General features: G+C 45.2%; 5 protein-coding genes across 7 annotated transcripts in view; 4 read left to right on the top strand and 1 right to left on the bottom strand.

The window, feature by feature from the left end:
* Positions 1-4,264, top strand: part of heatr6 (HEAT repeat containing 6) — a 12,837-nt gene extending 8,573 nt beyond the window's left edge. Inside the window, exons 15-20 of the mRNA XM_036524736.1 lie at positions 4-138; positions 772-894; positions 1,446-1,570; positions 1,820-1,916; positions 2,468-2,672; positions 3,272-4,264. Of these exons, the coding sequence (XP_036380629.1) occupies positions 4-138; positions 772-894; positions 1,446-1,570; positions 1,820-1,916; positions 2,468-2,672; positions 3,272-3,828 (1,242 nt within the window). The 3' untranslated portion in view covers positions 3,829-4,264. The remainder of the gene's footprint in view (positions 1-3; positions 139-771; positions 895-1,445; positions 1,571-1,819; positions 1,917-2,467; positions 2,673-3,271) is intronic.
* Positions 4,265-25,140: 20,876 nt separating this feature from the next.
* LOC118775235 (hepatocyte nuclear factor 1-beta-A-like) lies at positions 25,141-41,085 on the top strand. Of its 2 annotated transcripts, XM_036525049.1 has the most exons (10): positions 25,141-25,514; positions 28,957-29,156; positions 29,822-30,089; positions 30,736-30,971; positions 35,167-35,327; positions 36,916-37,039; positions 37,170-37,352; positions 37,889-38,007; positions 38,529-38,573; positions 40,924-41,085. In XM_036525049.1, exons 1-10 carry the CDS (start codon positions 25,141-25,143, stop codon positions 40,942-40,944), a joined length of 1,731 nt encoding a protein of 576 aa, XP_036380942.1. In that variant the 3' UTR covers positions 40,945-41,085. The 2 variants fall into 2 exon arrangements, with proteins under 2 accessions (XP_036380942.1, XP_036380941.1); XM_036525048.1 differs by lacking the exon at positions 38,529-38,573.
* Positions 41,086-53,084: 11,999 nt separating this feature from the next.
* Positions 53,085-60,430, top strand: ddx52 (DEAD (Asp-Glu-Ala-Asp) box polypeptide 52). Its single transcript, XM_036525171.1, has 15 exons — positions 53,085-53,193; positions 53,954-54,197; positions 54,359-54,513; positions 55,090-55,275; positions 55,645-55,788; positions 56,167-56,278; positions 56,396-56,468; positions 57,043-57,246; positions 57,789-57,879; positions 58,146-58,268; positions 58,632-58,782; positions 59,112-59,187; positions 59,590-59,661; positions 59,921-60,019; positions 60,175-60,430. The coding sequence occupies exons 1-15, from the start codon at positions 53,107-53,109 to the stop codon at positions 60,239-60,241; spliced, it is 1,884 nt and encodes a 627-aa protein (XP_036381064.1). The 5' UTR covers positions 53,085-53,106; the 3' UTR covers positions 60,242-60,430.
* Positions 60,431-61,926: 1,496 nt separating this feature from the next.
* On the top strand, positions 61,927-89,553 carry LOC118774693 (synergin gamma-like). Of its 2 annotated transcripts, XM_036524125.1 has the most exons (21): positions 61,927-61,992; positions 65,160-65,200; positions 66,599-66,729; positions 67,484-67,596; positions 68,208-68,313; positions 68,957-69,068; positions 69,959-70,273; positions 72,178-72,255; positions 72,654-72,850; positions 74,426-74,701; positions 74,825-74,973; positions 75,873-75,988; positions 76,359-76,421; positions 77,967-78,887; positions 80,622-81,191; positions 81,811-81,968; positions 82,104-82,157; positions 82,258-82,354; positions 83,437-83,585; positions 84,270-84,380; positions 88,075-89,553. In XM_036524125.1, exons 1-21 carry the CDS (start codon positions 61,958-61,960, stop codon positions 88,204-88,206), a joined length of 3,924 nt encoding a protein of 1,307 aa, XP_036380018.1. In that variant the 5' UTR covers positions 61,927-61,957; the 3' UTR covers positions 88,207-89,553. The 2 variants fall into 2 exon arrangements, with proteins under 2 accessions (XP_036380018.1, XP_036380019.1); XM_036524126.1 differs by lacking the exon at positions 69,959-70,273.
* A 5,653-nt stretch (positions 89,554-95,206) lies between these two features.
* On the bottom strand, positions 95,207-103,631 carry LOC118775282 (dual specificity protein phosphatase 14-like). Its single transcript, XM_036525115.1, has 2 exons — positions 103,317-103,631; positions 95,207-96,609 (listed from the first exon to the last, which is right to left on the bottom strand). The coding sequence occupies exon 2, from the start codon at positions 96,498-96,500 to the stop codon at positions 95,847-95,849; it is 654 nt and encodes a 217-aa protein (XP_036381008.1). The 5' UTR covers positions 96,501-96,609; positions 103,317-103,631; the 3' UTR covers positions 95,207-95,846.
* Positions 103,632-122,500: the final 18,869 nt, after the last annotated feature.

Genomic DNA, 122,500 nt, shown 5'->3' with positions numbered 1-122,500 from the left:
CAGGTGGTGCAGTTCTGGTCAGAGGTGCTGAGCGGGCCGCTGACCGGCGCATTGCAGAGCGAGCAGCACCCCACCCTGCAGACCAGCGCCTGCGACACCCTGTCCTCCATTCTGCCACAGGCCTTCAGCCAGCTGCCGGTGAGAACACACAGGATCTCACACACAGGATCTCACACACAGGATCTCACACATAGGATCTCACACACAGGATCTCACACACAGGATCTTGCACACAGGGGCCACACACAGAGAGGCACACACAGAGGGGCACACACAGGGGCCATACACACACACACACACACACACAAAGAGGGGCCGCACACACAGGATCTCACACACAGGGCCACACACACACACACACAGGATCTCACACACACACAGAGGCACACACAGAGAGACACACACACACATACACACAGGATCTCACACACAGGGGCCACACACACAGAGAGGGGCCGCACACACAGGATCTCAAACACGGCCACACACACACACACACACACACACACACACACACACACACACACACACACACACACACACACACACACACACAGGTACACACACAGAGAGGCACACACACACATACATACAGGATCTCACACACAGGGCCACACACATAGACACACAAAGGGTACACACACACACACACATACAAAGGGTGCGCACACAGGGTTACACACATAGATGCACACACCACTTAACGCCGTTCTCCTATTCCTCCTCTCTCTCCCTCTGTGTTCGTACGCATGTGCGTTCCTGTGTCTGCAGGATAAGAGCCAGGTGCTGTGCCTCACCGTGCTCCTGGGCCTGACGTACAGTGAGAACTCCCTGGTGAAGGCGGCGGCAGTCAGAGCTCTGGGGGTCTACATCCTGTTCCCCTGCCTGCGAGAGGTACAGCATCAATCACAGAGGCTTCACATGAAGCCTACCACTAAACTATAAAAAAAGAAAATGTAATGGTTTAACACACTCGTTAGCTTTACCTGCTAGTTATTGTCTGTTCACCACACTTTGCTTTCCTTTATAAACTTTATTTTAAACAACTCTAATGGTATAATGGACTTGTATCTCCAACAGCTAGTTTGTACCTTGCCTGGCCAACCTTTGGAACTCTGTCATGCAGTACTTCTAATATTGTTGGCTCTGTATGGTTTTTCGCTTGTGCTGTGTTGTACCTCACTTGTAAGTCTCTTTGGATAAAAGCGTCTGCCAAATGAATAAATGTAAATGTGAATGAAAGGCTGGCTTTTGCAAGCTCACAGCCACAGTTTAAGTGGATTCACAAGACCGTAGCTCATAATGTTGCACGTGTATAATTACAGAGCGACACTGCAAAACTAAAATCAGTTTACTTGCCTGGTTGAGTGAATTATGAGTATTTCGTCATATGATTCCTCAGATGCTCAATGCTCTGGTCTTCTCTCTCCTCTCTGTCTGTGCAGGACGTTATGTTTGTGGCGGACACGGCCAACGCCATCCTCACCTCCCTGGATGACCGCTCGCCGAATGTTCGTGCCAAGGCAGCCTGGTCCCTGGGGAATCTGACCGACACGCTCATTGTCAACATGTGAGTTCCCGCACGCCTGTCTGCCTGTCTGCCAGTCTGCCAGTCTGCCAGTCTGCTGTGGCTTGTGTAATCTCATCTCCATTTAGGGGCCTTCTCACATACGCCCCGTCTGACACGTATGCCCTGGTACAAGCAAGCGCTCGTCTGCTTTCTGACTCTGTCACATGCACATGGATGCCGTTGGTGCTGAAGTGGCCTTCTGACGGTGCCTCTGTCTCTGTGTGTCTCGTCTCTCTTGTGCGTGCTCAGGGAGTCGCTGGGACAGGACTTTCAGGAGGAGTTCTCTGACCTTCTGCTGCTGAAGATGCTCCGGTCTGCCACTCAGGCCTCTGGCGACAAGGACAGGGTGAGGCGGCCAGCTGTTGCAGCTTTGGCAGTTAAATAATGCAGGCAGGGAGTGGAGCGGGCTTTTAATTACAACTAAAACTGTCACGTGTTTTGGTGGGCGTAACGCATTTGGTATGCATGTACAGTACCAGACAAATGTTTGGACACACTTTTCTTTCTATATTTTTACTATTTTCCACATTTTAGAATGATAGTAAAGGTATAAAAAAATTATGAAATAGCACAAATGGAATTATGCAGTGATCAAAAAAGTGTTATAAACAATCTTATATTTTAGATTCTTCAGAATAGCCAAAAATATATTTTTGGCATAAACCTCACTGTTTATATTTGTCTGAGAAACAAATTTCAAGCATTTAAGCATAAGTCTGAAAATATTAAAGATCATATGATCATAAGATCAAAATGTCAAGGAATGCATGTTTTCCCGTTATCATAATCAGGTGTGTCCAAGCTTTTGAGTGGCACTGTGTGTCAGCTCTTTTGCTGGTAGTGGATCAGTTGGTTGTTTGATGGGAGTGGGTCAGCTTCCATTTTGTCCAACCTCAGGTGAAGAGTAACGCAGTGCGGGCCCTGGGGAACCTCTTGCACTTCCTGCAGCCAGCTCACCTGGCCCGGCCCGGGTTCGACCAGCCGCTGGAGGCGGCGATGAGGGCGTTGATTGACACCGTGCGTGGCGACTCCACCATGAAGGTGCGCTGGAATGCCTGCTATGCCCTGGGCAATGCATTCCGGAACCCTGCCCTTCCTCTGGGTAAGAACTAAACGCTGTCACCGCATTCCCCTGCTCAGGCTCTTTATCTCCCCCTGCTGGAGGGTCTAGAGTGGCACAATAATTAGCCTCCCATCTGTCAACGATAAATCTCTGTGTGGCAGGGATTCCTTATAAATATACAAGTTGCATAGTTATTGTTACGATATGTAAAACCTTGTTATGCTATCTTACCTGTGATTTTTATTTTTATTTCATTCCATTTTGAGTAAGTGATGTATTATATATATATATGTTGGTTTGTTAGTTATTATGATTGATATCATTAGCATAGTCTTCCGTTCCCCGCTGATGGGTCCCCCTGCATCGCTGATGTATGCTCTGCACTGTGCATATTAATTTGCGTTCCCTCGGTTCCCTTAGAAGAGCCTTCTAGACTGCTGCATACCCTCTGCCATGCATATTAATCTGTTTGTTCTCGCACTTCCCCCAGAATAGCATCCCGGGCTTCTGCCGTGTACTTTGCTCCACGCATATTAATCTCTTTCTCCTGCCGCTTCCCCTGGCGTAACCCTCTGATCCGCCGCTCTGCGCTCTACCCCACCTGCATGTTAATCCGTGCGCTCCGGCGCTCCCCCCAGGTACAGCCTCCTGGACTGCGGACGCCTACTCCGCGCTGTCCTGCGCGGTGAAGTCCTGCAAGAACTTCAAGGTGCGGATCAAGTCGGCCGCCGCCCTGGCCACCCCGGCCACGCGGGGGCGCTACGGGGACGCGGGGCAGTTCAGGGAGGTGTGGCAGGCCCTGGCCCAGGCGCTGGAGAGGAGCGACGAGACGGAGGACTTCCTGGAGTACCGCTACTGCGCCAGCCTGCGGGCCCAGCTGTGCCGCGCCCTGCTGCACCTGCTGTCCCTGTGCGGGCCGCCGGACCTGCCCGCCCTCGCCGCCTCTCTGACGGGCGGGCCCGCCGAGGCCGTCAGGGGCTACCTGGTCCGCTACCACAGCGGGGGTGGGGAGGGTGAGGAGGCCGGGGACTGCCCCGACCCCCAGGAGAGGGTGACGGAGCTCAAGAAGACGCTAGGGCGGCTCCGGGGCCTCTCCGCTGAGTCAGGCGACGTCCAGGAGGCCTTAAACGCGGTGGTGGGCTTCCTGGAGGAGGTGCTGAAGAGCTGCGGTGAGCCCAAGGTGCCCTCAGTTTGAGCGTGTCCGCCCTGCTCTGCTGAGGCCTTACAGCCAGGGCTGAGGTCACATGACCAATAGCAGCCTGCGAAACGTGACACTAATCCCCGGAGGGTCTGCTGCTTCCAGGATAAGGCGCAGAAACGCCAGTCCTGCTGATGGAATCTGCAGGTTTTAATAATATCTCACACTGAATGTGTTCGATATGATATATATCAGGTAGAGCATCCACAAAGTGAAAGTATATTCAGGTACAACCTGCGATGGAGTGTCTTCCAGTGACTCTGCATAATCTAAGCTCTCCTGTGCTCGGTTTTTTACACAGTGTTCTTGGGTAAATGAAGAGATGCCTCAGTTTTATGTACAAGGGCAAGAACAGGACAGGAGGAACTGTAAAGGCTGAGCTTAATGAACCTCTGAGAACCGGCACGCTCATGCAGAAACCTCCATGGGCATGGAGCGCAAGAAAACAATAAATATGCTTTTATCATTTGCTTCTCTTTTCCTGCAATTATTGAACACAGTTATTTTACCTCTGTTCAATCTGTTGAGAACAATTTGACCAGTAGATGGCAGTACATAACCAGTTATTTTGAAGCATAGATGGGGGTGGATGGGTGTCAGTGCAGTTATAATGAACTCAGCAGAAGGAGTGAGAAATGCACTGGTATATTTCCCCTACTCCAAAGCCATCCTTCATTTGTAAGGTCACATTTCCCATTAATTTCATATTCGCAGACCTGTGAATCGTCTACAGGACAGGGAACAGCTGACAGCTGACAGGCGGCCGATCAGTCATTCCTGAAAGAGCTCGACTGCGTCAAGACTTCCTCTCAAGCACTGCTGTAGTGTTACACTTACCGAATCACCCCCATCTTTCCTAAACGGGCAGCAGTACCTACAGTGTTACCACAGTGCAGTAGCTGATTGTCAGGCCAGCTAGTAAATAAATACAGTAGAACTCGGTGGAACTCAGGGAGGGAGTACGGCTCACAGGGGGAACTGGGCCAGCAAGGGGAACGGGACACAAACAGAGAAAGTGAAAAACGAAGATAAGGCACAGCAGAATGAGAGGAAAGGCATGACCATGACTGCTGGTCGGGCAGAGAAAGCAATCAGAAACATGGAAATGCTTGAGGAACGGGGGGAGCTGGCTGACTCAGAAGCTTTTAGCTTGTGTTTTTTTCTCGCCTTCATCTCTGAAAGTACTGTCTTTGGAATTTTAATTGTTTTATAGCCCACATGGGTTTCAGAAACATTGCTCTGCAATAATCTCATTTTGCATTTTTTAATACTCTGATGCATAAGGAAACTAAAAGTTTTGTCCATAATTTAGCCTTTGTTAATACAGCTATTCCTACTGCATCGCATTTTAATGTCCTGATTTTACAAGTGACCTTTATACAGGTGATAGCTGGGCAGTGACACCCGAGCTGTTGGCCAGGTCTGTTTTCGATGCAGTGACTTTCTGCATCGTCTTTCTATGCCATTACACATTTCATAAAAATAAGATGAGATTGGTACATGCTACATAGATCCCTGTGTTTGGTACAGGTAGTAGTTAGAGTTGAAAGGTACGCAACTGTACCATAGGTACTTGTTACAGTGTCCTGCCTTTCATAGGACAGCCACAAGAGGGAGTGCTTACCTTGTCCAATCTTCATGGTGGTAGAATCCCAGAACACTCCCTTGGGGAGCTGGTGAAGGTAGGGCCTACCGATTACTTGTGTTGTATGTCCACTTGTAAATTCAGCAACTTCAGCAAATATTTTTCTGTGTGATGGAAGTATCATGGAACTGAAGTTCTTGAAATGACTAAAATGCCAAAAAGTTCAATTTTTTAAACCACACCATAAGACATGATGTAACATTTATCCAGTTTCTCAAATCTAACAAAAAGGAAAGAATAAATAGCATGAGTTAAAAAGAAAGCCAAAGTTAAAAATGGATGTTTTTTGCTGTAAATGTCCCAGTAACCTGTAATTATACACTATGAAAGCACACTGAGGCCCTTTTTTCTGTGCCAGACATCTGAATAGTATTCGTGTCAGACCTGCCAGCATTATTGCCCCACTTTTGGGAGACGGGATATGTACACGTTTCACTGCAGGGTTCAACGCGGTGCCCTCCTTCCCTGGCCCCATCAGCCGTCTATCTAATCACTCCAATTCAGATACCGATCGCACCTCGGGCACAAGTGTCTTTTGTTCTTTTACAGCCCGCGCAGGTGTGATAAGATGTGCCGTGGTGTGGCTGTGTTCTTCTTTTTTCTTGCAGACCCAGGGGTTATGCAAGTTGATAATGTGCATTGTGGACCATCTCACTCCCGTTTGGAGTCATTTTTGAGAGTCGCCAGTCTCGTCTCTCTTCCCATTGAGAGTTCGTTGCTGTGAAGCCTTGGTCTGAAAGATAACCCATCAGTACAAGTTATTACACCTAATACATCTATATTATAAGTATATTAAAAATATTGATATACTGTATTAATACTTTTTCACCTGATGGAATCATGATTTGTACTACCCTAGACTTACCTCTTCATATCCACTCTATATATGTACAGGAGCACTAAAGCACTAAAGATGAATTCAGGCCTCCAGCGCACGCATGTCAGTCCCACAGTGCACCACAGCAAAGCGAGTGCTGATTGGAGGATCTCCACTGACACCCAATCAACTCGCAGGTGCTTAACAAGCTGGTAGAGGGTGTCGCAGCGGGAAGGTGAGAGGACCCAAGCTCACAAATCTCACTTTACCCAGGTGGAACAAAGCCAGATGGACTTCCTGTAATGGTTAGACACAGCTCACATTTGACCTTCTGCTAAGGAAGCAAGTGCCCTAACCGGCTGCACAAGTAACTATTGCAGGCAGTTCTTGTTCTTGTACGGAATAATTCCCATTCTCATTGTGCATCAACTTTAATCTGTACATACACTACTGAGTTGAATCCACTTTCTTTTGTCAGCCATTAATGTACATTCTGGGAAGCTCTCAGCACTTGAATGGAAATACATTCATAAATATATTAATACATAAAAATTGCTGATCTAAGAGTCAACCACATACAGTCATCCATTTAAAATTTGAATAGAGTCAATCCCATATCTCCTGTTAATTACTGTAGCACAAGATGGATATTGCTGGATCTATCAGTAATGGATCTCTTCAACAGGAATCATAAAGCTGGCAAAAATAAATCAACTGGAACCTATTTCATCACATTTTCATGTAATCCAAGCTATCATCGCAATTATAAGCCTATTTTAAAAGCTTACTGCTTAACAGTAGCTGCTGGTTCTGACTGCATCAGTTGTGAGACCTGTTGCTTTTCTTGTTTGGGCTCAAAGGGATATAAAGATATAAGGCACCCAGTTGCTGACGGAGTTCAAGGGTTTAGATGGGGTGCCCCTCCTTATAAGTGTTTGTGCGTGTGCGTGTGCGTGTGCGTGTGTGTGCGTGTGCGTGTGCGTGCTCACCTGCGTGCGTATGGCCATGCATGTGTTCACATTTACCGAGCTAGAAGTGCCTTCGTAGCAACAGCCCCACGAGACGAGACCTTCGTCTGCCAGAGATCACATTCTCATCAAGATTGTGTTAGCAGCAAACGAACCTGTGACAGCTAGTAGTTGGTAACCAGGGTATTAACAGCTGAGCAGGGATTCCCCCAGGATCAAACTGAGTTAAAGATTATCCCATTGCCTCTATTGATACTGCTGCAGAGGGACTGATGCCATAGCAGATACTGTAGGAGGGTTGGAGAGGAAGTGCTGTACAGTAAGAAGATTGGGGGGGGGGTTACATGGGTGCTTTTGTGAGAATGATCTCACCCATGATCAGTAAAAGCAGCTTTTTGTGGGCAGAGGGGGGGGGGGGGGGGAGGAGGAGAGAGAAAAAGGCCCCACACAGTGCATGCAGTGGCTCCACCGTGTGTAACGGCTGCTCAGGTGGACTTGTGTTCCCATGCTGCCGCCGGGATACCTTGCCCTTCTCCCAGGCGCGGGGAGGCCGCCTGGCTGTGACCGTCATGCCTGGGCTGCTTCGGGCTGCCCTGAGAGCTTGTTTTGTTTGAATTGGTTTCCTTGGAATGAAGGAGGGGGGGGGCGGGGGTAGGGCAGTGATTCAGTGTAATGGCAGTACTACAGGAAGTCTTTGGGCCTGATTCCACGGTTTCACACTGAGCTGAGGCGCACCATTGCCCCATTTATATACCCGACAGCTAGATGGTGCAAAATGCTCTGATCACCACTTCATAACCAGGCAGCTCTGACAACCGATGTTAAATTAGTGCCCAGAATGTGCGAGTTGGGTGGTTTTGTGGCGGAGGGGTTTATTTTGAAATCTACTCAAGAAACAATAACGGGGTAATAGAAGCCGTGCAAGACGGAATCGTGTGATAGTTCTGTTGAAAAAAAGGCTTTAGACTTGTGAAAAGATAGCAGATATCCCACTGATAAGGGTTTTATGACTTGATGGTAACAATAAAATGAACGCGTAAAAGAGAAAGCAAATAAAAGTTTCGGAATAAAATCTTAAAGGGGCTGTAAAAAATTCTGCGATATTGACATATTCCTATGAATCTCATTTCTCGGTGTGTGGGATTGGTCAACAGAGGCTGTGTGACAGAGCAGGTTAAAGGCCGGCGGGGGGTGTTAAAGCTTGTCTTTCCTGGAGCTGAATTTCCCACCCACTAGAAGATAGCCCCTCCTTTACTTTGAAGGCTTTTCATAGAGGCATGTCCCTGCGTTTAAATGTCTGTGTGTTTTTGTGACATCTCTGGTGTTTGTCTTTTTTTAGTGCATATTTTAAGATGGTAAACTTCTTATTTTCTGCAGCAATGCATGGAGTGTCCTGTGGATATTAATGATAGAGGTTAGAGTGGAGATTTGGGCCAGAGCCTTGCTCTGCAAAGTAAAATTGTACAAACTGTTTAAGGCTGTCTGTTATGTAGTCTTTGGCCCCCGCCTCCTTCCCTCCACCCCTACCATGCATGCACCAACACATACACACATACACACACACCTTTGCGCTTCATTTTCCTTTCTACCAGCCCATTTTATGATCTTCCCATGTGCTGCTGTCAAGGATAAGGCAATTAGTTCATCGTAAAGCCATAATCTGTGAACTCTGCATGTGACAGGGGCTTGTCAGGACCGCGTAACCTTGCTTTGATTTCAGCGACATTCCGAACAACAGCAGGGCAGGCCGAGGGTGTGAGGGGGGAGAGCAGGATGTAGCCGGAGGTGTTGTTCTCCTCGCGTGGGTGTGGCGAGGACACCTTAGCACCGGTGCTGCACTCTGACCCAGCCATCGTGAGGTTATTAATGAGGTTATTAGCCTCAGCCTCCGTGAGGTCATTTATGTCCTATTTGTTTTTTTAATCACGCAGTGGCAAAAGTGTTGAGTGCCTTCCATCCTGCGTGCCTTTTTCTTGCATGATGAGTGCCCTGTTGTAACAGGGGCGCCCCCTGCTGGCAGCAATCTGCTCTGCACCTGGCTGTGCCATGTTAAGCAATGTTCTGTGGACTGGAGTGAAACTGCTGTGTTTTCCCTGGGGCCTGTGAGGTACAGTACCAGTCAAAAGTTTGGACACTGATTTTATTCTTTATTTTTGCTATTTTCCACACTTTAGAATAATAGTAAAGATGTCAGAACTATGAAATAACACAAATGGAATTATGCAGTGGCCCAAAAAGCGTTAAACAAACCAAAACTATCTTATATTTTTGATTCTTCAGAGTTTTTTTTTTTTAATGAAAAATTTTTTTGGAAAGAAATTCATGCATCGGCATCAACTTCACTATTTACACATGTCAAGAGACAAATTTCAAGCATTAAAACGTAAGTCTTCAGGTCAAAATGTCAGGTGTGTCCAGACAGTGCCAACAGTGTGCCCCCTTTTCCTCTCATTTACCCTGCTCTGGATGGACTACTGATATGTGGATATATAGACTATGGAAAACTACAGGCACTTCACAGCTGCCTCAAACTGTTATCTGCAAAATGACACATATTTCAACATGACACAATCATCTACCCTCTATCTAATTGATGCTTTTTATTAGTTCTATATATGAGAGTCTATGGGTTTTGAAAAATTAAACCCAGGGTTAGTGTGTGCTGGGATGTACTGAGCACATATCGGGTGGGCGGTCTTGGAAAGGTAGTTTATAAATGCTTGCTATTTTTAGGCAAACTCTTTCTGGATGATTCTTTTTTAAGAGAGGAATTATGTGGGTGTCTCAAGATTTTCCACTTGCTCTGAAAAGCTAATTTATATCATAGCTGCATTCTAAATGATATTGAGAGCCTCCCTTTGCCATGAGAAAGTTAAACCAGGTTGGCATTTTCAGACCATGAGAGAGATGGACCCGTGGGGAGAGTTGTTACCTTGGGGCAGGATAACCCCAAAAATTTCACATGGAAACAGAAAGACTGAAATGAGCTGGAACTGAACCCGGTCTTAGTGGAGATAACCTTAAGGGGTCAGATTGCAGCCAGCGCATTGTAAAATGTTGTAAAAATGGGTCTATTATCTCAGTGAGGGCCCAGTTTATTCTCCTTCCCGTCTCAAGGTCTGTGAGACCGCAGGGAAGAGAGGAGACGGGAGACTTGGCGTGAGGTTTGAGGAGGGGAGGGCGACGGGATTGGCCGGTTATGACGCCATCCGCTGAGTCTGCCCTGTGTCACCGCTCCAGGACACGGGTTCTCTACCTTCCTCTTTATGGCACCAATCGTAGCGGAACACGGCCGAACGCCTCCATCTTTGTACAAATACCCCATGGTCTCACACATTGGCATACAGTCAGGGGTGGGTGGAGGAGAGGTGGGAGTTAGGGGGGGATTGGGGGGGGGTATTCAGCGAAGCAGAAAGTGAGGAGCATGCAGCTGAATCCGCTTCAGCGATGTGTTGAAATGCAGATGGAGAGTGGAGCAAGAGTCCAGTGTGGGAGGGAGGGAGTGGGGGGGGGGGTGGCGGTAGTGGAGACAGAGGTCAAGCTGATGTTGCTGGCCGTGATAGCGGAGAGGGCCCTTTTTCCATCAGGAAGACTCCGGGATCTGGGGTTAATGTGGCGTGCGAGAGACGGAGATGTGCGCGTGAATTCATTGAGCCGCTGATCAGAGGAGCGTGGAAATGGAGGGACAGAGGGGCGAGGGGCAGAGTCCGCTCTGCGGGGAGGATTGCAGCTCCGGAGGAGTGTGTGTGTGTGTGTGTGTGTGTGTGTGTGTGTGTTGGGGTTGGTTGGGAGATTGGGTGGGCATGCTGATCTTGGCACTTTTCTGGGCACACTTCCTGCAGACAGTTCAGTCACCCTCACCCTGATCCTTCTGTGCTCTTCAGCGCCCCCTTGTGTCTCTGTGGGGGTTACAGCCCTTACGTTCAAACAGAAAAAACCCACAAATTTTCAAATTCAAGTCCAGACCTGGCTTGTGACATATGTTTTTGGATTGAGACATTTGTAATGTTGGGATTCTTTACACTCAGGGGTTTATTTGTGCAAATTAGACTATTGTCCCCAGACTGACGACAGTGGTTGGAGCTTTATAGAGGGGCCATTAGTGGCAAGGCGGTCAGGTATACTTGTTTTTTATTATTCAGAAATGTAAATGTTGCAAATTATTTCTAGGAAAGTTATAAAGTTATTTTCATTTTCCTCACAGGAGGAAAGATGCGCTTTGTTTCAGTCACTCTCCACCCTATGTTTCTATTTTGATGGCCCTTGTTTCTTAGGTAAATGTGTAAATTATTTCTCTGGGAAAAAAAACTTTGATCTCCCTGTAGGATATTAACCCTTACAAGTATCCTATAAGTATGGACTAATGTGATTTAAAATTCATTTTGCTATGTGTAAACAAATGTGTACTGTCAATACATAAGTGACTGATGTTTTGTTATGTATGACAATATTTTTAAAATTCGTATTTGCCATGAGTTTAAATATGACATGTGAAAATGACTATGAGTCTGTTCTGACTCTGACATGTGTGAAAATGACTATGACTCTGGTCTAACTGGTGTATGAATGGGGCAGTGACTCTGTCATAACACATCCCTATGAATGTGACAGTGAGGCTCCATTCTAACACACATATTTATCTAGGCGTTGCCTGAATGTCAATGTCCACAAAGCTGGCTTGCATTGATGGTTATCAAACTTTCCTTGTGCCACACATCCTATTGAAGCCTTGAATGAAGTGTTTCACCTAGAGGTACCAATATCCACCTTTGAATCCTCCTGTCTAACCTAGTCACCTCTGTATACTCTTGTTAGATACAGTGGTTTTCTGCTGATACCTCAGTATGTTGTACTGATCCTAACCTGCCCTGCACTTGATATTTAGTGAAGGCAGACGCACCATGTTTAACGTTTCAAACAAATATGCTACAGGTGGTCTTCAAACTTAGGTCGCCCCTTCAGTCTTTGATTTTAGATGCCATTCTGTTATCTCCATATCTGGTCGGGGGGTATCCTGTGCCGGGTGAGATCTTACCTCAAATTAGTCCACAGTGTGGACTGTTCGTTATCTCCAGTTTTCTTCTGGCGACCATGTCAAGGTAACCGAGGGTGCCTAAAATTGTCAGAGGTAAGACAAGACAGACACCGTGGTTGATTGAGTGTGAAGCTTTTCTCTTTACTCATGTAATAATAGGTAACTCTGGATTTAACATTAGGTGGCACAGGGCCAGATGCTTTGGCCAAGTTTGAAGACCTGTTGAGACAGACGACGGAAAAAAAAAGTCAGCTGACAGTGGTCGTGATTTATTACGGGCTTCTAGCGTGTCGCTTGTCGTGTTTCTTGAAAGAAAGAAAAAAAACCTGGCCTTTCCTACCTGCCTCGAGGGACCTCCTGTACGAGACAAATTATATGATATCATGTGCAATAAAAATAAAACCAAAAACTAGCTAAGTGAGCAATAGCCTTCGGTTCCCCCCTCCCCAGTGAATGCCAGGGGGGTGACACATGTGCTGTTTTATTTCCTGCTCCTGCCTCATTATTGATCTTCTGATTATGACATCAGCAGCTTTATCAGATAAACATCCACTTGCCACTCAAGGCAAGATCACGCCTATAAGAGAAACACCATTCTTTGCTGTGCTCTTACAAACCTACAAGCTCATTATTAAATATTAACTGTAGTATATTGTTGTTTGTCTGTGATGTCATTTCCAGGCTATACCTAGAGTAATATGTGCACACTCTTTTTAAGCTTATAATTAACACGGGTAATTTGAGAATGAAGTTTATTCACAATATCCCCCGCCCGTTTTTTTTTTTTTTTTTGCATGGGAGCAGGTAGTTTTTTCATTCACATTCTACAACTAAAGGAGTTTAGTGAATCTAGAGACATTTAAAATCCACTCCAGTGAAACCATTTGCTTTATGGAAGGGCCATATAAAGGAAGTGCTGATGATAGCCTTCTAACGCAGTACTCTTGTGTATTGACTGTATACAGGTAGGTATGTGAAATGCGGGGTTCTATTGGCTTTGTGCTCACCCAGGACAGACTGCACGGGCTGGGATCTTTCGTACAAGGAAATATGCTGACTTCTCTCATTCTCGGTTATTCATTAACATTTTGCAAAAAAAAAAAAAAATGAATACATAAAGTTTCAGAGTCTGGGGTAGATAACCTGCTACTGTTGCTGTCACACCTGGGGAAATAAATCTTTGGAAAAAAAAAAACTCTTGACACAAAAGGTCGTTCTTGCTAGTGCTGCCGTCACATTTGCAACTTCCTGCAACCTTTACAGCAGAATAAAGGGTGCTTGTGCGGAGAGAGCTGGTGCAGAGAGAGAGAGGTGGGCTGATTTGATAATGTTGGGGTGGTACCATCACCAGGTTGGCATCTTGTGGATGACCATAATCATTTCATTTCAAGTTGGCAGTAGTTTTCCTTGGTATGGCTGTCAAAGAGGTCGCTTGAAAATGTACTCAGAGCTGGGAAAGTGATGGAAATGTGGTCGCTGTGGTCACATCTGGCACAACAGGGATCAGGTGGAAGCCTCAGTCTGCGTCTGAAAAGTTTGGCCAGTGGCATTATCTTTAAATGTCTGCTTGGCAGACACCTCAGGTACAGCATACAGAATAGAACACAATATATTTGCAAATACATCTGTCATAAAAACCCAACAGCAACACAAAATGAGCAGAAAATTTTATTTACAGGGAAGTACTGCAAAATTATTTCTATTTCACAACTGCAATGTAATTATTGTCCTTAATACTGTTTCCCAGTAATGCATCAAAGCCAACTGCAGGGTCCAGTTTATATAACAAAATGCTATTTGAAGATTGTGAACAGGGGGTCTTGTGGAGGTCCAGATGTAGACAACCCAGACTGCCTGAATCAGCAAGATGATGGAGTCATGACGGAAGAGGATGAGGTGTAGTCATTGTCATAATGGGTTTTACATTGTGTGATAGGTGAACAGTGTCCCCATTTACTTTGCAGTGTCACGAATATTATTATGACCGCTATATTACTGTGGTTTTATACCTGCTGCACTGACTCCAAGAGCCATAAATCATGGTCATGTGACACATGTACGAGACCTGTTTCACTTCAGCAACAACCAAATAATTAATGTGTCTCTGTCTTCTGTACTGTAATTCAGGTTAAAACCCTCAAGAACAAGTTGAGGACACAGTGCTCAGAAATTCCCCGTTCCTGCTCCTATTGGGGCTTTACAGACATGCATAATTCATGAGATTTATTTAGCCGGCAAAATGCCGAATTGCGAAACTGAGTCATTTAAACGTTTATGTTCTCTGTCATACCTAATTAATGCATGCCAAGCGGTTGTGCTCGAGAGGGGTCACCAGGAGTGGATCTGGAAGAGGTTCATGAGCCACTGAGTTCAGTTACGAGGCAAATTCGATGTCAAAACCTGTGTGCCTTATTTCTTCCCATCACTCCCCGAGAGGCCCTCCAGATTCCTTTCTGGGGTCTGGGTTCAGGATTCTGCAATTGTTTTGTGAGCTTGTGTTTGTTCACCAGGTTCTCAGTAAAAACGTTACGCCTCTTGCAGCTCCTAATGGCCGCCCGGCGTGCCTGTGCATAAATGAGGCCCCTGCACACCCAGCCTGAATCGCGGAGCAAACCATGCAGGTAATTACCTCTGAATTACTAATCCTGGAGGGGACCGGGGACAGAGGGAGAGGAGGGCGCTGGTTCAAATGTCACATGCTCTCCTTCCCAGACTGCTTGTAGGCCCGGGCCCAGCCCCCAGCATGCTTCACCGCCCTGCCCATGAGTGTTCTGGGCCCTGACGCTGCTCCGCTGGTGGGGGGTGGAGGGGGGGGGGGGGGGGGCAATCTCAGGCTCTGTCTAGCACATCGGAGAGGAGAGGAGGGCGCCAGCAGTGGTGTGTGTGTGTGTGTGTATATGTGTGGGGGGGGAGGGAGGCTATATTTCAGCAGTGACACTTGTGTTAGAATCAGTTCTGGGAGACCGAGCTCTCCAGTCACCACCCCCCCACCCCCTCCCCAAAATCTGCCTCCCACTCTACCTCTTCCTCTTTTTTTACCTTATGCAAATCCCACGACACAGGAAATTTGTTTGAGGACAAACAGCCCCTCCTCATCCCGGCTCACTGTGCTGCTGCTGCTGCTGCTGCTCCTGCTGGCCTTCCCCTCACAGCTGATGCGGTTTTGGCCACCGTCGCTTTGGGTCCCGTGCTCAGTTTCCCCAGTGCTCAGTAATGTCCACTTTTCAAGTCTGTTATTTTATACCTGTGTAAGGCAGTGACTATATATTTCCTTTGTGAGTCCCTTTTCAGAATATGTTATGAAGAAGGTTATATGTGTTGCATACATTACCTGACATCTGACATGTGCTGTGTTTTCACACTGATGTTTGCCCAACTGTCGCACACAAAAGCTAATGGATCAGTCTTTTGATATGATTTATTTCCTATAAAGTTGTATGCTCATGTTTATTTTCAGTTTTATAGGTCTATTACAGATTGGATACCCATCTTTTTCCCAGCATAGCATGTACTTGCACCAGTGTAGTCTTGATTTCTGCACAGGTTAACCACTGAGCTTCCCAAAGCACAATTAGGTCACTGAGTAACCATGGTATGTAGAAGCATGTATGTAGATGTGTATGTGTGTGCATGTGTGGCTGTGTGTTTGCTGTGTGTGTGTGTGTGTGTGTGTGCGTACATGTGCGTGCGTGTGTGCATGTGTGTGTGTGGGTGTGTTTGTGTGTGTCCGCGTGTGTGTGTGCGCGTGTGTTCTTGGCAGGGTCTTATTCTTCCTGAATAGCTCCCCGAAGGACTCCCTAAGTACACATCAGAGAGACTTGGGTGTAGAGTCAGCTGCCTTGAGAGGTCATAATGTGTTTCCAAACAGCAACAGCCAGCAGCTATTTATGGTACACGGAAGCTGATTACAATTTACATGTCCTCATGGGTGGAGGGTTAATCATACCTCGTTTAATTGTCTTTATATATGAGCACACTCTTCTGTAGGCTGTGAGAACGTGTTATAACATTTCATTTAACTTGAAAATGGTGTGTGAGTGAATTCTGAATGGACAGCTTTTGGTAAGAGGGTGGGGCTTTTAGGGCACAAATTTCTTTTTTTAATGATTTATTCAGTTAATATTCGAAATTCCACTTAATAGCTGTTGCGTGAATCGCATAGCAGCATGTTATGAACTATTACATATATCTGTCAAAAGCTGCACATTGTGTTAATTGCGCTAAAAATAATTTACCCATTATTTTTAAGTGAGGGGTTTGATTGACATGGATTTCAATTTTTACTAGTTTAGATTCTTGCGAAGCAATACAAAATATGTTTTTCACAGCTCTGACAGTATTCCCAGCTACACATTAACAGATTAATATAGGATTTTATTGTGGTGTATTTTGTGTCAATTTTCTTTTTCTGACTAGCACCATGGAGTCAATGCAATTACGTCTAAGACAGAGAACAAGAGGTCTAAGACTAGGACAAAGATCTCAACCAACAAAAAAAGCCATTACAGTACGGGACTCATCTTGACATTATTGCACCAACGGTATTTATATGCTGCTGCCCGCACATGATGTACAAAGGTCCAGACTCCAAATCCAAGGTCCAGGCTGGAGGCTGAGGCCCCGTCTCCGGGCTCCGTTGCTGCTTGCTTTATTCCTCACTAGGTGGCGCCAGTGAGAAGGCTTGTGGTAACGGAGATGTCGTGGGGCCTGCTGGGATTGTGCCAGCAGGCTCGTAATCATTAGCACCTGAACAAAAGCAGCTCTGTGCCACACTAGTGGACAGGGACCGGAGAGGCACGAACTCCAGACCAATCAAAACAGGTGCGGCAAACATGCAAATAACACCAGAACAGCATGCTCCAGTGCCATTAATGGGTACCTGATGTATAAATGGACCCTTTCTGCAATCGTCAGAGTGAGAGGGGCCTTCCTCTTTCTTTGGATGGTGTGTGGGCACTGTTTTTGTGAAACACACACGAACATGCTTCTCACCCTTCCCTGTGGGTGTCCCTGTTACTGTATAGTGAACGCAGCTACAGACGCATCTCTGACATGTATAGATTTACTGCATGTTATAAAATTATAAAATTGTTTCTCTTTCTGAAGCGATATTACTTTTTTTTGAAGAATGAAGAGAGTTGGATCTCAAAACTCTGAAAGGAGATGAGAGTTTACAGCAGAGATTCAATTCCCCCGACAGTGTTTCCAGTCCTGCACTATACTAGTAAAGAGAGAGTGGTAATCAGTGGACGCTGGCTTTGAGAAAGGTTTGACATTATTATTAAGGCAGTCGCAGTAAGAGTGGAGTCCCCCTTTTTCCTTCCAACAGGACTGTATTTGTGAAGCTGTCATCCTCAGTTATGTACAGAGAAAACCAAGCCGACACATCAATCTAAGGGAACCTTTTGCTGTCATAGGCACCCACCTCACCAGCAGAAAGAGTGGTTGCTCTGTTGACCATACTTCTACCTTGAAGTTTTTCTTTCATGACATATGCGTGTGTGTGTGTGTGCGTGCACGCGTGTGTGTGTGTGAGCGCGCATTTGTGTGCGTGTGTGTGTGTGTGTGTGTGTGTGTGCGTGTGTGTGCGCGCACATGTGTGTGTGTGTGCGTGTGTGTGTGTGTGTGTGTGTGTGTGTGCGCGTGCGTGTGTGTGCGCGCGCGTTTGTGTGTGCATGTGTGTGCATGTGTGTGTGTTTCATTTTCTTTGTGTTCCCGTCCAGACACAGTTTCCAGATCAAGCAGCTATCAATTCTGACCTGAATAAAGCACCTTTTATTTAGGTGCTCTCAAAGTGTGAATACTGTGTCTGAAAACATACATAATTTAAACATAAAGTGTGATCTGTGCTATGACATTCATAACTCAAACATCCGAGGCGCCATTATCTACAAGTCACAGATGAGTCCTCCACTGTCATTTTAGCGGAGCACAGATTCTTGCACCGGGGCTGTGTTGCAATAATCACTGAAGAGCTCTCTGAAGATATCAGTGCTAATCTAAACAGTGATGAACAAAGCAGGTATGAAACAATGTATGTTGTGTCACTGACACCCTCATTTCGGCTGTGCATTCAACGGTTTTCCCTGGCCCTCAGGTTTTGTTCGATTGTCTCTGTGGCTGTTTTGATGAAAGGTATGCGGGAGGGAGATGAGAGTTCTGTCAGTGACGGCAATCAAACCTCACACTGCAAACAATTCACTAAAGCATTAGGACGTTTCTCCATTTAAAAATACTAATTTGGTGGTTTCGCAGTGTTTTATATTAAACACAACTCCACACCTCCTGCTGCAGCTGACAGTGTGATATTAATGAGAGAGTAATGAGAAGGGGACATAATGTCTCTCGATCCTCTTTATTCAGACTGGTACAGGGTAAGATTACAGAAGAGATGAGACAGATGCACTTCTCAAGGGACAAAAAGCGTTCATTGTGTGCTCTCCCTCGGTGAAACAATAATCCACCCCTTGAAACAAAAAAAGATTTCCAATACAGAACTTTAAATTGTCAGAATCATTTAACTCATTGCTCATTCATTTAACTCATTTTATTTTTTATTTTTCATTAATAAAAACTAATTGATTAAAATAAAATAATGGTTAATGTTTTGGATCAGACGTTTTTAAAACATATTATTTGTTGCGCTTTTATTATGTGAAACAGGATTAACAAACATATGAATAATATTCAATTAGCACTAGAGGATGTAAACACTGCCCAGAGACATTGAAAGGGGTATTTAGATAAAGAATAATGCTTCACTTGTGTCAAATCGAATCCCCCTTTTTTCCCCTCAAGAGGATCCCCTGAGTCTCTGCAAAAGTTACTGCTGTTGCAAACTGCTTTGTGGGTTGGATCAGTCATAATCCAATTAATGGCTGCAGGGACCTCAAAGCCTCCGTGATCTGACAGGAGTCCACAAAGGAAATAAGGAAGAAAAAAAATGGAATCCATAACCACATACACCTCTTGAACTTGTGAAAGTAAACATGAGTCAACAGCCTTTCAAGTACCGGGCAGGATCCCAGTTCACAAAAAAAAGGGCTTTTATAATGTGCTGTTTTCTGGTGTCTGTTGACAGAGCTAACACTGTCCTGGTCAGGCTGTACCTCAGAGCTGCAGACTGGCAACCCCAGACTTCTATTCCCGGCAAGTGCAAGATCATCTGCAGGTTATGTTTAAGAAAGGAGCGGAGGTAGGGGGTGGGGGTGGCCCAAATCCAGTATTTTACATCACTTTTCCCTCCTGTCTCCACCAGAATCTCTACAGCAGGTAAAACCGCCTTTCCAGAATCTTGCAGCTATACATTTGCCATCCACATTGCCCTGTTTGAGGACAAAACTTAAGTGCAAGCATTCTGATCAGGTCTCACAAGCAGATGTTAAGGACATTTTTACTACATCATCACAGCAGTGGAGGAAAGCTTGTAGAGCAGACATATTTGCTCTGATGACACACAAGAACATTTAAAACATCGAGATGATTAATGAGTACACACAATTCAGCACATCCTGGCTCCTCCTGTTGCCCACATCTAAAAATAGTCACAATAAACAAATAGAAACAATGCAATAGAATAATAGAATAATAATAATAGAATAATGCAAACAGTGAGTCTGCTGTGAACAGAATGCTTAGCTGTTCTGATTCGGGTTATCTTTTACACTCAGGCCACGGCCCAAAACACAGCAGCCCGTGAAACTAGGATCCCTTTTCCCGAGAAGTGAAACAAAGGAGAGCTGAGGATGAGAGAGGGCGTCTCAGGACATCGTGGATCGAGGACAGGGAGGAAGCGCCACTCAGCGTGTGCTGGACTGTCAGCTGAGCGCCTGCAGTGCCGGGCAGGTACGAGGTGAGCGACACTGCGAACATTCTGTGCCTCCCGCGGTGTGAAGGGAACAATTTACGGAACAGAATATTCTAGAGATGAGGGATGAAAACGGCAGCTGCCCCATGACACGTAGGGAGAGGCAGGTGGAGGGGATCCTGTGCAAGGTGATTACAGGAGTTTGAGAAGTAGACACAGATCAGGAGGGAAAACTCAACAGTGGTGTGGGAAGATAAAGGTTATTTGAAGATAGACTGATTTGTAAAAAAAAAAAACAAAAACGAACTAGAGGAAAAAAAGGCTATCACATAAAAACGTAAAATTGTGTGTAAAGGACACGGCGCTTTAGGGTACGTACCGTATTACTTTGTGTTAGGGGACAACTGCTGAAAGAACAAATGCAATTGCGTGTGTACGTGTGTACGTGTGTGTGTGTGTGTGTGTGCACGTGTGTGTCTGTGTGTGTGTGCGTGTGTGCGTGCGTGTGCATGTGTGCGTGTGCGTGTGTGTGTGTGTGTGTGTGTGCACGTGTGTGTCTGTGTGTGTGTGTGCGTGTGTGCGTGTGTGTGTGTGAGTGTGTGTGTCTGTGTCTGTATGTGTGTGGTTGTTTGGTTGGAGGGGATGGTGTGGGGAAGAGGCAAGGTCCAGATTAGTGACTGGAACGGAACATTGCCACTGACCACTGAGTCTCACGCAGCTCTTACCTGAATCTCGTAATGCCTGTAAGTTGCCAAATGTTCCACTCTCTGCTCCAGACCAGGTGGATGGGTGTATGTGTGTGTGGAGGGGGTGTATGGGGGTTGGAGATGGATGAAGTTCATGTACAGTCAGTCTCAGTTTTGGTCATTGTTGCCGCTTTCAGCTGAAGAAGAGTTTAATACCCCTGAACCCATTGCACGTCCGTGAAATCCAGTGTACTCCACTAAATTCATATTGCCTGACAATGGTACCTTCACTCATTTTGCACAATTGATGTTGCACATGGTCTGTTTCAATTTAACTAACACAAGGATGACTGGCAAGTTCAGCGCCTATGCACTTGCTCACATATAGCTCTGTGCATGTAACATGGTCACAAAGTAGGCTTTGGTCAATGTATGATTTGTACAGATTGTGGGGCAGGCTGGTTCTTAACGATTATGCCAAACTTCTCCATTATATGTAACTTCTCCATTATATGTATCTGATAACATCTTACCTAGTGTGACCATGCAAATAAATGAACAGACTCAGTTATCACCCAGCTGCAAATAGATATTTCTGTATAGATGTTGTCCACTTATTACATGCATTACATATTGACCAGAGATCTTGAAATTCCTTTGAAAGTTCACATTACAACAGCTGACTGTTACTGCGTTCTGGAAGGGCCAAAAAATGGATCCTATGTAAAGGCGGTCATATTGTTAACCTTTCTGTATCCCTGGATAGGACAGCGTCTTCCATTTACTTCGAACAGATGACACATGTGGTCAAAGAAGTGAGGGCTGGTTTGACACAGATTCTCAGAGCTAATGGAAGTTTTTTTTTTTTAGGGTAAGAAGCTGCTTTGGGAAACAAGGTGTTAAAGCTGTCCCCAGGCCGTCCCTTGTCCCTGTTGCCTAACCGTCCACTCATGCTAATTCATGTGAGAATGCTTTGGGGTCATCCGTGTTTACTGCTACGCTCCACCTGGTTTCTCAACAAGGCAGAAGCTTTGCATTCTGGAAGAAAAAGAAATTTGCTGTTTATTATTAATTATTTGTTAATGGTTAACGGGGTGTCATGGAATATATGACAAAGATGGGACGTAGGCAGATACTGCAATCCCTTGGGCTTCTTCAGACAGAGAGTACCTTTAATCTGAAGGATTTTAGCGCACATAACACAAGGCTAAGCGGAGGAAAGCAGCACTCATACATGAGAGACAGAGAGAGACAGTGTTACCTGTAAGCAAAAAATTCATTATTTGCTGTTTTACCTGTAGTAGTCAAGATGTCCTGCATAGAAGAAATCAATATGCTCTTTTAAAAGAGCTAATATTCTTGTTTAAACTTCAGTGCATGCAAAATGCTTTATGTCCTGTGTGAGAAATCAAAGACTAAATTAACAGCCCAGCAAAACACCTCCTGCAAAACTAGATAGATAATATGTTTTTTTCCACACTGAGTCTATATACTGAAAAGCAGAAAGGTATCTCAAAGGTATACCATGATTCTGAAAGCTTCTGCTCTAAAGGATGACACTGCAATTTTCTGCCACAACAATCAAGCAAATGAACAGTTTCTCTAAGATATCTCTATAATGTGTCACCTTGCACCTTATTTCAATGTGTGTCAAAAATGTAATCCAAAAGATGTGAAAACATTAAACGTTCTCTAATAAGACTGTCTAGTCATAATCAGCATGCATCGGAATACATGGCCCTTGTCTTCACACACACATGCAGGCACACATACCATCTTCATGGTGCATTCAGGATACACCTGATGTTGATCATAAACTAAACACATTAATTATAACACACATACAAACATTTATAAACAGGTAATGTTCTGCCAATTAAACTGCCCATAATTTTGGTTAATTGCACGCCTTATGTTATTCTATTCGGTATAGTTTTCATTAAAATGAATACGTGGATGTGAATTATGTTAAAAATCGAAGCAGATCCCATATCGTGTCTTGTTATATTTGAGACAGACCAAGACCCCTGTTTACTATAAACTTTAGGATTAAAGTAAAAACACATTTATTGGTTAAGAACAACAAGTTCTGGGGCCAAGTTAACACATAACTGTATTTCTTTAAATGTGTTAGTTTTACGGTTATCTATTTCTGAGAAATTCACTATCCGGTTTGTATCAGTTAATCTTTGATTGCTTTGACGCTGTCAGTTCTCTGGTTGGTACGCATTTCGTCCGGGATGGAGTCCCTCCGAGCTATGTTAACAAAATGAATTATCATACTTATTGTCTAAATACCAATTGTACAAAACAAAGTAATTAATTTACCATGATTACACGCACTTAAACATTCAAATCAAATCGGGAGGAGGAGAGATCATCATCAGGTTACCTTGATTTCCTGCGAAAACGCCTGCCTTGACATCTAACTTGGACAAAACTAAAAGCTTTTTTCATGAACAAACCAAACTAAAGTTATTTGGGAGAGTAGATACCGAGTACCCAGGCATCTGTGAAACCATAGTTACCAGTTAGTTACATATTTAAACCATCGGTCTATTCAAATGTTATTTGAATGACACTATTCGACTTTTTCTTCAGCATACGAACTCATTAAGGAATGTTTTAATGCTTAGGAAAATTTTTGAGTGGTAAATTTTATGGCATGATATTTCATGACGACACGTACTGGAAAATCGAGATATTCTTTCATTAGTAAGTAAAAAAACAGCAGCACGATTTCCTTTAATTACACTAAATTCATGTGTCCTTTCTTTCCGTGAAATTGTCTGGATGTCTCAGGTAGCCTACAACACCAGGTCATAAATATCTGTCGCACAACTACAGCTCGAGATTTGCTCACCCCTGCCGAGTCCCCCATCTCCCGAGCCTTCTGATGTAATTGACAGGATCACGGCACTGACCTCCGATAGTGTTTCATCTAAGCCAATAAAAGAACACATTTCGCTAATCGCACTCACCTTCAGAACAGCCTTTGGAAACTGAATGGCGGATTGATATCCAGTTAAGAAGCTGATAAAACTCCTGTTTCATCACTACCAAAAATCGAATCAAGGTCCGCGGGAACAAGATGAGTTTTGATGAGTGGCCTTGCCTTCTAGTGTATGCCTTTTTCATAATGGATGGTTCAATTAAATCAAAGCTCAAAGCTGAGGAAGGTCGATAAAACAGATAAATACAAGGTAGCATTACTTTTGCCATACTTTCAATAAGAAGCAACGAATGTGGGGGGATTATGACTGAAAGAAAGGGACTCAGTTCGTTTAATTTTAAGAACTCTCGGGTATATATTTGTTGCTTTGCTTTATATTTGGAATTTATTATTATTTATTTATTGTTAATTAATTAATTAATTGATTTATGAATTAAATAGGCGCACGTTGCACATATGAACATTGTGCGACCATATGTGTGTGGATACACAAATGAATACGTTTCATTTATTCTGTATACAGGAATACGATTTAGGCATATTCGACAATTTATAAAGGCTTAAAATTTAAAAAGGCTAACTTTTTCATATACGGTTCCTTCTAGTGTCTTGTGTCTTTTTGAGACACTGGTTCCCTAAAAAGTTTTGGACCTGTTATAATGACACCAGCAAACATTCTCGAGGGGAGATTAAGACGTATATCATCGCATTGCGTTTGTTTCCTATTCCCCGTTTATTTGTATTTTGTTGAAGTGGTATTTAAACGGTACTTAACCGTGTGGAGTAGAAGTTATTGAACATGTCTGATCCTCCGGAAACATCTCTAGGTTTATTAATAAGATTACTTTGCTGTCTCGATATTAAATAATATAAAGGGAAATACCTAATGTCTTTCTTAGTACTACTACTACTACTACTACTACTACTACTACTACTACTAATAATAATAATAATAATAATAATAATAATAATAATAATAATGTGCCACCCCTCCTACCAAGGCCTTTAACCATCAGAAGTCCAAAGTTCATCTGAAGTTTAGCCGATAACGAGACCCACTAGTGTCAACACAAGGAACCGTCTACCTGCCCTGCTCAGTCAATAGGGCCAGTTTCTGGGGATTTGCATACAGCCCCGCTTCAGCCAGCCCACTTATTACCATATCTTATATTGCCTGCCTTCCGCAGGCATCATGGCACATGAAACGAACCTTCCAGCTGGGCAGTTCACCAGCGCTGGCTTACAGGTGCCTTCAGGAGTAACTTCTTAGACATAGCCCTCTGAACACGAGAAGTCAGAGAGAAAGAGAGTAGCGTGTAAATTCACAATCATTTCTTCCTCTGATTTATCATTTTCTTTTTTCACATGTTATATATTTAAGGGAAAAAAAACGATTTAATGTTTGCGAAAATGGTGTCGAAGTTGACACCTCTGCAGCATCAGCTTCTGAACGCTTTGCTAGACTCCGGAGTTACCAAAGATGTTCTGATCCAGGCGCTGGATGACATGGAACCCAGTCCGGCGGGCTTTGGAGTAAAGCTGGAGAATTTACAAATGTCTCCATCAAGCACCAAAATGAACGGAGGAGATTCGGATTCGAAGCCGGTGTTTCACACGCTCACCAACGGGCACAATAAGGGCGGCAAGTTGTCCGGGGACGAGGGCTCCGAGGACGGGGACGATTTCGATACGCCGCCGATATTGAAAGAACTCCAGTCGCTCAACACGGAGGAGGCGGCGGAGCAGAGGGCAGAAGTGGATCGGATGTTGTCGTGGGTTTTTAATGTTATCTTTTATTTAATATCTTGAGTAATTATTCCTTAGCTTAATCACTGCTTTTGTCTTATGAAAAAATAGATGCACAAGTGGAGAAAAAATCCTCAGATGCAAAGATTAAGGTTATTTTTTATTCTTATTTATTTAATTTTTTGCTTCATTTACGTATATATATATATATATATATATATATATATATATATATATATATATATATATTATCAGCGTTAACGGCAAAATGGCATAACACGTCCCTGGATAGTCAAATAACATAGGCTTGTGGGCCTGTTTTAAACACCATTAGAAAAAAAAAACATTCTGTTTGTGATATTAGCATCGAATGGAATAATCATGAGTGTTCTTATAACGCATATGGGAATACGACGAAATAGTCAATATTGACAATTATAATATAGGCTATTGATCAAACGCATGGTTTAGGTCCTGTCCAAATAATTTCACCGCATTTGTATCTCGGCAGACGTAGCAGACACGTATGTCTCAAAACACCTGAAAGCATGAATTTGTAGTTTATTCAAATTAAACAACGGAACTTTTCGTCAGACAAACTTTCACCTGTCACTTCTCTTTTAATTCGAAACTGCATCCAAATGATCCTGTCTATAAGGGTGTAAATTTAGTTAAACTGAAGCAGACGCTTAAGCCGTACAGGTTTACACTTTCGTTGTTTCCCTGCGGTCCTAGATTGCGTCTTAAATATAAACTAACAGTAACAGAAATGCGGTTTCTGCTCTCGTAAATGCCAAAATACGTTTAGTTTTAGCTACCAATTTAAAACAACGCGCCAAAATGTTATACATTCACCAAATGGTTACTGATTATCCATATCGTTAATTATTGCAATACCAATTGAATCATGTAAACTAAAGAACATATATTTATTATCAAATACCGATCAACGCGCATGCTTGAGCACCATGGCGAAAAGGGAAAGAGAAAGAATAAATGTATTTCTTTACATTATTTCACCTGTTAACCGGTGACCTGTTAATAATAACAACAACAATAATAATAATAATAATAATAATAATAATAATAATAATAATAATAATAATAATAATAATAATAACAACAACGTGTGGAAACATTGGAATTTGTAAAAATTCATAGGGGTAATGGAAATCATAATCTATTATTTGACACCATCCTTGCTAAAATCATATCCGAAGGAAAGGGCGAAATCAAAATTTCTCGATACCGTTCCAGCGATCACTTCTTAAAAGTAAGTCATTGAGGAAACGGTGCAACTTTTTGGAATGAAAGAAAATGTACAAAATTGATTACGCGTTTTACACATATATTATTACACATATATATAAAAGATCATAAAACATTTACATATAATTACTTTAGTTAATATCATAATTCCAGATGACAAAAACATTTAGTGATCGTGGGTCTTTGAATATTTTGAGGTCTTATTTTAATCATGGTCTCAATGTTCTGCACGTTGTAACACCTGAGAGGAAACACACCGCAGGACGCCACAGGGAGAAATCAAAACTAAAGCACGTGTAGTTGAGTTATTATTAATTTTATTCTATAAATCATCAACTGAAAGATACACAGTAGCGTATGATTAGAGTGAATGGATATCTGGTTATTCATTGTCGAAAGTTATAAACCAACATCTAAACCCACAGTCTTAAATGAAGGCATTTTCCAAAACAAACAATCATGTGTGAGTTTGCAGTCACCTATAACCGATGTGAATTCAATGCTTAATCCCAATATACGGAGAAGAGATTTTCAGGTTTACTGCCATCTTTTATCGCTGTATCGTATGGTTAACCAGCATGCGCTGGGCCGATGATAACATGGAGGAAATTAGATTTATCATGATCTCAACTGAAATATTAATTCGTTCTCATTACCATATCCATTCTATCACCGATTAGACAATGCAATATAAACTATAATTTAGAGCAAGTGATGTATGCCAGCCTGCAGATTAATGCGTTATTTGTCTGAATCATGCTGTGACTAATTTCATTATCATTTTGTCAGGAGTTAGTAAATTTTTTCACCGAATGTTGCGTAGCGGTATTTGCTAAATTTTAGAATTTACTAAAATATAGGCCTTCTAATAGTACTATGATTATTTATCGGGCTTGTGTATGAAACGTAAATCATTCCAACGGAAACCAAATGCGTTGTGGTTTAGTTTGACAGTATGTATTTACATGGGTGTAAATAGCTGTAACGCAGTGATCAATGGAGGTTACATTACATTTACATTACATTGTTGTCATTTAGCAGACGCCCATTTATCACACTCTTATCCAGAGCGACCTACACCTTACATATAATAAAGCTGCATGAAAAGTTGCACAAACCAGTAACCGCATATGTACTTATTTGTATTTTGTAATTTCACCTCCCGAATGCGTAAATAATGCAGCCCTTATATAATAATAAATTAAGCCCTTATATAATAATAAAATTAAAATCTCTCAGGCATTTTAAATAACAAAATCTGCATTTGGTGGGGTTCTATGATTTTTGCCTTTGTTTTTATAATCCTTACACACGGCGAGTTAAGGAAAATCGCGTGGCGGAAAGATTAAATCTGGCCCTACACTGCAAATTAAACGCGTATTCATATGCTTGAATTTGCCTACTGAAACATTCTATAACGACATTTTTAAGCAGCGAACTACAGGCAAATGCAAGGAGTAGCCCAATAAACGTCTCACGTTTCATATAATAGTTTTGTTTAGCGCGTTACAGACCTAGTGCAGGGTTTAAAACAATGAAAGGAAAACCCCCAAGTCTTTATAATATCTGACGATATATATTGTTTCACTGATTTTTATCTCTCGGCTTTGTAGTACCCGGTTCTGTTATGTTCAGCTGACAAAAAACTATTTTCAAAACATTTTTTCCATTTATTACGCTTACAAGTATTCATACAGAAAGTCTGATTAAAACCAACTTAAGAAAATGCTTACAGTTTAAATCATGTCGCTATCTAGGCCTGCTGATATTCCACTATAATTTGTATAAATTTAAGAACTCAGACAAACAACAGAAATGGACGTGGAATTAAAATTCTCTCACACGTGGTTTGTTTGTACATTGTTATGAAACTTATCCTGTGGGTGTACACTGACCCACTCGGTGCTCTTTTAAAGTATTTACGGCCTATGGAAAACGGATTAATGATTAATGGTCGTCGTTAGAGTTTTTAAAATAAAATAGGTTTCAGTATTATTAAAACAACAACATCAACATCATCATCATCATCATCATCATCAACAACAACAACAATAATGATGATGATAATAATAATAATAATAATAATGTTAGCCGGACAGAAAATCGATGATGCTCCTCTGTTATTGTTGGTGTTATTATTATTTTAATACTTATTATAGTATTACGATTTTTCACATACCCACCGTCTCTTTAAACCAGAGAGGACCCATGGCGAGCCGCGCGCACGATAAAGGGATACATGCAGCAGCATAACATCCCGCAGCGCGAGGTGGTGGACATCACGGGGCTCAACCAGTCTCACCTGTCGCAGCACCTCAACAAGGGCACGCCCATGAAAACCACCAAGCGGGCCGCGCTCTACACCTGGTACGTCAGGAAACAGCGAGAAATTCTCAGACGTAAGTTAATATTTGATTTCATCGCAAATGGCACATGCATTATTTGAGCAAACCATTCGGATCAACAGCGAGCGCGAGTGGGTGTGCGTGTGTGTTTTCATTATAACCATTTTTGCTTTACTGTGAATGAGAATTAGAAGTTCAAAAACACGATTATTTGTATTTAGACTTTCAGATATAATGGTACATAATATATAAATGCACAAAAATGCAAATCCAGATGTGCCTGACATGCTTGTATTTACTATGTTATTGCAGTAGGCCTAATTGTTGTTTTATAAAAGCAATCTCTCTAATACCATTTTCATCAATTTTGGCATAGTTATTTCAGCTTCAGTTATTTGTGATAAATTCCAGGTCACTTCAGGGAACACATATAAACACGATCTGCTGTGTCTCTCGTTAAAGGTAAAATTAAAAGATACCTAAAAAAGAAATGCATCTACAGGTAAAACTGAACATATTAAGTAAATTCAGTACCTAGGCATGAAATATGGAGTTAAAGCATTAAAGCAAATTTTATTTACCACTCCACAAGCATATTTATTTACATTTCCTCAGAAATTTATCATCACATCCCAATAAAGTGTGTTCTGGTAATTCCTCGTGTGCTTTGTGTTTGGCCTCTGTGAGATTCCCTGAGGATTCCTTTCTTATTTTTGCAGAATTCGACCATGTGCAAGGTTCTGGCAGCAATATGACAGACAAAGGCAGTCAGGATCAGGTGCTGTTTTTTTTCCCAGAGTTCAATCAGCCTGGGCAAGGTATGGGGCAGCCCAGCGACGAGGCGGGCACTGAACCCGCCAGCAAGAAACTGAGACGCAACCGCTTCAAATGGGGACCTGCATCCCAAGAGATCCTCTACCAGGCCTACGAGAGGCAGAAGAACCCCAGTAAAGAGGAGAGAGAAGCCCTGGTGGAGGAATGTAACAGGTGAGGCCTGAAATACCAAGGGGATGTGCATATCGAACACCTTTTGGCAATTTATTTCCATTGGAGGAAAAACATTTTTTTTCCCAACATTATTCTCATTGCAATGACTTGGTAACTTTACATTACATTACTTTATTGGCATTTAGTAGACACTCTCCAGAATGAGTTACATCAGTTATAGTTTATTCATTTTGCAATATTATCCATTTATACAGCTGGATATTTTACTTAGGTAATTGCGGGTTAAGTACCTTGCCCAAGGGTACGGCAGCAGTGCTCTAGCGGGAAATCGAATCGCAACCACTTGGTTACGAGTACTGCTCCTTAACCACTATGCTACACTGCCATTGTAACTGTGTAGCAACTGATGAAGCAACTAATTTTGACAGCTGAACCCTTTTTGAGGGAACTCTATCCAGCCCAGTTTTTGTTTGGAGTTTCTGGCATCCTTTTATTTACTGACGAACTGGAGGTGCTGATTGCATCAGAGAAGCACTGATCACGTAATGTCAGTTCAGATAGACCCCGGGCAATTCCCACATTCCTGTCGCATCTTATTGTTCGGTTAGCTCCCTGATTTCATTATTGCTCCATCAAACGGGACACTGAGTGAGGTGTTAACGGCACCCCTCCCCAATCTCCTCAGAGCCGAGTGTGTGCAGAGGGGGGTTTCCCCGTCCAAAGCGCACGGCCTGGGCACCAACCTCGTCACCGAAGTGCGCGTCTACAACTGGTTTGCCAACCGGCGCAAGGAGGAGGCCTTCCGGCAGAAGCTGGCCATGGACGCCTACAGCGGGCCGATCCACAGCATGAACCCGCTGCTGTCTCACAGCTCCCCACACCAGCACCACGCCAGCGCCTCCCCGCCCAGCAAGATGCAAGGTAACACTGTTATTATATTTTCATTTTTATGTGCGTGTATATATATATGGATACATATATATATGTATGTATATATGTACAGGCTTGGTGCCAGGAGAAAATACAGAGGGCACAAAAAGTCATAAATACTATGTAGACATCGGGATATATGGAGAATATATATATATATATATATATATATATATATATATATATATAAATATATAATATTATATCAGGTATGTTACTTAAGTTTGTTTTGAAACCTGTGTTTGGTGCTTGAAAAAAAAACAAAGGTGTGAGGATTACAACCAAACACATATTCAAACCGGACAAAAAAGAGCAGCTTTAGAACTTTTTAGAACTCCAGCTTTTTGGTTGGATTCTTATCTCAAAGCAATGATGAAGTTGGATTCCTTTCCTCCGAGCAATGATGAAAGGCAAAAAGGAAAAGGTCAGTTAAATAAAGGAGAGAGAGAGAGAGTAAAAAGGAGAGTAAAAAGGTGATCAATAACATTGAGTGAGTGAGCTGGGTAAATGCCACATTGTTATTCTGATCTCTGAACACACGCTGAGAACAATCCACATTGTACCTGCGAGCTCCAGTCCAAAGTCAGCCAACAGGAACGCTTCAAAGAGAGGGGCCGTCCAGCAGCGTGCCTGGGTCAGCTCAGGGTCACTCACAGGGTCACCCAAGAGGGAGAGCTGTCTCCGTCACAGCACAGTACAAGCTTAGGGTCAACACTGCCCAGTTAAACCTCAAAACCCCAAAAGGTTCATCTAGTACCAGGATATGAGTGACTTGTCCTTTTCCCTGATGCCTTAGATAATGTAATTGCGTCTGTGAGGTTTCTTTTTTTTTGCTATTCTGAATCAGAGCTCAGCGGGGTTAAGGATCTATTTTTCATTCTCAGGTCAGATGTCTGTATATATATATATGTCATTTCCACACCATGGCATAGTATCATTTCATATATCAGAAATTCCTGAAAAAGAATTTTAACAGTTTCACCAGCTTATTGGAGACAGTAAAAATGTTTGTTGTGGGACTGGTTAAGTCACAGTGTATAAAGCCGACAGTGGATGGCCTGTTTGCTGATGCAGTGTTTCTCATCACACCTTGATCAAGTTACACCCACTGGTTTAAAGGGGGGGGGTTGCAAATGGAGTGTTTGTAAAGAAGGGAAAGGCATATTAGAGAGTCAAACATGGGGGATATTTTAGTGTCCAGAGAGCTTTTTTTTGGTGTGAGCTGACCAGATACTTAGGGTTGTCCAGCTAGCATCCTGCTGACACCATCAGCTGTTTTTCAGTGTCAGACCAGGGCTTGACAATGAGGCCACAGCAGGTAGCCCCATAGCGTTGCTATGGCACGCTCTGCATTATGTATGCTTAATTGACAATTACAGTCCCCAACTACCTCATCTCCCTCACGTCTCCTCCCTGTGCCTGCTCCCCCCCGGGGGGGTCCCATTGTCTCGGGGGGCTTTCAGAAAACCACAGTGCCTGTAAAACCATGTTCATTTATCTCCACTGGGCCTGGGGAGAGCACTTCTGAAATCCTCACCCCACCCCATTCCTGCCTCTGTGGGCCACACTATGAAGACGGAGGTAGGACACAGATATGCTGGGGTATTGGTCCTCTCTGGACACATAGGACTACCCCTGTGCTCTGTGGCAAAAAGTTTTAACAGAACCTGTCTCAAAAAGCACAAGGGCTTCAGTTATTCTAATGGAGTCTTAACAGAACTGGGTCAGAGCAAACTCTTGAAGTATGGGATTTTCAATGGTCCCTGGCAGCCAAAAATATAAATAAAATTCTGTAAATTATCATTGTTATTTTTGGTCTATTCCTCTAACAAACACTCACATACATTGTGATACAGATACAAATTATTAAAACACTGCTACCATTTAGTGCATGTCTTGTAAGATTTTTCCACAATCAAGTTTTCACCATCATTTTGTCCTCAGTTATGGCAGACATTACAATGGCTGTGACTGTGCACAAAAAACTGAGGACCCTTTGGGAGAGGGAACTGAAAGAGAGGCAGACTGGCAGTTCTCACTACCGGTCAAATGTAGACAGAGAGACAGATAAACAATTATTCTGCTCTGGCACCGAGAGAAGAGGTCAGGGACACCGGTCATAGGTGGCTGCCAGCTTAGTTTGCAGACATCCCCCTGTTATCTCTCCGGAGATACGTACAGGCGCGTAGCAAACCAGGTCAAAGTAAACCGGGCAGAAGAGAGATGTGTGCGGGGCGGCCGGTGTCACGCCGCCGCAGGAGACAGGCTGGAGGCTGGCCATGGGAGCGGGAGCTTTGTCCCGGGCCCTCTTCCCCCGGGCAGGGAGGAGCGAGAGCAGCTCGGAGAAGCACAAAGGCTGGCTACATCCTGCTGAGTCGCGGGAGGCCTCTGATATTCAGCGGGCCTAACGGCCTCTGCCCAGGGATGCAGGTCCCGGCCTTTGATATATCGTGCCGGCCCTACGGAGAGCTGAACGCTTCAGAACCCGCGGCGGACCCACCCATTGCTCCCCTCCGCTGTTTCCTGCCCTCCCTCTGTTGTAAGGGCAGCAGTGGAGCGTAGTGGTTAAGGAGCGGCGGGACTCGTAACTGAAAGGTTGCCGGTTTGATTCCCCGCTGGGGCACTGCTCCTGTACCCTTGGGCAAGGTGCTTAACCCACAATTGCCTCAGTAAATATCCAGCTGTCTAAATGGACAACATTGTAAAAACCTGTACCGGATGTAAGTCGCTCTGGATAAGAGCGTCTGCTAAATGGCAGTAATGTAATGGGACTCTGCCCCATCAGAGCTGGCTGGTGGAAGTCCCAGGATTATTGTTGAACTGCTGGCCATGGAGAGTTCCGCCAGGTATTGTCCACCTGAGGCCTGCCCCTGCCTTTGGTCAAGGCTTTTTTTTGAGGGGTGGAGAATTAAATTTTTTCCTTTGTGCAGAATGGCAACACAGGAGATGGCTGCTTCCCTGGCAGGTGTTGTGTCTTCGGGGGCCTCCTGCAGTGGTGCTGCTGTTTACAGTGTGCAATAAAACAGGAGGGAGAAATGCGAAACTGCAACGTAGGAAGTCAGGGTCTGTGCAGCTCTACATCACTGTGTCTCAGTGCTGACAGTGGTCTGATATTCTGTGTTTCAATGGGGACCCCATTCGGGGGCGGGCCTTCTTTAGTGACCCGGGAACTGAACTGCCTCTCTCCCCTGCCTCGAGGTTGCAGTGGACAGCCCTGGCAGATTTGGACCCTTGGGTTTCAAAATGTATTCCTTGTATTTTTAAGTTCACACAAAATTTCAGTGTTTTTTTTTTGTCATGAAGGCCGTGTCTGCGTGTAGGACAGGTGCACAGCCAGGCACACCTGTACAGTGTCTTCTCTGTGTGCTGGTACACCTGGCGCAGTGATGCGGGTGAAGTCCCGTCTGCGGACACATTACATTACATTATTGGCATTTAGCAGACGCTCTTACCCAGAACGACTTGCATCAGTTACAATGTTAACCATTTATACAGTGGATATTTACTGAGGCAATTGTTGGTTAAGTGCCTTGCCCAGGGGTACAGCAGCAGTGCCCCAGGGAATTAAACCGGCAACCTTTTGGTCACGAGTCCTGCTCCTTAACCACTATGCTACACTGCCACATCCTGAAGAGCTTTTATTTACCGAGTGAAAAAGAGCACGATTTTTGCAGCAGGCCAGCTAACAGAAGATCACACACTGAGGCTTTGTGTCTCGACCATAATCCTTTTTCCCACATCTGTTTCCTTCCTTCACAGACAGGAATGACAACTGCATACTATCAGTTTGTGAACCGTGTTGGTCTGGTGCGGCAGGTCACTGGACCTGTCCGACTTTGTGTGCCTTCTGTCGCGACTGATGGCGTGCAAGGTGCACTGGTGAATTCCCTCCCCTGTGGCACATTGTATGGGAGGGTGCAGGTTTCGGCCTTGGCTGCTCTGAGCCTGTGTTTGTTTTGTTCTGCCCTCCGTGGTCTGTGCCAAAGCACAGGAGCAGGCTGGGGTGTCAGCACTGAGCTCCACTTAAAAAGGAGCTGCCTCAGAATCTCTGGTCATACAGAAGGGTGGAGGTGGGTTACCTGGGGGGTGGGGAGCACAGGTAGTATCCAGGGAGAGACACAACATTCCTTTTTTTTTAAAATTGGAAAAAAAATGTTTATACATTCCTCTCCCTATCTCTCAACAGGAGTCCGATACGGCCAGCAGGGAACCAGCGAGGTCACTTCCTCCACGGCCATCAGTCACCACGGCAACAACGGCATGGCGACCAGTCAGTCGGTGCTACAACAGGTGTCTCCGGGAGGCCTGGACCCCAGCCACAGCCTGCTGTCACCTGACGCCAAGATGGTGAGCACACCTGGGCCCACCTGGCCCGTGATAAGGTGGGAGGCGGCCCCCCCCGTAGCCCCTCCCCTCCCATCGCGGACAGACAAACTAGGCCCCGTGAAGTGCGCTCCTGTCGCACACCGTTGCACAATCGGCTCATTGTGCGGCCGCGGGCGCAGAGGGTGGAAGCAGACGGCAGGCCCTGGGCCCGGCACGGAGGGGCATGTCCAGCGGCAAGCCAATAAACCTGACAAAGACACATTCTGCTTTTATTGATTGAACGCCTTGTAAAGAGCAGAGGCGGGCGGGGCGCTGTTTGTTTTTGTCGAGGTAATGACGGCTGAGTTAATGATAATGTCAGGAATTTTTTTTTTAACTTTAGAAAAGAGGCCAAAAATTTTAGACAGATACCCTTGGTCTGCTTTCCATATTACATTACATTACATTACGATGACTTATACATACAGGGCGATTCATTCAGTGCTTTACTTTTTAAAGCCAGGGTGAAATCTCTGGATTCAATTTTATGCTTATCTATGCTGTCTATGACATTAATAACACAAAAAATGTAGATTATTTTGATTGTTTATTATCATAATGATAGTGATCCATCAACAATATGGATAAGATCAGCTCCTACCCTTACTGATGGTCTTATGGTAAAGGACGCTTCATCATGATTGCCTTAGACCTTTATCTTTGTCTGTGTCAGTAGGAAATGGGTTGAGCAGGGCAGCTGACTTGGCTACACTTGCTGTATTGAAAAGAGCTTATCTGTTTCTCTGAGTCCAGACAAGATACTGACCAATCACCCTTAGTCAAAAAGGCCCTTCTCCTCTCTTTGCTGTTCTCTGACGCCTGATCCTGATAACCCATCACTCACATTGGCCTGCTTGCTGCTTTCAGTTAGAACAAGCATTCTGTACATTCAGATACACATACATTCCACACACACACATGCATGCACACAGGCATGCACGCACACACACACACAAACATACACACACACACGCACACACACACTCATCTCACGCACAAACACAGAACCACGAGCCACACTTCAACCACACACGCAAACACGCCTGCATGCACAGAAGCAAACCATTACCTGCACAAATGTGCATGCCTGCATGGCCCAGTCTGATTAAACAGCTGGGGCTACAGTGCTTCCTGGTCGTGCTGTGTATTGTGGCAGTCGTGCAATTCTCACATATTATTTCCCCTTGTGCCTGCTCTAGTTTTCCCTTATCAGTATGTCTGTGTGGGTAAAGTACGGCAAAGCAGGTGGGGCAAGTGACACACAAAAGCTAAAGAGTTCAGTGTTGACATTAATACTGTATTACTGCAAGCCCTCTTGTGCTGAGAACCTTTGTGTGTTTCCTTTTGTAGCTGCCATCAGACAGTCCCAATAGCTCCTGCCTTACTCACCCGTGTAAACTACTGTGACATAATAAGATCTCCTGGCCCAAAGCAGCGGTGTGCCATTGAATAAATTATCTGAGATTACCTGATTACTCCACTTGGGACCTGCATGGATAAATGCTAAGGGCCTGATGTGCTGACCTTATTCATTAACCCTGCCTGTGTGCCTGCGTGTCTCCCCCTCCAGATCTCGGTGTCGGGTGGAGTTCTGCCCCCTGTCAGCACCCTGACCAACATCCACAGCCTGTCCCAGAGCTCCCACCATCACCAGCAGCAGACGCAGAACCTCATAATGACCATCGCAGCACAGAGTGAGCGCACCCTCTCTGCCCCTCCCACCTGCTCTCCTCCGTCACGCCAGCTCTCCCCCCTTCCCTCTTCCTCCTCCTCCTCCTCCTCTCCTCCTCCTCCTCCCCTGACCGCTTCCCCGTGTCTCTGCAGGTCTGAACTCGTCCCAGGCGCAGAGCGTGCCGGTCATCAACAGCGTGGCGGGGGGCCTGACCACGCTGCAGCCCGTGCAGTTCCCTCAGCAGCTGCAGAGCCCCCTCCAGCAGGGCCTGACGCCCCAGACGCCCGCCCACATGTCCCAGCAGCCCTTCATGGCCACCGTCACGCACTCTCACAGTCAGTAACGTTACTTCACATCCCTTTATTCGCGCAGTCTCACAGTCAGTAACGTTACTTCACATCCCTTTATTCGCGCAGTCTCACAGTCAGTAACGTTACTTCACATCCCTTCATTCACGCACTCTCACAGTCAGTAACGTTACTTCACATCCCTTCATTCACGCACTCTCACAGTCAGTAACGTTACATTACATTACCTTCATTTTCATTTTATGTTACATTGTTACAACTTTACATCACATGCCTTTCTCTGTTCACACACTATTACAGTCAGTAATGTTACATTGCAGTCTCCGTTTACATACCCTCACAGTCAGCACACTACATCCCACTCTCTGTTCAGTGACATATAAGGAGCATCTGACCCTGGAGTACATTTTACCTGTTTACACAGAATTTAGGTATTTAGCCTATTGAAACTGTCGCAGTTAAACACCTTGCTCAGGTGTGCAGCAGTCCCACACTGCCCCCTCAGTCCTGCCTCTCAGGTGACCCTGTGTCTTTCTCTCTGTGTCTGTCTGGCTCCCAAACAGTGTACCCGCACAAGCAGGAACCCCCACAGTACTCTCATCCCTCCCGATTCCCCTCCGCCATGGTGGTGACGGACGGCAGCAGCATCAGCCACCTCGGCTCCATGTCCTCCAGCAAACAGGTCAGTCCCCGCTGTGTCCTAACCCCCCGAAACTGATTCTGCTGTCACACCTTCTACCTGCTGCCCCCGGCGCCAATCACCCCTCCCGCTCCACACCAGCCACCCCTGGCCCCAGTCACCCATCCCTCCCCGTACCTGCTGGCACTGGCCTCCTGTCCCTCAGTCTACCACCACCCCACCCCCACCCCTGTTCCCACTGCCGGCCTTGGTCACGACCAGGCCCCCTGCCTCTCAGACCGAGCTCAAAGCTTTGAAAATTAATCTCCCAAAAGTCACCAAGCAGAGAATCTTTCAATCGTGTGCAAAAATGTTTGGGTGCAATGGCTCAATCAATTGAATAGTCCTGAGGTACTAATGCACCACTGTAGTCTTGATCTCTGCACCACTGAGTTTCCTAAAGCACATACTGGTCACTGACTAACCATAGAGAGTATGTAGACGTTTGTGTGTGTGTGTGTGTGTGTGTGTGTGTGGGCGTGTGTTGTACTGTGTTTTGACTTGTTCAATCCCTGTTGCATTAGGACTCACCTGTAAACAAGATGGTGCAACTCGGGGGTCTCTCTTGGGTAAATACCGTGTTTAAATATCTCTATTTGAACTGTATTAGCCATAATGTTAGCTGTGGACCAGTTTAAGTATTACTATATATGGGGTTCACATTTTTTTTTTACCAATCACTTTTAATCAAAGATTGATGTGTACCTCTAATCCAACTCACCTACATGCACTAGGGAAGCACTTTGCAGTAACTCCAGGTGTATTCTTGATACCTCAGTCACCTGACCAAATATTATTGCTGTGGCATTCAAAGCATTTATTGCCAATAAATAACGCACAAGTCCAAATAAGGAACAAATTATCATTTTAGTAGGAAACCATTTTTATTTTTTCTTTTATGAGGAAATCTGTAGTTTACAGACAGTCCCTACAATCACGCGGAAAGGGCAAGGTCCACCTTTGCAGCTCCACAGTTTCGCTTTCATGTTGCTGAGTTTGACAGTAATGTAATAAAATTCAAACACAGGAGGAATGATCTGGGTAAACACAGGGTCCTGCTTAAATAAAAAGCATTGCTCAATTCCATGACAGAAAAAATGACAAAATCAGCTTCTTAAGTTTGTGCCCAGTGACTGGCCACTGGGTGCTATCCCAGTGTAGAGGCCCAGCACAAAGAGTATCTCAGCTACCGTGTAGACAGAAGTGCAAAGGGCGCGATTGTTTCACTGCGTTTCACAGTTTCACTCTCAGTGCTGTGCTTGACCGGATTCCTTCTTTCCTTTCTCGTGTATGTGAAAGCTAATCTCAATCAGCCCGACCGAGCGTATCGGTACTCCTTAGAATTCCTATTTCCTTGGAAAGAACCAGGCAATCAATCTGCTGAACCCTTTGTCATTGGCGCTCGATTAATGATGCCTGCTTTCACTTTTTCGTCCTCCTTGTGCGTCTCCCTCACTTTCGAGCACCTCTCCGCAATGCAGGGCTAATCCTGGTCTCAGGAAATTTTCTGGCTTTTTTAATTTTGTCCCCAAGCACTAACGTTAGCACTGAATGTCCTGGCCAGCAGGGGGGTGGGGTGGGGGGAGGGCTGGAGGGGGGGTGGCATTGCAGCAATTACGGCTCTTCCTCTTTCCCACTTCTTCCTCCTCTCAGTGATCGCTCTACCTTGAAACGCTGTTCCTGTTGCTTTCTCACGGTCCATTTCCCAGGCAGTGCTCAAACCCCGCTGCTCTCAGGACTCCGCTGCTGACCCCCCAGCCTGATCTCACGCTGTGTTTGTTACGCTGACACGCTGTGTTCAACCCTGGAACATCGGTGTCCTGTCGCGCTCAATCCTCTCATAGCTTGTATTTCCATTTCCCTTTACCATTACATTTATTCATTCGGCAGACGCTTTTATCCAAAGCGACTTACAAGTGAGACAGAGTACAATACAATTGAAGCCATACTCGGAGTCACAATATTATAAGTGCTGCGTGACCAAGTTCCAACAGCTGGCCAGACAAGTTACTGGATAGTGTGTTACTGTAGGTATTGTGTTCCCTGTTGGTTTTTATTTTGTTTCTACTTAGACGTGCTATTTATGATAAATTTCCTACAGATATTTAGTCAAAGAAGTAAAAGCTGAGAATAGAGAACCAACAATGCTCTCACTGGCAACGCGGCTTTGCTGCTGGGGTCTTAGTGTGCAGATCTGTGGGGGTTTGTATGCGCTCTGTCTGTCTCACCCTGTGTGCTAGAGTAGTATACCTGCACATTCTCCCAGGCTCTTATCAGGGCCTGTATTTGGACTGAGCTGTGTATGTGTGTGTGTGTGTGCGTGTGTTTGTGATGGTGGGGGTATAAGGGGCTCCAGTCATTACAGGTGGGATCAGACTTCAATACCTTGTTGTTTGCCGAGACCACCCCCCCCTCTCCCTAAAACCCACCCTCACTCAGAGAGCGATGTCTAATGGCCGGTCAGGGGTGCTGGCCTCCGCCTTATCAGGTGGGGCTGTTTGTTGGTCAGCAGGTCACTTCAGGTTCAACAGGCGGCCTCGCCCGGGGAGAATGAAAGAATCAGGCCTCACAAACAATCACAAAAAGGCATTTCAATGCAGAACAAGGCTTTTCAGCATAAGTGTAAGGAAGAATGAAAGAGGAATGTATTTGGTCAGGTGTGTCACTGATAAATCTGCTGTAGCCTCTTTGCACAATCTGTCATTTACAGGACTGAGGAAATGGTGCACTTCTCATATGCTCTAAACTAACCTGAAATGAAATGGAGTTTTTCCCCCATCTGTCTTTTTTGTGGTCATACAATTTTGGAGACACAAATTTAGCAAAATAAATGCTTATTCAAAAAATGTGTGTATTTGCAATTCAAGTGATGGTCTGTGTGTATTAATCATCTCTCCGTCTTCTCTCCTGTTGTCACAGTGCCCTCTGCAAGCCTGGTGAGCGTGTGCAGCTGAATCCCCTGGTACCTGGCAACAGGAGCATGCTTTTCCACTCTCTTACTGTGGTAACCGTGGCAACTGGATTGGATGACGAGTCGGTCAACAACTCAGCAGTTGCAGCCGTAGGCGAAAGAAGCACGGATCGGGGACAAAAAAAAAAAAAACATCCTCCTTTTTTTAAAACAAAACAAAAAAACAAAAAAACAAAAGTGAACACGTGCTTGTGTCCTTCTTTAAAAGCCAAATGAAAAGAGATGATGAAGAAGACGACGAAGATGAAAGACTCTCAGCAGAGACAGAACAGAGTATTCTCATTTCTCCATATCTGTAGTTTCACTTCTTTGGACATAAATGAATGCCAGTGAATGTGACCATTTACATTCAGTCCAATATTATGAGGGATTGGAGCAAGATATACCCTGCAGAGTTTTCTTGTGTTTTTATTTTCTTTTTTTGGGGCGGTGGGAGTGTTTGGGGCATAAACCCCTTCCGCTTGCCAGCCTCTGTGTGGAGGGACGGTAACCCTGCTCCCTGGCTGATACCCTGCCCCTGGACTCTGGCAGAAGGAAGGGAATGCGGGCTACACCGGCACATCCAGACGGACACACTGACCCAAACAGGTGCCACGGTCACTTGGGTGTCCCCATGGAAGAGGGACCACTCCATACTGACTCTGGGTCTGAGAGACCACAACCACACGTCCTGACCACAAAGACACCGCCTGCCCTCGAACTGCAATCCTCAGAAACATAACCCTCACTATCATGGTAGTTATTGTCACTGAGAATAGTAATAGTGTCCTTTTTTATTATGATGCTTCAAGGGGTCTTCCACATGATCATTTTCTTATATGTTGTGTTCTTCACAGTCACTTGTTAGTAATTCCCATATGTTGCAGTTTTCTGTTAAGGAGTCCTGGGATTTTTTTTTTTTCTAAAGCTGGAATGATGAAATATCAAACTTGATATCATTGTAATGATGATGAAAATTTATACTGATTTTCCTTTCCTCATTCCAATTCCAAACTGTGATTTAAAGGCATGTGTTGAAGGGATGGCAAGTCCTCGAACGGAGAGCATGGTTTTCACTTCTGATGCATCATCCATCGGTACTTTGCGGCACTGAGAAAGGTAGAACACTGGAGAGGCGACAGGAATGATGATCACAGAGTTTGTAATGCTGTCAGGCGTGTGGTTATTGCTGTTTGCCAGCTAGTGTCACAGTAGCAAAACAACAGTGATACCCATATTCAGATGAAGAAGCATTTTGAAGAGAACTGATCAGTTTCTTTCGATTTTCTTCAAAACCACTCACGATTTGAAAATTTTCCCTCTAGGAACATAAGTACCGAGATATATCTGAAAGCAACAAAAGGCTTTGCTTGTGTGGTAATATATGAAGGAACAGAAAGTGAAAGAGAATATCTATATTTTTTGTTATAGTGGTCTCCATCAGCCTGAATTATGTGACACAAGCCCTGTGGCAAAAAAATTATGTCTGCAGTTCTAAATCACTAAGAAACATTACACACCTTTGGCACAGGAGAAGGAACCAATGGCTGATTCTGAGCTCAATTTTCAGTCAGTGCTATCTCACCTTTCATTTGAATACTGATGGAGCAGCAAGATATTCTTCTTTGCAGCAAGAAATAATATTCCATACCTGTAAATGTAATTTTAGCTAACCTGACTATCAAGAATACCTAATGAAGGCCTCTCCATTTCACCTCTGTGTCCCGTGGTCCAGATTTTGAGACACTCTTCAAAGGTCATAATGCTGTTGCTATTTTGTCATACATTTTGTTTATCTGTATATATATACGACATACCCACTGCCATCTGATCAGAGGGGATACAAGTTTATACATGTGATTTTCTTTTTGGATGTATTATTTTTGTATAAAAATGGAAATCAATCTTTTAAAATCATATTTATACCCTGTTGTAAAGTTGATATTTCAAGTAAACAGTTTTTTTTTTCAAAATGAATACAATGGTAGTCTTTGGTATTTTTCAGATCGTGGATTTCAGATCACAATCCTTCTCTGAAATTACAGTGCTCTTGTACTTTAGACCATACTTTCAGAATGTTTCAAAACATATTTACAGATTAGATAAGTCCTTCCTCTAGCCTCATCCATCTCAATGTGTTCGGTGCAGTTTTACCAGTTATGTGCTAACCCAGAGCAGAGACAGGTTCAGTTTAGATTCAGACACTGGGTGAGACAGACCCAGAGCAGAGACAGGCCCACAGTAGGGACAGTCAGAGAGAGAGAAAGGCCCTCTATGTAAGGCTTGTGTGGATTTCAGAGAGTGCGGACAGACCGGCCCTCAAGACAATTAATCGGGGCTGTAGTCTCCAGTATCTTTTTTTTGTTTCAGCAAAAAGTTTCCTGATGACAAGGATGTCAGGAATGCTTATTATCGACCAGATGACCCCCTCACCCCCCTCTACCCCCCCTCCCAGCTCCTGCAAACATTGCTATCTGATGGACACTCCGAGACCCCAGGAGTACAGTGTGTGTGTATCTGTGTGTGTGTGTGTGTGTGTGTGTGTGTGTGTGTGTTCAAACAGTGAGAACAAAGTGTAGCAGTACATACAACAGCACTAAAGGTCTTAAATTCCCTAAAGACATAAAGCGAGAGGGAGCGAATAAATACGTTTGTATCATACACATATTCTGACGCACATTAAAGAAGGTCTTTGTTATGTTTCACATTGCTGTTTCAATCATGTCTGCTCGGGCGAGTCTCTCAACGGAGCATGACGTGTCATTTATCTGAAAGCCCTGGCTGTTGTCCTCCTTGGTGCAGCGGGGGGCCAGTTTGACTGTGTTTTCCCTGCTGTTTAATCATGCGTTCGTTTACTCTCATATCAGCTCATTTCCTCTGCTTATGAAGGAAGGGGGCCGACGCATAGTCGGACACACTCATTCCCACAGACCTGCTGGCCTTTCAGTCCTCTTTGGGCTAGATGCAACGAGATCAAAGAATGTCGTAAACAACACTTTCTGTGCGCATATGTGTGTGTGCGTATGCACATTCATACTCATACATTTGATCCTTGGTCATTTTGGACTATGCAAAATCAAGTACTACCCAACACCAGAGCTGTTGTTCAAACATCATACAATCCTTGCAAAGTCACAGGAAAAACCGCAATATTTATCCTTCACTTAATAACAAAGCATTTGTTATACAGCATTAATACCACATTCACTCTGTTGGAAGTGTAAGACTGTGTGACTGTTGTGATTGGTGATTGCTGTCATCACAGGGCATCCTGATTCATCACCTTTGGTCTGTTGTAAAGGTTAGCAGGCCTTGGTGATTAGAGGCACGAGAGCAGGCGTGAGTGTCTCTGGCTGTCTGTGGGTTCATTGTGTGTGAATGTGTGACAGACCTGGGACACCATGGTAACATGCTGACCTACAGGTGAGGGGGCAGGGGTGCTGAGGTGGATGTCGCAATAAAGACTTGCTGAGTGTTGAGCAAGGACTGTGTGTGTGTGTGTACATGTTTGTGTGTGTGTGTGTGTGTGTGTGTGTGTACACATGTGTGCATGTTTGTGTGAGCGTGCATATGAGATCAAACAGAATTTTAAACAGAGAGCAGAAAATGAGTCTTCTGCGAATTTCACCATGCAAGATCATGCATGTATATTTCTCATTACCATCAATGTTTTAAGTGGGAAACTCATACAAACATGCTGAATTCAAGGAGAAAAAGATCAGAGGCTCATTCCTCAGGTTTACGCCACCGACTATGAGAAATGAATCCTTATAGGAACGGTGCTGTGTGGAAGGTGTGCTGGGAGGGGCCGAAACCATTGTCACAGGAGAGAACCGCACGACTCGAGCAGCGCTCAAGGCCGCCCCGCGGGGCGAGACCTTTGCATGTTATTCTTTTATTACAGGGACGCTGCTATGCGCCGGCTGGGGGACAAAGTTCAGATGCAGCTTCGCTCTGTCCCAGGGGGCCAGGAAATGACTCGCTGCAGGGAGGAGACTGCATGTCAGCACACACTGTTGAGTATCGCGGCATCGTACAGAGCTGGGCTCTGCAATCGGGGCAAACTGGATCCTTGCAAAGATGCAGCATCCCACACTTTCTCAGGCCTCCTTTATGTTTCCCCAAGCAGTTACACCGCACCTATGGAGTGATGCTGAATTCACACTTGCAAGTGCAGCCTTGCTGAGAGAGTGGTAGCTCCTATTGAACATACTGGCAAAGACTTGCTTCAGTGTGCTATATATATACGTATATATCATTGGAAGATGAGGATGTGACATGCCCTATGATATAATGAGATGGGCAGCAGTGTGGTGTAGTGGAAAGTGGCAGGGCTTATAACCAAAAGGCTGCCAGTTCGATTCCTCTGGGGCACTACTGTTACTGACTCTGTTACTGACTCTTTCAGTGGCTGTGGTCAGGCAGACGCCTCCGCAACCTCAAGGCCTGAGAGGCTCCGTAGGAGCTTATTCCCCCAGGCCATCAGAACACTAAATGCAGCTCATACTGGAGTCTAACTTCGTTTCGCACATTTTTCTATGTCTTGCACATTTTTCTATTGTGTTTTATATCTTCCTTAAGTTATTTCTTTTTATATTTTTAAAATATTTTTTCTATTGTAAGTTGTGATTGTGAGTAAATTATATTTTTTCTGTTGTGGGTTGTGATTGTGAGTAAATTATATTTTTTCTATTGTGAGTTGTGATTGTGAGTAAATTATATTTTTCTGTTGTGAGTTATATTCACTAAAAATCAATGTTGGCACAGTTAACACATCTTTTTCATCTTTATAGGCTGTTGTAATTAGCACACATTTTTAAGTGTACATTTCTTCTTGTTTCTTTGCATGTCATTTCTTGTTTTGCTGTCACTACACAAACTCAGCATCTCTACAAATGATTTATTCCTAAAGGCCATCAGCTTTGGCACAAGTCATTGAAACCTGCCATTATAATTACTGTACATCTTTTCATGCTTTCCAAATCTCAACAGCTCAGTCAAAGCCTTTTTTAGTCTTTATCTGCATTTATTTCCAGCCACTTGAATTTGCAATACCCAAAGCAATGAGACTATTGCTTTTTATTACCAGTGTGTGGCTTATCGTTTAGACATGAATCTTCCCTGTTTATTGGCCTTTACCTTAAGTTTGTGCAGCAGCAACGTAAGTGCTTGACTGTTAAATGTGTCTCATGAGACTATCACTCATGAAATGTTCGTCGCACAGTCTCACAGACAAGAACATGCAAAAATGTCATTTTCATCGTTCGATGTGGTTTGGCGAATTTTTTGCCTGGCCTTGAACCCCAACCTGCGTGTTCTTTCCGACGTCTGTCCTTGTGCTTACAACTTGTTTCCTCAATTCTCCCCAGTTGCCAGGACAGGCCACTTTGCCAGGGTCAGAGTTCACCTGACAAACATCTCCTGGATCAGGGCTGTGTATTTCTTTGGTGCCAGAGAAGACAGAAGGAAATCAAAAGGCACCAGGCAATATCACAATGATGCGGACCAACCAAAGTGAATTAAGCTTCACACTTTATTCACATTCAGATTTGATTGTTTGCAGTGGTGGAGTCTGTGTGCACATGCGGCATGCGTGTGTGGGTTTATGTGTGTGCGTTTGTGTGTGTACACTTGTGCTTACACGAGAAGGTAGATCCGAGTTGCTGATACTTTATGTTTAACAGGGGTAGCTGAGGGGCTGTCTCAACGAGGGTCACAAACAAAGCCTCCACCCTTAGGAGAGGGCCTGTCTGAGGACACACTGCAGCAGCATTGCTCTCCCTGTAGGATCTGCGGGTCCCGCTTCTTGGGCGTTTGAGGGAGGCTCTGTTTGCTCTCTCAGTGCCTGTCTCCAGCCTCGCAAGATACGGCCCGAAACACAACGAAACCTGAATCTTTTATTGCAGCATTTGTTTAAACCCCCAGTGATTTCGGCAGACGCAGACACACACACACACACACACACACACACACACACAGATTTGCAGGCTGTGAGTGCTGGTAATGATTACATTAATCCTGCAGGTGTCTCAGTCATGTTCAAACTATTTTTACAGCCTTATTTGTCACCTTTATTTCATTACTCATGACGTCCTACATAAATTATAATCACTACCTCATATTATATTACAAATATTACTGCTGGTTCATTGCTGCTTTTTGAACAAAATCCTATTTCTCCAAATTTGCAATTTACCGTAATATATTGAACTTTATGAGCACCATTCTTGAACTACCGTGCTGCAGTCCCACAGGCAAGACACCCTGGGACTGAATGTGGTTTGGGGGTGAATGTGGCTGGGTTTGCGCTATTGTCCCCTGAGGTCCCCCTAGTGGTTAAAAGACAGTGCTGTGTAATGGTGCAATCAAAGGAGGAGCCCTGCTGAGTGACCTCTTGTAATCCTATGATGGCGCCCAGTTTGGTTATCAATAGAGCCTTTGATTTATGTCCCAGGGAGCCACCAAAGATCACAGAGCTGGTCTATTAGCACTTGTTTTGAGTTCTGGGCTTCAGAGAAACAAAAGAAAAAGGGTAAAGGACAAGGAGAAATAATGGGATGCTAGTACAGAGCATGTCTGGTAATTGACAATTAGCAATGAATATGTACAACTTTATTTCAAAGAATGAACATGTGAACTGTACCTTTACCCTCTCCAGAGAGCTACAGATTTTGTAGACGTATTCACATAAAATATACATTTATTCATACTCATGTAATAGAAATAGGTGTTCAGGCCAAAGTTGATGGCTGTCACATCAGTTTTACTGGGTTTTTTCCTCAAGATATGTTCCATATAGTGTAAATCTGTCCGGATACTAGTCTCTGGGTGTGTTTAATGTATTTGACAGTAGCAGTGACATTTCAATCATCATGTTGTTGAACGCTTTCCCTCACACACTAGCAGCCTAGCTGTTTCCATTTGGTCTGCATTTGCATTTCAGTGTGGGAGCGTTCGCACTGCACGCGAGTATGATTATAAGTTGTGAAGAATTCTGCTGTAAAGCTGCTGCAATTAATGTGGGCTGAAAAAGAGTGACGAGGTCCATTTTTTAGTCCTTTTTTTTTGCACAGCTGCTTTTGTGCCCTCTGATTTTTTGTGAATTTGATCTATCAGCCATTGTTAAACAAATTCACCTGCATTCTTGGCCTTAGTCTCTGCCCCTATTTGTCACCCATCACCGACACAGGACTGTGGCCAAAGGAACCTAGGTCAGTGACTGCAGTACCATTGTCCCAAAGAAGAGGACTTAAATGAAGTTAGATAAATGCCGAGGGAGGGAGAGAGAGAAAGAGAGAGGAAAAGATGCAAACATAACATTACAGTCATTTAGGAGACACTCCCATCCAGAGCAGCTTACATACTGTAGATTACAATTTTATCCATTTATACAGTTGGGTATTTACTGAGGCAATTATGGGTTAAGTACCTTTCCCAAGGGTACAACAGCAGTGCCCAAGCACGGAATCAAATCAGCAACCTTTGGTTATAAGCCTTGCACTGTACCACTGCTCCACACCGCTTATGGGGCATACGATGTTACACAGACACTCTGATGTACGCCAGCGCATGCGGTCAAGCACACCTCAGACTGTCTGTGCTCTCACTCTAACAGTGGACATGCCAGTTCTTCCCTCTCTTTGCTGGGATATGGGGGAAGCTCAGAGTGCCTATAAAACAGAGCGGGACAGAGGACTCGTGACAGGAGCGCAGTTACGACTCGCTGCATTTGCTCATTAGACAGTCGCCTACGGCTGCAGGTATTCCCACCAGCCTTATTCTCCCTGCTTCCCACCTCCTGCCCCATGCTGTTCACCTTATGTATGCCGGTATTATTTCGTGCGCACGGCTGAGGATGCAGAGCTTGCAGGTAGCTGAACGGGGTGGGCGTTCTGTCCCCCTGTTCCGCAGTGCTGACGCAGGCCAAAAATCAGGGACCGGGGCGGGAGGGGGGAGGGGGTTTGGGGGCGATGGCGGAGGTTTGGTCCCGGGCAGGGTTGAGAGGTCAACGCGGAGGGCGAGTGGGACATGCTGAGAACAGAAGGACGGGACAAAGGGGGCCGAAAGTGGAAAGCGGCGGGGAGCATTTTCGGCGGTGTGTTCAGCGGCCCTGGCAGAATGGCCACTACATCAACTCCAGCAGGGACTCCGTGGGGCTCGCGGATTGTGCCTCCCGGCGGGGGTCAGGGGTCGGCAGGCCGCTCTCTGCCACGGCTAATTGGTGACTCCGAGGCGAGCCCTCGGTGGAGGGACGCCCCGTCGCAGCGGAATATAACAGCATTGAGCTGCCTCACAATGCCAGAGATGCGGGATGGTGATCAGTCGTGGTCCTCAGACAGCCATGCTGACCCACGCCAATACGCCTCTCCCGCCACCACTGTCTGTGGTTCTGCCGTGACCTCTTGCATTACAATGTAGGAAAAAAAAAACTCTGACCATAGCAGGGAAAATCTTCACAGATTTTTAATTCTTTTTTTAAAGAGGTGTTTAATTGGTTTCCATGGGCAGGATTTCACAGTCTAAATTCCTCAACAGATCTAACAGAGGACTTTTCTGGTGTTTTAATTTTGTACATTTTTAATGGGTTGGTTTATCTACACCACTAAGGCAACAAAGCACTAATCCGTCTGAGGCATAGTGTGTAATTATAAGTAATAATGTGGACCAAACAGGCACATACAGAAATATCAATATCTATGTAAATCACATCAGTATAAAACAATCTAATTGTAATGCAGTTAATGCATTGTTTGGTGATCAATGGGGTGAATGGAAAACATTTCATGTTCTCAGGGATCAATCTTGCAAGCAATCTCTGGGCTGAAAAGGGAGCGGGGGAACAGTGCTTTTCCGGACATTGTTCTTAAATAGGGGTAAATGAGTTGGGTCTTTTCCAGCCTTTTCACTCAGGGTGGTGACTGATTAGGCGGCACTCACTGTCCACAGGGGTGGCAGTAGTCGCCACGCTGGTGCTGTCATGTGGTTAATGCTGAAGGGGTTAATAATTCACGGTGCAGGAATGCCCTGCATAGGACTTGGTTAATGTTCACCTCGCTCAGTGAGCCCCACTAGGGCCTTGCCAGGGGCCAACCCTACTCCAGCACCCCAGGGATACACTACACTAGCTGCACTGACCCTGAATTCGGATATCTGCCAATAAGCCTTGAGACACACACAGGCTAAAGAACACTAATCCTCCAGGTACCTATAGGGCAGAGAGAGACCTTTCAATTCCAAACTGATAAAAGCCAGGAAAGCTTTCAAAAATGACAGCTGTGTTGATTCAGTATAATAAAATCCCGAGGTTGCTCAGGATATACTAACTGTAACTTCCTAAAGGCCTTCATAAATCATATATGACACCTTCAAGATCTTTTAGTGATCCTGATCATATAATCATACATGACCATGACCACTTTATAGAACAAACAAACAAATTTTAAATAAATGATATGCTTAATGACTGCAGATACAGAGAGATGAAGCATGTTTTCACATATATAAATTCATGTTTTACATTACATTACATTACATTCACACAATGTAATGTAACGAATGCAATGTCACTCTTCTGTATGTCAATCACAAAAAATCATTATTATTCTTTATGAATACTCTTTTAACACTACAAACACCATGCTACCACTAAAGCTGAAGACAATATAATCTATATATTATCCTATAAAGACCAATCCTGAGATGGAGTTGCACCTGAGGATTAATCCACCAAACAGCACTGGTATTAAAAGGATGTATCTGTGTGTGAGCCATATGGATCATCAACATTATACTACACCTACAGTCCTCTATACTTACAGTACTGTACAAGTGTCTTGGACATTCAGGGCATATAACACATGGACATGTATATCTTATTACACAAACAGTAAAATTGCTATAGATTTGTATGATGAAGAATGAAGAATAATCAACATATGTAACTGAAATAACAGGAATCACCTTAAGGGTGTGGTATGTGAAGCATAATTAGCAAGTACAGAGAAATATCATCTGCTATTGACAAGCCCAAGACTGGAAGACCCAAACATTAGTCTGAGAATGATGAAGAATGCTTAACATGAATATCATTGTCGAACAGTAAGAAGACGAGCTCTTCTGTGACAGCAGAACTGGCCGAAGGTGCATGCTTTTCAAGGTCACTCTTGTGTTCAGCATTTAAAACTTAAACTTACTTAAAAAAGTAAAAAAAAAACAGCAGAGGAAAGTAAAGAAAGGGGAACAAGAGTAAAAAAATAAAACATGCACAAACCTTAACAAAAAACTCTTAGTTTCCTTATACATCGGGGAATAAAAACGCAAAATGACTAAGTCTTTTGCATAGCAGTGTGCAGGAATTATTACCCAGTACATATGAGGAACAAAGAGTTTGAATTCGTTCATTCATGAAGGTTGACTCATTGCAGAAGCAAACACCAGGCAGCTCTGGGCAGGCTGAATTCTTGCATTTTAATGGCAAATTATTTATCTATGTTCATAAAGTACCGAGAACAGGTCTCTGCTGCAGACCTGTTCCCCCTCAATGTAATATCAGTCCAAGCTTGTAATGCGGGAACTTGGGCCAGCACTGTGGCTCTCCCATATAGGTGCTGTTGGGATTTTCAGTGGAAAAGATGGAACTTGTAATGTTTCTATTGTGGTGGCAAAGGGGCAGAAGAGGGGTCCATGTCCGCCCGGGTGACGGATAGGATCGGGGGGATCGTACAGCTCCCCTGTCCCAGGCTGGGCTCATTAAGCTGTAAATCTCCCCGGACAAGACAGCGGGGACAAAAAGACGGGCTGAGGGGGCTGGCCCCTGTGACCCCAGTCTTGTCACAGGCCCTGCCATGAGGCCCGTACCACTGAAACAGGTTGTGCGTGGGGCCACACAAAGAGCTCAATGCCACTGCTGGCCTGTAAAAGTGTCCAACAAATTCAAAAGGGAAACATCAGCGGAAAAACACACAACAGCCAAGAAAGGGCCATTTAGTGGATATTTAGTGGTAGCTGGATTTCAGGAAAATATATGGCTGTCTGTGAGAGCTGTGTGAATGACAGGACCCAGAGCTGTTTTCCCGTGTAATGGTTGTCTGATCCTCACTGACTCACAAAGGTTTTTCTAAGCATTGTGTTGTGGGAGTGACCAAATGGACATTTCAGATATACCACAGGCTACATTACATCACATTACATTACATTCATTCATCCAGAGCGACTTCCAACACAGAAGAACAGAAGTGTATCCATTCTGGTTGAATTAGCAATGGATATTTTGAGAAGAATATCTTGCTGAGATACAGCAGCCTTAATTTGTTCATTGATTTTTAAGTGCATTGTGTGGTTACCAGCGAGGTTGCTTATGGCTGTGTTTCAACAGTTATTTTTTTCAGACCTTGAGTAAACAGAAATAAAAAAAAGCTCTTTATGCACCAACTGTATTAAGGACATAACTTAAGAGGCAAATATATTGACTTTGTTTTCCTCAAACAAAAAAGTTTTATAAAAATCAATGAGAACATTAAACATGCTCCTTATATGACTCACTGGCCTAAGTAACAGGCATTGTTGACTAACTGTATCAGAGTACTATTGTACACACAGTACTATAAGTACTGTGTGTGCGTGTGTGTGTGTGTGTGTGTGTGTGTGTGTGTGTGTGTGTGTGTATGTGTGTGTGTGTGTGTGTGTGAGAGAGAGAGAGAGAGAGAGAGAGAGTATGTGTGTATGTGTGCTTTTCTGTCATGTTTGGTTTTTGTCACATTCTTGCCAAGCACATTTCTGCATTATGATAATGTGGAGAACAGTTATATTACTTAGTAGTTTTTTATTTTTTTATTTCTATGATTAACTCATCAATCATCATTTTAAAGACACCCTATGGAAATCCACAATGCATGAACCATTACATGAAATACGACCTTAATGCGTTTTTTCACGTTGATTTACCTTATATTCGTGCATCACGGACCTCTTCGTCTCTCAAAATCCAGTCTCAGTTTACAGAGCTGATATAATTGCGACATCATGCGGAATTTAAATGACACTGCAAAGACGCGAACTTAAGGCTCGATAATCAATAGTCGACATCTAAGTTCGATGCAGGAGAGTTTCGACTAGTAATGGCTCTCGATGTTGCCATGCTGGGTGAATGAAACATGGACGCTTTCGACTTGTTTCGGAAGCTTGGAGCCGGAGCAAAATTTGATTTTAAAAGGTTTGGGAAAGATGCCGAACGATTTAAGGTAAAAGCGAAGCAGTAATTTGTCGTGATTTTAGTTATGTATCGTTTTTTTTTAAATAATATGCAGCTGGAAAGCCGGTATAGCTGGCTCGGTAGCTAACCTAGCTATCTGAAGAACATGTGTGGCTAACTCCATGCTTGTGTGAATTGGGGATTGCAAACTGTATTTCAAACAGCTACTCATTATCACTCTGAAAATAAAAGTTTCTTAAGTGTTGTTTATTCAATAATTGGTACTAATTGCAACGTTGTTCCCTTTACAAAAAAAATGAAAAAAAAAAAAAATTCCTGCAGTGGTGTGGCAATTCAGTGCTGCTAGATAGTTTGAATTCAGACTGAGTCGATAGTTGGCTACATTGGCTAACTAGCTAGCAAACAAATTGATTTAGCAATGTCATTGGCGTATCCATCAACCACTGTTAATTTACTAACTGTATAGATACGACTTGGTGTTAAAAAAATCGTTCACAAAATTTATTGATGTCAGGGGTTAGGACTCGTAAGGTGACGAATGGCTAAATGCCAGAGAGTGTCACTTACAATGTAAAGCTGAGGGTAACGTGAACATGCTCGCTAACGTGTGGTGCGTGTTTCCCTGTCATTTCCCTCTGATGCACCGGGGTGTCATGCAGTACCTGAGATGGCACAACACGAGCACCCTCTTAGCACAGGTGTTAGCACTGACGTGTTCTATGTTTTGTGCTCCGCGTTCTTGTGTCTGTAAATGTTGTAATACAGCGGTGTTTTTGTTTTTATTTCAGGTTGTGAGACCTCAGAAGAAAAATGGAGCAGAATCTGCGGATCTCCTGGCTGAGATTGACTTCTTTGGCACAGGGAGACAGGGTGACTCTCAGCGTGAGAAAGAGACGAGGGAGAGTGAGGAAGAAGAGCCGTCTGAGGCAGAGGAAGAACAGTCTTTTCATGCTGGCAAAAGGAAAAGAGGTGTGGAGGACAACCCTGTGAAAACTAAGAAAAAGAAAAACAAAAACAAAAAGCAAGCACAAGGTACTGTATGTTGTGCATAGGGTTCTCGGGTCATTCAGCGCTGGATGTACTTTTTTATTGCAAGAATATTTAGGAAAGAACACGAATATTGCTACACTTAGTAGAGCTTTAAAAATGTGTTTTTTAAATTTATTTTCTCCTTCCTCTCACTGGGAGTATAGATGGAAATGTTCCAGATGTCAGTGTCCAACAGGGGGAGGATGCCGGTGAGGGCGTACGATGGGTGTCCTCTTTGGACAGGAAGGCCAAGGGACCCAGCAAAGACAACAAGGACAAGACCTCTTTGAAAAGGCTGAAGCACCTTCACCAAGAGAAGGTGCGTGGGAGTCCTGCAGTATGCAGTGAGCCTCAGGGAGTCTTCAGCTGTTAATGTCATTTAACTGGAGTGCTTGTCATGGCTCTGTCCTGTGACCATGTGCATCAATGATAGGCTCTTGAATTACCAGGACAGTCAGTAGCTTCTGGTGCTCTCTTTGTGCATGGCTTCAGTCATGTTTCTACCAAATGGAAGGTCCAGCAATGTGCTGAGATTATTTAGGATAATTCATCTGAAGATGAGATGTCTCATCTCTTGCAGTCATCAGTCTGGAACTGTGCTGAAATGCCATTGGTAACCCTTTCGCATGTACGGTCACACCGGTGTGGTTAACTGTTGAGCGCGTGCGGTCAAACCGGTGTGATTAAACTGGAAATAGATTGGAAAAATTCTAGAAATGTTAGCTTTGTGGAAACACCACTTTAACGTTAAAAAGTATAGCAAATGCGGCGGTGAAAACTATGAGAAGCTTAATAATGCTAATGAAAACATAACAAACCATATAACATAACACACGCCCCACATAGCATAAAATAAGTTACGTGCGAAAGGGTTGACACTGAGCTTCTCCCCCAGGTCAATCGCATCAGGCATCAGAACCGGATCAATGCCCATGGCACGGACGTCCCTGACCCCGTCTGCACCTTTGAGGAGCTCCAGGAGGAGTACAAGCTGGACCCACGGATCGTCCAGAACATCCGGGCAGCTGGGTTTCAGACTCCCACGCCCATCCAGATGCAGGCCATTCCCCTCATGTTACATGTGAGTCCTCCCTCTGTCTCCACCTGCCCACTCCCCACACTCCAGACACAGCTCCCTCCCAGGAGATGTCCCCTGCATTTTCTCCCAGGCACTAGAATGAGAGACTCTGCCCATTGGTCTGGGTGTGACTCTTCACTCATGCGTTTCACTGAAAAGGGCAACAGTATGGCATACTGGTAAGGAGTAGGACTTGTAACCAAAATGTCGCTGGTTCAGTTCCCCTGCCGGGGCACTGCTGGTGTATCCATGGGCTTAACCCATAATTGCCTCAGTAAATATCCAGCTGTATAAATGGATACCGTGTAAAAACTGTAACCTGTGTAAGTCGCTCTGGATAAGACAATAATGTAATGTGACGTAATGTTTCAGCGGCGGGAGATTTTGGCGTGCGCGCCCACGGGCTCAGGGAAGACCATGGCGTTCAGTCTGCCTCTACTTGCGCACCTCCGACAGCCCGTCAACAAGGGCTTCCGCGCCCTCGTCATCTCCCCGACGCGGGAGCTCGCGAGCCAGGTGAGAATCCGCACTCACTGCGATGTGCTGATCGACTCCTTCATTTTACACTCAGACAGTCTGTGCCATAGGTCGTGTGGTATACTGCTGCCTGGAGACTAGCAAATCTGATCCTGAGCTTAAAAAAAGTAAAACTTTTGGGTTGAAAGAGGGTCTCTAGGAGCTGTGTATTTTTCTTTCCTGGGCAAGAATACAGTTGGTCACTTTAAATGAACGTGTGTGTGTGAATATATGTACAGATAGCCCCTATGACCACCAAAAAGCTACGATTTATTATGAAAGACAGGTCAGAGAATTGGAATGAGTGAGGAAAAAGAGCCAGTGAAAGCCTCAGTGTAAGAAAGGCTGAATAGGCAGTTATGTTCTCGTTTAATGCAGACTCATCGAGAGTTGTTGAAGCTATCAGAGGGTGTGGGATTCAGGGTTCATATGATCGACAAAGGATCTGACGCTGCCAAGAAGTACGGACCCAAGTCTGCCAAGAAATTTGGTAAGCTGGAAGCACAGTCTGTGGTATGGGAATGCTTACTAAAACATTGCACAGATAAAAGACTTCAGCGTATGGGATTGTTAATTTAGACTGTTTATCTTTGATTTTCCTGTCCAGACATCCTGGTGACCACACCAAACAGGTTGATATACCTGCTGAAGCAGGATCCCCCAGCCGTCAACCTCAGCAGGTAGGGGGCACTGAGGTCGAGGGAAATTGATGGGTTTGGGTTGTGGGGGTATATTGCACTGTCAGTGTTGGTAACGGGTGTCATTGTGCAGAGATCTGGCTGGGAATAAGGCTACAAACATTATTACAGTGCCGTATAGCACAGTGGTTAAGCAGGAGGACCCGTATCCAAAAGCTTGCTGGTTAGATTCCCTGCTGGGGCACTGCTGCTGTACCCTTGGGAATGGTACTTAACCCAGAATTACCTCAGTGTATATCCAGTTGTATAAATGGGTAATGTAAAAAAAAAATAAATAAAAATAACCAATTTAAGTCGCTCTGGACAAGAGCATGTGCTAAATGCCATTGAAGTAATGTAATGTGTTATGAAGTTTAGAGTTCATAACTGTGGCCATGTAGTCTTGGCTGTATTACTGTGTGGAGTGGCTAGTTGAGGTCAGAGTTAGATATACTAAAGGCATGGCTGCATTACACTGGGGGAGCTGATGCAGCACTGAGTGACTGAGAGGTCAGAGTTAGAGCGTGGGCAGCACTACGGAGCACAGCAGTGTTTAAATGGCCTTGTTGTGGTGCAGCGTGGAGTGGCTGGTGGTGGATGAGTCGGACAAGCTGTTTGAGGACGGGAAGACCGGCTTCCGGGAGCAGCTGGCGACCATCTTCCTGGCTTGCTCCTCCCCCCAAATCCGCAGGGCCTTCTTCAGCGCCACCGTCGCCCTGGACGTGGAGCAGTGGTGCCGGCTCAACCTGGACAACCTGGTCTCTGTCAACATCGGGCCGAGGTGATGTCATGGAATTGGCTATCTTATCTTTGTTTCACACTCATTTCCCTTACACGCTTATGGTAGCAGGAGTCCACCATTACTATGCTACAAACACGTTACCATCATTTTGCAACCAGCGGTGTCTTTTAGCCGCCATGCAAATTACCAGCACAAATACTGCTCATTTGCGTCACTGTTTTACAGACAGTAAATTACATTTTGTGACACTGTTTTATTCCTGCGCTTTTCTGGTAAAACAGGATAAGTCAGTAACACTTTGACGCTTGCTGTTTCCTGGCCAAGTGTCCCTCTCTGTACTATAGCGGATAATTAGAGAGATGTTATTTGCTGACTACGGTTTTCACTGAATGCTTACTTGCCAAGTGTAAGAACACAGATCACGGTCAGTATTGTGCTGATGGTAGTCGCTGTCTTCCTGAATAAAATACTTCAAGGTTTACTGTAGTCCCTCACTTACTCCTCCTATTGATTATGGTAACTGAAATGGTCTCCGAGGAGCCTGTATTGAACAGCGTCTCTCTCTCTCTCCCTGTGTTCAGGAACACTGCAGCAGAGACGGTGGAGCAGGAGCTCCTGTTTGTGGGCACCGAGAACGGGAAGCTGCTGGCCATGAGGGACCTGGTCAAAAAGGTAGCTTTCTGTCTCACTCGAGGCCAAAGAGTGAAGCAGTGATTTCATTTGGCATGCATGGTCTGAGGTCTACCAGCTAGCTTGCACCTTGTGTGGCAAACCATTGAAACCTGGTCATGCAGTGCTTCTAATATTGTTATGGTTTTTTTTTTTCTCACCTTATGGTGTTTTGCTTGTGTTGTACTCTGCCTCACTTGTAAGTCGCTTTGGATAAAAGTGTCTGTCAAATGAATGAATGTAAATGTCAGTCTCATCTCTCCATGCAGGGCTTCATGCCACCCGTGCTGGTGTTTGTGCAGTCCATTGAGCGCGCCCGGGAGCTCTTCCACGAGCTGGTGTATGAGGGCATCAACGTAGACGTCATCCACGCGGACCGCACTCAGCAGCAGGTACCACCAACAGCTACCGGGCGCTCTGTCAGCGTGCTGCTTCTGAGCTCTGAATTCTCTGAAGCTGTCTGTTTCATGACTCTGCATGAATTTTAGATACAGTTGTGGAAAGCTTGTACCTTGTCTGGCCAACCATTGAAACCTGGTCATGCAGCGCTTCTAATATTGTTGACTCCTTATGGTACTCTTGCCTCACTTGTTAGTTGCTTTGGACAAAAGGGTCTGCCAAATGAATAAATACAAAGGTAGATGTAGAAAGAAGTGGCCTTCACAACAATTTGGGCTTAATGTGAGAGGGAAAACGTTTGGTTATTATGTTCCTGTCCCCTCCCTTGCCCCCCCCCTCCCCTGCCCCCCATGCAGAGAGACAACGTCGTGAGCAGTTTCCGTGCGGGAAAGATTTGGGTGCTGATCTGCACGGCCCTGCTTGCCCGCGGAATCGACTTCAAAGGGGTCAACCTGGTCATTAACTACGACTTCCCCACCAGTGCTGTGGAGTACATCCATCGGATTGGTCAGTAAGCGGTGCATAAACCCCCCCCCCCCCCCGGCATCCCTTACTTCACACTGCCACATCTGTACACCAGTAAATTTAAACCCTGCATTCAGTGTAACCTCAAGGTTTTCTTTTCCGTCTGATCTGCCTGTTCCCATTTTTGGTCTTTTATGTACTGTTTGTTTATTTATTTATTTATTTTTTTTTACCAAAATTACTGAAAGATTTAAACGTTAAACTTTAATGTGAAAGGGCATGCATTGTGATCGGTCACCTGGCTGTGCAAATAAAGCAGCCCTTGCTCAACCTCTGTATAAAAACACGTTTCCCCTCCCCTTGTTCCACAGGTAGGACAGGAAGAGCGGGGCACAAGGGGAAAGCGCTCACGTTTTTCACTGAGGATGACAGACCGCTGCTGCGCAGGTACTGAGGGTGGAGGTGGAGGCCGTTTTGAGAATGTACAGTCAAAGGAGAAGCTGACAGCTTTACCTCCGTTCCATCGCAAGCCAAGCTTCATTCACCTTGTAGCGCATGCAGTGCCTTTAATCTTCTCACGAAGCGTTACAAGATTTGCTAGATGCTTGCCACACCTTATGTATTCATATAAAAGCGATATTGTTTGAAACTGGTATTGGATATTGTCATATTCCTCTGTCCCTGCTGGAACTTTTTGTTGTGACACAAACTGATGCAAAGTGTGCAGTAGTACAAGTTTGGCATTTAAGCGGTTCATGAAGCACACACTTCTCTCTGTGGAAGCAACAGTGACACTGTGGTAGTCCATATCACTGTTAATGCAGTTCTGTGCTGTTTGTTTTTTTGCAGCATTGCCAATGTAATTAAGCAGGCGGGTTGCCCGGTCCCTGACTACATGATAGGATTCAAGAAAATACACAGGTGAGATTCTGTCCTTGCATCTACGGCATGCTTTTTCATGCAAATGAAATGATGATTTTAAAACTAAGAAGCTCCAGTACCCAAAAAACTACATTAATCAGCCTAATTAATTATCAGCAGACCACAAGCTTGTCGTTCATTTTAAATGCCTTTTTAGTCAGTCTCAGCTCGTGTCACTGGATCACTGGCTCATGGTGTTTGAATTCAGTGTCATTATGTTGACTTTTGTATGAAACGACACTGTGTCATGTTGATACAGTAAAGAGAAGAGGCGGCTGCAGAAAAAGCCACCCAGGAGGACCACGATCCGCACCACCCCACGCTTCCTGCTGAAGAAGGGTCACGGCAAGGCCAAAAGGTGGGCATTCTGCTCAAATGCTTACGATATTCCCCTCTGGAATCTTCCCCAGTGTTTCATTTCTTTTTCCTGTCAATCAGCGCACTGCATTCAGTGAAAAAGCTTTTCAGTGACTGTGGCAGTAAAACACATCTTTGCGTTTGATTTCTCCCCAGAAACAAGCCGAAGGATGCAAAGCAGTCTGAAAGTGGGCAGGCTAGCACTGAGAGCACAGCCGGCTGAGAAACTGAGAGAGTGCGCATGTCTTGATGGATGAATGAATGAAAGTTTGGATTAAATGCTGCGTGCTATGTTACTGTTTGTATCAAAGGAGATATTTCAGACCCGGCTTCACCTTGCACTGTCGAGGCATTTTATAAGTTCAGATCCCCCCCCATTAAGGAATAAATTGCTCTATACATAGCTGCGTTACTCATCTCTGTCCATGTCTCAGAAGGTTTTCTATAAGTGTGGATCCTCCCATGCTACAAGTCAACTGTAAAAATGTTTTTTTTTCTATGTACATTTTTTTTATTCAAGTGCATTATAAGATGCTGTTTTTTGAAAGGTTGTTTTGAATTTCTGTTCAATGTGATATTCTGTGCATGGCAGACATACAAAACTGTTTTACAACAAATTAATGTTAGCAATAAAAATAGATCAATGTTTTCCCTTAATTATGAAGCTCAATTAAAGATCAGTACACAGACTAGAAGTGCATTCAAGGATCTTCAGAGTGCTGGTCTTCAGTGACTGGTAAAAAAAAAGAGAGATTATTCAGTCAGTTCATTTTTTAAAAAATTTTAGTCCAAGCAGGAAAAAAGTACAAACGGCAAGGTGTGCAAAACATGAAGCCTGTTTTATGAATTACAAAATTGTGCAATGTACTTAACATTAACCCATTTCTGGGTATCGCAGAAATAAGAACAAGCTGCAGGTACAAAACAGCCAGGCACACAGTAGTTTACCATTACGTTTTAAAGATGAGCATACAACAGTTTCTGTTTGAAGATACACATAGTGCTGAATAAATACCTTTAGGCAGGACATACATTTGACTAACATGCACATAGTGGCTAGTAATGATCTATGGTTTCAGTGTTAAATTATCATAGTGTGATATCTTTTGGGACACTTAATATACATTGTACCATCCTGCTTATAGTATGCAGAATGACCTGGTAAAGGAACACTTCACTACTTCAGATTCCACTAACGGGGGAGTGATCTAGTCATGGGACATGGTGAAGTCCTGAGAAGCTTGAAGAGGTGTGTGTTTTAGTTAGTCAAAAAATGGTAAGTGATATGAAACGGTCACATTTTACATTCTGGTCATCTGGGCATGTCTATGATACAATATTATCCTGAGGATCAAAGCTTTATCAGAGAGATGTTTATTTTCCTGTCGAAAGGTGCATTATACTAGTACGTATTGGTTTTAATAGGAAGGTCTAATGGTTAATGTACAATGACAGACATGGGCAGTGCAGACCTACTGCGCTATTGAGTTGATCAATGATCTTTACTATACCACAGAATGGAGGTGCTTGGTCCATGCTTCCAGCACAATAGACATTGGCTTCTATGACAAATACCCACAATGACACCCGAGTCCTTACAAACATTTACCTTTGTACCACGTAAACTCTTATGAACACGCAGAACACAAACAGAACTTCAAAGGGCCGCACAAGTGCCAGACCTGGACTGAACAGAAAAGTCATTGATCCTGCTGATGGCGTGATAACTTCCATCCAGGCGCTGTTTGTCATACAGTTTATACATACATAACGTCATAGATATGCTCTGTGAGGGAAATCAGGCCATACCTCATTGGTTTAGATTAAGAGGGGCGGGGTTTGGAGGCGCTGTCATCGGGCGACATCGCGTAGCGGGCGCCGTTCAGGGCGAGAGAGTCACTTACGTACGCTTCATACGTAAGCTGCATTTGTTTTGAAAATGGCCCTGCGACCAGGAACAGGTGGAACCGGCAGGTAGCTAGCAAGACCATTTCTCTAAATAAGCGATACGTTGACTATGACCACTTATAGAATATGAAATGGTTTGATTTATTTTCATCTGTTTTCCCCGAAGTCTGTTGGCTTCTGTAACGAGCCGAGCTCCTAGCGTCAGTTTGAACAAACACAGAGCAGATAGCCAGGTGGCTAGCTGTCTTAGCTAGGTAACTAGCTAACTTACAGTAGAGCGATTGCCTAACGATCGCTCACAGCATTACAGAATAACAAGAAAGTGAAATTAGTTAGTAACAATAGCTAGCTACCGATTATCTCGCAACTGATTTCAGATTTACCTTGATGTTTCGCAGGGACACAGCGTGCCTGAAATAGCTATTGCTATGTATGGCTAGTACACCTGCTAGACAACCAGTAATGTACGTTAAAATACCGTTGCTAATTCCAGCACCAAAGCATATGGTTAACTCTGTAGCCAGGACAGCTGCGCATAGCTACTGCAAATTTTTTATAGCAATCCAGTTTCAGTTTATTTTGCAAGCTATATGGGGAGGCAGCGTTAGCTAATTGTAAACTCCGGATTGGTGTAAGAAACATGTGGGTCATCTTTCGGGTGACAATCCAGCACTGATGCTGCCAATGTTAGGTAGCTAGCAACAAGCGATGCATCTGCAGCTAAATAGATGTCCGTGCTATCGAATTACGTAACTACCTAGCTAGCCTGCACTTTTGGGAAAAGGTAACCTTAAAGTCAACTACCTATTGGTAGCTGGCTAGCTATGTTTGCTACAAATGTATTAAGGCAGCGTAATAGTGAATGATGCTAGCTACTCACTGCTGTTTGTTAGCTATGAAGAGTGCGGTGTTAATTGCCGTAACATTAGTGTATATATATAAGTGACCTGAATGCCGGGAAGCGTCCTGTGGTTGTAACCACACACCGTTGCGCTGTGACAATGAAAATAAGGGTTTGATGATTATTTCATGAGTGGAGCGCAGTCCTTGCAGGTCTGTTTAATGATTGCGCACTGCAAGTTCCTACAGCTGATAAGGTTGACATTGGGGAGGGTTGAGGTCCACTTGTGTTGTTGCAATTTATTCTAACACTTTGCTAATATATTATTAGAGTAAAAAGGAAGTAGCCCATTTAATTTACCCTATGCTGATAAATGGGTTTAGATGAATGCTATTTTAGCAGCACAGTGCTTTTTGAAAGGGAAGGGGGGGTTTTGCTAATAGATGAAAAAGTAGCCATCTCAGTGGGGGAACATATATTTTCTTTTAATCCAATTCTATGCTGTACAACATGCCATAGAGTTATATATAACATAACATTTAGCAGATGCTTTTGTCCAGAGCGATGTACAAGATATGAGTACATTTTAATGATACATTTACATCTAGCAGACAGCTTAATAGTGTAATAATATAACAGCCTACTGCCAAGCTTTTTGAGGCCTGTCTTCTTGGATTGACATCTAACCAATGTGTTCATCTTCAGTGAATTAGGCTAGTGTCAGTTTTAAACTTCCTCTGCGTTTATTCTCTCCTTCACAGCTGGTTTGAAATCTGTTGCCAGAGACGTCAACAGATGCTTACAATGTGATTGTAATTATGGAGTAAATTGTGTATGTGTGTGTTTATGTGTGTAAGAAGAAAAATAGGTCTTGATACAACAAACCTGGTGACAGCTTTTCTATTTCACTTTTTTCTGGTGTCCAGAGTTAGTTCCAAATTTTGGCAATTTCATGGATATATTGCTAGTCCAAAAGTGCGGTCCTGTCTGTTGTTGTAACTGCCATGTTATTGTTTGTTCGATCTTGGAGAGAGGCAATGAGACATTGGCCCTGCAGTGCCCGTGAGTTCCATTTACTTTGGTATCATATCCCCTCAACATTGCCAGCATGTTAAATAATTAAAGAATCTCTAGATGGAGGAGGCTCATAAATGTTTCATGCAGAAGGCCTCTGTTTACCTGTTTACCCCATTTAGTAATTAGACTGAATCCCTACACTCAGCCCTCAGTGAAAAACCTAAAGGATGGTATTTCCCTATAGTAGTAGTGGCACTATATTAATTGAATTGGGTTTTACTCTGTGTCATAGTGAGATCTCTGCAGCGCCTGCATGTTCGGCCCTGCAGCGGTGTTTCTGTGAGCACACAGCTTTGTGGTGTGACATATGATACCGTTTTACACAGGGCCTTCAGCTGTGTTCTGTCAACAAACTTAAGACTAATCTACCCTTCAATCCCAGCTTTCACAGTCTCATCCAGAAGGTGCTTAATGAACCTAAATCTGGGAGTGGACAGATGCGTGAGAAATCTGCCCCATGTTGATTAGTGATGGGACTAGTGTATTTCTCTGACGTGGTTGTGGCAGAGGCAGAAGAGATGAGTCCAACTTCTGCACTGAAACAACAAAGACTCTGGTGAAAAAGAGAAACAGTGCAAGGAGTGTTATTAATGAAAGGAAAATGCTGACCCTTGATGTTTAGCAGCTTTTGTGTTCACAGTGCTGTGCAGAATTTCTGTCTCAGTACAGGAAACGGTATGCTTTCAGCTGAGGTCCTTCATGTCAGTTATACATGTTGTCGTGTGCAGACAGAAATGAATTCATCGGAATAACATAACCACTGGGTGCATGAACCTAGACCTGCGTTGCAGCAGTGCTAGTGTCTGGCAGAGTACTGAGAAAAAGACCTGGTCTTGTCATAACGGGGTGACTGCAATGATTTCCATGAAGGCATCCATTGCAGCTGGGCTTGGTGTGGTGGGAATGCTCATCATGCAACAGTTCACTGTGCAACAGTTAATGTGATTTGGCAGTGCTATGCTTGGCTGGTAAATGTCAGAAACATGTTGTGTGTTCATTTTCCTGCTCTCATTTTTACAGAGTCCCGCTTTAAAATGACCTAATCTCCTGTTATTCTGATATGCTGGATAGATACAAGAAAACAAAAGAGGGTCTGTGAAACGTTCTGTCAGCTGGTAGATGAATTCACACATTGTGCTGCGGAGTAGTGAATGAGGAAGAAGGTGGGGAAGAAGACTTGCGCATTGCCAACATATGTCTGCTGATTGTCTGTGAAAGTTATTGCTGCCTGACCTTTTGAATGTGAAGCGGTTTGATTTGTGCTGCAGGAGAGGGCTCCATCAGTAATGATTTGTGCTTCTCTCCTCTCTCGTAGCTTCATGTACCCTGTTGCGGGTGGCCTGGGGCCATCACAAGGTGAGTCCATTTTCCCAGGATTGAAGTATCCATCATGTCCATTATCCTGTTCTCTAATGCTCCCTTTATATCTCAACTTTGCTACATTCAATTTATTTGCTTTAGCATCCCAGAGCTGATACCAATGAGTGCTAAAGTTCTTGAGTGAAGAGCGGGCTGAGATGGCAAATGGTTCTTAGGTACTTTGAGGGAAATGAATAGATCATTGTACATGTATTATAGTATTGTAGAAAAGGGTAGGAGGCCTGTGATCCGCCCTACAACTAAGTGGAGAAGAGAGGTCCCCAGCCTAGCGGTGTTAAGGCTTTATTGCATGGTGGAGGGTGGACTCCAGCAGCAGTACTTTGTCAGAGTTGCATCTGAAAGTAAAAGAGAGGTGAAAAAGCAGATAAATGAGACTCATCTCGCTGTCTGACACAGGGCAGAGAATTATTTGCTGTGGCAGTCTCTTAAAATAACCTCTTGCATTGGGACTGAGGTTTAATGAATGGTTTAAGTGTATAATGTCCTTTTATTCTCCTGGTTTAGAGGGTACGATCAAAAAGGCTATTGATTGCAGCAGGGATTTGACCTGATAGTTTTTTCACTATGTGCTTCAACTATTTAAGGGTAATTGTAGTGTGCTGAATCATGGACTTAATGTAGTCGGTTGAACATAGAGCAGTTCATGTCAGGTTGCGTACAGGATGTTTTTATGGGCAATGCAAAATATTTTGTAGTAAGCCAGCTGTGAAAGTATGTGTGATGTATTTTGCTCTGTGCTGGAAGATGGAAGATGTGTATGATTTCTGCTGTGTGCTGTGTATGTAAGGTGTATGTGATTTCTCTTGTTCCCTGCTGTACTGTATATGAAAGGCGTGTATGACGTGTGCTGATCTGTGTTGTTTTGTGTGGAAGGTGTGTATGATCTATGCTGATCTGTGTTGTGTATGGAAGGTGTATGACGTGTGCTGATCTGTGTTGTGTATGGAAGGTGTATATGACGTGTGCTGATCTGTGTTGTATATGGAAGGTGTGTATGATGTATGCTGCTCTGTGTTGCATATGGAAGGTGTGTATGACGTGTGCTGCTGTGTGGAAGGTGTGTATGACGTGTGCTGCTGTGTATTGTATATGGAAGGTGTGTATGATGTATGCTGCTCTGTGTTGTATATGGAAGGTGTGTATGATGTATGCTGATCTGTGTTTTGTGTGGAGGGTGTGTATGACGTGTGCTGATCTGTGTTGTATATGGAAGGTGTGTATGATGTATGCTGCTCTGTGTTGTATATGGAAGGTGTGTATGACGTGCGCTGCTCTGTGTTGTATATGGAAGGTGTGTATGACGTGTGCTGCTCTGTGTTGTATATGGAAGGCGTGTATGACGTGCGCTGCTCTGTGTTGTTTTGTGTTTTGTAGGCATGCCCATGCAGCCACAGCAGCAGCAGCAGCAGGGCTTCCCCATGGTGCCCGTCATGCAGCCCAACATGCAAGGCATGGTGGGAATGAACTTCGGTGCCCAGATGCCCCCGGGTGCCATGCCGATGCAGGTCTGTGCCTCGCGTTGCAGTGCCAGTGTCCTGGCGTCTCTGTGGCGGTGTTGTGAGACACTGTTACCCTGATGGGTGGCAGGGCTCAGACACGGGGGAGGAAGTGCTTGGCTACAACCATAATGGCGGCAGTGTAGGGTTGGTGGACCAACCCTCAGCTTTTCCTGACCTCAGTCCTGGCCCATTTTTAGTTGGTACTTCCTTTAACCAGACAGAAGCTTTCGGCATCCGTACCTCAATCTGAATGATTTGTTAGGTCCTTAAATGAGGAAACGTGTGTGGTTTTGACATCCGTGAGTTCAGCCTTCAGTGGGGACATCAGAAAAATGTAGATCCTGTGGGCCTGAGTAACTGTCACACTTTGAGTGTCTCAGTGATACTTTGGCAGTTCCATAATTGTAGCTGGAGGGATGACAGGGAGGGGTGTCAGGCAGGGGGGGATTAAGGGTGTTCAGGTCCACTCTTGGATTGGTGGCAGAATGTCCCGTGTACATGTCCAGTGTACATCCATGTGTTTGAGATCTCTGCCTGACTCATATCGAGCACATATGGGGGACTTCTCATATGTGTGGAGGGGTGTTCGCTGAGCTAATGTGCACAACCCTTTCAGCAGTCAGCACTGACAGTTACAGCAGCCTTTTGGAGTTTGAAGTGCGTTGCCTTTGTGCTTCTGACGGCATTTTCACATTGTTTCTTGTGCTAACCTGAAGCTACCCGTCTGTAATGCTGCCTGTCCTTCTGTCTGTCTCTGCAGGGAGGGATGGCCATGGGGATGCCGATGATGGGACAGCCCCAGTTCATGGGCTTGCGACCCCCAGGGCCCCATTACACCGCTGACATGCAGAAGCAGATGGCCGAGGACCATCAGTAAGATCCGTGTGTTTGCACAGATGCGGTGCTGCTGGGCTGGCTTGCTTGGCCTTGTCTCGAGCCTGGCTTAGCTGAGCTGCCATGTGCAGGAGGCATAGATACAGAATTAATTGAAAAATTTCAGTTTTAATGCTGCAAAATTGATGATATTCTAAAATGTCATTGTGAGTGAATGTACAAAGAAGGCCTTACTACTAGAAATGGATAGGGAAGAGCATTGATTGCTGGAACATTAAAAATACTGATTGGTTGTGGGTGACTGGTATGTTGATTAGGTCACTTTCAAGTTTAATTGCCACCTGTAACAGTATCAATTTCTCAAGCCCTAACTGCTTGAAATGGGCAAAAGTTACTTCGGTCCACCGTGTGTCATTTGCAAAAAGGTACCTTGCACCAAAGCAATAAAAACAAAGGAACTGTATTAAGAGCAGACAGAGGAAATTACAGCCTGTGTGAATGAGGCCTCGGAGTAAGTAGTACAAGGACTCAAGATGACCCCGGCGGTAGCTGCCCGGCACTCCGTAACCGCGGCAGATTGTGTCGTAAGCGGAGGAGAGCGTTTGGCTTCGTTCCTTGCCTCTGATAGGCTGGCTGTGTTTGACTGGCAGGAAGCGCCTGGAGCTGCAGCAGCGTGCGCTGGAGGAGGAGAGGAAGAGGAGGCAGTTCGAGGAGCAGAAGCACAAGCTGCGCATGCTGAGCAACATCAAGCCCAAGGTCAGAGGTCACGCCACACCCACTTCCATTGCTCTCTCACGCCTCCGGTTGGCTGATCCGTCACTCAGTCCCGCTGTGTGTGTGTTTGTGTGTGTGTGTGTGTGTGTGTGTGTGTGCGTGTGTTTGTGTGCGTGTGTGTGTGTGCGTTTGGGTGTGTGTGTTTGGTTGTGTGTGTGTTTGGGTGTGTGTGTTTTGGGGTGTGTGTGTGTGTGTATGTGTGTGTGTGTGTGTGTGTGTGTTTGGGTGTGTGTGTCTGTGCGTGTGTGTGCGTGTGTGTGCGTGTGTGCGTGTGTGTGCGTGTGTGTGCGTGTATGTGTCTGTGCGTGTCTGTGCGTGTCTGTGCGTGTCTGTGCGTGTCTGTGCGTGTGTGTGCGTGTGTTTGTGTGTGTTTGTGTGTGTTTGTGTGTGTTTGTGTGTGTGTGTGTTTGTGTGCGTGTGTGTGTGTGCGTTTGGGTGTGTGTGTTTGTGTGTGTGTGTGTTTGTGTGCGTGTGTGTGTGTGCGTTTGGGTGTGTGTGTGTTTGGGTGTGTGTGTGTTTGGGTGTGTGTGTGTGTGTGTGTGTGTGTGTGTGTGTGTGTGTGTGTGTGTGTGTGTGTGTGCGTGTGTGTGCGTGTGTGTGTGCGTGTGTGTGTGTTGATGCGCAGACGGGGGAGAAGAGCCGGGACGATGCGCTGGAGGCCATCAGAGGAAACCTCGACGGCTTCACCAGAGAGGCCAAGATGCACCCCACACCAGCCTCGCTCCCCAAGAACCCCGGTACGCTCCTCCAAACAGGACAATTACAACACTCTTCTTAGCGTCGAACATAGTCGTGCCATCTGTTTTTCCCTGACGTTAATCAGTGCTGGTGTCGACACGGCCTCAAAAAGGTGTCACCGTGAGAAGAACAAAGACAGGGGCTCATTCAGCAGATTTCACAACTCGGTGTTAACAAGAACACTCAGGATCACCACTGACGTGGAGAATTATTGCAGAGAACAGAGCTTTTTCGCTCAGTACTGTTTGTGTTTCACATATCCCTGTAACTCTTTATTTCTTCTTTATTTCTTATTTCTCATAAGGCTAAATAACCCATCACCAAAGGATACCAGAGAGTGCAGTGCCCATAGTGAATGTTCTAGAACAAATGCTTGTTGCTCTCTGCTTATTCTAATGACCTGAATCTAGAGACTGATCAATTTCCATTTTCATGTGTTTTTTTTGCTGTTACCATTGTTAACAGGCCCTAATTGCTATTTATTTTCTGAGACGTTTTTGTACTTTTCGTGTACATGCCACCTTGCTTTAGATCTTATGGTAAATGTTTTCCCTGTAGAACATTTGCTTTTGCACACTTCGGAAATTACTTCACTTGTTTGGAAACAAATAAGAAAAGCATACAAATGAATGATCTCCGTACTGGTATAACATAAGTACATTCATGTACAAGTATCACAGAAACCTGCATGGTTTTGTGCGGCTGTATGGCCTATGGCACATGTAAGTGCAGTCAGTGACGCAGTGCCCTGTCATTTCTGAAGTGTGCAAGTGGGGTACCGCTTCCATTTCAACTCCGTGCTCCACAGTGTCTTGTGTCCATTTCCTCAGCATGTATTGTGTGCGGTGAATCTGTGTGTTATTCCATCATTATCTCTCCATTTTTACAGACACATCGTCATCCCACTCTTCTGTCACCTCTCACTCCTTCCCCCCCACCGCTCCCCCCGAGGACGACGATGACTTTAGTGACTTTATTCAGGGCCCCGCCGCGCCCCCTGCCTCCTCCACCCCCTCCTCTGTCCCGCCTGTCCTGTCCTCGTCACCCTCCCTCCGAGCGAGTGCAGGTCCCCAGCCCGTAGGGGGCGCCGCAGGGCAGCGACACCGCTTAGCCCCCCTCCCCCAGACACTCTATCACCCTGTGCCCTTCACACCAGCCTCCCAACCCTCTACTGTCAGCTCCAGCTCTCAGTCTGCGGTCAAAGGTAATTAGTTTAACGTTATTCAATCTTCCTCATTTGCCACCACAAGTAAATTCATCTGATTCTGATTCTGCAGATTCCAGTAAACACGCCAAAGGTAGACCAAAAAAGGCTAATACTGACGGGGTGGCCGAGCAGAGCAAAGTGGATTTTGGGAAAGTGCATCAACATTGGATTTAGAAGCTGCTGTTTTCCAACCAGATAATTTGAAACGAAAATTAGCGGGCTGTCCAAAGTAACTGCAGCACATTTCCATTAATTGTGGGTCTTTGAAATGGCTGAAAGGAAGTTTAACCCTCATACTCAAAGAGGATCGCCCAGTGTGTGGTCTGTGGTCCATACCTTTGACTCATCCCGTAATGCCTTGCAGGGTTGGGGCCTTATTAGGAAGAGGGGAGATAAACTGATAGATATGCCAAGTTTGTTATGGAAACCCTACCCAATGCCTGCTTTGTAGCAACCAACACCCTGTAGCAACTGCAGCAAAAGACAATGCGTGTTTTACAGGGGCTGATGCTGATCTGTCTTAAGCCTAATGTTTTCTATCATTTTCCACAGTGACACCAAACAAACCTCTTGTTTAATTCCTTGTTTAGTTCAGGTTTAGAAGTCGGTTTTCGGGTCATGGGGCCAAAGAGCAGGGCCACAGAGGCTCCTGGTTGGTTTTCAGTTTCCCATCTTTAATTTGGCTCTGTGTGCGTGAGTTTTAATGAAACTTCACAAAAGTGTTCTTTTTGTTGCCAGGAAATTGATGTTGTTGATTCTCAGGTTTAAAGATCAGACAAAGGTCTCAGGCGCTCCTCAGTTTCATTTCAGGTTGTGATTCTGTGCTTTTCACACCTATAGAATATTCCCTGCCTCACAGGGCAGGGTGGTCCTGCTTTGAAATGTTTTTTGGGGGGTTTGTTGCTCTCCAGCGACTTAATGTGCACATTTCAATTGCCGTAAAACCTTCTGGCAAGGCTGTAAAAACAGCACGCCTTTGTTTTTTCCTCTTACCTGTGCCAACCTTAGAGGTGAAATTACTGATATGGTTTTGCTGGAAGCGACGGCGAAATATATTTAAGAGGCTGACAGCCTTATTGGATAAGAGGGAATCACCGTCACTGATCGGAGTCAGATGGACTTCCTTAATTATGTTATATAAGCTGCTGTTGTGTCAGGTGTAATAGGTCTCTTGGCTTATGGCTCTGCTTTCTCTGTTCTTACTGTTGCCTGCATTTTGCACACAGCCCCTCCGTTTCCCTTCAGGGGTCAGGAGCACAGACCCAAAAAGCTGCTGCCTGCTCCCTGCCCAGCGTCGCACTGTGAGAAAGAACGACCCCGCCTCTGCACCGCGCCTCAGTCTAACGTGGACTTAATTGGATTCTCGTGTCCCTCCATAACAAGGAGGGAGCGGAAGCCGTCTTTCGTATCTCGCTGCGCCTCGACTGCTTGTCCTCTCTCTCTCTCTCTCTCTCTCTCTCCCTCTCTCTCTCTCTCTCTCTCTCTCTCTCTCTCTCTCTCTCTCCTGTTGCGCCGAGGAAGAGGAAGAGTGAGACATATGAACCTGGGGATCTTTTGCACGGTAATGCAATCACAACAGTGACAGGCTATCGGCTGATCGGGTCTGCTGGGAATGCTCGAAAACCACACGGGCCGCTCCGGTTGTGCGTTGACGGGCAGATGTGTAGGTCAGAGTTTAATTGTACCTCAAGGCCCCGTGTGACGATCAGCAGCACCCCGGTTGAGTGCCGCCGCCGCCCCTTGTCAGCAGGTGCAGACAGGCGTCACGTCTGAGAGCGTCCCGGCGTTCCTCTCCCTGGCGGTAAAGCCTTTAAACGGAGCATTCGCGGTGAAAGGTGACCTCCCCTGCTGTTTCCCGCGGTCTCTCACTCTCTCTCTCTGCGCTGTGCTGCTATCTGCAGGTGTTGGAGTCTTCCCTCAGCAAGAGCACATCCAGCCCATTGCGCCCGCGTGGCTGTACAACGACAGCCTCGTTCCAGGTAAATGCCGTGCGAGACCCTGCAGTTGTACGCAAGGCGAATTACCTCACCTGAATTACCTCCAGTATAACTCCGGCTGGATAAACGCAATAATATAAATCACAAAAAATAGTGAAAATTAAAAGCGGTAAGCATTTTAATTTCAGCTTGAATATGCATGGTTGTGAAGTGTGTAATTTTCGGAAATGGTAATAACAGCCTTTATACACACTTGTGCCCATTTATGACTTCCATAACTCTAGCGGTAAGTGTGATGGATCAGCTCTCCCTTCCATCCATTACAAGAAAATACGAGCAATAATAGAAACGTCTCTCTCTTTTGGATCTCAGCGCTACATTTATTGCAGTGAGAAAAGCAGTGAAATGTCTCACGGTCCTGCTTGTTCCGCCTTGTGCAGAGCTGTATAAGAAGGTGCTGGAGTACAGCATGACTCCTGCAGGCATTGACACAGCCAAGCTCTACCCCATCCTGATGTCATCTGGCCTGCCCAGAGAGGCACTGGGACAGATCTGGGCCTCGGCCAATCGGACGACGCCTGGCAAGCTGACGAAGGAGGAGCTGTACACCGTGCTGGCCATGATTGGTGTGACGCAGGTGATTGGGTGTTTCGGTGCTGGCTTTGGCAGTGTCATCGGCAGTAGAGTTGGAAATCTCTGAAGTAGAAGAGAAAGGAGAACCAATGTGTTTGTTTTTAATACGGCAGTGTAGCATAGTGGTAAGGAGCAGGACTCATAACCGAAAGGTTGCCGGTTCCAGTCTGTTGGACCTTTGGGCAAAGTACTTAACCCAGAATTGCCTCAATAAATATCCAACTGTATAAATGGATAATGTGTTAAAAACTGCAACCTATGTAAAGTTCCAAGTTATAAAGAACATCTTTTAAAAGCCAGTAATTTAATGTAATGAATCTGTGACATGTGGATGGTTCCTGCTAGTCACTAGTTATCATTTGGTGCTTTGGACAGTAACACGCATGCATTCCTGCAGGATATGCTGAAAGATTAGCTCCTAGCCCGGCTGATGTTAAATAAGTTGCAAGGACGTGAGACAGGAGCGACTGAATAGCGATTCCTTTGAAACGAAATCGAGAGCTCCCTGGGGCAGATACAGTGCTGCAGCTTCAATGAATTTTCGGCAACGTCCCCAACTGTGGATAGGGGGGCGTGGGCGGGCCTCATTTCTCCGTCCAGCAGGGTGGCGGGGGGGGGGGTGGAGGACCCCTGGGAGAGCGGGAGACTGTCAGTGCTCCTTCTGCAAGCAGCCGCCTGGATGCGCGGGATAATAAAACTCTGTTTGGAATGCAAATGCTCAGTCTCTGGGGGCCGCTCAGGGAGCAGCAGCCTTCTGTAAGGTAGCAGACAGCTCCCGGTGACGGCTGCTAAAATGGAACTTGACTTTAATGAATAATTTAAGCAGATGTCTCTTCCTGGTGCTCGGTAGAAGGAGCGAGGTTGGAGAAAACAGGAGGCACACGTGCCCAGATAGGTTTTTTTAATTATCACCCTCATGAGATAATTGAAGTATCGAAGCAGAAATGAAGTGAGATTGTGCTTTCACCAGCTTCCCAAACACCAAAGATTTGAGAAAACGTTTGTATATACTAGTAATTACTTACAGCTCATGGGATTCAGTGTCAGAAGTGATGGGTGTTGATATGCTTCTGTATGTACTTATAAGGTTGAAGTAAAACTATAGGAGGTAACTGCATGAGGACACTTTTTCTCACAATCTAATCAGTATGCGATACTCAAGCGCTGTATAAGTGAAGCAACTGTCTGTCACATTTCAACACAGCATGCAAATTGCTACTGTCTTGCATACTTTTTGTATGATGTCCCATTTTATGATAGGTGACCATTACATCATGTTTCATCATGAAATCTCTGAAGTAGAAGAGGAAGGAGAACCAGTTTGTATGTTTTAAATACGGCAGTGTAGCATAGTGGTAAGGAGCAGGACTCATAACCGAAAGGTTGCCGGTTCCAGTCTGTTGGACCCTTGGGCAAGGTACTTAACCCAGAATTGCCTCAGTAAATATCCAACTGTATAAATGGATAACATTGTAAAAAACTGTGACTGATATAAGTTGCTCTGGATAAGAGCATCTGCTAAATGCCAGTAATATAATGTAATGTAACAGGTTACTTGTGCTTTCTCTCTCCATTGCAGAGTGGTCTCCCGGCGAGCCTGGAGGTGCTGAGCCAGTTCCCCTCCCCCCCAGTGCCCAACCTGCCTGCCGTTGCCATGGTTCTCCCCCAGCACCAACCGGCCATCCTGCCCCAGGCCCCCATCCCCATGGCAGTGCCTGCAGCGCCCGCTGTGCCCGCTGCCATGCCGGCCCCAGGCCCGGGCATGCCCCTGCCCGCCGTGGCCCTCAGCGCTCCCACACAGCCCCCCGCCGGCTTCGTCACCAGCTTCCCGCTCGCTCAGGCAACACCACAGCCTGTGAGTTTTCGCGCCTTTCGTTCCGCGGCGTTGGGCACATTTAGGACAGCCGCCCTCTTAATCTTATTGGGTTTTTTTTTTTTAATTTTTGATGTCTTTATTGATATGTTGATGTGCTAACAGGTACCTCAGGAGACCAAGCTCGAGGATGACGATTTCCAGGATTTCCAGGAGGCCCCCAAAGCCGGGGCCAGGGGGGACTCCTTCTCTGACTTCCAGGGGGAGAAAGGGGGTGGATTCACCTGTCCCGCCCTCTCCCAACCCCAGAGCAGGTACAGAATGGAGAGCGCGCGATAGAGAGAGAGAGCAAGCAGACAGATAGACAGAGAATGGTGAACAAAGCCTTGGGGCAGTTTTCAGGTGGAATTGAAAATAGGGACATCTGCATTTGCTATAGTATACACTGTGCCTCCTTTGCAGTATCCACTTTGCAGTGTTGGCACGGGCTATGGTTTTTGAACCATTAAAAACAAGGTATGGCTTCCTAATAGGCTGTTAGCCTATAATTGCCCCCCCTCACTTTAACAATTAAGCTTTGTCTCTTCTGTTAATGAGCTCTGCTCAGTGGGCAGAAGATAAGCTTGCACTGCGTCGTATTGCTTTTCAGACCTGCCCAGCAAGGCCTCCTCCTTCCTGGGAAATGGACATGGATGGTTATTATTTAAATGAAAGCCAGCGAGAACAGATAAAGAAAAGGAGCTCATTTCACAGTCAAAATCACAATTCCTTTCTAGCGGGAAAATAAAGAGGGCTTTGTTGCAGTGCCACGTTTTCAGCTCGGCGCTTAGTCTCAAATAATTGTCTAATTAAAAGGAGCAGGAAAAAATAAAAACACTCTATTTCAGAGCACAGAAAGAATTAATTGCCGAATGTTCTCTCTGTGCAGGGAATAGTTTGCAAGTTGCAAGCTCTGCAGGTCCGGTGAGAAATCCTTTCACTGCACAAAAGGCGTTTGAAAGCCATCTCTTGTCTGGCGGGGTTTAATATTACAAGGCTTTCAGCAGAGTCAGGCTAACCTCTCGAGCCCCTCCCCTCCGCACCATTGTCATAGGAATTGCTGAACATTGAAAGGACTGAAATGGATGACCATTTGAAGCGTCTTCGGCTGCCCCGCTGCCCGTGCTGTGGCCGTGCTGGGATTGTGAATGCCGTGTCCCCTCTGTCTCCCCAGTGCTCCTCCGTTGCTGCTGCCGGTGTCTGGGTCTTCTCAGTCATCCTCCACTGACAAATACGCCGTGTTCAAGCAGCTGGCTGCGGAGCAGGTCTCCTCTTCCCCCACCGTTCCAGGTACCGTCCCCCCCCCCCCCCCCCCCCCAACGCACCCCTCTCTGCCCTGTTCTACTGTGTCTAAAACAAACTCATCTTAAAGAACAGTTTTTCACCAATCCCCACCTCTGCAAACAGAGGAACATCAGCCATTGCAGTCTGCGATAATATTAGTCATGATTCCCCTGTTGGTTTTGGTTGGAATAAAATCTGAATTCATTGTTCTTACCTTACAAAAAAATGTACCCTCCGTTTCAGTGTGGTGTAGTTCTTGTTGCGATGGTCAGGATTTCTGTTTGACTGGAAGCGGAGCTGCTGTCTGTGTGTGTTGTACGTGAGCATGTACCCAGACCTTTGAAGCGTCTCCTCTTGTATTCCTCCTGTGATGCAGATTCTGGAGATAAATACAGTGTTTTCAGACAGCTGGAACAACCCGCTGATCAGAAGTCAGTAGGTAAGCAAAATCTCTCCCCAGCCGTCTCCAACAGTGCAAAACGCTACGCACACGTTTCAATAAAGGCTTCTCTCCCGGCCCCCGAGAATCTCGCAAAGCCGGTAAAGCTCCGTGCATGCTGAGCGCAATATCCGACAGACGGAAGAGGGCTTTCAGACGGACTCCGTCTTTAAGCATAAGACTGCGGGGAAGGGAAAATGACACTGTGGAGCAGGCGCTGGTCAGATCTTCAGATGGAGGAAAAGGCTCTGAATTAGCTCGTTTGAGTTTATGATATATTCATTATTTACAGTGTATCAAATGATTACAGTACATGTCACAACCTGGTGTCATGGTTTTTTTTGTTTGTAATGCACACATATGGTGCTAATGGAGGCATCTCTCCCTTCCCCTGTTTCACTAGAACAGTATCCAGCAGGGGCAGCTTTCTCATCTCCAGTAAGTCATGTGTGCAGTGGCCTCTCTGAGTTTTCTGCTTTTGTTTCTTGGGGATGCGGGCCCATTTTCAAAGGATTATTTTTTCCAGGAATCTGAAGCTTTGATGATTGCGGACATTTCAGATTCCCTGGCCGTGGCTCTGACATTTACCGCTGTAATTCTTTTACTCTAGCATCCCACTTTTCAAGCGTCATGTTCCACAAAGACAGACTTTGGTTAGGTAATGGCAGAGTAGGAACAAGTGGACACAATTTTTCAGAGTTTCAATGATTTGGCTGAATGTAGAGAGCTGTACTTTATGCCATACAGTTCAATAATGTTACCTCTCAATTGGAGACTGGCAGCTCTATGCATTCTTTGAAATTCTGGAGTATTTTGTTCTTAATATAAACTTATTCTGTGTGTGAGCTCTGTTGTGTGCCCTTGTGATGTGTGTGTGTGTGTGTGTCTCTGTATGTAGTGTGTGTGCTTGTAATGTGTTGCGTGTGCAGTGTGGTGTCATATATGTGTGTGCTCTGCTGTGATTTGTGTAATGTGGTTTGTGTGTATACCAGGCTGTGGTGCGTGTGTGTGTGTGTGTGTTTGTGTGTGTATGTGTGTGAGCCAGGCTGTGATGTGTGTGTGTGTGTGTTTGTGTGTGTATGTGTGTGAGCCAGGCTGTGATGTGTGTGTGTGTGTGTGTTTGTGTGTGTATGTGTGTGAGCCAGGCTGTGATGTGTGTGTGTGTGTGTGTGTGTGTGCGCGCGCGCGGTGTTGGGTATGTGTGTGAGCCAGGCTGTGATGTGTGTGTGTGTGTGTGTGTGTGTGTGTGTGTGTGAGCCAAGCTGTGATGTGTGTGTGTGTGTGTGTGTGTGTGTGTGTGTGTGTGTGCGCGGTGTTGTGTATGTGTGTGAGCCCAGCTGTGAGGAAACCTCAAGACAGTTTGCACTTCCCTCATATTGGCAGAGTTCACAAAGCGTGCCCACAAGGCCTGAGTGGCAGATTCAGCCGAGCGGTTTTCTGAGTTGGATTGCGATATGGGTGAAACCGTAGCGGAGGACGGCTGCCGATCTTCTCCGTCCTCTGTGCCTGACGGCATCATTCAGGCGATTTCCTTTGTTTTGCCAGGGGAAGGATCTGAGGACCTCGCATCCAGCGGCGCTGACGACGGCTTCACAAACTTTAAAACAGCCGACAGCGTTTCTCCACTAGACCCTCCCAGTCAGGCTAAGATCTTTCAGCCCGCTTTCCCTCCTCCTTCTCCTCACTGTCTCTCTCAGCCTCTACAGACGCAGCTCATGTCCCCTCTCTCTCAGCCCAAAGCGCCTTCTCTCAACGCCACAGACTTAGATCTCTTTTCCTCTCTGGCTCCTCCCGCCCCACCCGCCGAGGCCACGCCCCCCGTTTTTCCCTCTGCTCCGCCCACCCTTGCGGGCCCCTCGGGAGGAGTAAAGCCCCAGGCTGCGGGGGTGGAGAGCTTTGGGGACTTCGCACTCTTCAGCTCCTCGTCCTCCTCTGCTCCCGGCTATACCGTGGCAGAGGGGGGTGGGGTGGCCCAGGATGATTTTGCAGACTTCGCAGCCTTTGGGAGGTCTGGAGGAGGAGGAGGAGGGGAGGGCGAGGCCCGGCCCGGTGAGAGCGGCATGGCCGGCCTGGCGGGGACCCCGCCCAGACAGCGAGTCTCGGACAAGTACGACGTCTTCAAGCAGCTCTCCCTGGAGGCGTCCAGAGAGAGCGGCGCGGGCTCCCTCACCTCCCTGCGGAGCGACGGCGACGACCTCGCCGACTTCCAGTCCGTCCGGTTCTGCTCGGGTCTGGGCGCCTCCGACAGGAGCCTGGCAGCCAGGGCCAAGGAGGACTCCGTGTCCGTCAAGTCCCTGGACCTCCCGTCCATTGGGGGCAGCAGCGCGGGCAAGGAGGACTCTGAGGACGCGCTGTCCATGCAGCTGGACATGAAGCTGTCGGAGGTGGGCGGGGACCTGAAGCACGTACTGTCGGACAGCGCCCTGGACCTGCCCGGTTTCTCCTCCCGCCAGCCCCCAGCTGCAGGTGAGGAACGAGTGAGCATGCTTCTGTGAGGCTCACTACATTACATTGTTGTCATTTAGCACACACTCTTATGCAGAGCAGCCAACTACACTATATGGACAAAAGTATTTGGCCACACCTGTTTTTCAGGGTTTGGGCTGGGCCCCTTATCTCCAGTGAAGGGCAATCTTAATGCTTCTGCATACCAAGACATTTTGGACAATGCTATGCTTCCAACTTTGTGGCAACAGTTTGGGGAAGGCCCTTTTCTATTCCAACATGACTGTGCCCCAGTGCACAAAGCAAGGACTATAAAGACATGGTTTGATGAGCTGGGTGTGGAAGAACTTGACTGGCCCGCACAGAGCCCTGACCTCAACCCCATCGAGCACCTTTGGGATGAACTGGAACGGAGATTGCAAGCCAGGCCTTCTCGTCCAACATCAGTGCCTGACCTCATAAATGCTCTACAGAATGAATGGGCACAAATTCCCACAGAAACACTCCAAAATCTTGTGGAAAGCCTTCCAAGAAGAGTGGAAGCTGTTATATCTGCAAAAGGGGGACCAACTCCATATTAAAATATATGCATTTGAATACAATGTCATTACAGTCCCTGTTGGTGTAATGGTCAGGCGTCCAAATGCTTTTGTCCATATAGTGTATGTCACAGTCTTTATATGTTATCCATTTATACAGCCGGATATTTTTTGAGGCAGTTGTGAGTTAATTTCCTCGCCTAAGGGTACAACAGCCCCAGCGGGGAATCGAACCGGCAACCTTTTGGTTACAAGCCCAGCACCTTACTACTATGCTACACTGCCTCCCCAGCCAATGAGTGCACAGAAACAGCCTTCTAAGATCAAATTCTTTATAAGTGTTACACTGCTGTCCTTTTTTGCCATCCTAATTATTTATGTCTCAGTGAATATATAGTGTATTTTATTCATTGGCCTTGTTCTGTAAGTGAGTTTGTGTATGCTTTTTGCTTGAAGTGAATGGCAGCCGTTATGGACAGGCAGTGCTGACGCATACACCAGTGTGTTCTCCTGATATTTGGAAAAGCTTAGTGCCAGTGTAAGCTTGCTGGCATTAGAGTCTCTGGACATTAAACTTTCTAAAGCGCATTACGTCCCCTCTGTTCTGCCTCCTGGGTTATGAGAATTGTACTCATGTATTTATTGAGTAGTGCAAGAAGGAGGCAGGTAGATTCAGATTATAAATTATGATTATTGTGCTTACATGTCTATTCTTGTTGAGTATTCACATGCATTACATAAGTATGCATTCACATAATTACCTATACATTCTGTCTACACTACAGCTGCATTTCATATAAAAAATGTATCAGCTGGGAAAGATGCCATCAATGTCCTGTTGTGTTTGCATGGCTGCCCATTAAGAACATTTTACACTATACATTTTGAGTGCGAGTAAGGCTGTCAGACATTGAATTTGCCACTTCAGATTCTTTTCCCCTGGCTGTACTGTGGTGATCTGATTGGGCACTTTGAGTGGCACTCCAGCAGGGCTGCAATTTTCCCCATTTTCCAAATTGTGTAGTGGGTATGAAATAGCCTTTTCCTGCAGCATACTTTCAGTTCTTTAATCCACTTGAATTTTTGCATTCATTACTCCCAGCATGCCTAGGTCTATCATGATAACCTGAGCATATCCAGTGTGGGGCTGTCAGAGTCATTATCGTTTTCACCAGAAGGTCGTCCTGGTGTGTGTCATTTTTTTTTTTTTTTGCAGAGGCGGACGACTTGAAGTTTGACCCTTTCGGGACCTCTGCTGGGGGCAGCTTGGGCAGTTACGATTGGTCGGACAAGGAGGAGTCCTCAGCCAATCAGGGCGCGAAGTTGCAGGTCGGGCTGTCAGGCCTGGATGGGGGTATGCACACGTCCTCTACCGCCGCGCTTGACAAGGAGGGGTCTTTCGGGACCTCGGAATCAGAGAGCATCATACACACCACCCCGTCCAAAATGGCCACTTTCCCTGTGAAAGACAGCTCCTCCGGGAACGCCACCTTTGAGGCATTCGCTGACTTTGTGTCTTTTAAAGAGGGAGTGGCTGGTGAGGGTGACGATGACTTTGGGGACTTCGCCGTCACTGTGTCAGAGAAATCGGGTTGCCCTCTGGCCGCGGCTGACACGGGGCTCGATGGCACCCAGAACGAGGTCGCTGATGAGTTCGGGACCTTCCAGGGAGACAAGCCCAAATTTGGCAAATTTGACTTCCTCAAGGCGAGTTCCCAGGCCAAGGTGAGGTCCAGCGAGGAGATGATCCAGAGTGAATTGGCAACCTTCGACCTCTCTGTGCAAGGTGAGCTCACAGCTCTCTCCTTCTTAAAAATGCACTAGCAACCACAGTTCTGATACATTGTTTCACGTGGAGCTTAAAATATATCCATTGTACAACAAATATTAGCATAGTGAAATATACTTCTGTGTCCTGTAAGCCTGAGCTGTGTCAGTGTAATGCCACTAGCTACCCGAAGAAGTGCAACATCATGGTACCAAGTTAAGGTCCTCAGTGAAAGCGAGTTGCTGCACCATTGTTGGACAGTAGATGGCAGCACATGGAGCTCAGTGTCCGCAGTCATGCCTATAGGAGATGGATTAACAAAGCCCTATAGATCCATCAGAGGAAATTAATTGCATCCGCCTCGGCCACTGAAGTGTTCTTTATTTTTACTGCTGTTATGGTGTTAACAGCACGGATGCATAATTTATTACAACCTCCACAAAGCGGTAAGAAGCTCATTTGCCAGATATTGATTTCTCTTTCTGCTTGTTGAATCTAATTTGTTTGAACCGGAGCGTTTCTGCTGATTTCGTTGTATGTCTCTGATTGGCCCCGTGGGACGGAAAAGCACTGTTGTGGCGCTGGTCTCCCTCCGGGGGCGGGGTTAACTGCCGGGTGTGTCTCTCCCATTGGTCAGATTCGCAGAAGAGGAGCCAGGGGGATAAGGAGGTGGGGCGCTCCACCCCGTCGCCCGCCCCGGAGCAGCCCTTCCGCGACCGCTCCAACACGGCGAGCGAGAAGCCGGCCCTGCCCGTCATCCGCGACAAGTACAAGGACCTGACCGGAGAGGTGGAGGTACGGCCTGACCCCGCGTTTCCTCTGTCCGGTCGGGTCACACTGCACGCTCTGCCCGTTCAGCTCCCACTGTGTGTAATTTACAGGCCTCTCTCCAGAGCCCACCTCACAGTGGTTGTTCTGCTTTTGTTTCAGGAAAGCGAGCGCTACGCATACGAATGGCAGAGGTGTCTCGAAAGCGCCCTGCAGGTAAGGGAACCTTCCCCCTCTCTCCTTCCTCTCCTCAGACTTTCGCCATGTATGTCCAGGGAGGCTGGGACTCTGGTTACTGTCCTGCTTTCCTTCACAGGTCATCAGCAAGGCCAACAACACCCTTAACAGCATTAGCAGCTCTGCCATCTGCACAGAGGTGATCCAGTCCGCCCAGGGCATGGAGTACCTCCTGGGTAAGACTGCTGTGTGTCTGCCCAGTTAATACATGCTTAGGCATAGAACTGAGTCAATACTGAAGTCACTACACACTGGGACATAACACTGAGTCAGTACTCAGTCCTTATGTACTGAGACACAGAATCAAGTCAATACTCGCTCCTTACGTACTGGGACAAAGATACTCAGTCACTACACATTGAGAAGTAGAACTGAGTCAAGACTCGGTCACTACACACTGGTACGTAGAACTGAGTCACTACTCAGCCCTTACACACTGGGGCATAATGATAGCCGTGCTGCCTCTCAGACATGTACGTACATCTGGGAGTATGTGCGACCTCATAAAGTGACGTGACACTTGGGAGAGTGTGTTCCTGGAGTGTTTCCAAAGCCATTTTAGTGATCAGTGAGTGGTACGTTGGACCACTCTAGGACAGGAGAACATGTGCTGAGCTTTTGCAGGCCTATCCTTCTCTCCTGCATGTGTGATACCACAGTCTCTGCTCAGCCTGGCTGCCTATGTGTATGTGTAGAATAACTAAATTGTATGGTGCCTTTACTTATGATTATCTTAGTGCCCTGTTCCTGTCTGACATTTTGTCAGTGTGTTTGACACAGGTATGGGCTATCCACCTGTGCAGGTGGGTGAAATTAAGTACAGAACCAGTCAAAGGTTTGGACACAAAGGATTAAGATAATGCATTCAAAGACATTTTGATCTAAAGGCTTATGTCTCTATATGCTTGAAATTTACTTCTTAGGCGTCAGCTTCACTATTTATATTTGTCTATGTATGAATTTATTTCCAAAAAACTTCTAAGAAAAAATTTACTTTGAAGAATCTAAAATATTAAGTTTTGATTTATTTAACACTTTTTTGGTCACTGTATAATTCCATTTGTGTTTATTTCATAGTTTTAATGTCTTTACTGTCATTCTAAATGACAGTATGTGTAAAACAGTATGTGAAAAATAGTAAAAATAAAGAATAACAATTGTGCCCAAACTTGACTGACTGGTACTGTAGGTAATGATACAGTTAGACGACTAAGCCGTCTCAGGCTCACCCCCTCTCTCCCCCTGTTCCTCCCCCCAGGTGTGGTGGAGGTGTACCGTGTGACCAAGCGCGTGGAGCTGGGTATCAAGGCCACGGCGGTGTGCTCCGAGAAGCTGCAGGAGCTCCTAAAGGACGTCAGCCGGGTGTGGAACAACCTCATGGGCTTCATGTCCCTGGCCAAGCTGACGGTTAGTGCCCCGTCGGGGGGGGAGTTTTCAAGGGAGAGGGAGAGGGAGAGGGGCGGGGCGGCCTTGTGGATCCTCATGCTTCGGACACAGCAGGGCAAAGAACCTCTGCTTGAGTTTTTAAGAGCAGGTGGTGCGGCACCACGAGTCAGGCTAGCACACAGTGACAGATGTGATGATATAAGGCAGGATTTACGAGACCAGTGACAAATATTGTGTCAGTAACACCGTGCTGTTGGGAATGTTGCTGACAGAATCCGAGATGGGTAAGGAGAGAAACCTTTTCTGAAGGTGTAGTCTGTGTGCTTAAATAACCTTTATATTTGTCTATGTGTTCCCTATTGAACCCATATATTTAACGCCACCTCCACAGAAGCCTGCGAAGGTTGCAGGAGAGTCACATTAGAACCTTTTTTTAATGAGAGACTCCAGTTTTGCATGTAATATCTCTGTGTTTGAGTCCACGCATCAGGTCTCACAGAGATACAGACGTTGTGGAATGAAAGTGAAAGAGATGCTCCCTCTGCTGTGATTCTGACTGTGTTAGTGTGGAGCCCATGACAGTATGAAGAATGTGGCCTGCAGTGGAGTGTGGGCCACCGGTGCCTGTCGGATGATCATTCACGGGTGTGTGTGTGTGTGTGTGTGTGTGTGTGTGTGTGTGTGTGTGTGTGTGTGTCCTGGCAGCCTGATGAGAGCTCCCTGGATTTCTCCTCCTGCATCCTGAGGCCTGGCATCAAGAACGCCAAGGAGCTGGCCTGCGGAGTGTGTCTGCTGAACGTGGACTCACGCAGCAAGGTGAGGGGGCGTTTGTGTGTGTGTTTGTGTGTGCGTGCGTGTGTGCGTGTGCGCGTGTGCGTCCGTCTCTGTATAGGCTGTTTGCGTGAAAGCATGCTCACATTCATACAGTCTTGCAAACACATGGACACGCTCTTGTGCACTTTGGAAATAGTGAAAGAGAATGATCAATGAGAATATCATGATCCCAGGAGGTAAATGATGATCAAAGTCCACGTTTCTGTCTTTAAATGGTGAACTTGTCATCTAATTGTAGTGGGATCTATTTTAGTATGACATAACAAAACGTGCTTAAAGGTGTTTGTTTGAAAAGCAGGCACTGTCAACTGGCTTCAAAAATAAACCAAGAAAAAATGTTCTACACTGGTAATGGGACCCTTGGGAGAATACTAGGTTTGCCAAACACAGAGGTGCCAAAATGACCTGGATGCCCTTTTTTTCAGCTTCTAAATAACACATGGACACAAATAGGAGCTCAGAGCTTCCCCTGTTTCGCTTCTCTCAAAAACTCACCCCATTTCAACGCTCTCGTAGCGCCGTGTTTCAGCCCTCCTTAGAGAGACTCTCTTGGTACAGCACTCTGTTAGAGAGACCTGTCCTGTTTCAGCGCTGTGTTAGAGACCTGTTCTGTTTCAGCGCTCTGTTAGAGAGACCCGTCCTGTTTCAGCGCTCTGTTAGAGAGACCTGCCCTGTTTCAGCGCTCTGTTAGAGAGACCTGCCCTGTTTCAGCGCTCTGTTAGAGAGACCTGCCCTCTTTCTGCACTGTCTATGAGAGAGTTGCCTTGTTTCTGCCTTTTTCAAGAGCGACACCCCTCTCTCAGCTCTGTCTCAGGAGAGACTCCCCTGTTTCAGCTCCATTGGGCTGCATACACTTTCACCATGATTCAAGAGCAGGAGAACTACACTGAGTCTGCTTAGATAGATTCAGAGCTACCCGTAACAAGCACTCTGACAGTAATGAGGGGCCAGTTCTCGTCAGGGACTGTGTCCACTTATCACCAGCTGTTCAGATATTTAAAGAATAAAGACACTTGTCTCACCGACATTGCAGAAACAGGACTTTGCACAGCATGAGTGCACTTTGTGTGACTAAAATTCTCTGCTTCATTTGGAGAGGAGAGGGGCATCTCTGGTTACAGCATGTCTGGTTATGTAGGTATGCATCTCCTGCCTTATGGGTAGAAACACAGGTTATGGTAGACCTAATGAAAGCAACTCTCTCAAAGCCACACACTGGTGATGTTCTGTATAGCACCACCTTTTTTGCCCTTTTTTGCCATTACAATGCCGAGCTGTGAGGGGACCCTAGCCAACCAACCCCCTTCACCCCTGGCGTAACGAAGCCAATTTGTTCTGCTGATGTGGACCCCCGGTCATTGTTGGCAAATGACACGGCCTATTTCGAACCCAGGCCATGGGACGCAGTTTGCCTTTGGAGCAAGAATCTTCACTGTCAGAGCCACTTAGGAACCCAGGAAGCCAATGGATTTTAATGTTGGCGTCCCACACACTAGTGTAGAAAGTGTGGGATTAGTTCATGTCTGAATGATGTCATATGAGGCAACTCCATGAAAGACCGGAGTTGTATGTGGGGTTGTGAGGCCGTGTCGGTGACCATGCCAACGCTCTCCTCTTTTTTGTGATTGGCTCTTTGGGTGGGTCGGGGGATAAAGAATGGCAGCATGTCTGTGGTTCAGGATTACTTCGACTTTGGGCTTTTGATTCTTTGGGCTGTGTGGAAAGCGGTTTCTCTGCAGTGCCGACCCAGAGCGAACAGTGGTGGTCGTGACTGTCTTGATCTTCAGACACAGGGTGCTTACAGGAAAATTTTGGCATTTCATGTGCTGCGTCCAGGCATTGGCCAAAGACCGTTGTTAGATTAAGTATGACACAGTTTGTTTGGTCTCTGAAGCTTATCCTGTGGAGTTTAAGGTCACAACTCAGATTTAAACTGCGGAGTTGATTTCACTCTGACTTTGGAATTAGGGCCCTTGTTTGGTCCAAACTGTCATTACTTTCAATGTTTAAATGTCACCTCTCTGCAAAAACTAATCCGAGGGTGTTTTCTCGGCTGGTCTGTCAGTCAGCCTTGTAAGGGACATGACTCGGTTTCACTACATTTCATTTTCAAAGTCATATTGAATTTTTCCTACGCATTTGAGACTACTTTCTGGATCCGATAATGTTTTGTATATTGATAAGCGTTTACGGTAAGATAAAATATCGATCATGTTTTCGGAGGACAACTCAAGGTGTAATGTGGCGTAATGCACCATTGCTGTTAAATGCCTTACTGACTTAAGTTTAAGTTGGTAAGTTGGCAAGTTAAGCCTAGTCTTTATATGTAGGTTACAGACTATTACACTGCTATCAACCTGTAGCAGCCATCACTCAACCAGACATCTCTCCAGCACTTTGTAATTAGCCACTTTCTCTACAGGCGCTTCAGTGTCCATAGAAACAGAGGCGTTTGATGTGGGTAAATTGCACGCCGTCACATGCAGACGGGGGAGAGAATGAGGGTGATGAGAATGGATGTGAGATTAAGAGGACGCTGCCTTTTATTCTCGTGCCTCTGAATGTCGAGCCTCGCCGCATTATTATTATTGCATGTGCAGGTTTTGGGCGTAGCGGCGGGGGGCAGAGAGAAGCCCCTGGGTGCAGGGTGCGCAGGTGAAACCTGAGAGGAAAGTTCCGCCCTGTTTATGGGCTCACTGCCTGCACCGCTCGCATCCCAGCCTCCTGTTCTACCGGCTCTGCCGTCTCTGCTCCCGCCTCCTCCCTCCTCCCTGCCTCCTTTATAGACCCAGCCAGGCGTGTGTGTGTGTGTGTGTGTGAGAAGGTTCTCCTTCGCAGTGGTCTTCTTTGTGTGCATGTCTGTTTTTTTTGTGTGTGTCTGTGCGTGTGTGTGTCTGTCTGTCTGTCTGTGCGTGTGTGTGTGTGTGTGTGTCTGTCTGTCTGTCTGCGTGGGCACGTGTGTGTGTGTGTGGGTGTGTGCGTGTGCGTGTGGGTGTGGGTGTGGGTGTGGGTGTGTGTGTCTGTGCGTGTGCGTGTGTGTGGGTGTGTGTGAAGGTCCTCCTTCACATTTCTCCTGTTTGTCTATGTACAAGTCTGTGTGTGTGTGTGTGTACGTCTTTTTGTGAGGGAGAGTGTGTGTGTCTTTGTGTGGGAGTACATGACTCCTCAGTCATGACTCACTCTTCTTCCTTCAGTCTTTATTCCCCTCCTTAGCAGAGGACACACGCGCACTCACACACACACACACACACACTCATTGGCATCTCCTTGCTAGCGCACGGTAAATATGTAGGTGGGTAAGATGAATGCACTTCATGCCCCTTCCCCGCACCCTGTTCCCCGTTTCATCTCCCGCACGTCCATAGATAACCCGCTGGGTGGCTCTGCTCTCTTTTCAGTAGCTACCACAAAGTGTGTCAAGGAGCGATGGTATGCATGAATAGATTCATGAAGACGCATAAGGAAAATCAATACCATGCGGAGGTCAGTAGCATAAGCAGAGTGCGGCAAGCCAGATGGATGAATGATGCGGCTTCTCCAAGTCAGTCGATTCATGAATGTGCACTGCGTTGCCTGCATTCTCTATCAGTCGTTCCTGTTCCAGCGCTGATTTATTTCTGATTTGTTCATTTTTCGCTTCGCCCGGTGCCCCCCTCCCGCTTGCCCCCGCTGAAAGGCTTTCAACTCGGAGACGGACAATTTCAAGCTGCTGTACGGGGGCCACCAGTACCACGCCAGCTGTGCCAATTTCTGGATTAACTGCGTGGAGCCCAAGCCACCGGGTCTTGTTCTGCCGGACCTGCTCTGAGGCCCCCACCGCCGCTGCTATGGCAACCTGCACCGGGTAATCAACTCTTGTCGAATCAAAGGCATTCCGGCCTGAAGCTGCGTATCGAGCTCCACCTTGCCTGAGAGCGGATGCGGGGACCTTGGCGATTCACCCAAAACCTCTAATGAAATTGCATTTGTTTATTTATCCATTTGTTCCTTTTTTCTCACCCCCCCCCCTTTACCCTACTCTCTGGAGTTGATGCTACACAGCAGTGGAAAGCTCCCATTGAGTCTGAAAGCAAGGTCAGGCCTCTGTGAAGGAAGCTGCTCTCGTATTACACTGTAATGTAATATTGCTGTTGTGTAAGTGGTTGTCATTGTTTTTTTTTTTCTGCTTCTTCTTCTTCTTTGTCATCTTTTTGTGTCCCTCGAAAATTCTGCAAAAAAGCCCAGGTTTTAGGTTAGCCTTTCAGGACGTGTGTATTTTATTGTCACTTCCTGGCGGAGGTATTCAATGAAATGTTATGCAGGTAATGCTGCACGATTAGAAATGATGAGAATAGTGTGTGTGTGTGTGTGTGTGTGTGTGTGTGTGTGTGTGTGTGTGTGTGTGTACGGGGTGGAGGTGGGCAAGATGGGCCCTCAATGAGAGCTGAGCTAAACTCTGATGTTGCCTCACTTCTCATCAACAGCACATTCCTTCTTTTGCCCAAAATCTTCAACTATAAACCAGTCAGTATGTGCAGTAAATCTCTGCAATCTCTCCTTCTACATCTGTAAGAAATGGCTGGAAAATTTAAGTCTGAGAATTTTAAAATGGATACAGTATATAACTCTGGATGCACTTTTTAAAACTGCTTTGGTGGTGGGAGGAAGCAGAGAAGGGGGGATAATGTGTTAAACTTGATCTTTAAATCTAACGCTGCCTCATTTTCTACTTGTTTTAAGTATTTTTTTTCAGGGTTCTGATATCTTTTTCTGCCGGGATTGTGGCTCTTTGATGGCTGGGTCTTCAAACGTTTTAATTGATTTTTAAATACCGTTATTAAACCTTCAAAGTGTCAGTGCTGTGTTGAAAGGCAGTCTGAGAATATTGCGACCCATACTGATTCTGAATGTCTTTTATATTGTTTGGTGGAGATTGTACTGTGACGATGAGTGTTTATGTTGTATGTAAATACTTTGTGAGTGTGACTGGGATTTGGGCCTTGTCTTTTGTTAGCTGAGGTGCGGGGATTGCAGTTCTGTCTTGCTGTGCCAGTGTGTATCCAGTCTGACGGAGATGTTTTTTGCGGACCTGACTAATGCTACTGATTGCACTGTTGAGTCTAGATTATATTTATACTAGCATTGTAATTACAATTATTAACAACAGTGAGATGGAAGCACCAATATTCATATAATAAATTATTGAACATTATGAAAAATTGTTGTTTTTCATTTGTCAAAAATTATTCAGTGGATGCTATACACGACAATGTGGTGAATATTTATAGTGAGACATGCCAACAGGCTGCATCGATTCAATATGACAATGCTCACACCTCCATGCTGTTTGTCTGAATGTGTACATACAGGCAGGATTGTACTTGGCGATGCAGCCTGTTGGTACTACCTGCATGTACACACAGGCGGAAGTGTAGCAGGGTGGTTAAGGAGTGGGACTCGTAACCAGAAGGTTGCTGGTTTGATTCCCCACTGGGGCACCGCTGGTGTACCCTTGGGCAAGGTACTTAACTCACAGTTGCCTCTGTAAAATATCCAGCTGTGTAAATGGATAACATTGTAAAATAAATAAACTGTGATGTATGTCGCTCTGGTTAAGAGCGTCTGCTAAATGCCAATAATGTAATGTACTATTCGTACTATTCCATATTAGACTTCCCATGCAACACCACGGCACTGGCTTAGTGAGTCTCACACTGCAGCTCTGCTGATCCTCATGCTGTCTGAAATGATACCATGTCTTCTGCCAGGGGCCTGGTGTCCAGGTCACGCTGGGAGAGAATTCAGCCTTTCGAATCGCGTTGGCAGGCATCAGCTATCGGAGACTATGACTAATCAAACAACAGCGACGCTCCACAGACACGCCGCACAGAGGGTCCTAATTTTCATACTCCCGGTGTTTGCTCTCAGAGAGAGCTGTTTTCAATGCTTGCTACGTCTGCCGCTGCTTTCATTTCACATCCTGCTGGGACTGTCTTTATGAGATCCCAGATAGCTCCCCAATTTAGGCCGGAAATGAGCTGACGTTTTCAATGAGAAATCAGCAGCTGAATTGTCAATTGTCTGAGGGGTCTGAAGAGACAGGATATTGTCATATTTCTCTGAGGAGTGTTAGTGTGTGGGTGTTTGTATGCGTCTATGTGTGTGTGTGTGTGTGTGTGTGTGTGTGTGTGTGTGTGTGTGTGCGCGCATTTGCGCTCGTGTGTGTGTGCGCACATTTGCGCACTTGTGTGTGCACGTGTATATGTGTGTGCGCGCACTTGCGTGTTTGTGTGTTTATCTCCGGTAAGAGCCGCGGTGTTGAATTCCCTCTGCTCAGTAGGGGCTGGCCTCCCCAGGGAAATCACCTGGCCCCTATTACATTCAGCAGTTAAGTATTGATGAGTCTGGGGGACCGGGATTAGAAGGGAGGAAAAGGAGGCCGGTTTGCGATTGGTGCTGAACCACTTGACACTCTCACCCCGCCTTTTCCCTTGGAGTGCACATTGATCCTCCGATCTCCAGTCCTGCCTCTCCCATCATGAACCTCAGATGGGAGAGATTAGAGGGTGGAAAAGCTGGCGTGCCGCATTGATCCACGCATCACCGCACCGCTGTTTCATTTCGGCAGCCTGTCCCTTGCTTACTGTTCTCGTGTAAAGGAACTTTTTTGTACCTGTTGAATTTTATTTCTTTTTCCTCAGTAAGAACGGTGGCTTGCTTTCACTTGTAGTGGCCAGAGACTTCTCAGTCAGTGTTTGTCAGTGCCTTCCCAGAACTCCCTGGGACGCCTGGACAGCACCTGCACTCACCAGGCTCTGTGGGCACATGTACAGCACCAGTCAAAAGTTTGGACACCACAACTTTTATTCTTTATATTTAATATTTTCCACATTTTAGAACAGTAGTAAGGACACGAAAATGATGAAGTAACACAAATGGAATTATGCAGTGACCAAAACGGTGTTAAATAAATCTTATATTTTAGATTCTTCAAAGGCAAAAATATTTTTTTAAATAATTTTTTGGAAAGAAATTAATACATAAGCATCAGCTTCACTATTTATGTTTGTCTAAGAAGCGAATTTCAAGCATCTAAGTCTTCAGATCACAATGACTTTGAATGCATGTTTCCCATTGCCTTAATCAGATGTGTCCAAACTTTTGACTGGTACTTTAGCTCAGATTGAGAGAGAGTGCTGTTGTAGCGCTGTTTTGCTCACATGGGCAGGCGGGAAAGGAGAGTTCACAGGAGAAAGAAGCTGTCGCAGCCTCCTAAAAAAAAATAAATAAATAAAAGACCGGTCATTGAAACCGGCGTTATTCTAATGTGAACTCATTCGGCTTCCTCACGTGGACGTGAATTACAGAGAATGGATTCCTCACGTTAAAACTGGAGTGTTATCAAGGTTGTTTTTTTTTTTTTTAAAAAGGCCTTTAGTGGATTCTCTCGAAATAAACATGCTTGTGTTACACTTTGTGAACTGGCTGCTGTTTTACTTGGCTTGCACATTATGGGGCTTGCACAGCAACGGGTGAAGAACAAGCATCAACGGTGCAGTCAGTACTTTTACCCCCACAGGCTGTGCACTCACACTGTGAGACTCACCCTGCTAATCCACTTCATTGTCTGTTAATCACTTAATTACCAACAGTCAATTGATTACAATTTCTGTTACAACGCTAAGCAAAAATGCTAATCAGAATTCACTCATCTGTACGTACTGATTTCTCATGTACTGTGTTCTCCAGCGGAGAACATTCCAGAAATGAATAGACTGATTAGCGCAGGTACTTGTAAACAAAAGGAACAGTGCAACTCTAAGCACTCACCGGCCAGCCCTGAAATACTTTGCAGTTCAGTCCCTAAAGGATTTGGCTGCCGTGAGCACCTCAGCGCAGATCAATGTAGATTGTGAACTGCGGTAGTTGGTCAACAGCGTTGAAGGGAAACGTACTCGGAGATTGTTTTTTTTTTTTGTTGGATTATTTTTGTTCGTTCCTGGAAGGTGCTGCCAGTCCGTGCATTACTGTGGCATCGTCTGCCATTTGCATTTCTCTTGTACTACTTAACACAGTTACACATTACAACGAATATAATTTCCTTTGTTCACGAACACTTGGGCTAGTCAGTGCCACCATTGAACATTGGGTTGTTTGCTGTTTCATAATATTGTGCACAAGATTTACTCTTGATATTTACGGGGGAGTACTCACTCAAAGCTGGGGTAGGCTTGGGGCTCACAGTTGCTGACCGGTGTCTCAAAGGAGAGAGAGTACAGAGACAAGGGAATGTCCAATTTGGCGAGAGTGGGGTAAGTTTAGGAAACCAACTGACGCTAACGAAATGAGTTTTTCTTTAATGCAGTGACTATCGCCTGCTGGTGCACAACACCTGTGTCCCGTGATGGCTGGGATTTTGGAGAGAAACCTGTCCACGTCTTACCCGGACTCCCAGGAAAAGAGAGGGGGGGGAATGCTGCCTTAGTGAGGGAGAGAGGAAGGAGGGGTACCGCGCTCATTACCGCCGCTTAATATGGAAGGCTGATTTATTTCACCTCTGTGTAAATTGCATCACCAAAAAGGTCACGCTTTCCATCTCCATTCAAATTCAACAGCACGGTGCAATGTCCGTTTCTAGAGCCGAGAGGCCCAAAGAATGCCGCCCCTCTCTGATGCCCGCTTTCCATTCAGTTTGCTCTTATTTTTTCTCGTAGAAACTGGAATGATCCAGATCCTGAATCGATGTAATCTCTGTCATCCCGCTCACACCAGGGGTTTTTTCCTCAAGACATCTTCCACAATAACCCTAAAATGCAATATAGATTTTTAGATGAAAAGACTGATGATAAGTGTACAGACTGAATGGCTGTCTCGTTGTTCACCGGCCCAAACCCCCCCCCCACATGCTATGAGCAGTGCGAATGGCACAGAAATTCCCCTGCGGTTGTTTGGGACAGCTGTCCCATGAGGAGAGTGTGGAGAGAGAGGGGTGGCATGGCTCTGGGTGGTTAGCCAAACTTGGCGGTGCTCACCCCCCCGGCTCCTGCCGCGGTGGGCAGACACCCCGCTCGCCCGTGCCATCTCACCCGGTCTCGCGCTGGCAGTCGAACGCGGGCGTCTGGGCATCAATTCGGCATTAGTATTAATCACCAACAACACAACTGCACTTGCTGACCGTTACCAAGGTTACCGCGCTTTTTCATACACCAGATTATTGGCTATTTCTTTTTTTTTTCTGTCCTCCACCCCACACGCAGATTGTATTTTAGGATCCTTTTTTTCTGCCGCTTATCACCCTCAGCATGTGACAATAACACTCTTTTTCCCCAACATTACTCTCCCCCTCTCATAAGCGCTAATTTTAAACACAGCAACCAGTATTCGCCATATCCTTATGACGAAAGTAAAAGCTGATCTAAATGATTGGAAATACTGAATGTTGTTATATATGAATAGTTTTCCAGGGGAGAGACTTGATTTTTATGAAGACTCTCTTTAGCAATGACTTCTCCATATGTTTACTCAATAACAGTACAGTTTACAGGGCATTCAGTCAAAATGCCCTTATGAACAGTATATGCTCCTTTCTCAGTTTTGGAATCAGTCGTGGCACTTGCAAGACAACATGATGATGGATTTCTAAAGCACAGGCTGCTCCAATAAGCCAGCTAGCTTAATGATCACTTCCTGCACATAAAATTCAAACACCTCAAAAGAGAAAACAACCTTCCATTGATAACATAAAGAGCTGAAGAGAGGCATATCTATCACGTGGTTCATGGGTAATAGGTATGATTCATTGTATAAAAAGCATATGAGAAAAAGCAATGAATCTGAAACTATTTCAGATATTTCATAGACAAAACATTTTAGTCTGTAGGAGATGGGTTGACAGGACCCAGTCATACACCACAATTTCTGTACATGTATAGATATTTTTTTATTTCACTTCTGAATTTGTGCTTTAAAATAAGATTTCATTTCATTTAATTGATTTCAAAATCAGTATGCTTTCTTATCCTTGCCAAGCAAAAAAAAAAAATATGTAAAAAATAAGTTTCCTTCAAGCTAAGCTTCAGAGAAAACATCAATGATATCAATGCAAGATGGTGAGCGGGTCCCCAGATACCCAAGCACCCTCGGTCTGGGTCTGAAGAGAAAATTACACCCTCCGCACAGCTGTCGTATACCAATAATATGAACACACTTCCAAACACAGGAGGAAAAAAAAACAACAACTCGACCTACAGCGATAAAATGGATATGTAATATGTTAATCATACAAATTATTTTAAAATACCTAAATGTAGCATAATAATGAAAAAATGCAAAAATGGAGGTTTCAAAGAAATTTTCAGGAGAAAAAAACTAAGCTCATCAACAACTCCAATGTGTTATTACCAAATGTACTCTCTAGTGCTTCATCTCTGACTAGAAAACAATAAACACATGAGAGGTAAACAGTGAACAACAAAAACCAAAAAAAGGCTATATTCAAGCCTCTCCTTCCAAAACGAATGCTCTGATTGCAAAAATAATACCGAATGGATCAGAGTACCTAATATGTGTCCCATTAGTTTAAAAAGGGGTTGGTTTGACTGAGGCTCAGCACAGGGATAGAGACTTATTAATGGCCTTGGATAAAGCATCTCTGTAGGGTTGTCTCCACTGAAAGAAACAGGGGAAAATTGTACCACCCATAATCAACAAGTTGTCAGATTTGAACACACATACATAATTTCACCCTACATAGCATTTTTTGAGGTTCCCTCATATGCATTGATTTATTTTATTTTTCACTTAATTTTCTGTGACTCCCTAGTCCCCCCCCCACCCCCCCCAACATCTAATCACTGTCTGTCTACAAGTTCTGTATGGTATTTATTGTCCTGTATGCTATCTTTGAACTAACAGTTACAAGTTGACCCATTTCTGCCCATCACATTACAGACAACAGCAGACTGCAATAACATCACCATCACATGAAATTACGTTAAGTTTCAAAGTGTCACGTCACTGTCAGAATCACTGAGCCTCAGGTGCTCCAAACACACATTCATCCGTAGTGTTCTAGGGGGCTGCACGATCCTAGCACTAATGTTCTCCAGTCCTACAGCTGTTCTACACCGGTGTCCACAGCCGAGCACCTCCACCCTGCTAATTCTAATTCCTGCTAATTCCACCCTCCACCAGCGACCTAGTGTGCTCCTCTCGCCAGACGGACACTGGAAGGGAAAGTGGGGGGCGTCGCTCCCGTGGACTGAGCTCCCTCAAACCTCCACGCTCCTGGCTCCATTGATTCAGCTTCACACAGGCAGACACTCACGGACTCCGGCTTGGACTCCAACCCAAGCAGCCCCAGGTGGGAGGGTCCTAGAAGACAACAGAGCAGAGAACAAGGGCCTGGATGCCCCCTCCTCTGTCTCCGCTCCGCTCGCGCTCCCTCCAGCTCCCGCCCCCCTCCCTCCTCTACATGCCCCAGAGAGGGACCATGTGGCGGCGGTCCCTCTCGTACACGTCCGGGACGACCCCGTAAGGCGTCTGCACCATTTTCACAGAGTTCCTGCCGAAGAGCTTCCTCTCGTATTCGATGAGCTGGCGCCAGAAGCCGGCGTTGGGCCGGATGACGGGCCGGCGGGCCTTGACCCAGGCGTGGGCCTCGGCCAGCGACACGCGGTGGTACTTCATCAGGTAGGCCAGGCAGAGGGTGGCGGAGCGGCTGACGCCGGCCGCGCAGTGCACCAGCACGGCCCCCCGCTTCCCCCGGCCCACGCTGTGGATCTTGTCGGCCACGCTGTCGAAGTACAGGGAGATGGGCGAGTGGGGCACGTCGGCCAGCGGCACCTTGACGTACTCCACGTGCGGCCAGTTGAAGTTGGGCAGCTCGATGGTGGCGTTGACCACACAGGTGATGCCTTTGGAGAGCAGGAGGCTGCGGTTGGACGCCACGTTGCCGCGGCTCAGGAAGAGGGAGGGCGTTATCTGGGCGATACCCCCCAGCATGCTGCCGCCCGTGTCGGGCACCAGCCTGGGCATGCCACTGGGCACCGCCGAGCTGCGGTGGTGATGATGATGATGGTGGTGGTGGTGGTGGTGGAAGAAGCCTTGGCTATGCGAGCTCATCAGGAGAGAGGGGGGGGGTGGCAGACAGATAGGGGCGACGGGCAGCTGGGAACAGGGCGTGGCTCCTCAGCACGCTACAGCCATGGGGCAGCAGCTGGGCAAGAGACACCTGCAACACAACGGAGGTACACTGTTTACCAAACCGTCAAACAAATACGTTCATAGACTGGGCATATTTGCCAGGGATTACTTCATGAAGGAAGATGAAAATACACAAAAGACAGACATGCGCTGCTGATGCAACAGAGGTACAATATATACAGATATCTCTACCACAGTCATGACAAATGGTCACGCTACACCAACAGGCAAAATTTGCCAAGTTCTTAATGCTAGATAAATCACATTTCACTACAGGCTGGGGCTCCCGAGTGGCTCAGTCAGTTAAAGCACTCGTTCTGAGTGCAGATTAAATGCTACGGCCCGGGTTCGAACCCGACCGTGTCATTAGCCGACAGTGACCGGGAGCTCACAGGCGGAACACATTGGCTTTGTTCTGCCGGGGATAGGGGTGGGTATGTCAGCCGGGGCTTCGGTCCCATTAGCAACAGCGACCCCTGCTGGTCGATCAGGCGCCTATGGGAAAGCTGCGTAGGAAATGTTTTCGTCCGACTCATCTCTGTGCTAGCTTAGCTTGTGGACCGCAGTGCGAAAAGAAGCAGCGGCTGACATCACGTGTCTCGGAGGAGGGCATGTGCTTGTCCACACTCTCCTGGATTGACAGTGGGGGTTGTGCAATGGGACTGAACATCGATGATGACAAATTGGACATTCCAAATTGGGGAGAAAATAGAAAGAAAAACATTTCACTACAGGCAATGGTGTTTTCCATACTGTCTCCACTGCAGCTGTGAAACTCGAGCGCCCATCTTGGATTGATTTCGGTTGCACTGCTCCGTGATGGCGACCACAGTCATGCCCGCCACCTTGCCCTAACCTTGCATTTCCTGCAGCGTAGGAAATCGCTAACCCATAGACCCTTCCTGAAATAAGCTGCGTTATGATCCTGGTGTGGACACGCAAGGTGAAAATCTCTGGGAGCCTGGCAGCTGTGGTCCTGGGGTCAGCTTACTGCGCTCTGGCCGTGTCAGTACTGATAAGAACATCAGGAGGAGACATGGCTGTCTGGCCAGATGGGAACCGTGTTTGTTCTGAGGTTTAGAAGTACTAATAAAATCTTGTCCTGGGGGCCATGTGGCATCACTAGAAAGGCAGAGTAAATACAGATCAGTCACGTGGGAACTAAGCCAAGTAAGAGGGAGAGAAAGAGCAAGATCTTTTTACAATTTGACCCAATACACACACAAATAAACAAACTGGCCATTTGCAATAGAAGTACATTCTGAATCAGCGGACAAGTGAAATAAATGCAGACGCTTAAGCTAAGTCGGTACGATGAAAGCCCTTAGTGGTTTCAGCAGCTACTGCAAAATGCACAACCCAATCCGTCCAATAAAAGAAGACAGACACTGTATCACTGTTACTGTAACTCTATATGGCTTTTCGAAACTACACCTTTGAGCATTGTTTTTTGTGGTTACTTTGACAGCGTTACTTATGCACACTCCTCGGAAACACAACTGTAATAAATGAATATCAAACACTTTCCTTTTTGGATTCTTTACTCATAAAGAGTGTGCTTTTTGGCTTGTCTTCCGTGCTACACACCAAGTGCACATGTGCACCAAAAACACAGAGGCCTGTGTACACATGCTCACACACACACACACACACACACACGCACACGCGCACACACACCCACACGCACAGACAGACAGACAGACAGACAGACAGACACACACACACACACACACACACACACACACACACACACACACACACACCCGCACACACACAGACACACACACACACACACACACACACACAGGGAACAGTGTGAGGCAGAAGGGAGTGGAGAGCAGCGTTGTAGTTTGTGGCTAGTCCGCAGCTCTTGGTGCCGGTCTGGTCTCAGCTGGTCTCTCATGGGCCCACGCTGTGCTTGCAGTGTTCCTGATAGACCCCTGCTGGGACACGCCTCCTCTAGCTGTGTGCCGAAACTTAACAGCCACAAAGACAGGCGCCTCTCTGTCTCCACTGGTAAGACAGGGAGACAGAGGATTGCTGGCCAATCTCAACCAATGAATCTATACGCATCATGTGCGAGTATGGGTACATGATTGTGCCTGTATGTGTGCTTGTACAGTATCAGTCAAAAGTTTGGACACACTTTCTCATGGAAGGGTTTTTTTGTTATTTTTACTATTTCCCACATTTTTAAAAAAAAAAAAATTTTTTGTAAAGAAATTCAGACTTAGGCATCAACTTCACTATTTATATTTGTCTAAGAAATAAAATTCAAGCATTTGTCATTTAAGCATAAGTCTTTCAATCAAAATGTCTGAATGCATGTTACCCATTTTCTTAATCAAGCCTGTCCAAACTTTGGACTAGTACTGTATGTGTGTATGTGTGTGTGTGTGTGTGTGTAAGAGATCTGTATGTGTGTGTGTGTGTGTAAGAGATCTGTACGTGTGTATGTGTGTGTGTAAGAGATCTGTATGTGTGTGTGTGTGTAAGAGATCTGGATGTTTCCTCAGGGCATATGCCAGCCTGCCCATCCTCAGGCCCACATGCACACCCCTCATTACCTGCCTAGTCCTGTCCTCCTCTGGGCCCTGAGTCCTGCACACACCTGCCTGCAGGCACTCACTCTCTTCACAAACCAAGCGGTTGCCGTGGAGCAAACCAAGGTGCAGATGTATCCACATTCCAGGTTAGTATAGCACCCCTGCTGTGATTGGCAGGTAACGGTGATTATGTATATGCCTGCAGACATCTGAGGTACAGTAGGGCCAACGAGATGAGAGTATTCCAGAAAGTGTGCGCTAGAAAAATATTAACCCAGCAATCTCAGCATAGGCGTTCTGAATATCTTCGTTACAGTGTGTTTCTGCACTGAGCAAAAACACTTTCAGCAAGGACTGGTACGATTCTTTGCCCTTCTTGTCTTTTGATCTATATGCAGAAACAAACTTTTACTTCACTTACCAGGGAAACATCAGATGCCTCAGTTCCACTAGCTGTGTTCAGGGGCACTCTTAACACGGCCAAACTAAAAAGGGTGTTCCTGCTTCTAACCAGCCATAGGTAAGGTGAGGCTGAAAGCAGGTCACTCCAGGTACTGCTAGCCACATACCTAGGACTGAACGTGGGCAGGGTGTGGCTACAGAGCAACAAAAGCAACAAAGAGAAAGAGTCCTACAAATTATGGTGACCACGAGGCATTCGTGAAAAACAGCGATTAATTACAGCACTGTATGACCCTCCAATGAAAAGCTTCTGGCTCTTGGTATGGGATTGGGAATGACAGGGCGCACAGCTGATACTGAACAGATGTTTACAGTGCTAGTTACAGCAAAGAGAGAGGGACGGAGAGAAAGAGAGAGAAAGGAGGGGGGCTAGAGCAAAGTACAAACTCTGGGCTCTGGAGCACTTGGTGTGCCACGGCCTGTGTGTGACAGCGGAGCGTTCGCTTCGTCCAAACAGCTGCTTATGCACCGAGCTGAGAGACCTGAGATGCAGAGAGAGGGAGTGAGGTAGGATCCAAACTACACATCGCAGCAGTTCGCTTTCCCCCCCCCCCGAGTCAGGCAGCACAAACAAGCAAGGCAATGGCCGTTCCACAACAAAGGTGGAATGAAGTCTGGATTGCCTGCATCCGCTTGCTTATAAGCATGTGGGGTAGTTATCAACAGGTGGAGTAAACAGCACTTCATCTCTACCTCTTATACAATGTGTCAAACCTCTAGATATGTCCTGTCAATTCACTAATATCCTGTAATAGTACTGTAATGACTACTATCCTGCAATAGTAGGGGCAGCAGTGTAGCATAGTGGTTAAGGAGCAGGACTTGTAACCGAAAGGTTGCCACTTCCCCTCTGGGACACTGCTGTTGTACCCTTGGGCAAGGTACTTAACCCACAATTGCCTCAGTAAATATCCAGCTGTATAAATGGATAACATTGTAAAGAACTGTAACCTATGTAAGTCGCTTTGGATAAAAGCGTCTGCTAAATGAATAAATGTAAATGTAATAGTACGTGTTACAATGACGCAATCCAAGGAAAGGAAAAAGAAAAAATGTATTTAATTCTACGACGCTGGCCATGGGGACGTGGGCTTTGACTGAATCTCACGTGTCACAAACAGGTGCAAACTGACAACCAATTATTGTGCATCTCCCGTGAATTAGGCATATGATATGAAGCAACATCAGTCCGGCCATTCCCCCTGTTCCAGAAACCGCACTCCGAGTCATGGTCTCTATGCATCATCCTCTTCTGCTGCTAGCGGTGTGCCGCTTGCCCACCAGACATGCCAGCCGCCTCCCCTCACAGATTAGCGTCAACCTGAAATCTGACAGCCAATAATTTGTCTTATTTGACGTCATCTCCCATGCGAGACAAAGCTGATCGGCTGTCACAGCGCAGATGCGAGCAAAGTCACACCCGCCCGTGATGCCAAGGTTTCTCTGCCCCAGCGCTCCGTCACACACCCACAGAAATACCTTCAGTCTGAAAGGTGCCATTTAAAAAAAAAGGCTCTGACATCCCCTAAAGAGCATACAGTAAATGGTAAGTGCTGACATGTGGGAGACAATGCTGGGCACCAGGTGAAGCGTATCATCTCATCCCTGACAAGAAAGTTATACTGTACACACTATTAATTGAAATGGTATGAGATAACGTTGAGTGTGCATGTGTGTGTGTGTGTGTGTGTGTGTGTGTGTGTGCGTGCACGCCTGTGTGCATGTCTGTGAAAATATGTGCCACGTACAACAAATATATCAATAATTACCCCTTTTATTATGACAATGTAAATGAAAGTGGCAATAACTGACACATTAGTATGCATGCCATGTCAAGTGCATGATGCTTCCACATATGTACACAAAATTTCTACTGCATAAATTTTTATTTCATGTTTGAACACATTTTACTTTATGTTTAACCACACTCCACTCCTAGCCCCATATAAATAATGAAAGGCCCTCCAGCATTCATTTCCAGGTGCATGTCTTCAGGCCACGAGCAGTATTGACTCTCTGATATCCGCATACACACTCCTCCATAAAACGGCAGATTTGCTGGTGTCTCCTGCTTGATTATCTCCTAATCAGGTTGTTTGTGTGAACATCAAACCCCCGGCAAGTTTAATGAAACAATTAGGATTTAGTAGCTAAACAGCAACGGAACAGCCAGTATAAACAAATGCATCCCTGGGTGACTACTTCCATACTTCATCCAGATCCTTTGAATTAAAGAATACAAGAGCATCTCCTAGACACCCACCTTGGTCTGTAGGTAGCAGTGCTAACGACAGACTACCCGGAACTGGAATAATCTGAGCAGACTCAGCTGTTGTGCATAGGCCTATATGTACAAAGGGATAGGTGACGCCTCTTGTTAACGGGACAAAATTCACTTCAGGTCGTATTCTACCTTCAGCAAGTGCTGATGTATTAGTGATGCCTCATATAGTTGCCTAAAAACTGGAGGGGGAAGAGCTTTAGGCTGTTCTGCACCTCAGCATTGGAGCCAGGCCATATCAGAGAATCAGCCACAACCGATGCTGTTAAATCGGGACCTAAGACTCATCTGTTTTCACGTGCATATATCTCCTCTATCTGGTCTAAACAGTAATGTTTAATCAGCACCCAAGGACGGTACAGCATGAAGACAGGAGTAAAATCATCTAGTATTATACATTGACCAATATAATATGTATTAAATACGTCTCACAATGTGTTTTAAAGGGTTAATATAAACATATTAGGGAATTATTTCCCACTCAGCCACACGTGCGGTATATGCAAAAGGCTCGCCGCCGTCGAAATAAATAAATAAATAAATAAACCTTCGCAAAACCATCAGCAGACTATTTTTGAAAAAAAAAAAAACCCACTTTTTTCTTCAAGAAGGCAATCAAAAAGGCTAACACGATAAAAGAAGACAGCAAATGGCAAATTGATGGAAACGTTACCCTGTCACGTCGATCCGACTTGTCAACTTACAAGCGAGAGAACTGTGATTGGAATACGAATCAATATGCATTTCTGCATCAAACCCTGCCGTGACCATCTGTCCATTTGATTTATCTACGGCTTTCTGTGATGTTTCTGAACTTTATGTATCGTGTCAACTACATTATATCAAAGGACTTCTAATACAAATTCAGCTGTGAAACATGTTTAACACTAGCTGCGAGGGACAATACGGGTTTAGACCATTAGCGTGCACTGTTGTTCCGTTATATAGTAATCAATTAACCTACCATAAATCCGTGGACAGCCATAATCACTTAATGAAGGCAAACAATATAAACGGATACTTTTAATAGCAATGTGCCCTGTTCCATAGCAGGTTCTTCGCGCATATCAGTTTTACGCCAAATACTTGTAAATAGTAACCTAACGAAACATAAGATTCAAACCGCATTCATTGCACATCCTGTACGTCAAAATCGCTTACTTTACTGAGTGGTCTCAAAGCGCTTAGAGTTGATCAACGTAGCACTGGCTTCGGGAGCAGGTGAATGTAGAAGTAACGTCAACGGTTGATGTACACGGGCTAACATACAGGGAAAAAGCGGCGTACGAGCTATCCGCTTTAAATGCAAACGCAGGCCGACACAACGTATTTCTGTAAGTTGCAAGAAGTGTGCCAAAACTAGGAACAATTACAAACATGGTGTCAGTAGGGTTCGTGTTTCGGACGAACACGCGATGGGATGAATAATGAAACGGTATAACTTACCCTGGTACTTCTCTTCTCTGCTGCGGTGTCTTGTCAAATGCGTTGCTACCGAATCGCTCTAGTCAAAACAAGGTAAAGCAAACTCCTAAATGTGACGCTCTTCGAATACAGGCTTACGGCTGTTCGCGGACCGAGTCTATTTTGCAGTTTAACATCTATACGATAAAATGAGAGGAAGCGTCAAAAATAATTAAGAACCGAAGAAGAGAACTCAACATGCCAGAAGAGGTCTTTAAGACGGAGATGAGAAATCTAGCACTCACAGCGTCGGTGTGACGGGAGAGAGATCTCAGTATACGCGGTTACACAGAAGCGCCCCCCTCCAAACAACGGACGCATCTTTTTCTGACTCCGAGCCACAGAATGCTGTTGTGTGTGTATACGTGACAGTGGTGTCCCCCCCCCCCAACACAAGTACACAAAATACATTACATAGAAGGTTCATTTATTAGTGAAGAGTACAGAGGCGGTGAAACAGCGCGATTTGCATAATCATTTTCTTGTTCCACACAACTGGTACCAAACAATAGCTTGTAAACAATTAAATCATACACATGATGCAGACCAAAGTTAAGCACTTCCATTGTCAACAATTGTATTGACCTATTTAATTCAAAAGGAAGGGCAATGAGCATCAGTCTTTAATGAGGTGATGGAAGGAATGAATTTTGAAATGAGGAGGATTACCATCCTTTCACCTTGATGGACATTGACAACTTCACGATAAAAAGGAATAGGCTGAAAGATTTGACTCACGTAGCAGGTGCAAATTCTATTTCTCTACTTCCAGTTTTCGAATATTTCAGACGTCGCAGACATCCACATAGTGTCAAGGGCAGTGTCTTATGAGTCACATTTTTACTGTTGTTGCAACGATGCATGTGGGTAACATTGTATGGGGTGTTATTTTACATTTCACCGTTAGACATTTTGCCGCGTATTGATACGTTATTAAGCTCATATAGTCAGGAAAAAACCGCAAACGAATGGATTAAATAGAAAAAACTGAGAGGCAGAGAATGCCCCGTTTGACGTCAAGAGCGTGAGAGGCAAGGGAATCGCCCAGAATAGCTCATCGAGGGTCGCGTGTGACGAAGATGGGCGTAGGTGTAAACCAGGATTCCTCCACAGCCTGTGACTTGAAGAAAAAAAAAGTAAAAATGTCGTGTCTGTTAAAGCGGAGGAGTGAAGCTCCAACCCACACAACTGTAGGTACATACAATAGGCTACTAGCTATTCCTCAGATGCGTGTTTTATTTTACCGACCTCAGAGGAGGTCGGTAAAATAAATCACGTTAAACGTCCATGTAATCCCTGATATCGATCTAGAATACGCATCAACACGTCTACCTATCACCGTTTACATTCTGGTGTGTAGTCTGGCATGAATAACGTCAGAATAGGATGTAGGTCGCCAAACCAAGAGGTATCCTGGTGGATACGTCGAAAAACCAAAAAAAAAAAAAAAAAAAACTGTGACGCGTTCTTACGCATTTTGATACAGAAAGCGCGTCAGGGGCGGGGGGTACTAGATCCAAGTACGACAGACTGGAATTAACCTGGAATCATTAACAGTTGACAAGACAGATCGTAAAGTGTCGCCCCAGATTATCGTTCTGCAGCTGCACAAATTTTATTTTATGGATTTATCTATTTTATGGATTTCACCTGGTGTTTGACTGTTCTACGAAATAAATAATTGTTCGTATCCTGTAGCGGATCAACAAAACAAAATAAAAAGAATTACATTGGTATTCAGGCACTCTTTCACCGTTGAGTAGGTCGGAAACTTACAATATATAGGCCTGTAGCCTACATGTTGTGCCCGGTAGCGAAAATCCATAAAAAGGAAAGACAGCTGCTAAGCATGCGGTCTCACCCTGTCTGACTGAGATCTTACAATTTTACATGTTATCCATTTACACAGCTGGACATCCGAGTCAGGTTAAGCACCATGGCTCAAGGGTACAGCAGCAGTGCTCCTCTAGGGAATCAAACTGTCAGAATTTGGATTACCAGTCTTCTGTCTTGCCACCATACCACACTGATGCTCCATTTTATTTGCAATTCACAACCTGGGTTAACGAAATGTACAGGGGATAGGAATTTTCTTGTTTTGATAAAATAAACATTGTGCTTCAGCACAGCAAAGTTGTGTCTGTAACAGCACTATACACATATGATATAATTTCAATGGGCTTCAATTTCAATTTGGACATAAAGCATTTCAAGATAAGTACCTAACTCTGTAGGGTGAAGCAGTAGTGCCCCACCTGGGAGTCTTGTGTGTGTGTGTGTTTGTGTGTGTGTGAATCAACATGTAGACATCTTACATTAAACCCTTATTTTTAAAACAAACTAGAGAAACAATACTAAAATAAGATTATGACAACAGCGATGACTAATAATACTATATATCACAAAATAATAAAATAAAATAATTATTAGCATGATCATTATTGTTACCAGTATCACTACCATTATTGCTATTATTGTCATTACCATCCTAATCACTACCATCATGATCATTGATAACAATAGCAACAATAACTATGTGACTCAGACAAGCAAACAAAGGAAAACAAACAAGCAAAAAAAAAAAAAAAAGTTTAGCAATTTTATGAAAATCATTTCAACAGAAACAAAGCAATTCCCATTCAGCGGCCTATTTCAGCAGAGCCCACTGTGACAGAAGTCAAACAAAGCCTGTCCTCCAACAGACTGTTTGCTAAAGATATTTTCCATTGCAATTCACTTATCGGAGAGTTTGTTTCTCAGTCTAGTGAGGAAACTGAAGCAGCACGATGGAAAGTTTGAGGACCTGCAGAGTGCTGCTTCTATCCTCATGAGAAGGTTCAGGGTATGTACCCTTTGCAGGTTGGCAGAGGCAGCGGTTCTGAGCAGTACTGCTTCAGACCCGGTGAGCTCTGAGTGTGGGTGTTGTGTGTTCTGGACCCGGTGCCACGTCTTTGAATTTGTATTTTATGTGTTGTGGACCCAGTGACAGGCAACATTTGGTGTGTTACTGCCCTGGTCAGCAGATACATAACTCCTTCCAGAAAACTGTGGTTTAAATTACTGGGGGGGGGGGGGGGGGGGGGGGTCAGGGAATTGGGGTGGAGGGAATTGCCTGTGCTCAACACTGGTACAGACAATCATTGCATTGTCTCAGTGAAATTCAATAAGGTTAACCTTCAGGAGCCCTCTGTCATCTGTGCCAAACTGACTCCTGAAAAAGTCATCCGTCAAACAACTAAGTAAACATGCCTTTTCCGCGCTACCCGGGTCCCGTCACATCATCTGCTGTTTTAGTACGCCCTTTGCCTCCCCTGTGGGCACTGTCACCCCACAGGCATCTCCGGCGAGGGACTTCACGATCTACGGGGAGTTCAGCCACAATGCAATCAAACTGCCAGAGCTGCAGCCCCCCTGCTGCACGTGGAGAAAAACCCTGACAGCAAACACCGAGACTAAAGCGTACGCAGAGCTTTTCAGCTTCTCTTAATCCATTCAGTACATCATATAAATGCAAGTGGAATTTCTGTCACTGGAGAAATACAGTAACAGGTAATATTATACCTGACAGCATGGGATGGAGGTGCCTTTAATGGTGTCTAAGAGGAGGAAGAAATGCTGTTTGAGAGAAATAATCAGGCAGGCACCGGGGTTCTTTGATGAAGCTCTCAGCATGTGTTTCAGTAGGTGTGACTGCAGCTATTTTATATTCTTTTGGCATGTGTTTAGGTAAATGATTACTGGCATTAGAATGGAGGAGTTTACTGCTGGTAAAGAAAAAAAAACTAGTCTCTGCAAAAAAAAAAAAAAAAAAAAGCATTCTCAGGTGACAAAGGTTTGTCATTCATGTGGACAGTCCCCGACAGGCCCCTGGGGAAGGGCTGGGGTGAACTCATTGATCTCTGCAAGCAGAAATGTCACAGGCGGTGTTGAGAAACAAGGCCGCGTGTGAGAGGCCATGCATAGCGCTGGGAAAGCAAAAACAACGCCGGAGCGCTAAGGTCTGTCACCGTCCTGCTTTATCCGATATAAGAACTGCCAAAGCATGCAGTGACCTCTCTACCCTTGTGACAAACTGACACCCCGAATCCACGTGAGCGTTCAGGTCAGGACCCTCCTGCACCCCGGAGTATGGCATTTCACAGTAGGGAAAAATGGACTGAGCGGTACTCATGCTTGCTTATGTGTACATTGAATGCTTATGTCTTACCATAATGTTTAATTTTGATTCTTTACCACTGATGTGTTACCTGCTCTCCCATACCTATACTCTTCTAATAGGAACTCCTATAACATTCACTACAGGTATCTCCCCATGGCAGCCTTGCAAGACTGAATAAAAGCATATAGCAAGTAAATAATTTAGTGTTACTATCCACAAAATACATGCAGAGACTGGTGATGCATTTTGTCTCAACAAACCTAGAGCCACTTCTTTGATTCTGAACTGTTATCATATTGAAATGGGTGCTCCTTTTAACACATCATGATACATATATAGGTTCATAACAGGAAAGCAATGCTGTGTGATCATTTGTCCAAAATATTAAGTATGGCCCTGGACGTATGTCAATGAATTATACTAATAAATATTGTGAAGTATTGCTTATACAAGTGGCAGTATGACTCCACAAAAATAGCACAGTGTTCAGGAAAGAAGGCATCAGCCTATGTGTGTAATCTTATGAGATTCCTAGAGGAACAAACATTCCAAGTGTTGCACACAGCCAGCAGGCTGTGTCTGGTATCTGTGCATGACCCAGGGTTGAGCCTGTTGGGCTACCGTGCTGTTGAACTGACAACCTGCACAACATCACCCTCCTTCTCATTATTAACATTGGTGCAACACAATTGGTCTGTTATTTAAAAGGCTGGGAGTGCTGGGTGCGGATTTTAGCCGCAGCTCCATGGAGACACGGTTCTCAAGTCATTTCAGGGTTTGAGGCCACAAAAACAGTGAAACTCAGTACTCTGAAACCAAGTGGAGTACCTGTCCTGTTAACATTGCTCCAGCTGGCTGACAAAGACTGAGAGGGAGAACAGGAAAAAAAGAGAATAAGTTAACATTCTGTCTTACAACAGTGCTCACTCTGGGGTAATGTAATACTCCACTGTGAAAAGTAGGAACTTACTGTTGGTAGGGTATTAGCTTACACACGGCTCCCTCTGTTAATCAGCTAAACACCGTATGTGTGCACAGAGTCAGAGGAGGACAGCGATGCCAAGGGTAATGCCTCTCAACACCACGCCAAGCGAGTGAGAAGGAGAGAAAGGGAGAGAGAGAGAAAGGGAGAGAGAGAGAAAGAGAGAGAGAGATAGAGAGAGAGAGAGAGAGAGAAAGGGAGAGAGAGAGATAGAGAAAGGGAGAGAGTGAGAGAGAGAACGAGAAAGAGAGAGAGAAAAAGAAAGGAGGTAGGAGAGCAGGTGAGAGAGAGGGTGAGGGCAAGAGAGAAAGGGAGAAAGAGAGAGAAAGAGAGAGAGACTGAAAGAGACAGAGAGACAGAGAGACAGAGAGAGAGAGAGAGAGAGAGAGAAAGACTGAGAGAGACAGAGAGACAGAGAGACAGAGAGACAGAGAGAGAGAGAGAGAGCACTGATGGTTGCCAGGATGAGAGTGGAATCAGGCTGAAATGTCGGATGAGTCACAGGCATTGCTGTGAGACAATGCAGTTTAATATGGGTCCAGCGCTTGGAACGGAGGCAGAAAATGAATAGTGACACAGTCAGCTAAACAAACCAGTGACACCCACCGCCTGGCTGGGACGAGGACGGCTGCTTTCGGAGAGTGAGATCAGCCTTCACCTCCTAAAATAAAACTCCATCTGCAGTCAGACTCCAATTGTGCAGATCCCACAGACCCGCTGCGTCCGCGTCTACAATACGCGCACCGCGATAATGAGCAGCGCTGCTGGATCACATTGACTACACCGCCTTCATTCCTTTTGTCATCCAGTGAACACAAATTTAACTAATACATCTGCATTTCCTTGTACGATCTATTTTTTTTTATCCATGCTACAATGATGAACTACATTTGCTTTGATGTTTCTTACTAATTAGTTTTTTTTGCCAGACAGATACTGTTCTTTTGCTTGTTTTTATTCAAAATTTATATTAAATATGTGTAATACACTCTTGCTGTTCTTAAGTACTTTATTATATTATAAGCTACCCTGGATGAGGGAAGCAGCTACATTACATTATGGTTGTGATGATGTCAACGGTGACGATGACTACGATGACCATGACAGGGACGAACAATGATGATGATGTTGACAATGATGTTGATGATTATTATTACTATTATCATACAGATTTGCTGGTCTAGATGCAGTTGACACAATAGTTTTAGTAAGAGAAATCAGTTGTGTGGAAATGTTTTGTGCCCTGTGGTAGAGATGCTAAATGTTGCTGTGAGAGGGATGTTTAAATAAAGTCCAGTTTCTGGTCACTGAGACACCTACATCTCACTCTCTCTCTCTCCCAGTCTCTCTCTCTCTCTATTTCAGTCTCTCTCTCTCTCTCTCTCTCTCTCTCATTCAGTCTCTCTCTCTCTCTCTCTTTTTCTCTCTGTCTGACTCTCTCTCTCTCTCTCTCCCAGTCTCTCTCCCAATCTCTCTCTCTCTCTCTCTCTGTCTCTCTCTGTCTCCCTCTCTCTCTGTCTCACTCTCTCTCTCTGTAAGACACGTGTGGTCAGCACAGCAGTGAACAAATCCACAGTCTCAGAGATTTGAACGTGGTTTATGTGGCAACACCTGAAACACCAATACTGGGGCTTCCTTCCTTCACAGAACCTCAGGGCAGACTGCTTTTCCCCAGTCTGTCTTATACCCTACGACCAGCTGACTGATCACTAAGGCCATTACACCGTATTACCAATAATGAGAATGCCACTAAAACCCAAAGATGGAGTTTGAAACAAAGGGGATGTGTGATTGGGTTTGTGGAGGTGGCAGATTCTGTGCTCGGTCATACCGCTGCACTAGGACCTTCTCTTTTCTTGAGCTCAAGCCCACGCATTCCATTGCACCGTAATACGTTACATATACATTACATTACATTCGTTTAGTAGATGCTCTCATCCAGAGCGACTTCCAGTAATGGAACATAAGTGTATCCATTCAAGCTGAATGAGCAACAGTGTCAGACCAGGCTAACAACACTCCCAGACCAGTGAGTGTGAGCGTAGAATGAGATTTCAACAACCATCACAAAAGCAGAGTCACTCAACCCTCTGCTATTCCTCAGTGAAGCTTTACCTCTTATACTGCTGTTTCCCTGACTTGGATCTGCATGGAACCTGACTGGATTGGGACTATGACATTACATTACATTACATTACGTTACATTTGTTTAGCAGACACTCTCATCCAGAGGGACTTCCAGCTCAAGAACAGACGTCCATCCATTCGAGTTGAATGAGCAGTGTCAGACCAGGCTAACCACACTCCCAGATCAGTGAGTGTGAGCATAACGCTATTCAAGCCCTACCACACATTAACTTGTGCAACCTAACTAGACAAGGGAAGGCAAATGTACTAACATTCATCACAGTCACTAGATCACAGAATCCAAAACACATCATGATGCTGCACGTATACCACTATGGACTACGTGCATACCACATATACCACTACACCGCTGTGTCTGCACCACTGTAAAATGACCACAGCTTGTTTTAGAGTAAGTGGAGTAATGTGATCTGTTAATAGCATATTGTAATGTGAGCTTGGTGCGCTGATGGTTTTTCCGTAGCTGTCATTGTTATTTCAGGGCCGTGACCACAGTGCAACCTTGAGCAGCACAGCAGTTTAAAGGCTGGAGCCAGAGAGTGTCAGCAAATCGTACTCAGCCCTGATTCTGAGTCTCTGAGCAGTTGTAGAGAGAGGCCCCAGATCGCCGGTGTAAGAACGTGTGTACGGTTGCCATGGTGAATTGGGATTCATCTGCATTCTGACGGGAGCTTCATCCATTTTGCTCTTTGTGGCAGAGAGTGTGAGTCAGCCAGGAGCTGCACATAGACAGAGGGAGAGATACAGCGGGCAGAGGCTCCGCTCCGGTTAGTCACGACTTCTTGGTCTAACAGGCAAGCATGAGAAACAGGGCCTGTGCGTGCGTGTGTGTGTGTGTGTGTGTGTGTGTGTATGTGTGTGTGTGTGTGTGTGTATGTGTGCATGCGCGGGAGTGTGTGTATGTGTGTGTGTGTGTGTGTGTGTGTGTGTGTGTGTGTGTGTGTGTGTATGTGTGCATGCGCGGGAGTGTGTGTATGTGTGTGTGTGTGTGTGTGTGTGTGTGTGTGTGTGTGTGTGTGTGTGCGCATGTGTTTGTGTGAATGCGCGGGAGTGTGTGTGTGTGTGTGTGTGTGCATGTGTGCATGCTCGGGAGTGTGTGTGTGTGTGTGTGTGTGTCCCAGCTCCCCTTGTGAACCCCTCTCACCCTGACCAATCCTCTCTCAGCCTGCAGCTCCAGAATGCCAGAGAGCTGGTTGTCAAGGAGACTCAGCGTGTTGACAATGGAAGCCAAGGAGCTCACCTCTATGCTAATCGCAACCTAGCAATAAGGGTTGGATGCAGAGGGAGGGGGTAGATGTTTTTTCCCCTATAACAAGAGCATGATGCAAATCCTTGAGTGTAGCAAAAAAAAAAACACCAGAGATATGGGAGAAACTGCAGGGGCTGATTTATTTACCCTCTTAATGTGAGCGAAAGTGTCTTGTCCCTTTTCATTAAAAATGGCGTGCTTTGCTCCTGTACTGTTAAATCAATACAGAGCAAGAAATATGATGATGTCTTATAAAATACCCTTCCTCCCCTTCTAAGGTACATTGATCTCTTCAACACTGTTTATTTTTGCTTTTCAAGTTTTGCAATGCAACCTCTCCCAGGCACTTGATACTGCACACAGGAAACAGGAAGCGGAATTGATATTGTGCTTTTAAACACTTTACCTACCACATTCCCCCAGCAAGATTATAGACGTTCTGGACATCACGTCAAAAGCAAATAATACGAAAACACTAAGCAGTCTCATCTGCTCATCTGCTGGATATCTTTGTGCTGATGGGTTCCTTGAGAATGCATTTTGTCGGCCCCAAGGCCACGCCAAGAAAAGACAAGGAGCCGAAGACTCGACCGCCGTTACCTTGAGTGGTGGTGGAGGTGCCCCCAGGATGGAGTGACACTGATGTCACATACAAGGAACATTAACACTGACACGGAGTCCTTCTGTCTGGGCTGTTGCCTGGCACTGTTGTGTCTTCATGAAGTAATTACTAAGAGATTGGAAGGCCAAAGCAGTGAGATACTCAGATGGAGAAAAACAATCCGACTTTACAAATGAAAACAGCATCTGATAATTAACCTTTAGAACTCACATTCCAGGAATCAGATCCTTTATTTGTTATTACCTGCATCTATCTTAAGCACTTGTGGCAGGGATGCTCAAGAATGGTCATTCAAGGTACTCAGAATCGCTAGGCTTTCGCCCCACACAAGCACTTAACTGAACTACAGAATCACCGCTTTGATAGAACCAATTTATCCTCTGACTCGGAGGGCATTTCAACAGTTGGAGAAGCTGCTGGAAGGCTGCCCTCTAAGATCAGGACTGAGCAGACGTGTCTTAGGAAAATATGCACAGCTGTCTTTTCAGGACCGGGGTTGCAGGCTGCCTGGGCAGGCTTTCAGCCAGCGCTGAATTATGGGTAAGAACTGGACCCCACATGGCAGCCATGCTGTGTGGCCGTCACCTACAGCCATGGGTCTACTGCAGCACAACACGACACAGCACAGCACAGCACAGCACAGCACAGCACGGCACAGCACAGCACAGCACAGTACAGCACAGCACAGCACAGCACAGCACAGCACAGCACAGCACAGCACGACACGACACAGCACGGCACAGTACAGCACAGCACGGCACAGTTCATCGATCAACTACAGGATGTCCTGTCCACAGTGTCTGTCCTGGACCTTCTCAATCGAGGCATCTAGTGTAGCATAGTGGTAAAGAGCAGGACTCATAACTGAAAGGTTGCCAGTTGGATTCCCCACTGGGCCACTGCTACCGTATCCTTGGGCAAGGTATGTAACCCAGAATTTCCTCAGTAAATATCTAGCTGTATAAATGGGTATCATTGTAAAAAAAAAAATGCAACCTATGCAAGTTTCTCTGGATAAGAGCATCTGCTAAATGCCAATAATGTAATGCAATATGTCTAATTATTTGGATCTGTCAGACAGCTTGCTGAGGGGTCTGACTCTAGGATGGACACACACATAAACATGACCATGAATCTGACTGTCATGTTCAATGGGTTTCGATTCCTCGGTGAAGTATCACACAGATGCACACAATCAAAGGCAGCTTTGGGCAAATAATTAAAATCAATATCAATGATGTCAGTATCCAGCACCCTTCAATTCACTTATTAAGACTGTAGCTCTTTCTTTTGCCCGTGAATTGGTTTTGAATTTGCTCTCTTTCACAAACATTTTTTTTGTCAGCTAAACCTGTGCCAGCTCTGCTAAACTTGAACCCATGAAGTTCTCATCCATAAGGACCCATAGTATAACCTTTACAGATGTTAGTAGTGTAGTACAGTTGTATAGTTAGTTGTCTTGCAGACTATAATGTTATCAGGATGACTTAAATATCATCCATTTCACATAGCTGAGTGGTTACTGAAATGTTTTGAGTTAAGTAAGGACTCACCCCGGCAATGTTTGGGTTACAGGCCCTGTTCCTTAACACCACACCATATAGCTGTCCATTAAGTAAAAGTCAACACCACAAGAGTTCCGACATGTATATTTCTCCCCCTCATCAAAGCTTTGCAGTGTCCTGGAGACGGAGAGACACAGAGAGAGACACCACGCCTCTGCTCCTTGCAGACGCACGCACGTGCTGACACACACACACACACACACACACACACACACACACCACGACACACTCATACACGTCCTGACTGTCTCCATGACAACCAGCCTGCTGCGGCTAGACAGCATATAAGGGGGACCACAGGTTGAAACTGAAGGACGACAACTCAATGGACCAACGAATAAGTACATCTCGTACGATGACTAAAAAATTCTGAATGTGATATATGGTGCAAACTTCAAGTTTCAAAACGGGAATATTTTCAGGAAAGAAGAGTCAATGTGGATTATTGAATTCAAGGCATTTGTTGCCCCACCAGAGTACACATGAAATGGCTAAAGGCAGGCAGAGGTTTGCCCTGAAAGACGACGCCACACCCTGGAGGAACAGATCAATGAATACTGATAAAGCTGCCATCTGCCTGGCCATCGCACCCACTGCGTTCATTTCACTGCAAACTATTTATAGCAATGCAACTGCTGTAAACTACCTGGCCGGCTTCAATGCCGCGATACTCCGAGGCTGTCAGAGAGAGAGAGGCTTCAGTCCACGTTTCAGTCCACAGAGGTCGCATTGTGCACGTATACACTGTGTATCCATAGAAATCAACAATGGCAGAACCACAGAACATTTCAACACACGTTAACCCGGGCAGCGCATGAAGCCCTATGAGTCATAGTTAAGCCATTGTGCTCTAACCGATTTGTCATTAATTAATGAATACATTCATATTCGGATCAACTAACAGTGCTATTAATACACCATACACTAAATGCATATCACAAGAACAATAAGCAGTAAATGTGCATCAACCTGAAAGAAGTGGTAACATATAAGCCTAAAATGTATTTTTGCTAACAGCTGTCCTCAAGATGAATTTGCACATTACCAGACTAATAAACACATTGAGCCCAATAATAATCTTTAAGAGCAACAAGCAACATTATCTTATATCATAGTGTTCTTGGGGTGTCAAACAATGATTCATTAAAGCAATGTTAATGTGTTCAATGTTAACATTGCCATACATTTAGTGATATCGGCGATATCAGTTTTCACTGTATCAGCTTTCACATAGGGTTTGGAGTCTTCACATCCTGGGTGCTGCATGTAGGCGCATGTCCAGGCTCTGGGAATCAAAGAGAAATCTAAACAGGTTTGTACTTAGCCATTGTCAGAGGTTCATCCCACCACTGGGGATGTGGGATGTTTGTGACGTGTGGAAACGGAGGGGGAATATGACCCGAGGAGAGTTTATGCAGGGGTGAAAGGTCAGGTGACGGAATACAGGCAGCACCGAGTCCATGACTCCTGTTAGGCCCGCACCGGCCGCCTGAACTTAACGGAGGAGCGGCAACTGGAAGCCACTGAATGGAGAGGAGGAGAGGTGAGCTTTATAGGGTCACTGTCTGAACAATTTCAGCAGCATTTTGCCTCTCGTTTACAATTTCACTGCAGCGCCTGCAGTAGACAGGCTGGACAGACAAACCAGGGTTTTGGTGCCCTCCTCTGTGAAATACAGGTAAAATCAATTACAAGTTCTGACCAGCACACTTACCAAATATTATATCTGCCCATAATAATTTGATCCTTTAAGTGGATTTTTTTTCTAGTAAATGAGACATTATTTAAAATGTTATATTCTAATAAAACATTTCGCAAAGATTCCTATTCATTTATTCAAAACGATTTTGGTCAGTATTAGCAATTGTTTCTTCTATCTCTTGTTCTAGTAAGCAGTACTCTCTGTTCCTTTGCATTATACACATGAAATCTGAGTTCATCCATGAGATCATTCTCAATGTCCCTCTCAGTGTTATCGCTTGGTCACTGGCTGCAGTGTTCAGGGCTGGGAAAGGCAAAATATGATTTATCAAAAGTATCTACACAGTGTCTGAAGAGGTATGCATTAGCAACTATTGGGATTGTCATTAACATGTCATTGACATATGACTTGTCTCAGAGATACATTTCTTCAGGGCCGGGATAGTCTGGACACCATTTGTTCATTGAATGTTCCCTGACAGTGCATCACTTTGTACCGTAATGTTCATTGTTCATTGTGACAGCACTTTATGGACCTGAAAATGTATTGTTCTTAGAGCACTGGTGCCTCAAATATAATCATTATCACCTTGAATAACCAGCCAGGCACAGATAGAAAGAACTAGAAGCTGTGGTTACTCCTGCAGAAAGAAGGCAAAGAGCAAAGTCTACTAAGATTACTTACTGATGCATTGAAAAATCAGTCCCTTTCTTTTCTCCCTTTTCAGATGAGAGTGATGTGTCTCACATTGAGTCTCTCTGAGGATCAGCAGCGGTCTCTGATCTGTAGGCCTTACTGCAACACTGACAGCAACCTGAACTCTTAATTTACCCTAAGTTTTCATCCGGTCTTTGGCAGCAGATAGGAAAATTCTCACTGCTTTTGGCCCTGACCCTTAATGGTCAATTACTTTTTTTTTTTTTTCAAAGTTTTATGTGGACTTCCAGGTTGTGTGACACAGCATGTGGGGTCACATCGTCAGTGTATGGCCATTGATAGGCCTTGGATAGCACTGTGTTCTGTCTGCTGCTGTACCAGTGCTTTGGTCCTGTCCGCGCAATCCTCAAAGCTGTCTTCATCCTCCATCAAAAAACAACTGCAAAAACAATCACCAAACACACTGTCTTACCCACATGAAACAGGAGCAGACAGAAGGTAAAACTAAACATTTTTAAGTGGCCAACTGAAGATGATGACAAAATTTAAATTCTGCCCAAATTAGATCCATCTCATTAGGACACATAGAATTGCCCAATGCTTTTTTTTTGTAAAATTAATTAAATTCCTTGTTGGGAGTGGTATTTAAAACAATGTTGAATGTTAAAACAATATCTGGCTTGTGACCAGACACAGGGAACCGAATAACTGACTGCAAACTTTCCATTTTAAAACTTCTTTTCATCATAAACTAGAGAGATTGCTATTGTTTTTGAAGCAGTCATTGCCATTTATTAATCTGGCCTTTGCATATGTGAACGAAATTCTCTGGATTTAGATGGATGTCTCTAATGAGGTACCGGATTCATCCATAATGCTCAAGTACTCCTTTCAGATGGTTGCGGGCGACAACCATGAGAGATTATCATGCTTTTTTAAAGGCAGCATTTCAATGAATTTCCCTTTTCAACCACAAGGAGGAAGCATTGCACCACTGAGAGTAATGCATGCGCGCTACCTTGCTTTCTTGCCCAAGCGCGTGCGTGAGAAACACAACACGCAACACGATGAAATACAAAACACACGCGCACACACTCGCAGACACATTCACACTCACACACATACGCGCGCAAAATCCAACCTGCCCAGTGACAGTGATTTTAAATAATTCTACTGCATCTTTCCTTCCAATGAGCTCAATATTTGTAAAAATCATATTTATCCATTGATGTTGTTCGCTTAAGAATCCTTTGCTACACCATCGGAGGAAGTGAGCCGTGCACAATTGCAATTATTGCAAATAACCATTGAGAGGTGAATGGTCAGTGAATTTAATTCGTTAATTAGCCGTAATCCCCTCAATATGGGCACCATGTGGCCGTAAAACTAGAGAGGACAAAGGCAGACAATGGAAGCAGGCCCAGGAAGACTGACTGCCCTGCCCCCAGCACGGTCCAGGGGGAGACATGGAGAACGAGGTGGGGGCAGAGAATGGGGCTGGGGGGGGAGCGGGGGGGGGCGTGCTCCTTTGGGACGGGTGGGAGGGCTGTTTCTGATTTAATCGTGGCCCAAACAGCTGTGGCACGACACGGGCCCCTGAGTTTCTGAGCGATCAGGGACCCGGTAAACAGGCCGCTAACAGACCGAGCACAAAAGGATCATGTCCCTCATAACTCTGTTACTTCCACAGGGATGCACTCTCCTCATCTAACAAGCTGTTTGTTTGTTTTTTTTTTTTTTCAGAGGGACAGGGAAGAACTGTGATCTAATTGTAGTCGTAACTGGCGTATCCCATCTTCAGGGACCTTGGTCTGCTGGTACTGTAAAAGTTACATTCAATGCTTATTTTGGACCCATCCCTGTATTTTTTCTGTAGAGAGCCATTTTATTTTACAAATGTCCTAGTTCTGTGGTATGGTCGACATACCTATTGCACATTACTAAACAGGCCGAGACAATTGCTTTACCCCTAGATGACTTGCGCCCCTCAGTTTGGATATAATTCAAGAGATCTCCCCAAATGCCTTACATTTGGCAGACACTATTATCCAGATTGACTTAGAAAACAGAATTTAATAGGGTTAGGCATGCATCCAGATATTAAAGGTGCGAAATCACTTTCTAGCAGCGGAGCGAACAACTTGAGATCTGAGCTTCGAAGCGTGCAGTTCCATATGACTGCCCAGCGGGCGACAACCTGCCTCAAACCCCGCCCCCCCCCACCCCTATCCCGCCTGCTGGCCCTGAGGAGGGGTCCCCGAAATCTGCACCCTCTGCGCTGTGTAAATGAGTCATGGGCAGGCAGGCCACGAGCCTCCTGAAAACTGACAGGGTGTGAGGGCTCGTCCACAACAGAGCCAGATTGCATGCTGCCCAACCCGATCTCCACCCTTACCAAATCTCTCCCTCACACACACACACACACACACACACACACACACACACACACACACACACCATGAGACCCCCATTTCCCCCCACCCCCAAACTCTCCCAGCTGCTGCAGTTTAAATAAAAGAGCTGTGGAGAAGAAAGAAAAGAAAAAGCCTGCCACGTGTCCTGGTGACTCGCCTTTCACAGGAAGATGGGGGGAGTGAAGCTAAACGGGGGTTGGGATCAAGAGGGGGGGGGTGTGGGGTGTGTGTGGGGGGTGGGGGGGGGGATGAAGGACACAGATATACCTCTCTTCTTTCATACACGTGAACACGATCCAACAGAACACAGTTCAAGGTCCTTGAACGCGATTCGTCTTTCTGGGGTTGCAATAATTAAAATGATGAACATCGCCTGGGTCTAGAGATCTACCCCTGATAAATGCACGCCAAATATTGCTTCTGTGGGAGCAGTGATCCAAGAGCTACATTATACACATTTAAATGAGGTGAGATGCAATCAGTCTTTCATAGGCTCCTATCCCTTTATCTCATCATCTTTCTGTTGAAGTCCAGTCCATTAGCCTGCCGCTCTCACCATCCCTTAAAGCGATCCCTTAATGATTGAGAACATTATCATTACGCCCTTTCTGGTGCATTAGCAGAGACAGTTTCTCCCTTCAAGCCTCAGGTGGGGCAGTAAAGGGGTCAATGTCTGCCATTAGAATTCGTCTGTGACCAGTCCTTGCCCAGTTATATGGCTGACAGCAGCGTGTGTGTGTGTGTGTGACTGAGTGTGAACACTTGTGTAATGAAAGTGTCTGTCGAATAAGAAGTGTGATGTATGGGGTGCTTTATTCTTGACCTGAAGGCACTCACGTATCTTATGTTGCAGTTTGCGCGCTCTCCTGGACATTACAGTGCCCCAAAATCCCTGCTTCAGCTTTTATCGAATTGCTTGTCATTGTAAAGTGCAATAAATGGCTCTGGCTTTAAATTCTTCCTCATTCAGTCCTCTTACTTCCTCACAAGTTCCCACTTTGTCCATTCAGTTCTCTATTCAATGACAATCATCAGTATATCTAAGCGTTTCAGGGATTAGATCACCTCCTCAGTTCGATTTTCTTCCCTGCAGGTTCGGAGGTTCTAAGTTATTGTTCTAAGAAAGAGAGAGAGAGAGAGCGAGAGAAAGACAGAGAGAGATAAAACATAATTTTGGTATATATTACACATACAACACATCAACATTTGCATAAAACAATGTGAATATATTTGCATATTAACAATATTCACATGTGATATGTTCACACTTCCACATACATAATTTCCCACAACGTATTCACATACTGTAGGTATGTATACATAAAAATAAAACAACATTTGAAACTAGCACAAATTTATGTATGTGATATATCTCGTGAGATATATAATGAATATATACATCTCGTGTTGCATCCCGTGTTTCAGCACACAGTAGCTTTCAAAGAGGTTGCTGTAATGGCAGTGCTCCTCTGAGGCCCCTGCTTTTTGTGGCTCCCTTATTGCCATCTCACTTTAAAGGACACAGTGAAACGGAAGCGCAGGTACCACTGCGACGTGGCCAAGGAGAAAAAAAAAAAACAAAAACAGGCGTACAAGCAAGACCTAATCCCGCTCTCGGTTTCTCGGGTTGCAGAATAACTGCTTTCTCGTGACTCACACACAAACATAGCGGACGGATGTGCCCTGCGCGTGACTTGGGAAATAAAACACTCTCTGTTTTCTGAGCAGAAACGCTGTGTGTGCTGGCCTGTGCATTTACCTATATACATATATACATCCCCACTGCACTGCGCACAGACCCGGGCACAGGCGCCATGGTCGGCATTTTCTGTTTAATATTAGCATGTATTAATTACATTCAAGCAAATAAGAATGATTAAATCATCTGATTATGTATTGATTTAATTATTAAAAATGTGTTTAAAAAGGCATTATTTACCTCCTTATCACTCTGTTTTTAACTGTTTTTAGTTTGTACTTCAACTGTTTCAAGCTTTTTTTGTCTTTTTCGTCTCTGCTCAACCTGTTTTTTTTTTAAGGTGCTTTTCTTTATTTGTACCTGCATCAATTGTATACATCTTGCCTGATATGTATCCTGTGACTAAAAATCTATTTATTATCTTTACTGGAAAGCACTTTGAGCATCATTTCTCGAAAAGATCTTTACAAGTGAAGTTCACTGCAGACTGCTGCTGTGAAGTTTGCAATGCTAAAAAGGAATGTGATATCTCACAGAAAATACAGCTGAGCTAGGCAGTGCCACACCAGAAATGCAAATGCTAATATCCCAATGGTGACTGCTATTTTTTCATGATAGCTGTATTCATTAGTAATGGATGAAATTCATTAGTAATGAATTTTATTCACTACTAATATTTATTTATTTAATTATATGCTTTTATATTTATATAATACAGCCAGAAAGGTTCATCCATGGAACATCTTTTCTACAACCTCTAAGACTTTTGGCCATACAGAAGGTACACTCTTTACTTTCTGTAAACTGACAATATTTGCCTGAGCATCGTACGGCACACCAGCTTCACACGTTCGTAAGGAGAAGGCGATGGCCAAGGCCTTTGATTTCTGAGATCTGGGATCACGCTCCCAACATGTCGCCAGTAATTGTATAAGTGTGTGCCAACGTCTCCCTTTCATTCCCGTTAATTAAGCTGCCCGCCTTCGTCTGGCTGCTGGCTCTAATTAAAAACAGGGCTGCCAGCTAACAAACTGGCAGATAATGAGCCGCACGAGCCAGCCAATCACCTGCGCTGGGGCGGGGGCTTCAGGTGATTCTCTTCACATCACCATTAGCTAGGCACATCTACCCCGCCCCCACTCCTACACATCTGTCTGCCCCATGTGCCTCTCTTTGTGCGAGACTTGAGGCCTACTGGCCCATGAGGTGTACCAAACACTGAATGTACCCATCGTTGGACCAACACTACCAAACATCGTTCATCAAAACAGCATGTGCATTCCAGCGTGCCCTGTGCGGCAATCGGGAGAGATGGGATCAATGTCTCATTAATAGAAAGAGACAATGGATATTACCACGCGGAGCCCAGGGAATAAGAGGTGACAAAATGGCACCACTTCTGGCTGTCCATCTTCAGTGATGTGTGTCTAGGGACCATCAAAGGGACAGGATAATATTATAGATGACCATGGGCACAAAGGTCACCCTCAGGGCACAGAGCCACAGCCCAGCTCCCAGCTAATGGACAGGGGCTACATCACATACATAAAAGTGGAAAATAGTATTACATTTGTAGTGTACAGCATAGGGTATAATTTCACATTTAATAATTACATTCCATTATTAGCATTTAGCAGACACTCTTATCCAGAGTAACTTACATAGCTTACAATTGTTTAAATGTTACCCTTTTATACAACTGATTATTGATTGAGGCTTGTGTGTGTCTGTGTTCATGTGTGTGTGTGTGTGTGTGTGTGTGTGTGTGTGTGTGCGTGTGTGCGTGTGTGCATATGTATGTGTGTGTGCGCGTGTGTGTGCGTGTGTGTATGTGTGTGTGTGTGTGTGTATGTGTGTGTGTGCGTGTGTGTATGTGTGTGTGTGCGTGTGTGTATGTGTGTGTGTGCGTGTGTGTGTGTGTGTGTGTGTGTGTGCATGTGTTTGTGTGTGTGCGCGTGTGTGTGTTTGT

Source organism: Megalops cyprinoides, chromosome 3, assembly GCF_013368585.1.
Source record: "Megalops cyprinoides isolate fMegCyp1 chromosome 3, fMegCyp1.pri, whole genome shotgun sequence".
NCBI classification, from domain to species: Eukaryota; Metazoa; Chordata; class Actinopteri; order Elopiformes; family Megalopidae; genus Megalops; species Megalops cyprinoides.
The sequence above is the reverse complement of the archived record's forward strand: the minus strand, read 5'-3'. Positions and strand labels throughout refer to the sequence as shown.

Excerpts from the sequence above, each read along its gene's own strand:
- LOC118775235 (XM_036525049.1), top strand. The coding sequence starts at position 25,141 with ATGTTTGCGAAAATGGTGTCGAAGTTGACACCTCTGCAGCATCAGCTT. Across the intron at positions 30,972-35,166 it reads CCCGCCCAGCAAGATGCAAG|GAGTCCGATACGGCCAGCAG; the intron begins GTAACACTGTTA and ends ATCTCTCAACAG. Across the intron at positions 37,353-37,888 it reads CACCGTCACGCACTCTCACA|TGTACCCGCACAAGCAGGAA; the intron begins GTCAGTAACGTT and ends GCTCCCAAACAG.
- ddx52 (XM_036525171.1), top strand. The coding sequence starts at position 53,107 with ATGGACGCTTTCGACTTGTTTCGGAAGCTTGGAGCCGGAGCAAAATTT. Across the intron at positions 54,514-55,089 it reads AGCACCTTCACCAAGAGAAG|GTCAATCGCATCAGGCATCA; the intron begins GTGCGTGGGAGT and ends CTTCTCCCCCAG. Across the intron at positions 57,247-57,788 it reads TCTGTCAACATCGGGCCGAG|GAACACTGCAGCAGAGACGG; the intron begins GTGATGTCATGG and ends CCCTGTGTTCAG.
- LOC118774693 (XM_036524125.1), top strand. The coding sequence starts at position 61,958 with ATGGCCCTGCGACCAGGAACAGGTGGAACCGGCAG. Across the intron at positions 74,702-74,824 it reads CTCAGGCAACACCACAGCCT|GTACCTCAGGAGACCAAGCT; the intron begins GTGAGTTTTCGC and ends ATGTGCTAACAG. Across the intron at positions 83,586-84,269 it reads TGTCCCTGGCCAAGCTGACG|CCTGATGAGAGCTCCCTGGA; the intron begins GTTAGTGCCCCG and ends GTGTCCTGGCAG.
- LOC118775282 (XM_036525115.1), bottom strand. The coding sequence starts at position 96,500 with ATGAGCTCGCATAGCCAAGGCTTCTTCCACCACCACCACCACCACCAT.